Below are 144,179 nucleotides of genomic sequence, written 5' to 3'. Positions count from 1 at the left end.
AATTGAAATATGACCCAGTTCTTATTTAAGAAGGAAGACACAGGAGGATCACTAGCGCTTTCCCCTTTCATCCCAACTGTCCCCCGGAGCTTTAAGGTGTTTGATAGAGAAGTATACAAGAACAGCAACTTCATGACAGTCCCAAAGGCAAATCTAAGACATTTTTTTATGCCACTAGATTGTCCCTAAAGCTCTGCCTTGGATGCTCCTAAAAAGTTTTTAAAGGAAGTTTTACAATGATACCCCAGGCTCTGGCATGAAGATGCTTTTCAGATGTGGATGATTTTTGGGACAGGCAGACACATCTAGAACTTTTGAGAACATGCTATGATGACTCCCACAAAACCAACCAACATAGTGGCCCAAGCCAATCATAAAACACCCATTTAGATGAACATAAACATGTTGCAGCAACCCCAAATGTCAAGAAAATGAAACAGATCATCTATACATCTTTCAATACAAATTGATAGCCCTGCAATTTTATCCAAAATGCCTGACAACTCCATTCACTACAGCACAATCAAAACAACTGTTAAATGGATAACACCGCCATACATCAAAAACATTTCAGAAACAACCAACAGATTGTTACAATCACATGGTATCACAAACCAACCAAAGGCCCCCAAAACCTCTTAAGTAAACCAAAAGACTCAGTAGCCCCAGAAGAGGAAGAAATTAGTCATCTACAACATTCAGTGTAAGGTCTATAAAAGTCATTATTTAGGACAAACAGGCAAAAAGACTAGCAGAGTACATGAACACCAACTAGCAGTCAAAAGACATGCTTAAAATTCCTTAATTGCAGAATACATGGACAGACTTCACCCAGGGACTGCAGTCACTAGAGGCAAGGGAGGCGTGGCCTCACCAGTCATGAGGAAAAGAAAAAGAATTTTAAAGAATTTTTTTAAAATAATTAAAGCCAAGGTAGTTGCTGCCAGATTCACAGTGACTTGGAACAGCGCTTTGTGTTAAGCATAGGAGGAGGCCAGAGAACTAGGGGCCTCTTTTGCATAAGGAATTTTTCACCTTTTAAGAGTTAAGCAAGGGTTAACAAGCAAAAAATTCCTTATGCAAATGAGGCACGTATTCTCTCGCCTCCTGTAAAGGGCATTTTTAGAGGCTTTTTAGAGTTCTCTGGGAGCAACTAGCTCAGTCTAACTCAGAGCTCTGGCCTTTCATGACGGGAGGAGAGGGGAGGGCAGGGAGAAGCAGAGTTGAAATCATCTCTGAAACAGCTGGAAAAGGTGCTTGTGTGGGGAGGGGGGAGGAATTCAAAAAGTTTGATCGGAAGGAAGCAGGGGAAGGGGGGGTATGGCAGAGGAGCTGCTTTCAAGCCTTTGGAAAATATATCCAATCCAACTTCTGTGTTTGTGTTTGAGAGTGAGTGAATGAGAGAGGGATTGAAGTTCTCTCTCTGTTTGTATGTGTGTGTCTGTTTGAGAGAGGGGGAGGGAGGGAGAGAGGGAGGAAGGAGGGGGAGGGAGAAGAAAAAGAATGAGAAAACTTATTTTGCAAGGGGGAAAAATGCTGTCACTTTAAATCGGAACTGAGCATGCCTGGCTGTGGAATTCTGGGAGTTGAAGTCCACAAGTCTAAAAAGTGCCTCACCAGGCCTAAAGCTGACCGCACGTCACTGACTTCACCATAGTCTCAACTTGGAAACGGTGAGCAGCCTTGATCAAGCCAAGTCTAAAAAATGCCTGATAATTCCTAGAAGCCTGGAATCAAAGACAAATCAGCCATCAATAGACTCAAAGAAATACACAACACCTATATGCCATTCAAATGAGACAACTGAAAAGCTTAACTGAGAGCTTATGCACCAGAGACAAATTCTTTGTGTATCCAATCACACTTGGCCAATAAAGAATATTGATTAATCAATTAATCAGCAATGAACACCCAGATAAGCAGAGATTAACATCAAGATTAACGCTAGACAAACAATCAAGCAATGAACAATATCCCCAATCAAGGAACTACTACCTCAGACGAGCAATGCAACAGTAAACAACATTCTAGTCAAGGAACTACCCATAACACTTGCACCAATCCTGAAAAGGTGAGCCACTTGTATATAAATAGAGAGCAAACTCCACTCCCTTCCAGCACTGATGTTGGGTAGTGAAACATCTGCAAGAAAACAACCAAGCTCAGAGAGAAACAAGGACTCCACAATTCAATCCTGAACAGCAATTATTTTCTTCTATTGACACTATTTCCAAAAGGCAATGCATATCAACTCCTCTACCTTCCAAAAATACTTTCATCTTACATTTCCTGGAGTGGGGAGAGAGGAGGGCAGATAGCCACATTTACAAATCTATCGTGTTAGTACCTAAAAAGCCTCTAATGTCTATATATGTTGGCCTTGTATTGTTGGGAAGACCGATTAAGGTGATGTTTGGTTTTTTTTCGTATGTCAGTTTCCCAGTTGTTTATTTTTACCAATTAAAATAATCTTCATGAAATTCAGCCAATTTGGGCAGGAAGAGGCTACAGAACATATTGATGCTTTCAAGGGCTAGGTTGAGAATCCAGAGACACTACTATAATGTGGAAATGTGCAACCCTTTGCATTCAAAGGCCAAAAAAAAGGTGCTTAAGACAGACTGGGGCGTGAATAGTCTCTGTCAGCAACTTCTTAAACCAAGCATATGCAATCCTGAGAAAAACACTTTGCAGAATCAGAACATCTTACAGGCACATCTAAGTCCTTTCTCCTCAGCCATTTTCCAATTGTCTCTTTCAGCTCCAGTCCTCCCTGTCTTTATTCTAATGCAAGATGTAAATCAGAAAGGAGAAGTGAGCGATTGCGCTAGCCCCCACCTAAGCAATTGAAATGCCATAAATCAGGCCAAGCTAAATAAATAAAAAAGTGGATGAATGATGCTCAGCACTCCAGCTGGAGCTTTTGCCTGATTGCTATCAACTTCTATAATTCAAATCAGATGCCTGCCACTTTTCTTGGCTTTTACCCTAATGGGTACCTGAGCTTCCCAATCCCACAGAGAAGAAAATCTAAGGGAACTTTCATCACTGCAGCAAGCAGGACCTGTTACTTTTGCTTTTCAAGCGCTCTGATTTATACTGAGATTGTGTGTGCAACACCAGAAAATGAGCTTGTTTTCTGAGTCTCTCAGAGGGTACATTTCCCTGGGGGTTATGTCTCCTCCTGGAAATTCTTGTATTTAATATCTAACTTCAAGGCGAAGATTGAAAAACTTTACCCTGTGGTCTCCAAGCAAATCTCAGACCATAGCCTCAAGAGACAACATCTCATACCTACTCATTTATAGTGGTTTAAGAGCAAACATGAGCAAAACCGTGAAAATGCAGCCAAGGTGTTCTTTTAATTTTTTTGACACTTGTTGAATATTGGAAAATATGAAGGGTTTGGAAATTGTGCTCTTTCTTGCCATAGCTGAAACTTCCCTGAGATTCTTTGGGAGTTTATTTTCTTGTTAGAGTCTTTCCCCAGCAGGAAGTCAATGCTAATTCTGCTTTTAACCCCCAGTCAACATCCAACAGAGTTAGCTGCCACATATCTAGCTTCAAATTTGAACACATTTAGTATTAAACCAGCTGGGAAAAAATCCTTTGCTAGTTATAAAGGCATTGGGGGACAGACATCTGGGAAAGGAAGGGTCTAGAAAAAGGGATGTCAAACTCCCTGTCCGTGGGCCAGGTGCGTCATGTGCTGGCCACGCCCACCCCCGGGTTAGCCAAAGGGGAAAAATCATGATATGTCACATGATGACAATGAGTCTGACACTCCTAGTCTATGACAACTTGCTGCAGCCAACTAGCTAATGACAACTCACCATAGGACAATTTGTCATGGAACAATTCAACACTGTATTATTTCATTCAGTTACTTTTATTATTGGTGACCATGTTTTCTTTGAAGTTGTAAACATTGTATTTCTGGATTGACTTCATTTTATTATTATTGGCCACAGTGCCATCAAAATTAATTCAACTTTTGTATTTGCTGAATTGACCCATGGCAAGTTGACTGTGGTGAGATGGCCACGGAGAGCTGGCCCTGGTGCAGTTATCCCACTGCACACTAAAAATGGTGTATTAAAAGAGGAGCTGTCAACTAGGGCAGAATGAAGAGCTGGCATGCAGGCTAATTCTTCATAATTCCTCTCTATACAAATAGATTATCTGAGACTGCCCACAAATGCTCCAGGCAGTTGTTCCTCATGAGGAGTCTGCAAGACAGGGGTCTCCAGCAGGTTTAGTTGAGGAAAAGTTGTCTTTGCACAAGCCACAGCCAACATCTTTATGAATACTTGGTTTGCATATTTCCTTTCCTAATTGCTTTTGGAAATTTTTTGTTAACTGCTTTTCAGCTATTAGAAACCTTTGACTGCACATATTTTACAGCACTGAGTACATTTCCTTGTTTAAAATACAAGTTTAAGTACTTTATAAAAATCTTTTTGGGAAGAAATATCAAGGTGATTAAAATGTAAATTTTTGGAAAGTTACCAATGGACTAAGGAACCAGATGGATTTGAAATAAAAAAATTGAAATTAATTATAATAATCCTTCTAGTGGGAAAATGCTGTTGTAGTATGGCACTTTGAGGGTTAGAACTAAAGATTACAATTAAAGAGAAGAACACTTAAATTTGACATACCCAATACATAATGGAGCAAAATGCTTTAACCCTGGATATATTGAACAATATTTTTGAACAATGGACCCTAAGGCAGAAAGTCCCACAAGTGCCTTTTATGATATTTAGTGATAAAAATAACCCGTGCCTTAGGCCAATGCTGCATTTTGTATAACAATAGTACAGTAGTAGTACTACTACTATAGTATTCTGTATAATAGTAGGATCAGCTCAATAGCTTTCTTACTTTCTTTCTTTCTTTATTTTGCAACACTACATTTTTTACATATCTGTTGTGATTATTTTATCTATACAAATCAATATTGTATAGCTATAAATTTATATATTTGTGCATTTATATTATTTCATTTTTTTCATTCCAGATATAAAATCCTATATATTTTATATACGTACAACAGGTTTTACTACATTTAAGTCAGTTTGTTTAATATTTATTTGTTACAATCGATCTCATATTTCTATCTTTTAATCATTTCTCAGTTTTGTAGTTGTCTATTGATTTGTTGATCTTTCTTCCTTTCTTTTTTTGCTTTCCTGCTCCCCACACTTTCCTCTAGTCAATTATACAATAAATCCCATACGGAGTAATATTCAGATTCTTCTTTCTCTTTTAGTTCTTTTGTGAGTCTATCCATCTCTGCACATTCCAATATCTTTTATTACATTTTCTTCTGTTGGTGTATAATTATTTTTCCAATTTTGTGCGAATGTAATTCTTGTTGCTGTAATTATGTGTAGAATTAAGCATCTAATATTTTTTTTCATAATTTCCTTTTATAATTCCTAACAAAAATGATTCAGGTTTTAGTGCAATTTGGTGTGTAGTAATCTCCTCTAGCCAATCTTTTATTTTTTTTGCCAATATTTTTTTGCAGATGTGCATGTCCACCCCATATGGTAGTATGTTCTATGTTGTTAGTTGCATTTCCAACAGATAGGTGAGCACTCCGGGAGCATTTTCACAATTCTCACTGGTGGAAGATGCCATCTGTAGAACATCTTGTACATGTTCTCTCTATGTGCCATTGCCATCATTAGTTTGTAATTTATTTCCCAAATTTTTTCTCATTCCACCAATTCTATGCTATACCCAAAATTTATCGCCCATGTTATCATAGTTTCTTTCATGGTTTCTTCTTCCATTTTAAATTTTTATAGATAATGATATATTTTTTAAATCAATTTTTCTTCAGTTCCCTTTAGAATTTTATCCAGCTCTTGTGGCTCCTTATAAAATCCATCCCTTTCCCTGTCTTTTTTATACCTTGCCTGTATTTGTAAATAGGGCCACCAGCCTGTATCTATTCCCTCGTATTTCAATTCTTGCCTTGTTTTTAGTCTTTCTTGGTTGTCTAATATGTCTTTATATCTTATTTATCTTGTTTATGTCCAATACGTTTGGGTATATCAGAGCTTCCATGGTGGATAGTCAGATTGGGATTTTGTTTTGTTGTTTAGTATTTTATTTTGATTTGTAACCATATTTGTAGTAGAGCTTTTCTAATTAAATGTTTTTGGAAATAGCTATGGATTTTGTCTTTCTCATCCCAGATAAAGGCGTGCCAACCCAGTTCCGAATTATAACCTTCTATTGTTAGTAATCTTCTGTTTTTTAGATTGATCCAGTCCCTTATCCAGGTGAGAGCTGCTGCTTGGTAATAAAGCTCCCAATCGCTTCAAGGCGCTAGTCATCACTTATAAAGCCCTTCATGGTATTGGACCTGGGTACTTGAGAGACCACCTGCTGCCAATTACCTCCAATAGACCAATTAGATCCCACAGATTAGGCCTCCTCCGAATTCCATCCACTGGCCAATGCCGACTGGTGACCACCCAGAGGAAGGCCTTTTCTGTGGCTGCTCCGACCCTCTAGAACGAGCTCCCCATGGAGATTCGGACCCTCACCACCCTCCAGGCTTTCTGCAAAGCCCTTAAAACCTGGCTGTTCCGACAGGCCTGGGGCTGATGAGTTCCTGTCCCTGCTCGAATGGTGTGTCTGTTGAGTTGTTTTTAAAATTGTGGTATTGTTTGTCTATGTCTTTTTTCCCCCTATTTGTATCCCCTATCCCCCCCCCCCTGACTTGGGTTGTGAGCCGCCCTGAGTCCCTTCTGGGAAAAGGGCGGCATAGAAATATAATAAATTCAAATTCAAATTCAATCGGAAAGTCCAAATCTTCCTCTTTCTCTACTGCCCTGTAACAATTTTAATTTAATTCGTGGTTTTTCTCCTGACCAAATAAAATGTGCAATTAATTTATTTAAATCTATGAAAAAGTTTTTCCCTAGGCTAATCAGTACTACTTGAAATAGAAAAAAAAATTTGGTAGTATATTCATTTTAACGATGGCAATTATACCCATTAGTGATATTTCTAGTTTCCTCCAATTTTCCAAATCTTTCTTAATTTTCTGAATCATTTTATCATAATTATCTTCCTTAATGGTTGAGCATTTCCCTGTCAGCCAAATTCCGAAATATTTTACTTTTTTTACTATTTGCATTCCCATGTTTTCCTCTAATTCTTGCTCTTGTTTTTTGGTGAGATTCTTCGTAACGATCTTTGTTTTGTTCTTATTAATTTTAAGTCCTGCTACCTTACCAAATTCCTCTATTTTTTTGGATTAATTTAATTCCTGATTTTAATGGATCATCTAAATGAATACCATATCGTCCACAAATGCCTGTGTTTTATATTCCTCTTTTTAAATTTTTAATCCCTTTATTTCTTGATTGTTTCTAATTTCTGTTACTAAAACTTCCAGAGATAATATAAATAATAAAGGTGATAATGGGCATCCTTGTCTCTCTCCTTTCCATATTTTAATTTTTTCTGTAGTGTCACTATTTATTATTACTTTTGCTGTCTGAGCCGAATATAATGATTCTATCATTTTATAATTTTTTCTCCAAATCTCACCATTTTTAAGTGTGTGATAATGAAATGCCAATTCAAATTATCAAAGGCCTTTTGGGCATCTAAGAAGACCAGTGCCACTTGATTTCCTGGATTCTCTTCATAATATTCTAGGGTGTTTATAATTATCCTCATATTGTTTTTTAACTGGTGTTTTGGTAAGAAGCCATTTTGATCTGTGTGAATGATTTCATTTAATATTTTTTAATTCGTTCTGCCATTATTGATGTAAAGATTTTATAGTCTGCGTTTAGTAAAGAAATTGGTCTATAATTTTTTATTTGTTGATGGTGTGAATCTTCTTTGGGTATCATTGTTATATATGATTCCCTCCATGATTTTGGTAGCTTCACTTCTATAAATGCTTCATTAAATAAATCTAAAATCACTGTTCTGTCTGCTCTTGCGTGGCTTTATAAAATTCTACAGGGCCCGGTGTTTTATTATTTTTTTGTCTCTTCAATGCTTCCTTTAATTCCATCACTGTGATTTTTTTTTGTTTAGCATTTCTCTTCTCTCTTCCTCAATTTTATGTAGATTCTTTTTATTTAAGTATTGTTCGATAGCGTCTTGCAATATGTTTTCTTTGCTGTAGAGTTTCTTGAAAAACTTCTGTACTATATTTTTTTTCCTCTTTCTGGTATTGTATGTTTCCTCTTTAATCTTGTAAGTGATGTATTATTCTTTTTTCTTTTTCTTTTTTCAATTTGTGTGCTAACCATCTTCCCAGTTTATTCACATTTTCAAAATAGTCTTGTTTGGCAAATTTGATTTTTTGGGGGCCATCTCTTCTTGTGTCATTAAATTTAATATGTGTTTTATAAGTTCTTTTTCCCCCCTTTATTTTTGCTTTTTGTGGCTTTTTTTTGCAAGTCCATTTCCAGTTTTTTAAGTTCAATACAATACAATAGCAGAGTTGGAAGGGAACTTGGAGGTCTTCTAGTCTAACCCCCTGCCTAGGCAGGAAACCCTATACCAATTCAGACAAATGGCTATCCAACATTTTCTTAAAGACTTCCAGTGTTGGGGCATTCACAATTTCTGGAGGCAAGCTATTCCACTGATTAATTGTTCTAACTGTCAGGAAATTTCTCCTCAGTTCTAAGTTGCTTCTCTCCTTGATTAGTTTCCACCAATTGCTTCTTGTTCTACCCTCAGGTGCCTTGGAAAATAGTTTGACTCCCTCTTCTTTGTAGCAACCCTTGAGATATTGGAACACTGATATCATGTCTCCCTTAGTCCTTCTTTCTATTAAACTAGACATACCCAGTTCCTGCAACTGTTCTTATGTTTTAGTCTCCAGTTTCGTAATCATCTTTGTTGCTCTTTTCTGCACTATTTCTAGAGTCTCCATATCTTTTCTACATCGTGGTGACCAAAACTAAATGCAGTATTCCAAGTGTGGCCTTACCAAGGCATTATAAAGTGGTATTAACACTTCATGTGATCTTGATTCTATCCCTCTGTTTAAGCAGCCTAGAACTGTGTTGGCTTTTTTGGCAGCTGCTGAACACTGCATGAACACTAAATGAGGACTAGGACTCCAAGATCCCTTTCACAGTTACTACTGTTGAGCAAGGTACCATCTATACTGTACCTGTACATTTCATTTTTGTTGCCTAAATGTAGAACCTTACTCTTTTCACCATTGAATTTCATTTTATTAGATAGGACCAATGTTCAAGTTTGTCAAGATCCTTCTGTATCTTTAGCCTATCTTCTGGAATGTTGGCTATTCCTGCCACCTTGGTGTCATCTGCAAATTTGATGAGTTCCCCATTTATTCCCTCATCCAAATCATTGATGAAGATGTTGAAGAGTACTGGGCCCAAAACATAGCCTTGGGGTACTCCACCACATACTTCCCTTCATAAAGATGCAGTTCCATTGAGGACTACATGTTGAGTGTGGTTGGTCAGCCAGTTACGAATCCATCTGGTGGTGATGCTGTCTAACCCACATTCTTCTACTTTATCTAGTAGTAGGTTATGGTCTACCTTATCAAATGCCCTACTGAAATCCAAATAAACTATATTGACAGCATTCCTCTGGTCCACTAATTTTGTCACATTATCAAATAATGCAATAAGATTAGTCTGGCATGATCTCTTTTTGACAAACCCATGTTGACTTTTGGCTATTACTTTGTTTGCTTCTAGGTGTTTGCTAATTCGTTGCTTGATTATCTTTTCCAGAATCTTTCCTGGTATTGAGGTCAGGCTGATAGGTCTGTAGTTTTTTGGGTCTGTTTTTTTCCCTTTTTTGAAGATGGGAACCACATCAGCTCTTTTCCAGTCCTCTGGTAGTTCCCTGGTTCTCCAGGATCTCTGAAAGATATAGTTCACTGGTTCTGAGATCTCATCTGCCAGTTCCTTTAGAACCCTGGGGTATAATCCATCAGGTCCTGGTGATTTGAACTCGTCTAGGATAGACAGGTGCTCACTTACCATTTTCTTCCCTATTTCAATTTGTGTTCCTAATCTGATTTTTGTGGTGCTGTTTTTGATAGGTTGGACTGTTTTATCCCTTTGTGTAAACACAGATCCAAAACATGAGTTAAATAGTTCTGCTTTCTCCCTGTTGCTTGTCACCTTCTTGCCACTTTCTCCCAGCAATGGACCAATTGTTTCCTTAACCTTTTTCTTGTTTTTAACATGTTGGAAGAAGCTTTTTTTGTTATTTTTTACTTTTGTGGAAGCCTTTCTTCATTTTGAGCCTTAGCTTTCCTCACTTCATCTTTATATGCTCGGGTTATTTGCTGATATTCTGCCTTAGTTATGTCCCCCCCCCCTTTTCCACTTTTTATACTTATCTTTTTTGTCTTTCAATTTGTCAGAGAGTTCTTTATCCAGCCATGCTGGTTTCTTTTGGGAGCTGTTATTTTTCTTCTTCATTGGTATTGTGCTAGACTGGGCTTTTGTAATCTCATTTTTCAAAATTTCCCAAGCTTCTTGAGTTGTTTTCCCCTTGAGGATTCTCAACCATGGAATTTTTTCCAAGCTCTCTCTAACTTTATTGAAATTAGCTCTCTTAAAGTCCAAGACTCTAGTTTCACTTTGTTCTACTACTTGTGTTTGCATAATGTTGAATTCCAACATTGCATGGTCACTTGCCCCCAGGGTTCCTGTGGCTTCAACACCTTCAATAATTTCTTCTCTGTTAGTGAGAATTAAGTCCAATATAGCTGATCCCCTTGGTCCCTTCTCTACTTTTTGGGAAACAAAGTTGTCTGCTAGGTTTGTTAGGAACCTGTTGGATCTTCCACTTGGTGCAGAGTTTGTTTTCCAGTTGATGTCAATCCCCCATTACTATTATGGTGTGCTTCCTACATATCTTAGTTAGGTGACTAGCAAAAAGTTCATCTACTTCCTCTGCTTGGTTGGGTGGCCTGTAGTATAGACCTATGGCAATGTCATCCCCCCCCGCAACCTTTAATATTCACCCAAATGCATTCAAGATAGTTCTCATCATTGTTGTGCTCTATTACTGTAGAGAGGTAATTATTTCTTATATATAGTGCAACTCCACCTCCTCTTTTATTTGGTCTATTTCTTTCAAATAATTTTAATCCTTCTAGCTGTATGTTCCATTTGTCAGTTTCATCCCACCAAGTTTCTGTAATGGCAACAATATCGTATCTGCCCTCTTTTACTTTAATTTATAATCTGCCCTGTTTATTCCTCATACTCCGTGCATTGGTGTATAGACATTTGAGTCCATTTTGATTGACCCTGTGTTTACTGTCTACATAACCTGTGTTATGCCTGACTGCCCCTATTTTCTTGCCACTTGTATGATTCATGCACATGGTATGGCACTCACTATTAAATGCTTGGTTTTGTTTGAAAGCGGGAGTGATATTCTTACCCACACAAACATCTGTGTTACATGAACTGATCCTATGAATTTTAGATTGCTGGGGCAGAAATGTTCTGTATCAATTAATTCTCTGTCCCCGCTGTTCAGTTTAAATGTTTATCCAGAAAATCTGTGAATTTAATGCCAAGTAACTCAGTCTCTTTCTTGGATGGGTGCAAACCATCTCTTTTGTACAGTTTTTCATTGGACCAGCTGTAGACATCATGACTAATAAAACCAAAGCCTTCCCTTTTACACCACTCCTTTAGCCACACAGATAAGCCTGCAACCTATACTACTGAAAAGATAAGCCTGCAACCTATACTACTAAGTTCATACCCCAAGCCCTGGAAATCATTCTTCACAGAAAGTACATCTTTTTGGGACAGATCATTTGTGCCAAGATGTATAATAGCATAGTTCTTTCTCTAATGTTTCTTGTTTTTGTCTCTTTTCCTTGTTTTTCCTTGCCAAATATGCTATTGTCAACCTTCTAGTAAAGACTTTTATAGTGTCCCATGGGTTTTGTAATGATGTTTCTTCTTTCTTATTTACTTTGTAGAAAAGTTTCAATTCCCTTTATATCATTTTATATATTCTTTATTTTTCAATATTCTTTGATTCATTGTCCATCTCTTTTTCTTTTTTGGTCCTTTCCATGTTATTTTTTATTGAGTTGTGATCTGCCCAGGTATTTATCATTATTTAAATCTCTTCTGTATCTCTTCTCAATTCTTGGGTTGACCAAATCATATTTATCCTTGACCATGATTTGTGGGGATTTGAATAATATGTAAAAATAATTTTCCTATGTTCCTTTCTCTCCATACATCTTTCAGGCTCAGTTCCTGAACCATTTCAAAAAAGGTAAATGGTAGTATTATTTTTTTAATTTCTTTTGTTACTCTTACTTTCAAATGGACTTGGACATAATTAATTTTAGGTAATTCATACTCATTCAAACAAGCAATCTAATAACATAATCCAAAACAATCACACTGCTTTTTATGGAACCTGAGATACACTTTTAACAGTTGTTCTGGTTATTTCTACAATTTCTTATTTGGCCATTCTATTATTTCTCCATTTGTCAGGATAGTTTCAAATGGAATTCATACTTTTAAAATATTTGCATTGCTGAAAAATCTTTTTTTTTAAACTATGAACTGTACAAAGAATAGCTTTTCAGACATGTATCTAGAACATCCATCCAATAATAAATCAGTTTTCTTTAATGCCCTCCAGATATTTTAGATTATAATAATCAGCCATATGATTGTGCTGACTAGGGCCAATGGAAGTGAATGTCCAATGCACTTTAAAATGCTAGATGAGCTAGTTGGAAAGCTCATTCACTGCTCTGCAGGTTGTCCCTGGTGTCCTCATGCATAGACAACATGGACTGTGTGGAAGGCAAATTATGCGCACACGTGCAGCAGCCTTCAAAATGGATACAGAAGAATGCCTCTTTACATCTTCAAGGAGCAGTGCTGGATAAACTACCTTTTTCTGATGCTTTTCACAATGCTACTGAGAATTAGGACACTGTCCAAAAGCTTTATGTTTTCCAAGTCCTAGACTTAGAAAACCACTGAGGCCATCAAGTTTAACTTTCTGCCCAGTATAGTAATTGAAATGAAAGCATCCCTGACAGTGGCTATTCAGCCTCTGCTTGAACTCATCCTGTAAAAAAATGCTCGATATGTCCAGGGGTGGTATTCACTTACTTTCCCTACCAGTTCGAAATGTGAGCACATGCGCCACCTCCACGCATGTCTACAGCCCTTGGTGCATGCACTTTGCTCGTACGGGCATTTTAAACACATGCATGTGGCTTCAAAGCATGCCTAAATAGGATGGCATAGTGCCGGGGTGGTGCCACCTGCAGGTCGCTACTACTAGTTTGCCCAAACCGGTCTAAACCAGCTGAATACCATCTCTGGATATGTCCCTTGGTAATTGCCTCCCCTAACAGCTCCTATCATTAGAAAGGGTTTTCTAACATTTAGCTATGTTTCCCTGTAAGTTCATTATTCTATATACCCTGCACTCCGAAAGACAAAGAATAGGTTGGGTTTTTCGAAAGGGCTCTTTTCTCACTCTTCAGCTGCCTTTTTCTCAAAACATTCCCCCCAATTTCTCTTATTTTTCTTCATAAAACTTAGTTCCTAATGCACTCATCAACCTTGTCACCTCTCTTTGTATCTTTACTATAGGGCACTGACCAGAAGTAGACACAGTAATTGAAATGGGAGCTGACCAGTACAGGATGTTCATGGGAATAAAATATTCTGTGAATATAAAAATAAAGGCCTTTTTATTAACCTGACTTGACATTTAAAAATGTGCAGTATGGTATTGCCAATATGCAGAAGATTGCTAACTGTACATTGCTACTCCAAGCTGCAAGGGAGTTGCTATTGATATCCTTCTTGCTAAAGGTCTGGATGGGAGAGAACAAGTTGAAGTAGCTGCTTGTACCTTAAACTTCTCTACTGCCACCAGGGTTGTTTCTCGACAGGTAAGCACCTTCTTCCAAAGGTGCTTTTTCATTAGTCAACTGGACTTTCTTGTTTTTCTTTGAAGACATAATTACATTTCATCCAAGAAGCTTCTTCAGTCTGACTGGATAGTGGGGAATGGGAGGATTCCTTTGAGACAGCTGTTCATTTGCATTCTTTTAGAAATTCATTGAAGCCACTTGGGGGATTTGTCTATGTGCAAATGAGTCTGGAGCATCTTCTATGAAAGAGCAGGTCTGTAATTTGGAAGTCCTTTGTACTTCTGCTTCAGTGGCAATAGAAGCCATGGCCCGAGGGGCTTATGCCTATCTTCATCTAGTGTGCCAACTGCATTGCTACCATACTGTACTAATGAGTTCTACATTGGAGTGCTCTTTAAAGTCTACTCAGAAACTACGCTTGATTCAGAATGCAGCAACTCATTTGTTTATTGTCTATTACTATTGAGACACATAACATCAATTATGTGGACCCTTTCAGTTTATTTCCAGGTATAATTGAAAGGGCTGGTTTTGATCTAGACATCTATCTGTGGTTTGGCATCCTACTTTTAGCATTTCTCTGAATTTATTAAAATTGGTGTCATTGAAGTCCACTGTGTCCTTAATTGCACTCAATCTTAGCATCTCTTAATATCAGATTTTCCTGCTTTACATTGTTCTCACTACTTTTCTGGGTCAACTAAGTCTGCAATCAATATATGTTGCCCCTTTCTCCATGTTCTGAGGGAGAAACAATGCAGGGCAGGAATTTCTGGAAAAACCACACTTGGAAGACTTAGCTTCCCAAATAATGCCAGAATAATTAATGTGGTTGGAAGCCTTTGAACTATGGTACTGGAGAAGACTCCTGCAGGTTCCTTGGACTGCAAGGTGATCAAACTGGTCAGTCCTAGAGGAGATCAACTCTGACTGCTCTTTAGAAGGCCAGATCCTGAAGATGAAACTCAAATACCTTGGCCACCTAAAGAAAGGAAGGTCTCACTAGAGAAAAGCCTAATGTTGGGATCGATTGAGGGCAAAAGAAGAAAGGGACAACAGAGAATGATGTCGCTGGATGGAGTCACTGAAGCAGTAGGTTAAATGGACTCTGGGGGATGGTAAAGGACAGGATGGCCTGGAGGAACGTTGTTCATGGGGTCGCGATGGGTTGGACACAACTTTATGACTACTAAAAACAACAACCATTTTTCACATGCATGCCACCAGTTTGGAGGAAAATTAGCTGTAATGGGGTCTTCTTGTATTAAAAAGTTGGCTTTTATTGTGCTGAATGGGCAATTTCTCCCTGTGAATTCTTCCTTTGTTGTTTGCTTAGGTGTGGCACCAGAACTGCCAGAATTGTCTGTCTCTCCCAAAAGCCTATTGGAAAGAAAGAGGGGAAGGGGTATATGCCTCTGTTCCTCTGTAGAATTTCTGCTTTCCAAGAACATGTTTTAGTGGTAACAGTTTTGGGATAAACTGCAGGCAGCTATGGTAAACCACAACTTCTCTGAAATGCTTATAGCCTCCATCATATATGAAAATGCCAAGCCATAAAGAACTCTTTAAGCCTTAAAGAGTTCATTTTCAAGTCTTAAAGAACTCTTTAAAGGTGAAAGCTCTTGAGGCCTTAATTAATGAACTAGTGTCCTTGGTCCTTGTAACGCCTTGAGGTTCCAAGCCGCAGCCTTCTAGGCAACAGATTCCTTGGTATTTTTCAGCCTCAAGCCTCCACTCCATCTTGTTTTAATTATTTTGATTGTTTTTCATTAAAAAAAAACAAAGTTATAAGTTCAGTAGCCTCAGGCATCAGGTTCTTTTTAAGAATGTCTGAGCTCTAGTTTGATTCCAGAAGCCTTCTCAGAAGATAGATAACTGTATGATAAGTGACCGAGGCTCAGTGTTTTTCTGACAAATGGGTCATTTGCCCTAAGAATATAAAAATAAGAGACAGCAGAGAATATAAAGAGATGGCAGAAAGCGACATCAGCTGGTAGTCTCCTGATAAAATTGTTTTTTGGCCATTTTGGCCATCCCTTTGACATGTTTTGAAAGTTTCAAAAATGCCCACAGGCCCCAAATTTAGTAATTTTCAGAAAGGGTGCTACGGTTGACAGTTCCATTATCTTCATTACCTGGTGGGTTAAGGCATATTTAATCCATCATCTTGCCTATATTGATTTTGTAAAAAAAAAATTAGAGCAAAGGGGTATTATTAAAAGTCCTAAATCAAATATCTATCCTTTGGCTAACCACATTTCCATTTCATTTTCTTCAAATCTTATTCTAAGCCCACTTCTAGTTATCCGAATAATGATCCATGAAGTGAGATTAAAAGTTGTACATCCATGCGGTAGAGATGGCTCATGGGCAGATGATGATCAGAAATGGTCGTAGGACATCTGGGTTTAGTGGAAGACAATGGCAAATCATCCTTAGCTCATGTTTGTGCTGAGATATATGCTGTGGGAGGCTACAAATATCCCTCACCTCTTATCATTTACATCCTTCACTCCTAATATGCACACCTTTGCTCTGTTCTTTCTCCTGTTACATTTCCCAAGCAGTGGGACTGGCAACTTTCCTGTTTTCTCCTTTTCCTTTAAGTTTTACAAGGTTTTGCTTGAGTTCTTGTCTTCTTTCATAACCTGAAAACAGGGAAGAGGGTTCACCCTCTCTCTTCTTGGCCAAAATAACTATGATCAGAGGCCCTAGTAACTCATTAGAACTATAGTACTTTATGGATAGTGTACAACAGGAGTGTCAAACTCAATTTCATTGAGGACCACATCAGGATTAAGTTTGACCTCAGGGTGATAGGGTGGGTGTGGCCAGGATGGACACAGCCAGCATGACGTCACTTATGTTGGGGGTGCCCATGGAGGCCCAAGAGCTCTGCCAGCAAAAACGGCCTCCTGAAACCCTCTGCTTGCCAGCATAAATGGAGCTTGGGAGAGCTGTGCATGGCCATCCTGACCGTTTTTACTGGCAGAGGGTTGAAGAAAGCCATCAAAAGCGGAGCTCACGAGGGCTGCATACAGCCCTTCTGAGCTCTGTATTTTCTGGCAGAGACAACATGGGCTGGTCCTTCGTTGTTTCTAGGTCAGCCTTGAGGGCCAAATCTAAGCACTCTGTAGGCAACACCTGGCCCACGGGCCTTGAGTTTGATACCCTTGTTGTCAAACAGTTATTCTGTGACAATAATTCACAGAACGACTAACTCCTAAAGGGACTGATCTGCTGTTGTACTCCAGTAAGGTTCAACTTTTCATTGCAGTAAGGTAGAAAAAGAAACAATTTTAACTGCATACTGTATGTACAGTATTTTATTATTTGAAGGATACTCATCTCATTTGCAGATGAGGAGATGTCATCTTTTTTTTTAAAGGCTCTTGATCACTCTTTTTCATTAATTTATTTAACAGGCATACAGGCATTAGCTCAGGATTTCGTATCTTTTGAGACAGCATTGTGGCATATGAGGCAAATTTGTAGTTTAAAAACAAATCAACAAAACAGGATCAGTTTGTGAACAGAATGCATTTGTTCTAGATAGAAACAATTGGTGGAGGTTTATGCATGGATTTCTTTCTGTGAGACTCTCAATGCAGCAGTCAAATTGTCACTGTAAAAGACGATAATAAAACATACAAATTAAAATATTCACGATGTGAGGTACCTTGTAACTTTCCGCACAGTCATGTCATCAATCTGTCTTGCCCCCATAGATATAATGTTTCAAACATTTCAAATTATTTGCTATCAAAAATGTTTCACAGCACCCTCCTTTATTTTTGTACTCTAAATGGCTGAAAATTGTGTTATTGTCATAACATGCTTGTCATGGACCCATCACACTTGACATCTCTGTTACTTAGAAACTCCCTACTGGATAGATAGGTGCAACTAGATGATTATTTAAAAAACCCATCATTGTTATATATACAGAGGGAATTTTAGATCCAATCATGATTCCTGCCATCAAATCCCATATTAATAAATAACATTTCCATGGGATGAGTGAAAAAAAATGTGCTACATGTAGTCCCGAATGTGCTTTTTTCAGAAGGCAACTGGACTTTCTTGTTTTTCTTTGAAGATGTTTTGCTTCTCATCCAAGAAGCTTCTTCAGATCTGACTGGATGATGGGGAATGGGATAATTTATAGTCCTTGCACACAGCTGGTCATTTGCATTCTTTTAGAGAGTCATTGAGGCCACTTGCAAGTTTGTCTGTATCCTCAGGGTCACCTAAGTAGTGCAAATGTGTGTGGAGCCTTCTTAGCTACAGGATGTTTTCTACCCTGTGTCCCTTTACTGTATGTATGTTCATGTATGCAGAAAAAACATACAGGAAAAAAAAACTAATGAAAAAGGTATGCTAAATGGAAAGGAAAAGTAAGAGATTAAGTCAAGAGAAAGGAAGAGATAACCACAACTCCCAGAATTCCCCAGCTAATGTGGCATTGTTGAAAATTTTAAGAGTTGAAGCTCATGCATCTAGAAGGTAGCAAGATATTGCTCAAAGTACTTTCCTAGCCAATTGTGAGCATTAGCAGTTGTGATCACTTACAACTTGAGTTCACCATTCCTACTCAGGAAAACTTCAATAGCTGTTAAGGATCCAATCTGGCTCATAATGTATGAAAAAATGACTTGCATAAGCAATATTACTTCATAATAATTTACAATTAAAATTAAGAAACGTGGTCTCCAAATGCTCAGGACTGATGATATAAAGGACCAAGTTAGTACAAAGAAAACACTATTCTTTTTCACTTGCCATAGTGATGGATTCCTGATCCATCTGGGGACTCTGAATGGATGGACATGGCACTGTCTGTACTAAGCATCTTTTGGTTCTTAAGAATCACTTTTAACTCTAGTAAAAGACAAGGGCTAAGATAGGACAATACTTTTTCTTTAGACAGGGACAGGATTTTCATTTTCTTCTTTTCTGTGGAGTAGAAATTTTGAGGTTTACTTTGATTTCATAAAATATAGCAAATCTACTTTTGAGCTTATGCTTTATTTTTTTTTACAAGTAGGAGCTATAGGGGGCAGAAAAGCAATAGTTGGATCCTTCCTTCCTTCCTTATTTCCTTCCTTATTTCCCTCCTTCCTTCCTTCCTTCCTTCCTTCCTTCCTTCCTTCCTTCCTTCCTTCCTTCCCAATTCCCTATCTTCTACCAAGTTTATACAACCCATCCTGCCTAATTGACTGTGGCTGGTTTACAATAAAACATAAAAAGTAGTATAGAAACACATACTACAATACCATGCTATCACTATTTCAAAATCATCATTTATAAACCTCTTAATTTGGTGCATTGCGCAAGCCAACATGAGACAAATTACATTATTGTTTAGCAAGATTTGTAAGCCTAAAGAATGTATTTTGGAGGAATTTCACCATAATCACATAGTTAAATAGTTGCCTCCAGTGATGTGCGGTGAGTGTTACCGTTGGTGAGGCAAGAGCCCAGCAGCGGCCAGAAGAAAATTTTTTTTGCTTTTTAACCCTTTCTTAACTTTTAAAAGGCAAAAAATTCCTTATGCAAAGGAGGCCCCGAGTTCTCTGGCCTCCTCCTATAGTTAACACTGAGAGGAGACACCAAGCTACTGTGACTTGAAATCTGGTAACAACTATCCTGGCTTTAATTATTTTAAAAAATTCTTTAAAATTCTTTCCTTTCCCTCAGAAGACTGGTGAGGCTCCGCCTCCCCTGCCTCTAGTGACTGCACGTCCCTGGTTGCCTCATATTAAAAGATGACATTCCTACGTGTGGAAAAAAAACCTAGTATACATTACAAAAATAGTTCTGGATTTACCTTCTTCTAATGGACATTTTTGTTTTCTGAGTAATTTTTTTTAATCCAGTAGAGTACCTAATCCTAGATCCATAAATTGAATCAGGATAGCCCTTAGAAGCTCTACGCTTTTGTTATTCTGAATGTGTATGGGTGCCCTCTTGTTATGATCAAAGCCAATTGTCTTGGGTCTCATAGTTTGCCTTTGTCTGAAAAACATCCAGATGATTTGGTTTCTCAACCATCTATTCTAGTAATCTAGTTTATTCTTATTAAGTTATTCATCATATATTTTGGCAGAGCTCTCGGGCTCTTGCTGATGCCTGATTGCTTCACATTATATAATAGGTTTTGTTCATCTTCTTACATCCACATGCAATTTTCAAGCAATGAGAAATTCCATGGGCTACATGACTAGGTTTAATTTGCTTCCACTGACACACAGGAGACTTATGCTGCCTTATTTATACATAAGCAGAGCAGGGAGAAATAAATAATGATGCTTTCCCCCACCTTTATCTCTGTTTATAATCATTCCTCTCATAAAAAATAAGCTCTTGCTCTTTTCGTTGTCAATTAGTTGACTTTCTTTTTTAGGCTAAAAAAAAAAGAAAAGGAACTGCCCTCAGAAAACTCTGATGGATCATTCAATCAAAAAATGTAAGAAATATTCCCATTTCCATTTAAGTATATTCTACAGATAAAACATCTATCAAAAGCTATGGACTAGTAGCCATGCAATAGTTTACATCATCATCATCATCATCATCATCATCATCATCATGGAGCAGCAGAATAGTACTATATGTAAAATAGAATACATAGATCTGAACTGCGCACAAGTGGACAATGGATAATGTAGATGGACAGGATCAGAGAAGTTACTGGATAATGAGCAGCATATAAATTTAACATATAAACACATACCCATATAAAATAATATAATTGCTTGATGTCTATGTAGATTCTCAGCCATCCAGGTTACAGTTGTCCCAAAGGGATAAGACCTGCTTTGGGTTGAGAACTGCTTATTTAGAGGAGCCTGCTACTTACAGTTAGCCTACATAAAAGTGGCTAACAGCATTTTCTAAAATTCAATTTTTTAAAAAGAAAAATCCCATAGCAAGAACAACACAATGAATATGCTTCTTGCAGCCTAGCCTTTCTATACAAATAGCTAGAGAACGGAACTCCCACAAGCAATAACAACTGGATTCAATTGATATATAGGTGGATTTACCTCAATACACCCCATTAACAAAGTAACAACTCAGATATATTGTTCTGATTCTTGGATTAATTCTTCTTCTAATCCATGCACACAGTGCAAACTTTTGTGCCTGGCAAAGATCCTAAAAAAATATACCAAACAATATACGTTGAACAGACAAGAACCACAACTCTATATAACAACTCTAACTTTCCCATGGGAAGGTTTTAAAAGCAGCAATAAATCTTTTTATTAGAAGGTGGCAATCTTTTTCTTACTCCAAAATTGTCCTCAACGAGAATGTGTTCAACTGACTTCTCTCCCATCCACTCTCCCCTTGTCTACTGCCAGTCTGCATTGGGATTAGAGTTTAAAGTAGTATGGATGCAATGTTGCATTTTATTTGGAGCTGAAAAAAATATGAAATCTTTATGTTGGCCTCAAAACATCAAGCTGGATGTTGCAGACTTGAAATATATATGCTCTAGCTTGATATCCAATCCTGATTAATTTAATTTCATTCATGTATTCCAGGGATGTCAAACTCAAGGCTCGCGGGCCGGATCTGGCTTGCGAGGTGCTTAGATCTCGCCTTCAGGGCTACCCTGGAAACAGCGGCCCATGGTGACCCTGCCAGCAAAAACAGAGCTCAGAGGGGCTACCCTCCTGAACTCCAGTTTTGCTGGCAAAGGGTTGCAGAAGACTGTTGCAGCTGAAAACAGAGCTTGAGAGACCATTTTTGCCTTCAGAGTGTTCACGCCAAAACAGATGCCCCTGACAAGAGTGACATCAAGATGGCCATGCCCACCCTGGCCATGCCCATGCCCATTCCGGCCCCCCAAGGTCAAACACTATCCTGATGCATCCCCCAATGAAATCAAGTTTGACACCCCTGATGTATACCTAGAAGCAGAGGTGGTATTCAGCAGGTTCTGACCAGTTCTGGAGAACCAGTAGCGGAAATTTTGAGTAGCTCAGAGAACCAGTAAATACCACCTCTGACTGGCCCGGCCCCCATCTATTCTCTGCCTCCCGAGTCCAAGATGATAGGGAGGAAATGGGGATTTTGCACTAACCTTCTCTCGGAGTGGGGAGGGAATGGAGATTTTACAGTATCCTTCCCCTCCACGCCCACCAAGCCATTCCACGCCCACCACACAGAACTGGTAGTAAAAAAATTTGAATCCCACCATTGCCTAGAAGTATTAGCAATATCAGACACATAAGTTCATGTTTAATTCTGCTCTGCTTTTTAAAATACAGGATTGTTTCAAATTTTAGTGAAAAAGTAAAAATCTACAGTCCAGTTTGAGATTAAGTGCAGTTATATCAGTGCATGTAGTCAAAATCAACAGGCTTAGTTAAGCTATATAATAAAGCAAATAGTAATTGAAATGTTGTCTTCTAAAATTGGAAGGTCTGAACCTGAAGCACCTGAAGAACAAAATGAATTTTCAGGGAACTTCCAAACATGTTTTTATAATTATTGTTGTTGTTGTTGTTGCAGCAGAGTTTCAGGATGGACCCACCCAGTGAAAGGACACTTGAGGAAAGTGGGTTGATGAAAAATATTGCAACAAGGAGATGATACAGATACAGTTCTTAGGTTGTGTCAAGGAGCTGTAATATAATTCATTAAACTCTCCTGCCCATATAAAATATAAAGTTTCAAATATCTATAAATACTCTTAGCTTAACTAATAGTCATCAGTGGTGCTAGTTGGGAATTTTGGAAGTTATAGTCCAACGCATCTACAGCAGGTGTGGGTTACGACAGTCACTACTGCCGGTTCGCTCATAGCTGTGCCACGCATGTGTGCACTTGAGGTGTGCTGTGCGCCCATGCATAGTGCAATAAAAATCACTCTGCACATGCACAGAAGCAGAAAACAAGATGGCAGCGCCACCAGGAAAACCAGTTCAGGGGCGTGGCAGGCCTGGGTCGCTGCTGGTTCCAGCAATCCAGGCCGCCAAACCACTACCAGTTCGGCCAAACCAGTGTGAACCCACCTCTGATCTACAGGGAAGGATTCAATAAAAGTGGAACCACTCACGGCACTGCTTCTCTCATCAGCATATCCAAGCATATCATAGAATCATAGGGTAGGAAGAGACCTTGAAAGGCCAACTCCCTGCCAAAGGCAGGACTCCTCAAACCATCTAATACAAATGGTTGTCCAATCTTTTCTTGAGAACCTCCAGCAATGGAGCACCCACAACTCTAGGAAGCAATCTGTTCCACTGCTTAATAGTTCTCATTGTCAGGAAATGTCTCCATATTTCTAGGTATTGGATCTCCCTCAGACAAGCTTCCTCCTGTTGCTTCCTGACCTAGCCTCAGATGCTATGGCATGGCAATTAAATAGACCACCTCTTCTTTTGTGGCAAACTTCAAGCATCTCCCCTCAATCTTAAGCTGAACACAACTGATTTCTTTAGTCTTCAGGTCCCATATCATTTTTGAATTGCACTCTTTTTATGGTTGCAGTATATTTTTTGGATCGTGATAACCAGAACTGGATGCAGTGTTCCAAATATGGCTTCACCAGGGTGATATAGAATCATCCTATCATTTCTTTTGATATGACACTATCCATTCAATGATGCAGCCCAGGAGTGCATTGCCTTTTTTGGCAGCGGCAGCACATTGCTGATTCATACTTACAGTAAGTACTCAGCCAGCACACCTATTGTACATCCCTCTCATAGGCTGTACTGCCTATCCTGTACCTGTGCATTTGGTTTTTCCTGCCTACCTATAGGACTTTACTTTGTATTTAGCACCCCTTGTGTAGGTGATTGATGAAGCTATTGAAGAGCAGACAGAACCTTAAGAAACCCCACTACATATTTCCCTACACATAGACGTAGATATAGTTCATTAATTAAAGACCAGACGCTGAGTGTGAAAATATATGTGATGGTGTCACTGTGTATCGCACATTGTTCTATTTTACCAAGAAGGTGGCCTGGTCTTTATCAAATGTCTTACTGAAATCTAAGTATACTGTATACACAGCTTTTCCTTGATCCAGGGAATTAGTCATTTTATCAGAGAAATTTGTTTGGGATAACCTCATGTTGGCTTTTAGTAATAACTTGTTTATTTCTAGGTGGTCACAAACCCACTGCTTGATTACTTTTTCCAGTATTTCCCAGATGTGTAGCTGATTGGTCTGTAATTTCCTGGATCCACCCTCTCTGCCCTTCTTTTTTTTTTTTAAAGATCAGAATCACATGAACTCTTTTCTAGTCCAGTTCTTTGGCAGTTTCCCTTTGCTCCAAGACTTCTCAAAGATTTCATTCACTAATTCGCTGATTGTTTTCAGAACCATCTTTTAAAGGAAACAAACCATTTACTTGACATATTTATTTCTTAGTAGTTTTTGAAAAATGCTGTCTTTATTAAATATTATCCACCTATTTTGCTAGGAGAGAAGGCTGTTCCTTGGTTCTCCCGAATCCCAGAAAGTTCAGAATCATTCACAGGCAAAAGGCTAAAAAAAAAAAGTTGATGGTAGTGATACTGCATAAAAAGTAATCATACAGAGTAGTGCAATCCTGCGTGTACCAGCTCACGGAAATAAATCCCCTTGTGTTCAGCAGGGCTTGTTCCCAAACAAGGAGATGGAAAATCACAGTCAAAATCGATTGCTCTGCTGAAAAGGTTGGAAGGAGCAGCTGGCTGTTGACTGTGAAACGTTGAGCTGTGGTCCACCCCTAGGGACAATATTTCCCACTATCGCACAACTGTGCATTTTCCTGTTCATACTAGTTGAAAAATTACATGATTTACAGGAGCTACGCAGGTAACATCAAAGTTACATGACTGCTGCATTCTTCTTCTTTGCCCTGGAGTTTTACAATCAAACAAAAATGTAGTGAATTTCTTAACAAGAAGTAACATTCTAACTTCAGTGGCTGATAGCTTTTGACAATAATTCAGAAGGAATAGTTTCAGCCTTCCTTAAAAAAAAACTTAGAAGCATCACACTTCTCTGCTGTTTGTTTAAGAAGCTGCTTCCGTCATGAAACATTACTCCAACTTTACTATCTTACTAAATCCATGGCGTTTTTATTTAGACTTAAATGAAGAAAAGAGGACTGACAGGGTTAATAAATGATAGATATCCAAAGCATATTTAAGCATACATTTTCCTACTAGCCATTTTCAATGAAACTCTGGAACATCCATGAGACGATACAAAGAACTGAATGAATATAACGAATGATTATAGTGAAAAGTGCAAACCTAAAAAAGCAACTATTTTGAATAATTGCTCCTTTAAATGGCTATAAGCTGTTACACTTCTTTCATGTGGGTTCCTCTGAACTATTATGATGCTTACTTCTTCATATCTGAAGCATTTCTCTCATCTCTTGATATAGATTTTAATTCCACAAACTTGCACCTTTCCTGTTTCTAAAATTCAGTCAATCTTACTAATTAGGGCTGCTTAATACTTTCTTAACGCTATTGGCTCTGCAGCACAGAAATGTGTATTACGCAGGGAGTGTCTATGGAGGTTCTCATTCATTCACTCTTCTCATTGATGTGTATTACGCAGGGAATTTCACAGTACTTAAGTGAAATCTGTCAGCATTACATGCTTCAGATACTTCCAAGTCACCAGTTTACTCGAAGGCCAAGAAGCAGTGATGAGAATTTTCTGTTCTAAAGAGCAATGTTGAACAGACAGTTTTATTAAATCTCAGGAGAGCTTCATTTCAAACAGGCAACAGGAATGGCCTTCGAAATCCAAATGGGATGTAGCAATATTTGCCATTTCTAAATCAGTGCTTCCCAAATTTGGGTAAAATACCCCAAATTGGATAAAAGTGTTCCCCCCCCCCTTTGGATAACAACACAGGAATCCATTAGTCGCTTTGCAGGATAAACGATTGAGCTTTTGTCAAGCAGTCAGAGCAAAATGCCACTAGAAGAAAAGGCAGACTATTTGAAGCCCTTCTGGTTAACAACTCACAATGATAATCCTGTGGTATCTGGGAAGCCAAGATGCGATTATTGCTGTTTCCAACCATCTAAATGCATGAAATAGGATTTTTCTAACCTTCATAAAGAGCACAAAATAAAAAACAAAACAAAATAAAAATGGTTTGGGGGTAACAAAGGAAAAAGTTTTGGAATCACTTTAAAGGAGTCAGGCCCAATGGCTCAATGGTTAAAAACGCTGAACTTGTCAGCTGGAAAGCTGAGAGCCTGGATTCGATACCAGAACATCCTATGGCCAGGTGAGCTTCCGTTTCTTGCCCCAGCTCTTGCCTACCTAGCAGTTCAAAAGCATGCAAGTGCAAGTAGATAAACAGGTACCACTTTGGTGGAAGGCAACGGTGTTCCATGCGCCTTGGTATATAGTCCTGCTGGCCACATGAACACAGAAGTGTCTTCAGACAATGCTGGTTATTTGGCTAAGAAATGGAGATGAGCACCTTCCCCTAGAGTTGGATACAACTGCACAGGGGAAAAACCTTTACCTTTATCTGCTTTAAAGAAAAAGATGGTCCAAGAGACTTGGGATGTTTTTAGGATATAAAATCAGTTAAGTTCAATTTTATTTCTGCCCCCAAAGTATTTAATTTTAATTTACTTTCAGCTCTAGGTGCCATTAGAAATGGAGGATATGATAATAATAATAATCACTTGAACTTCAGTATTTCCTTAAAATTTCAAATTTATACAGTACATATATATTTCAATTCACTTAATGATAATAAGGTTGGGATTGTCTACTCCTGCTCTTCAGTTTCAGGTGTTTTTCAGCAACGAAATGTTCAGACTCCCTTTTCTTGATATCTTGGTAAAAATGACTCGTAATGTGGATAACGTCACCAACCTACATTTCTTAAATATTTTTCTTTTGTCTCTGCTTAGAAATACAATATCTTTTTTTTTAAGAACAACAATCTGATGAGGTAGGTTGGGTCAAGGGATCATTATTGGCTCAGCGCCACTACCAGTTCACCCGATCTGGGCCAAATCGGCAGCAAACCACCTCTGATGTGGGTATATGCATAATTTTGTATTTGAAGGAAAACACCAACTGGGACAGGTAAGGACCTTTTCTCCATAGACATCAGAAGAATATAAAATTGTGAACAATTCATGAATGAGCAATCCCACTAGGCACGAGAAATCCTTCAAGACAAGGAACCCAAGACAATCCAACACCAAGCCCGAGATTACCTGGCTTGCTCAAGAAGCAGAATGGTTATGTAGATAGTACATACATGTAGATAGTACATTTACAGTTTACACATAAGACCCTGGTTCCAAATGCAACAGCAAGAATTTAAAAATGGCAGATTTCCAAATGATCAATAAAATAAAATTCCTACAACTAATAATTCATCTCCTGCTCTCCAATCCTCGGCTACTGTAACATGAAGGAGCCAGGTGAAGCATGGGATAGTAGTGGTGGACAATATACAGTTCTTTTCTGTTAGCCAGGTCAGCATTTTCATCCAAGATTCAATCCTAGATAATAGATGTTTTGTCAGCAACCAGACTAACAGTGAAAAATGGGACCTTACAGTTGGAGGATCACTATCGGTGTCTGGTAGGAACATAACCAGCACCCTGCTGGATCAGATCCTGACCCATCTAGTCTAGTAGTCTACTCTCACAATGGCCATCCCACTTCACAAGGAAGCCCACTAAATTCCCAGTAGATGATTTACAAGGTAGTCCCACTGCGTCAAGGCTAATAGTTTCTTTGGCTTCTATAGATGCAATTTGAGAGGACAGTTATAGGCCCATTGTCCTTTCCGTGTAATGGCTGGATGTCACTGTTCCACCATATTTCCCCTGTCCATTATTTCTTCAATATACTGTCAACTCGGAAGTGGACCTGGCTGGGGCCATTTTGGAGGCTTCAGGCCACAATGCAGAGAGGATAGAGGGGAAACATACTTAGATGGGGGGGGGGGGTTGTAGTCAAAACAAAATAGTTTCTTGTGGGAACCAAGGAAATTCCAAAAGATAGATGGAGGAACGAGGGGTGAAGTAATGAGGCAATCAGCCAGCACCTTGACTGGACAATGTGACTGATTGTTTGGGGAAAGGGGGAAACTTTCACTTTTAATCAAGTGAAAACTGTGGGAACTTTCAGAATAGGCTTTCACCAACTTGTGCCAATATGATATCTTCAATAAAACTGTTATTTGAGGAACCTTGGACTTCTGCTTTCTATAGGGCTGATACTTGGAACGTTGACATATATTCTGCTAGTCTGACCAAGCATTTATCAAAAATGACAAACTAAAACAAATTAAAAAAAAAGGAAGTGTAGGAGAAAAATAGAAATAAAAAAGTCAAGAAAAGAAAATTAAGAAATGATCCCCACCCATCATATATAAACAATTTTACCAACTTATCACTTGCTTGTAAAATACATCACATGGTCTCTTCTGCCCATATCTCATTTCTTATCTTATAAACAAATCCTTAAAGCTTCTGTGTTCAATCCTAATCAGCAAAAGTCCATTGAGGGTTATCAGAGACAATAACAGATCTATTTTAACCTTGATAAATAAACCAACTTTATATTCATAACTTTTAACAATCTTGATCCTTAGTCTCTTCAAATAGTGTCCCAGAAATTAATTTATTTTCATTTTTTTCTTTGTCCCATCTCACAAAGTTCTTCAAAACTTAACTAGCCTGATTTGTAAATCTAATATAGGGATGTTATCCATGTGACTCTTTTGGTTTGTTATTTGTATATCCATTTTAATTATTAAGATATCAGCCGGTTTCATTTGTCTGCCCAGGACAGAATCTTTTCCCTCTTGTATTCTTCTTGTAGCCTGTTGTTTTAAAATCCACTTTCGGATCAGTCAGTCTTGTCCAGTAAAACCTGTTCCTCTTCCATAACATCTTTTAAACACAATTGATCTATAGTGACAGAGCCTCTTAAAATTAACTTCTGGCTCCATTGTTCAAAAATATTCAATATGTCCAATGTTAAAATATTTTGCTCCATTCTGCACTACTAAGTTAAATTTAAGTGTTCTTTTCTTTGAAATAAAATCTTTAGTTCCCTCTTGTTCTCTTTAGAGTTCAACCTTCAGTCCTACCCTATTATATTGTATATTTTTTAAAAGAAAGCATTTTTCCATGAGAATTCTTAGAATTCCAAAATTTCAAATCAATCTACAACCTTAATCTGCTTGTAACTTTCCAAAATCAAAGTTCTAATAACCCTTTTCATTTTTATTCTAAAAAAAACCAAAACAAAATTAAGTCTTAATCTTGTATTTAAAATTTTCTCTAATGGTTGAAGGTGCTGTAAAGTTTTACACGTGGTGCTGTAAAAGGTATGCATCCAAAGGTTCTTAACAGCTGAAAAGCAGTTAACAAGCAATTTCCCAAACTGATTAGAAAAAGGAAGGATGCAAACCCTGTGTCTTTTTGAAGGTGCTGCTCAGAGTTTGAGAAAAAAGATGGTTATTTTGTCATCTCTCAGAGCTCTAAGCCCACCAGTTACTGCTTTTTGATGGTTTCTTTATGAGGATGAATTGCAGAGTGCACTTGTGGGCTCTCTCAAGCCTCCTCCTTACTCATAGAGGAAATATGAAGAGCCAGTCTGTTTGCCAGCTCTTTATTCCACCAGTCATTCACTCTACTTTCAGTGAATCTGTCTTCAGTTTGACATTTGTTTTCTCTATAAGAAGAAAGAGGAGGAGGAGAAGGAGGTGGAGAAGAAGAAAATGATATTAGGGGCTTTTCAGAAATTCATTCATTTTGAATGGCAACCTAAGATGTTCTTCCAATCATATATTGAGATCCTCTGTCAGGAACTCATTATCGAAGTCCTTATTTTGGAAGGGAGGTGGTTTCCATGAGTTTTCCATGAAGATGACACAGCATACTTCCCCACTGTCTTTTTAGGCCAGCTGATGATCTTCATCCCACCTTCCATTCACAGAGTCCATGTTGAATTTATATAAGTATATGCTATCTGGCTGTTGGATTATGCTTATATAGCATAAGCCCAAATGGACTAATTTTATATCATGTAAGGGGGTAGTTTAAATGATTGTATCTTGAATTTTCCATACAAAATGCAAAGAAATTAGGGAAGAGAGGAAGAAGCTGTAAAGTTTTTATTATTTGGTTTCGACTTGCAGAATTGCCGTACAAGAATTGCCAATAATCTTGGTAGCCAGGAATTCTGGCAGTTGCAGTTTTCACACATCTAGATGGCCTAAATTGATGAAAAATGCTCCAAGAAGTGTAATTCTCTCTGTATAATTAAGTAATCTATTCTGCTGAAAATAAAATTAAATACCAAAGTTATTAGCAACAAATATTAACTTCATAAAAGAATGTTAATGCATACCAGCCTTGAGATATATAATCATATTTTACACTTTACGTAAGACAGAAATAATATTCTACTTTGATGCTATATTAAATGCAACTATACTAATATCAATTAAGAAAAAGAGGAAATTGCAAAATAAAATAAAAGAAAAAAGCCAAAAAATATATATAAATGACTTCACCTTCCCTTCAGACAAGGGAAACTTCAGTAACTTAACACTATTAAAAGTAAAAAGAAATCCCATCTCATCTCTTGCAATAAACATATTGCAAAAATTCATCATTCAGTTTTAATCAGCACAAATTCATTACTAGAAATAATAACATATGTTGCAGGTCTAATCTGGGTTGTTCATTGGGGCTAGAGGTTTAGTTAAACCTCTGGTCCCAATGACTAACCCAGACTGAATCCTGCAACATTATCCTGGTACATGTATATTTGCCTTTATTTGTGAGTAACATATGTATTTTAATTTTAAATAATTTTGTATTAAAATTTACCACATTCTTTGAGAAATAAATCAAAGGAAATCTTTCCCATGTGTAAACAAATCTTCAGTCCTGGTTTTAAAAAAATGTTAATACCTATAAGATCCCACAATAGTTGTATTTTAACCTTGGTTGAATAAATCGATTTTATATTCCTTCCCTTTACTTTTTACAGAACTTAATCTTTAATCTAGTCAAAAATGTCCCACAAGTTGGTTTCTTAATATTTTCTTTTTACTTTCTCTAAGACAGCTTCAGTTGTTTAACACATCCCTTTTGTAAATCCAAGGTAAGAAAACTTTCCAAGTCATTCTTGTGATTTATTATTTGTATGTCCTCTTTAGTTATGAATGCATCATCCAGTGTTAGCTGTAAATCCATTGTGGCATTTTTTTTCAATGTCACTTTGGTAGTCTAGCATTTTAAAATCCATTTTAAAATCCACGACACCTTTTTTTCTGTCACTCTTGTAGTCTGGCATGTTTCCAAAATCCATTTTTAAATCCACAGGTGCTTCAGTCTCTATTTTATCCAGTAAAATCTGTTCCTCTTCTATAGTCTCTTTTTAAATACATTCTTACGATATCAGAGATTCTTGAAAGTAATTTTTGAGTACATTGTTCCCAAACAGCCTTAAGTTCCACTGTAGCCAAATATTGCCCCATAGGTGTTTTCTCCTTTAATTGTAATCCTTGGTTGTCTTTGGTTCCCCCCTCTAGTCAACCTTCAAAGCACCTTTTTATCCTATGTTTATTTTTCAATCAATAAAACTTTTCCAAGGGAAAATTTCTTTTAATTTCAAAATATTCATATATGCTTTTATAAAATTTTAAACAACCCACAGTAATTATTCTTTCAATTTCACTTTTTAGCTTTCCAAAATCAACATTCTATTCTCCTTTTTTAATTTCCAAAGATAAAGCTCTCTCTTTTTTTATCATTAAAGCTTATGTGAAACTTTTTTCATCCAGGGTACAAGGAAACTGTCCAAGTGAGGTATCATTTGCTTTTCAGGAGGTTCTCAACATCCAAAGATTCAAAAACAAGAAATTCCTAAGTGAAGCGGATGAAGCAGTGTCCAAATAAAGGCCCTAAACTGCCAATTGGGATGAAATTCCTCTGTATCCAGAGCTGTCAAACCAGTTGGGAAATTTATGATTCCTTCATGAGTAGCGTCTGTATTGAGCAAACCTTTGGGTAATCTTGGTCGTTTCCTTGATCTGGAGAGGAGTCCATCCATTCACTGGCTTTTTTCCCCACCACAATCATCAGCTCTGGAAAAGAGCCATCTTCAGTTTGCCATTCCTTCTCTGGAAGACCCATTTCATAATTTTTTATGATCAGCATTATGAGTTTGCTGCTCTTTTTAACCAAGGATTCTCTTGTTGCCCTATAAGGAACAACCACACAGGAATAGCAACTGGCACATAGACTTATATACCGCTTCATAGTGCTTTACAGCCCTCTCTAAACAGATTACAGAGTTAACATATTGCCCCCAATAATCTGGCTCATCATTTTACCGACCTCATAAGGATGGAAGACTGCGTCAACTTGAACCGGGAAGATTCAAACTGCCGAACTGCTGGCAGTCAGCAATCAGCAGAATTAGCCTGCAATAATTCTAATTCTAATTCTAGTATGTAACTGCATCACATACTATTCATTCAGGGTTAAAACCTATAACACTTGGATGGCTCTCATTAATTACTTTACCATTTTTTCTTTACTAGTGGTTGCTGAAGGGAAAATTTATATTCAGTAGCCTCTGATAAAATATATTTTGTATCATTTATTAAATGGCACTTTAGATATACACAACTTATGTTTTCCTCCCCCATACGTGCTTCACCTTGATTTTTTTCATGCACACTTTTTCACACTAGCCTTAGTGAATAGTGAATATTTTAAGTTTTAAAAATACATTTCCATTCCTTATTCATTCTTTCCACTTACACCTGAGTTACTTACACTTCAGATTCATCTTTTTTTCTGCACTTATTTGATTTCAACTTAGCTTTGTTCACTAATTTATCTGAAAACACAGCTAGTCAATTTGACTTTGTCAGCTCTATTCATATTTTATAATTCATCTGCCAGATATCATTATAAACTTTTAAATTGGGCATTTATTTCTTTACTAGATTTGTGTGCTACCCATCTCATCTAAATTATTTGCAAGCTTCCTCTCTATAAAATTTATATCTGAGAAAACTAGCAATAGGGCTAAAACAGCCTCCCATTATTTATCAAGTTCCTATGCATTAAAAAGTATTCAGCAAATTTGAAGGTATTGAACTGTGAGCTTCCCCCCCCCCCCCAAAAGGCACAACTCTGCTTAATGTGATCATTGAAAATCTGGTGGGTTTTGCTTCAGCTCACACTGTACCCAGATTTCTTGCTTCATCAAATAACACCCGTTTATAAATATAGTTGACACCGATATTAATGTAAACTATGGATTGTGAAAGAGCAATCAAGCATTGCATGGTGTAAAAATATTGATTTGGAAAATATTGTTCTTGGGAAGGGGAGGGAAGCTACATAGAAGAGAAAATCTGTAGCTCAGGATTGGACTGTGGAGTTCTTGGTGCTCTTGGAGCTTGGTTGTTTGCTGGCAGAATTATGACAACACCTTCAGTGCTCTCGCTAGAAAGGAATGGATTTGTTTATATATGGTGGCTTGCCCTGTCAGTGTTGGTGGGCGTATTGTTTTTTTCCTTGGTAGTTCCTTGATTAGGCTGTTGTTTACTACTAGTCTGGTGTAAATTGTGGTATTAAACCATGCTTACCTGAGCGCTGAATGCTTGCAAGGAGATGTTCTGGCCTTTTTTCTTTCTAGCTTTTTTATTGTATCTTTTGAATCTATGTGTCTCATGATGGTTGATATACCTGCGTGCCAAGCTTCCAGGATTTCCCTAGCATTTTTTGATTTAGCTTAGTCTAGAATGCTCACATTTCTTAGTTAAAATTATGATTAAATCTGTCCATGTGTTATGAAGTTACATAACACATGGACAGCGCAAAAATGCACTGCAATAACTCAAGAAACAAACCGCCTACACAATGTCAACAAAATGAATACCTGCACAACTTTATATATTTTAAAAAAAAGTATGACAAGTCAACAAATGTTATAAAAAACAACATTGGAACTCCAAGAGTGGTGCTCACTGTTGGAGGCGGCTAACTGGATAAGAGGATCTCATTCCCACACTATTTCCTTGGTTCTAGTTTTTATATAGGTTTTAAAATTTTATATTTAATTATATTTTATTCTTTTTACTCTTTGTAAGCCACCCAGAGTTACCTTATCAAAGAGATGGATGGCATATCAATTTGATAACTAAAAGTTCTGTCCATCAAAAACATCTCAGAAACAACCAATAGACAATTATAACCACACAGCATCATGGTAGTACATAAACCATATATAGTATTGGCTCAATAGATAAACCAGCTAAAAATCTCTAGAATATCTTAAGTAAACCAAAAGACCAATAAGTAAAAAACCAGGAGTCATCTACAACATGCAGTATATGTGGGACAGGCAGGAACACCAACTAGCAGTGAGAAGACCCAATGGGAACACTTTAATTTTGGAACACATATGCAGACCTAACCATAATTTCAACTAGGAAACTATAAGAATCATAGACTAAGCAAAAAAAAAATAAAAATACTAGGAAATTCTTGAAAGCTTGGAACTGAGACAAATCAGCTATCAATAGGCAAATAGGGATAAACCACCTTTACCCATCATTTAAGGGTCTTTCATACACACAAAAAGAGAAACTAAAACAAACCCCCAAACAACCAGATTGCCTCCTCTCCAGTCATCAACACCAAGATAAATAGGGATCAACACCAGATAAACAAGCAGTAAACAATATTCTAATCGAGGAAAAACCAACTCAACCAAGCAGTAAACAACAGCAGCCTAATCAAGAAACCAGCGAGGAAGCAACACCGCCACCAACCTCAGGGCAAGATACTATATATAAGCCGAAAGCAAATCCCACTCCTTTCTGCCACTCAAGATGTCAGGTAACAAAATTTCAGCAAGCAAACAACCAAGCTCAAAATTACATAAATTTCCACAAATTACTTTAATAGCTGAAAACCGTCATGTACATTGGAACAATTCAGCAGAAACAAACTTCAGATCCCCAATGATGTTTCTACATGACAAACTCATTGTTTAATGATTTATACTTTATACAATTCTGCCCCTGTAAAGAGAGTAATTCCCCCAAGAGTTCAAAGTCTGAATTGGCAGTTTTGACAGGATATACAGGAGAAACAATGGTCAAATCAATCTAGACCAAGGGTGTCAAACTTGCGGTGTCACATTGCCTTCACGTGACATATCATGATGTTTTCCCCCTTGGCGGAGCTGGGGTGGATGTGGCCTGTGTGTGGCGCATCTGGCCCGTAGGCCGCCAGTTTAACACCCCTGATCCAGATTGTCTGTAGCTTCATTCTTAGAGTCTCTACTGTTTGAACTAACTAGATACATTGTTTCAAAGAACAAAAATTTAAATTTATCAGTTTATCCCACATATATTTAAACAATTGAACATGTAAGTGCCTCATGATTTTTTCATTCTAGGTACAGGGTTTCACAAATCTTTGACAGTAATGATTTTTTTCTATACAACTTGAGAAGGATATCCACTTCAATAGAAACTTGTGGCTATTAATAATCTGCTAGAACATTAGATTCAACAAGGAACATGTTTGGTTAATACATGTCCCAATATATTAGTATTAGTAAAAGATATTATTTTGCTGGAAAGAATGAAAAAGTACACATTTCCAAACTTGGCACTTCATGGATATGATCAAGTGCAAGAAAAAAATGTATTAATATAAATGGCTTATCTGGATCATCAGTACCCTAAAACATGCATACTGTTCATATATAAATGTCATGTTAAACATGTAAAATAAAATTAAAAGTTTACCTAGAAAGATACTAGCACAGCAAACTGACTTGGCCCTTTCCTCAACATCAAAAACTAGAAAATCAGATTTAATTAAATGTTACTATTTTATTTGTGAAAAAACTACAAGCAGAATTCATAAATAGACATTTCTATTTAAAGCAAGAAAATGATAAAGTGGCTTCTAATAACAGTCGTGCACATGCCGGTAACAGGAATATATTAACATCTTTTATTTGCTAGACAAAGAGCAGTGTCCAATATAAATTTCCCGAAAACATTTAAGACCTGTGAATTTTTCTGACCAGTTCACAAAATCACCATTGACACTTTTAGCATGAAGATTAAAAACAAACCTAACAGGACTGTCAGCTCTAAAGACTTTACAGAGCAGAAAACTTCCAAAGCGTTATACAAGCTGTCTTTCTGGGCAAATGAAAAATATAGCTCGTATAATACATTAACATAAAAATTCACAAGATAAAATTATGTTTTGACATACTTAAACAAGCATTCTCTATTTGTCTCCAAACAAACAAAGCTAAAGAAATAATGTAACCATCTTTACACAGTAAATTAAGGTTACAAGTCATACACAAGAACAGAACTGCTTGCGCATTAAAAACTGTTCAGCTCCATTGTCGTATTGTAAATGTTGGCTCTCAAATCATTTTTTTTCAGTTACATACAAGCAAAGGTTATATAGTCAGCAAGTAATAACTTCAATAATTTATGGTAACAGTTTTTAAAAAGTAGACTGGAAATGGTACTGGTAAGGCAGATGTATTTCTATGAATATAGCCACTGCCCAGTTTTAAAATAGAAACTGATTTTGAAGAAGCAAAATGCTTTCAATTAAAACTGCCCATCTTAAACATTTTTGCTTTTCATTGTTCTCTTTGCATGACATATTTAAAGTATTCAAACAGAGGAAGTCAAGCAACCTGTTGTGTGTATGGATGTGTATGGGTGTGCATATGTGTATGTAAAAATTTAACTTTGAAAATGTAACACTGTGCTTTTTCCTTACCTGCTTTCTGTGCCACTGGCTACAAAGCGTTTCTGGCCCTTCTTATACACTAATATTTTAAAGCATGCTCTCCAACTACTGAATAGTTAAATGAAATGAAGGAAGTTAAGATAATCCAATTTTCAAATCTCATGCTTTTTTTTTTTTTTAAAGGTGTTTTCTTGGTTACAACACAATGGTAAAAAATGTGGCCCAAGAAAATTTGAATGCTTAGCTGACAATTTCAGCCAAATGCAGTTTCAATCACTCCACTTGTGCCAAAGATGGATTTGCATACTTTATTCTAACAAGATAATATAGCACAGAGGCACACATAGGGGAAAAAAGGAAAAAGAAAACCCAAAGAGGATTTCACTGAATTGGTAAGCCAATGAGCAGCTCATTATGGTTAAAGCTTTTATTCCCTAACCTAAGGGACAGGTTTCATAAGGAAGAACCCATTAACCCCTGCTGCTTACCCACTGGAATGACAGCCTATGAGAAGCCACCTTGGAAATGAATGGAGCAGCAATGATTGGAGGGTGGTATCTGCTGTAACTGGTTTTCTTAAACACGCACACTGCTCTCCCCCCACTTCAACCAAGGCCGTATTCTAGCAAGCCACAGAGGGAAGCACACCATTTGTATATACTGGTGAACTTCCAGCAGACATGCTCAGAGATTGGGTCTTTGCTGGGAAGGAGCTAAATGCATACAAGCCTAATTAATTTAGATGTAAGTTTCTTTTTTAAAAAATCTGTGCAAATCACACATATCTGGGACTAAGTTGAAAACATCTCTAAAAATTATTTTTTTTCTCCAAAAATAAATTATGGCTGACCAATTTACCCTCCCTGAGATCCTTTAAAGGAATAGTCAAACTTGTAAAAGGAATGTTTACCAATGTTAAAATGTGGATTGATGTGGACTATTAAAAACTACGATAATATTGTATTATCAGAGCTTAAGAAACATCTGTTTTTCCTTTGGTTCTTTTTTATTTTTCAATAAATAATTTAAAAATAAGTTTTCAAAAAAAAAGGATATAAGAACAACTGAATGAGAAACTCATCAAAATAGATGCAGCTGCAAAGGCACTGCTCTGCTACTCTACCTCTTTGAGCAGAATTACTTTATTCAGTTAAGCATAGGTTAAAATTTTCAGACTGATATAAAATAAGTTTGTGTTTGTGGCTTTAAACTGATAAAACACAACCATTTCATGCCTCTCTAGAACAGAAATAATTTATATTATTCAAACAAGAAATGAGTACAGTAATTGTCTAGCACCAAGTTCTGCTGAGTGCCCCTTGAGAAAACCTACATGGAAATCATTGTGACAAAACTAAAAAATGGTTACTGAAAGTATAGCAAAGCACTCTGGGTCACCTAAAAAGCACACAATAAGAGTTTGAAGATTTTTTTTTTAAGTGTTCCATCTTCTTTCTAGTGTTTTAAGCAGAAAAACATACCGGCTAGATAAAACTGCAATAGAGTTTGGATCTGTAAGTAAACAATCTCAGAACAGTTTTCGAAACAAAAATGGAAGTTATTTGCCATTCTGATGCTCCCTTATTAGTACAAAAATGTCTTTACAACTTTTGCTCTCAGACCAAGTTATGGTAGAGAGACATGTCTAAGCACTGATAATCCTAAGGAAATGGAATTAAATGAATTAAATTACTAACAAAAAAGCAGAGTCACATATAGAAGATTTGAACTGAAAACAATTCATGTGACAATAGATCTCGGTTCATGTTATTATAAGGGGAGCACTTATTATTAAGGCCTTGGACTGCCTTCTATTATAAAAGCTGTCTGACATTTCCCCACTGATATTCAAAAATCTTTTCCCATCACCAATATAAATCTGGACAATAAGAGAATGAGATTTGTTATTCAAAATAGGCAGTGTTAATGTGCAGTCATCAGGGACATTAATACTAAGCATTTTGAAACTGGAGTTGTTCATTGTTTTTAAAATTGGTACACAGGTAGGAAAGGGCTAGAAATGTATTGTTTTCCGATACTTTAACTGGAAATGCAATGACTTGGAGCACCTTTTGGATTTCAAAAAGAACAGAAAATAAGAAAATAGATATCTATTTTTGTCCAGTACTCTTCAGCCAAAGCACAAGAGAAAAACCAGGTCCTGTTTCTGTTAGAACCTCTGGGAACACTTTGTTGATCTAAGACTGGTTCCGGTTGGGTTTCAGCACTTGCCAAACGGCACTTGCTGTCCCAGATCTTAAATTGCTTAGCTTCACAGTGTTTCAAGCACCAGCGTTTCCATGTATTGGTTTCAAATAACCCTATATATACTTTATTTATATATATATTTATATATTTATATATATATAATTTATATCAAAACTGATAGTACACAGTATAACTGGAAGAGGGAGATTTGAACTCAAAAAATATGCTGAACAAACAAGAGAGAATGAAGTTTGTGAATACAATAAATAAAAAGCCTCCTATAAGCCCGCCCTTACCCATACATCACATTCCCTCACCCAAAACAAAAATAAAATTGGTGGTAAGATTCATGGAAAAACTGTGCACAGCAGATTTATAAAAAAGTAGAGTCAGGAGCACATCCAACTATAAATGATTGTTAGGAAAATCATATAAAACAATGGAATACATAAACATCAGAAAGTAATTCTCAGGGTGCGAAATTCCTTGGTAGCCAGATGCCCACAGTGAGACCAAAGCGTCCAGGTGTCATCAATTAAGGGAAGGATATCCAAAAAGCATGTTGAAGCACAAGGAGAAAAGGAAGAGGAGGTGGCACTGGCAGCTTTCTCAGGTTGTCCTGGTGGACAGGTGGAATATTTGAATTTCATACCCTGATTTCATAAGTTTCCCACAATTCCATGTGCAATTCTTAGAAAGATTCATCGTTGACTGCCGATATGTCGCCCTTTGGCGTAGAAGAGCGGGATGAGCCCTTGTCTGTGCTCTCGGAGCCCGAACTACTCTGATTTTGCTGTTCAGATCCAGCACTGGAGGTCACTGTGGATGAAGATGTGGAGGAAGAACGAGTCTTTTCTTTAAAGTCTGTGATAATTACTGTGACATTCCCTACTGTGACTGCCAGCTGCTGAGCGGTACTTCTGTCCACATTTTTCAGTCTGGGTCTACAACAACAACAATAAAAGAGTAGTAATAGCAGCAGCAACAATGATAACAACAGAAGCAACTTGGAATATAAATAATAGATGAGCCTTCTGCTAAGATACTTTTATTCAGCTTACACATAAGAATTCTAAAAACTGCAGATGTTCTACATTAAAAAAGGAAAAGAAACAAACACTGTTTATCCCTCCCAGTCCCTGCAACATCTGATCTTTTGCTGTCTTTAAACGCTTAGTCTAAAAAGTCTATAATAGCAGCATTTTCAATTCCCAATGGGTAAATATACTTTGGGAATCAATTTTTGAGCTCTGGAGTCGTAGGAAATTATTCTCTGTTGCATTCAGCCAGAAGTATAGTAATATGCTAAAGATACAAAGGTATCAAGGAAACTTTTGAGAGTCCCTTTTGGAATACAAAAATTCTGTGCTTGAAATCCTTCAGCCTCTTAAGCCCCTGAAAGTGCAATTTTGTAGGACAAAAAAAGCATCTACATATGGCAATGTAAAGGGTCAGGTTCTAAATTGTTGCAAATGTATGAATGCCAGTAAAATTTGGCATCTTTCCCAACTGCTGGAATGCATAGGAGAAAAACCCCACATGACCTTCTAAAAATGGCTTATAAGTCTCTTTTCTGAATGCACTGCTGAATACAAGCTACGAAATACAAATATTGCCCAACAGAACTGCACAATTTTTTAAAAAGGCATTAGAATAGTGCAATCTTAGATTTGTGCTGTGATGTAAAGCAATTAAACCGATTAATAAAGCATTGGCTCACATTCACATATGGAAAAACATTCAGTTCACAACTTTACAAAGTGATATTGTTCATTATTTGGGAAATTAAACAAACTCTCCATTATCATGTCAGAAAGGGGAAAAAAACAAGGAAGATTTTGAGCAAACATGAATGGCTCCTTTTAACAAACAAAATAAGAGACAGTAAAGGCTTATTTCAGAAACAAAGCTTTAAAAATTAAAATGCTCAAAGCAACTATTATTTATTCAGATAGTTGCAAAAGTATTTTACAGAGTTGACAGAGTGAGATACAACTCATGATCCACTTGAGCTAGCAAAAGGTCAAGCTCAATATTCTTTTGCCAGGAAGCAAGGAATGTGGACATTAGTTCTCATTTTCCACATTAATGAAGTAACACCTGAAATAATTTGGTGGCAGTGATCAGATGAACTTTGATTTTTCTGTTAGTTTATAACATAACAAATGGGATGAATGGAAAACTTAGAAGAAAGGTTGTTTTTCTATACCGAGTCCACCGCATGTTAGTTGCATAGGCCAATCACAATTTTCTTATTTTTTTTTCAGAGAAAATGTTACTGTACTTAGAAATGTTCAAAGGTTACGAGTTAAACAAGTAAACAAATGTTTAGAAGAAACTGGCAACCAGTTGAACAATTAATTTATATAATTATATAATAAATTGTTGAGTGTATTTTGATATACACTTTATATGCTGCTGTCATCATATATGAATGGTAAAATTTCAAATTACGGTTCAAAAAACTTTGTGCAGGGTCTATTGAGTATTAGTCCAATACAGCCAAAATTAATGAAGCAACAAAGGTAAATCTAGGGAGCACACAGAACCATGAGGCATTTATTTCAGGGCAAGCTTAACCCAACCCATGGCAAAACATTCACCAATTATTTAATGAAATCTGAGAATTCTCTATGCTGCTGAAAGAGCAAAGATAATCAAAGAAATCAAAGTCCTACAGTGCCTCTCTTGACAGGTTTCATGTTGTTTCATTGGCTGTTTCATTGTTAAAAATCAGCCTTCAATCTATATTCTGTCATATAACCTGAATCTCACCAGAAAGAAAAATGCTTGAAAACAAAGTGTGATTCAGAGGCCACTGTGAACTAATGCAGTTCCATTCTTATAGCAAAATCAGAGACCCAAACACAAATTCATAATAGTCAATTGCAATATTAATGCACAAGGGGATATTATAATTTAGATATATTACTAAGACAATATAGGGAGGTATTCACCACTTAAGCAGAGGCTTATTAACATGATGTTTAATGAGTCTATGCCTTTCTGAAGCCACTGAATAAACCCCCTCCTGTTAAGTGGCTATTCCAACCTATTTGCAAAGATCAAGAGCACCTCCAAGGCACTGTGATAAACTGTCTAGGAGGATGAAGCAATAATCTAGTAGCATAATTCAGGGGAAAACAAGAATTATGAAACTGGGATAATACTCATAAGTATAAATAAAACTAACTCAACAGGAATGGGCCAAACAAAAGCAGACTAGAAGTGACATTACGTATGAAAGAAATGCACACATATACTGAGAGCCAGAAATTGGAGCATAAGGTTCCTGACAAAAGCATTTGGGTAAGAACCGTAGGAAGGGGAAACAAAAGATATTATTGTGATGGTGTGCTACAGACTATCAAGGAGGAACATGGGCAAACCTGGGCAAGTTACAGAATCTCAAAAGGAGACGTACAATAATAACGGGAAATTTCAACTACCAAATAATCTGTTAGAAAAACAACTGTGCCAACAAGAGGAAGATCTTGAAATTACTCTGTATCTTGCTGACTGTTTTCCTAGTCCTGTTTTTAATCCTAGATTCTCTACTCATATTTGTAATCAATAGGGAAGAGCTGGTTGAAGAGATAAAAGAAGTTTGAGAAGAAGTCATAGCAACACCTTAAGGTTTAAGATACTATAGAAAGAGAAATTGGGAGATAGCTGTTTGTGCACCGTAGATTTCAGACAGTGGATCTTAACCACTACACTGAACTAGCTTTGATTTGAGTTGATCAAACTAATGTAAATTAAATCAGCCCAGATCTGCTAAAAGTCAAGTGGTACATAATTTATTAAATTAAATTATGTACAAAACCCACGGAATCACTGGATTAAGAGCCATGGTGGTGCAGTGGCTGTGGCTTCCCAATCTGTTATCTTTGCTCTGCTATAGAATGGAGCTACGGAGCCACTGGCCGCAATTGCAGGGATCGCCAGGCAGTCATTAAATCTGAGCCGCAACTGACAGCGACTTGAAAATGGTGGGCATAATTGAAGCATGCAAAACCGCCGTGTCTGCTGCTGAGGCAGCAAAAAGACCTCCATAGCCTTCAAGGAATGCCAACAAACTCTATTTTTCCAAGCCAGTCCGTATAGAAAGGAGCTCCGAAGTCACTTGCCTCAATTGCTGGAATCATTGGTAGCCTTTGAAGCCACGCCACAACTGACAGCGGCTTTAAATAGTAGTGCAATTGAAGCGTTCTGCTGAGGCAGTAAAAATAAGACCTTAGCAGGCTCCAATGAGTACAAAAACACACTCCACAGCTCCAACAATTTACTCCAATTTCTCTACACCTATCTAGTGCTAATCCAGAGAAAAACCTAAATTACACTATCAAAACATTGATAACTCAAAGCCCTGAGCTCAAGTCTACGTCCTGCGAGCTGAGACTGAATTGAAAGACTGAGGACCGTTATCAGGGAGGTGTGTCTTCAGACTTTCAATTCAGTCAACGAGTTAACAGGCTAGAATAACCCATCCTGGACTCTCCCGTCAACACAATGGGGAATGCAGTATTTCAGGCTAATTCTGCCGACTGCCAGCAGTTCAATTCTCACTGGCTCAAGGTTGAGTCAGCTTTCCATTCTTCTGAGGTCAGTAAAATGAGGATCCAGATTGTTAAGGGGGCATATGCTGACTTTGTAAACCGCTTAAAGAGGGCTGTAAAGCACTGTGAAGAATTATATAAGTCTAAGTTCTATAAAGTGCTGATATTAATTGGATGCAACTGATGATTTGATTCAAAGGGTTAGTCTCCCAAATCCCATCTTGCTCTACTGAGCCTAAGTAAATATTATTAGATGGTTCTTCCCAAATTATTCACTTAGCTCTCAAACAAAACATTTCAAATTAACCAATTCCTTCATACTGTGGAATGAACAAAGTTTCATTTTTAATAATTCTAGCAGTAACACTAGAGCAGACTACAAATTGACAGGACAATCTAAAAATATCTCAAGCCTATCTATATATTTGTGTTGTCATGATCTTTAACTGGGCAAAATTGTACATCATAGGGCAACAATTTTTGAACCAAAGCAGTTCAAATGGGCTAACTTACAAAATGATCCAAAATGTGGGACCAATGACTCCTAGGGAATTAAATTTGGAAAACCTATGGCTGCTTCAATGCTACCGGCTCATACTGCACCCAGTGGCAGGTGAAAGCTCACTGATGTCCTAAGCACTGACAAATCTTGGTGCCCCCATCCTTTGTACATACTGTACAAATCTTGTTTTTTTTTCCTTTCTCAACTTTGTGGTGCCCTAAGCACGTACTTAGTCTGCTTAATGGTTAATACACCACTGACTGCACTTGTGGTCACCTGATCTTCATTTGCAACATTCTGGGATAGTTTTCCAGCCACTCTTGCACTTTCTCATTCCCTTCCCTAAACAGCAGAAGCCATTTAGCTGCCTGCTGGAATGGAATGGAATCTACTCCCTATCAGATTCCTACAAGGAAATACAAGGGAAACCTGGCAGGAAGTCAGAGATCTTTCCTGCTGCCATTGCTTTTTTGGCCATTCTATTCCTCTGTTTAGGTAAGGAAGTATCTCTGAAAGAATTCCCCAACAAGAGCCAGGTTGGCTAGTAACTTTTAAAGGTAACAAAATGGCAGCAAAGAAAACAATTCTGCTTGTATTGTTCTAAACCTTGCTTGCCTATTTCTCTTATTTCAACTACAATTTTTTTGCCAAAACATTTATGGATTTTGTATTCTCAAATCTTCTATCATCCATCTTTGTTTTCAGAGTCGTTACAACAGACAGTTTCAATCTAGTTGTGATGCTTCAGAAAATCCAAATAGCTGTATATTTGTTTTGATTTTGAGAAATTTAGACCTGATGGAAATGCTGGCTGAAGAAAGTCTGCTTTCATTTTATGGGAGAGATAGAATTTCAAGCCAGGGCTTGAATAGTTCAGTATCAGCCTCTAAACTGTCTAGGTAGTTTAGCAGCAATCCTTAAGGCAACAGGGAGAGCTAAAGGAGGGGTGCATTTACTGCAGGCTTAAGTAGATAGAATATCTAAAAATTGTGTCACAAAGGCAGAAAAATGACAGAGAAAGAATGCAAAGACTATTCCACCTCTCCTTAAATCGAATAAAGATTTGCAGTACTTGATGAGTTGCACAGAACTGAATTAAAAGATTATAAACAAAAGGAACATCCAGTCCTGCATAATGCTAAAATATTTTCATTCTATATAATGAAATTGTACAATTGTTAGCGCAGGGGTTTCCCTGAAAGGCAAACTGCAATGGCAGTTCCTCCTGAAGAAATTAGGTACTGGAAATTTAGTTTATCAACTGAAATAAGCCTTTAAATTACGTAAGATGTTACTATTTTGGTCGGCTACTATATACTTGTTTCATAATGAATTTAGATATTTAAATGACACTAATAGCTGTTTTATACAAAATCTTTGTAACACGTATTTTGTAACTTCTCTTCCAAATTAAATTATGATACAATTGCCTTTATTTTCTTTCTCTATTTTCCAAATAAGAACAAATAAGAAAATGATTGCACTATTCTTTTTTGTAGTAAGCAAATGTTATATGTATGTATGTATGTATGTATGTATGTATGTATATACTTTAAATATATACACACACACACACACACACACACACACACACATATATATATATATATATATATATATATATATATATATATATCAACTTACAATTGAAACAAAAATTTCTGTTCTGTTTTTCTTCACCTTTCTTGCCACAGTTGTTAAAGTGAATATTGCAATTGTTAATAACACGGTTGTTAAGTGAATTTGGCTTCCTTATTGACTTTGCTTGTCAGAAATTCACAAAAGGTGATCACATGACACAGTGCAACCATCATAAATAAGTGTCAGTTGCCAAGTATTTGAATTTTGATCATGTGACTATGGGGATGCTGCAATGGTTGTAAGTGTGAAAAACAGTCGCAAGTCACTTTTTTCAGTGCTGTTGTAACTTTGAACAATCACTACATGAACTGCTGTAAATTGTGGACTAGCTGTATTACAGTGAATAATGGATTTTCTTTCCTTATCAAGGATGTAATACTAGAATAAGAGTCTTTAGCCACCTCAGCCTACAGTGGATTAGCTCCTACTCTAAGTTACTAAAGAAGGAATGGAATTAAACAAATATATGAACTTTATTTACATACCATGTTTATACATAGGCATTCAACCCAAATTTAAAAAAATGGGACTACCTTTTCTCATTATGCTAAGAAACCAATAATATCCAATGGGATATGTATCAAAGAACTCATCAAAATTTATAGGATGGCTGATCTTGTAATAACAAAGTCATTATTAATCTGGCTAGCAATCTCTAAATCCCAGGAACTACAAATTAGGTATTAAGTTAGACTTTGATGTGGATCAACAATGTAGACTTGGACAGGTTATCCACATAATGCTCTAAAAGATAATCTGGTTTATTGCAATTGAAAGGTCAGGTCATCCCTGATGATTATGCAATAGTTACAAAATGCTCACTTACGATTTAGCACAAGTTAATATTTCATATTTTAATTTATTATATATTCTAAGTGTGAAATGAAATAGAATGAAACAGAAACACTTCAAATAAGATTTGAAGTATTATCACAAATATTATCACAAGCCTCAAAATGGTAAATTAAAGGATGGTCTGCAGGGGAAAAAAACTAAATAAAAGTTCCTGTACTTCCATAACCTTATAACTGAGCAATTCTTTATATTAAAAAGTTACCTTGAGGTGTGATTTGAGTCACTGGTCTTTGTTGTATTTCCAGATTGTATACTGTTTGCTTCACTAGGAGGATCTTTCACAATATCTGACTTTGGCCTGAAAAAGAAAAGTTAACAATACATTATAAATATACTGGTATTCTGGGAATATCATTCCTGAAACTGGGATAATTGGTAACCTAAAGGTAAACCTTTTTTGTGTGTGTGTATGTGTATCTACGTATATACATACATACACAGACAACTACATCTACATACATACATATGCATATATACATACATATATGTGTGTGTATACACATACATAAAAAGATACATCTTTATATAATTAATGCAGGTTTTATGCATTATTCATCTATGAAATCCATGAGAGTAGATCAATAAAGTCATGTGGAGAAGAAAATAAAATAAATTCATTCTAATGTTTTTAACAAGAATTGTATTTCTTTCTATTATGGGGAAATTTAACATGGCATGTAACTGTAAAATGAGGGCAGCATCCAGGAAAAAAACATGTAACTTGAATTACCGTATATACTCGAGTATAGGCCGACCCGAATATAAGCCGAGGCACCTAATTTTACCACAAAAAACTGGAAAAGTTATTGACTCGAGTATAAGCCTAGGGTGGGAAATGCAGCAGCTACCGGTAAATTTCAAAAATAAAAATAGATACCAATAATGTTTTTGAATATTTATTTCAAAGAAAAACAGTAAACTAGCGGTGTATTCAATGAAATACTTCACTCACCTCATGATGCTGATGTCCCGCTGTGATGATGATGTCCCGTGCAGCCGCGGGAGCGATGTCCCGCTTCCTATGACACACGGCACAGTGATTCCTATCATTGGATCACTGTACCAGAGGAGGTGGGACATCGCTATGTGGCTGCTTGCCATAACAAGGAGGAGGTGGGACATCGTTGCAGAGCAGCAGGAGGGGGAGGAAGGGGAATCGTAAGACAGCCCTGCATTACATTAGAACGTGAGGAGGGGGGATGGTGCGGTGCGCGCTGCGCAGCAAACTGACACAGAGGGAGGGGAAACTCACAGGGGCACTGGGCCATTCACGAGTGTCACCCAGCGGCATGGCCCCGCCCCTTTTTCTCCTCCATTTCGGGCAAATTTTTCACTGACTCGAGTATAAGCCGAGGCGGCTTTTTTCAGCCCAAAAAGTGGGCTGAAAAACTAGGCTTATACTCGAGTATATACAGTAAGTGGTAGAGTTGACAAAGGGAAGGAGAGAATTACTGTGGGATCACAATTTAGAAACCATTGCAAATTAGGATTAAGAATTCTTCAAAAAATATCAAGCTGTCTGGAATTTCAAGACTGGGAAAACAGATATGCAAATGCATAAGAGTTACAGCTACAAATTAGTTTGTCAGCACAACTTTTAATGGGTGATCCAGAAACATACTTAGTCTTCTTGTTGGTATTCTTCTTTATAACACTTTGACTAACTTCTTTTTCTTTGTCTGTTTTTTTCTCTTCTTGCTTTTCCACCTTTTCTTTCTTCTCCTTTTTAGGAGGTGGTGGTGTAGCATATTGCTGAGCAACTTGTTGTGCTACAAGCTGAGAATTTATCCTAGGTTTCCTATAAGATGGGAGGAAATAAAAAAGGAATATTCATTGTCGGTGGCTTTATTAAAACAAATGGGCAACTGGTGAAAAAAATATCAATAAAAGAAGTGTTTTATCAAAGTAAGCAATGCTTAATTTTAATTAGCAGAAATATAATGTCTAAAATTTTTAAACACTACATTCACCAAAATATTGAACATCCCTCATATTTAAAATAGAATTCTAGCCCATGCTTGTTTTGAAGAACACTCATACATTTCTCAAAAATATATGAATGTAATAATTTCATTTAAAATATGGAGATATGAAGATGTACTCTGTGGGCTAATGCATACTCTGTACACCATGATGTTTTCAAAGTTATTTCATTATTTCATTACATGGACACAGCTATTTTGTTGAACAACCAAGAATAGAGTTAGTAATGTCTCATTTAACTATAATCAATCAGAATAAATCCTTCTTCCTTAAATTTAAAAGCTGAAAGTCTGTCAATCAGAGCAAAGTTAAGACAAACAATACATTCAGAGTGTCATAATTAGAAGTCATGTCTCTACCACTCTCCAACTGGTACTGATACTGAACGCCACTTTCTGTAATTTTCTATAATTGTTATAACAATAATGACACTTAAAACTGAGAGCAACTAAAAAACTACAATTTGGAAAGGCTTTTTTAGAATTTCTGCAAACAAAAGACATAACATTGGCCAGTCATCATCACTATAAGAAGTAAGCTGCTATGTGGCAGCTAGTAACCTATTATCCAAGAGTAAGAAAACAAAATTCATAAAGTCTTTGATTCAGGTCATGGTTTCTTTCTTGTCTACATTCTGATCACCAGATTTTTAAGGATATAACAGAACTGGAAATGTTATGAAGTGTTCTACTAAAATGACTGGGCTCAAAAATCTTTATTTCATGAAAATACTGTTTGGAACTTTTTTGTTTGTGAAAATATTTGACAGCAGATATTACTGAGGTATATACAATCACACATGACTTCTTGGAGACTGGTAGTGAAGGAGAACTTGCCAAATCATGTAACAGCTTGTTCCCCTGGTTGGCAGTTTGTACAGACGGGACGGTCCTCCTGATATCAACCCAGAAGTTCCTTCCTTTAGTTTTAACCCAATCTATTACCCTCTGGAACAATAGGGAATAAGTTAATTTCTTCTCCTCTGTGACAGCTCTTCAGATATTTTAAGAGTATCAACTTTCTCTTCTGTGAGCTAAAAATACTAGATCTTTTCATCATTCCTCAAAGGGCTGGGTTTCAAACCTTTCACTATCTAATGTTTTCAGCTCCACTAGATATACCAGACCATGAAATCAACCCTACAGGATGTCTACAGCAACTTTTATTTGAGATTGGCTATAACAGAGTCTTGCAAGTTTAATTTTTCTATACTTTCAGCATTTTCTTTTTATAATTCAATGAATTAGATAAATATCTGTCTGAACTGCTTTCAAATATTACCTGGAAATTCTGGACTAAAAGTAGCCTCATTGCCTTGCCAACAGTCAGCTTATCTCTGCAACATTATCCTTCTTAGCGTCTACATTAGTACTGCTCTGAATTTGCTCCAATGTTATTGTCCTTTTTGAATGTGGTGACCACAATTGAACACACTACTTCAAACAGAATCTAACCAGAACAGGATAGAATGGAACAATTACTTCCTGTGATCTGGACCTTATACCTCTGTTGCCATTAACTTGTTGCATCCCAAAATAATATTTGCCCTTTAACAACTGCATTAGACTACTTACTTGTTTAATTTGTGGTTTACAAGGGCACCCATATACTTTTCATAAAGATTAAGGTTCCCCTGTCTAGTTGTATCTGACTTGGGGGAGAGGGGCATGGTGCTCATCTCCCGTTTCTTAGCCAAGGGAAAAAGCATTGTCTAAAGACATTTCCATGGTCATGTGGCCAGCATGACTATACACTAAGGCACACAGAACTCATGTTTACTGTCAAACCAGAATATATCTTGTAGAAGAGCTAGCTGATTGCTAACAGAAATCCCGATTCATATTCAAAACAATTCCTTACCCAGGCAGGTTTTTGTAAAATGAAGCAAAGATTTGTTAACCAACTACAGATAGTCTTCAACTTACAACCAATCACTTACTGAACATTTGAAGTTATGACAGGACAACATGGAGGAGAACTTACAACCTGGAAGCAAACTTCTAATGATCATTGCCTACGATATGATCACACTTTGAGCACTCAGCAACCAGGCCGCATTTATGGCCATTTGTAGCACCTCGTAGCCATATGAACATGTTTTATGATGGTTTTCTTAAAAATCTGCATTTGCTTCCAGTTTTTGGCAAAACTGCATCATAGCAAACTATCAGTTCGTTTAATGAGTGCCACAAAAAGGTCATAAAACTGGGTTAGACATATGACCAATCCACTTTATGACCATGAGGGAGAGACTCCATTACAGTGGGAACTCAAAGGCTATTTATAACTGTACAGACAGGTATTTGCAATTATTAACTGGGGGATAAAAATCAATCAATATTCAAAATATTTTCTTTACATTTTCTACCTGTCATATAAACTGTACCGCAACAGTCATTTCAAGGATAAAAGTTTTAAGAGTAAAAAGTTAGAAACAGCAGATGCCTGGAGGATCTGTTTCATGGAGAAGACGTCTTTCAAGCGAAAGTACTTTTCCTAAGGGATTGAAACCAATGTGGGGAACAGATACAATCTACTTCAGAAGCCTGATTAAATCACTGTAGTATAATCTTTGCTTCTACTTTCAAACTACTTCATAGCAGTGTCCACAGCAACCTCATTGTTGTGAGGTTAACTACAACAAATAATTAATTACAATAAAGAACTATGTATGTGAGAGCAGTAATTCAAAAACTCAGGATTAATTATGGGCTATATATTAACTTCCCAAGCACAGCCCAGGTGTTGTCCACTCCACATTGATGTTATGCTGATGGCACCTGACTAATCATAAATTTAAATAAATATAGTTATTGCTTTAAATTCCTAACTGAGCAGAGGAAGTGGCACTTTTCACTTTTTAAGGTACTTACTTTGTTTAAATTCTTACTTTGCCTTAATTGATAAGAGCATTGTTGAGAAAACACCTAGTCCACATTTGTTCTCTTCTGATGCTTCTTCAATCTATTGCCTATTCCACGTTTTATTTAATTTCCCTCAATTAAATGGGCTCTCTATCCCATTATTTTAGAACAATTAGGATCTTTGTCTTGAATGAAATCACATTGGTAGGACAAAGTAACAACTTTGTTTTCCTTCACAAAACCCTAACCCTAACTGCAAACTGTTTCATATGCTGAGCAAATAAACATTTTGTGCTTTTATGCTACTCGTAAATTATTACCAAAGACTTCATACTTCAAGTCAATAAAATACAGATGTCTTCAACAGAACTTCACAATTTGTGCAATTATAGGCTAAGAATTAGATATATATTTTGCAGTGTTGTATTTATATTCAAAACATCAGTCACAATTTTAACTGAATGAATGCAATTAAGAATGCTATCTGAATTAAAATAAAGAAAATGTACATTATAATATCATAAGCATAAACAGAAATTTGAAACAGAAAAAATGAAAACATCTTTATATTTCTGTGTTTTTAAAAATATAGAACACTTTTTAATACATAATTAAACCATGGGGACTTTGGTTGTTGCATAACTTCATTGCCCAATTAGGTAACATCAGTGCTAGAAGGAAGTTGGGGTTTGCTCAGACAAACAATCAAACAGCAAGCAACTTAATGAAAGAACAGGTACAGGTGCATCTAAAGTAGTGGCATCAAAATGGATTGTGCAACTAGGCAATAAGCCCATCCCTTTTAACACATCACATACATTGCACACATATGAAACTGGTGGTTTGCTTGGTCATGCATGCTATTCTATAGCTTGTGTTTTTCACTGTAGGTGCCCTGATAAAGTGACAAGTGCGTGAGATGGTCTTTAGAAGTCTATAGGTTACCCATTTTAAATTTCCAACAAAGAAAAAATGACTACAAACTCTTTTTAAATATTCTCTTGCATGCCCAATAAATGTGGGGGGGACGGGACTTTTAGTTGAGTAAGTTTCATCTTCATAAAAAAATCATACAATGTAGGCATCTGCAGAATGTTATATGAATACCTAGAGGGATATAAATGCATGTTATACATGATAGGGGGCACGTATCATGATGCTGCTATTATGCTATTTAATGTGAGATATTGTAATTTTTTAATTCACAGGTTTTGCAAATAACTAATATATATCTTAACAAATATAAGCCACTTAAGAGTCAAATCACCTGTAGGTGACACGAGCAGCTTATAAGTTTAGTAAATAAATAATACTTTGCTTTATTAAAAATACACTATAGTTGGAAAAATTCAAATCTCATTTTAAAACTAAAATAATTTAGGCACCTGGACCAAATTGTAAAACCAAGATATATTTTAATGAATACACTGCCATGTTGCAATTTATGCAATCTAAATTCCTCTTATAATAACTAAATGCTTGGCAATTAGACTGATCTAATATTTTAATATGTCAATCTGCCTTTGACTACAATCAATCAGAAAGGTTTACTGCAATTTTCAAATATGAATTATCCCAAGGTGTAACTCATATGAATAATAAATGAAATTATACTTTCATCCTAATAGCTCCAAATATCATATGCATTTTATGCTACTCGTAAATTATTACCAAAGACTTCATACTTCAAGTCAATAAAATACAGATGTCTTCAACAGAACTTCACAATTTGTGCAATTATAGGCTAAGAATTAGATATATATTTTGCAGTGTTGTATTTATATTCAAAACATCAGTCACAATTTTAACTGAATGAATGCAATTAAGAATGCTATCTGAATTAAAATAAAGAAAATGTACATTATAATATCATAAGCATAAACAGAAATTTGAAACAGAAAAAATGAAAACATCTTTTATGAAGTAAATTCAAGAGAACTACTAGTAAAAATGAAACCAAGCCCCTACCATTATGTCTTAAGCAGTAATTCTTCTCCTAGTGATTTATTACTTGATTTCTTGTGTTCAATAGAGAATTGAAGTCAAAATACATGTTAGTGATAAAACTGAAAGTCAGAAAGTTACCCACCACATCTTATGAGGAACAGAATTTGGAAGAAAGCCTAAAGTGTAGTTTTTCACATTTTTTTAAAAATAGCGAGCTGCTAAAGACTGGACTACTGTAATGCGCTCTACATGGGGCAGCCTTTGAAGAGCATTCGGAGACTGCAGCTTGTCCAGAATGCAGCCACGCGAGCGATTGTGGGTGCACCTCGGTACACCCATGTCACACCTATCCTCCGCGAGCTGCACTGGCTGCCTATTGGACTCCGGATGCGCTTCAAAGTGCTAGTCATTACTTTTAAAGCCCTACATGGTATCGGACCTGGGTACTTGAGAGACCGCCTTCTGCCAATTACCTCCTCAGGACCGATTAGATCCCACAGATTAGGCCTCCTCCGGATTCCATCAACTAGCCAGTGTTGTTTGTCGAACCCCCCGGGGGAGGGCCTTCTCTGTGGCTGCTCCGGCCCTCTGGAACGATCTCCCCGTGGAGATCCGGACCCTCGCCACCCTTCAGGCTTTCCGCAAAAAACCTGGCTGTTCCGGCAGGCCTGGGGCTGATGAGTTCCCAGCCCCACTCGAATTGTTGCGGCTGTTGATGAGTTTTTAATCTGTTTGTATTTGTCTGTCTTTTCGTTTTTTGTATTTCCCCTTTCCCCTATTTAGTTTGTTAGCCGCCCTGAGTCCCCTCGGGGAATAGGGCACCATACAAGTTCAATAAAAGCTAAAGCTAAAGCTAAAAATAACTTACAGATATTAGCATATGAATCCTTTAAGTCAATGCATCAAGCTGGAAATGATATTCATTTTAATATTTACTTTTCCCCGTAAAGCTAATAGGATTTTTAAATATCAGTTTATGTTAATTTTTATCTTAAAAAGTTGATATATTTCCACCCCAAAATAAAGAAAGTTTCCTTGGTGTCATTTTTCCAACTTATTTAAACTTTTACTACTACTATTACAGTCATGTTGGGAGCTTCTATTTAGCCCTTATAAAAGTTCTACATAATTCCGGTGTAAATCATCATATGCATGCTTGTAAGTTCCTTAACATTTTTGTTCCAAAATCATTTTTTCTGAAATTATTTCTGTACATGATATTAGAATACTTTCTGGAATTGCTCGGTTTCAAGCTTAAAAATTCAACTTAAAAGGTAAGAATTATAAGAGTTACAGGATTGTGTATTCATGATCTTACAGGTGCTGGAGTTTTGTTAAAAAAAATCTTTAGCCAAAGAATTCCCATTTATAAATTAGAATATGGTACCTACAGTTTCTTCAACATTGTGACCCTGTATTCTAAGAGGTTCTGAAGGACCTAGAGTGGCCAGGAAGAAAGTATGAAGCAGGAAGGAGGGGTGGGTGGGTTCAGGGATAGTAGCATCTTGTCTTATTTATCATTTCTCTAAATTAACTCCCATGGCTATGGGTTAAGTGGTGAATAGCTGTTTCCAAGCCGTCTGGCTTCTCTCCATGAATTCACAGCTGCTTTAATACAGCCAATCTTGCATGTGCACAGCAGGCTCTGACAGCAGCCTGCCAAGCTTCTTCCCTCTGCTCCCTCAGCATTCATCACAGTCATCACAACACAGGCAACCCTGCCCAAACTACCACCGACACAAACACTGCCAGTTCTCTGCAACAGTACAGGAAGTGACTGTTTGAGATCTAGGGCAGTATAAGCATAAGAAACAAGAAAGAAGAAAAAAAACCATAATATTGCCATCTAGAACAAGACGTAACAAGATGGTATCTGTTAAAGAAGGCACTTCTCTTACATAACTTTTTGTTCCTCAAATTCATTATTCTGAGGAACAGTACCTTGAATGTCTTTCTCATAGAAATGCTTACTGATGGAGGAGTTGTCAGAAGCTTCAAGTCAGTCTTGACAATTAGTATCTGCCTAGACTAGTGCTTGCAGTTTTCTTGGCAAGATTTTCAGTGTTTTGCCACTGCTTTTTTCCTGGAGTAACTGGCCCAAAGTCACCCAGCTCGATTTGAACCTAAGGCAGATGTTTTCCACTTTTTAAAGCTTGTGCCTTAAATCACTATACCAAACTCACTTAATAAATAAATAAATAATGCAAACATAAGAGAACCATATACAAGTAACTTTTGAAGGTCTATATTAAGAAGGCAGTAAGGGATTATGGTTCAATTGGTACATACTCTTAAATTGAACTGTCATAAAAATATTTTATTTCATTGTTGCCAAAGGTCAGGTGATGAGGGGAAAGAATGGCCCAGAATGCATATATATATATATATATGGGCCAGTCTTAGCCTTTATTAGCCTAACTATTTAAGCAAAAACCATAACTTGGACAAAATCTTCATGAATCCATATCCTAAACTGCCTTCCTTTTATAATTTATCCCTTTTAAAACATATAATATATCTGATCATGTCATCTAAACAACTAACTAGTCAGATTCATTCTTCATTTTTATAAGAAAGATTTAAGGTTCAAACTGATTGCTTTAAGCTTAATGTTATATTCAGTCAGTCTTGTCACATATACTTTAAAAGTGTGCTGGTTGCTACCCACCCCCAAACATTTCCATGTATACATTTGAACTTTTTCCACCAGGCTCATATTGCCATTTCTATTCTTACACACCTGGCACTAATGCCCATTTTCTCCAAGTGCTATCTCGAAGTATCCAGGAAATGGTTATTTTCCTGGTTAAGAGAATGTCCTATTTTAGATTGATGGTTCATCCACACCGGGCAAAATATGACATCTATTTTATCTTTTAGTAAAGTAGCTTGCTTAATGACCCTAATTTTAGTTTGCTTAACAATCCTAATTGACACTGGAATTTCTGTCATTAAGCAAAGTAATTGTCAGGCAATTACTCAACATGACCTCACTGTTTAGGGCAATTTTGGTAGTCCTGGGTGCCATTAGCTAGGATCAACCATCCTTAGTCAAGGACCCTATACTTCTTTAACGCCTCCAGCTATCTGCCCTAGTACATAAAGCCGTTTAAATGCCCTTCCAACATCAGCCATGGAGGGCAACCATAAAAATTCTACCTGTTCCTCTTTATGGTCAACTCTTTATGACTACTTAATCTCTCCCTTATATTCCTGTTATTAAGAATGATTTCTGAATGCTCAAAGTTATTTTATTTAAAATGTTTACACTCTGCTAAAAGTCCATCTATCTCTCTAAATATAGCAAAGTTTTGTTCTACTGTTTGTAAATTATGGCAAGGCCTAACAAATTGATATCCAAATAAATGCTTGTGCTTCAGACATTGGATTTTTTTTACTTTTTTCTATTACATGTTTTTTTAAGCATTCTGGGCATGAATGTCCAGGTTCAAATTATCCTTCTTTGGACACATTGTATGAAGACCTAGGTCTCTGATAAAGCCTCTAATGCTGGGAAAAGTGGAAGGAAAGAGAAGACAATGACCAGTAGCAATGTGGATGGATTCAGTTGAAAGTCTCACTGAAACTCCAGGTTAAGGGTAGATTGTAATAGATAAAATATTTATCTAAGTGATCACTAAGAGCTGAAAACAACTGGCTAGCATATAAATTAATCAATCATTTAAATATAGCTCTACTTCAAGTTTATGTTTTAACTACCTCATTATGCAGACAATAAAATCAAACAATAAAAATGAAGAAAGTATTAGACTGATAAAATTGTTTGGTTTAATGAAGTTCTCCTAACATTTTGTACATTTCTTCGTAAGTGCTTTACTCACAACAAACTGAATTTTTTTTCTTATGACGATGAGCCAGGAGACTTTCATGTTGAAAGATTTCTAGTGAAAACCCTCTATTAATATATCTAACTTGTCCCTACCTATCTGTGGTGGGTTTCAAATTTTTTTACAGTGACTGGCTGGGAGTGGCTTGGTGGTTGTGTGACTGGGTGGGCATGGCCAACTTATAAAATGTGGTGAAACTCACTTAACAACACTCTTTCTTAGCAACCAAAATTTTGGGCTCAATTGTGATCCTAAGTTTTCTTTCTTTCTTCTTTCTTTCTTTCTTTCTTTCTTTCTTTCTTCTTTCTTTCTTTCTTTCTTTCTTTCTTTTCTTTCTTTCTTTTCTTTTCTTTTCTTTTCTCTCCCTCTTTCTTCCTTCTTTCCTTCTTTCTCTTTCTTTCTTTCTCTCCCCCCCCTCTCTGACACACACACTCCCCTTCCAGTTGGTGAAAAATTGTGTTTTGCCAGCTGGGAGTCTGGCAAATAAGCCTCACTATCCATTTAAAACTAACTCTTATCACCCTACACACATTTAACTGGAGTGAGTGGGGTAGGGGGTGATTTTCATGGGGGCAGAAGGGGGAATTGGCACTGAAGGCTTCACTCCAAGATGCCCCCGTCTTCCTACCTATAGCCATAGGCATTGAAAGCCTGAAAATGCCCCCCCCCCCGCGTTTTCATGAGGGCAAGTGGCTCCACAAATTGCATCGGGGAATCGGGCCAGTGGGCAGCGATGACTGGAAAGGAGAGACATTTCGGGGCTCCTGCTCTGCTTCCAGGAGGGCTTAGGCGGTGGTGGCAGTCCTGGGGAGTGAAGTCATTGTGGTCATTGTCTCCCCTGAGCTGCCCGCTGAGCTTCTGAGGCACCTGTCGCTTGCAGCAGGAGGAGGAGGGGCGGCATAAAGCAGCACTACCTTAAACCAAAGCCCCGGAGTAACTGGGAAAGAAAGCCGCGCTTGGAACCTGCCAAAAACGGCCGCTCAAAAACCATAGCTTTCTTTCCCAGTTACTCAGAGGCTTTGGTTTAAGGTGGCGCTGCTTTATGCTGCCCCTCCTCCTCCTGCTGCACTATATATTTTTTCTTCCAGAACGGCAGGGGGGGGGGGAACCCTCACCTCCGAGCTCCAACACTGTAGCTCTGCCAGAAGAGGGGGGAGAGACGGTGGACTCCTGCTTGCCAGCAGGGATTACTGGGTCTTGACTGCCTCGTGCAAGTACTGTAGGTGTGTTGTTACACACACGCGCACACACACCATTTCCCTCATGTCTGCCATTGACAGCGATCAAAGAAAAGAAAGCACGGGGGCTTCTTCCAACAGCCGAGGAAGGAAGAGGAGCAGACAGAGGCTTCGGCTATTGGAAGAAGCCCCTGTGCTTCTCTTTGACAACCGCTTCACTTGCAGTGGGGTGGGGAGAAATCAGGGGAAGAGAAGGAAGCAGTGAGGGAAGGCTTTTTCAGAGGAGCCCATGCCAGAGCAGCGTTGAAGCCCGATCCAGCATAGGCTCATCTGAATGTCCTCCCCCCCGTTTCTTTCTTTTTGAGAAGCAGTTTGCAAAGTCCCGGTTTTGCAAGCCGCTTGTCAAAGAGAATAAAGCGGCGGGGAGGGCTTCTTCAGACGAGCCCAGGCCAGAGCAGCATTGAAGTCCGATCCAGCCTGGGCTTGTCTGAAGAAGTAACCCCCCGCTTACTTCTCTTTGAGAAGCACCCCGTTTTGCAAACCACTTGTCAAAGAGAAGGAAGCACAGGCTTCTTCCAACTGCCGAGTCCTCCGCTCCTGCTCGTTCCTTGGCTGTTGGAAGGAGCCCACATTTCTCTTTGACAGCCACCTCGTTTGCAATGGGGTGGAGAAAAATCTATGGGTTAGAGGAGGGAGAAGGACGAGCTTCTGCTACGGATGGCCTTTCCTCCCTCTAATGCATGGATTTCTCCTCCCACCCCATTGCAAACGAGGTGGCTATCAAAGAGAAGGAAGCGCAGGCTTCTTCCAATCGCCAAGTCCTCCGCTCCGGCAAGTGGGTGGGCAGGGATGCATGGTACGGACAGGCAGGGAGAGAGAGGGGGGGAAAGAGATGACTGGGTGGGTGGGGGGAGCGAGCAGGGGCAGGCCAGGGGAGAGACTGTTATCTGTACGGGGCCTCCAGCTCGGTCCACAAACATACGCTTGATTTCTGCTAACAGTAGGGGCGGACCGGTGCAGACCAGTAAAAACCCACCACTGCTACCTATTCAGAAAACATGGGATATCCTAAGCTCTTTATATGCTAAAACCTTTAAACATTTCTAACAAAAGACTTAACAGTATTGTATCTTCTTAAAGAGAATGTTGAAAGTATAAGAAGTCATTGTTCCTGGCTCCACCTGGAAATTTATTTTTTCAGGCCCAATCTACTATCTGGTTTTGCTACAATGTCCACTATTCTTCTGAAATATGTTAATTCTCCCAAACACTTTTCTTCTTTTTAGTGTCATTTTTTCAGAAACTCTGTAGAATGAACTTATGTTTCCTTGGCATAAATATCCATTATTTTACCTGCGTGTTGCTCTATTGTAGTTGGAAAGAAAATAGGAGAAGACGCTGATATTCCTCTTTTTCTTCCATCATCCATTTCTTGGTCTGCTTTCAAATTTTTAAAAGTCATGGTTTCTTTCCTCATCTTTAAAAAGCCAAAGTAAAGCAGACTGAAGCTGAATCTTTGTTTACTTCTTTTTTAAAAAGGGATGTAATAATTAAATTCTTGTGTACCCTGTTTCCCTGAAAATAAGACCTCCCCAGATAATAAGCACAATCAGGCTTTTGAGCGCATGCAGTAAAATAAGCCTCCCCAAAAATATTGCAACACAGCAGCAACAATGAGGTGACCACATTCACCACCTCCTGCACCTCAAAAATAATAAGGCCTCCCTGAAAATAAGGCCAAGTGTTTATTTCAGGGGTCAAAAGAAAATAAGACGCTGTCTTAATTTTGAGGATATACAGTAGTTATTTTTCAGTAAAATATTTAATAAACTGATAATTTGGTCAAATTAATAGTTTCTAGATAAAGAAAAAAGATATGTTTCCTACATAAACATAGCTGGATCAATCACAGCCATTCATCTTACATATGATTGAAAATAAAGAAGCAACCCCCAGTGCAGTTTTGAATTTCTCCCTTGCCATCTTCAACCACTGTACTGTAAACAAATTTAGAAATGTGCAATTTAAGCATCTGAGGTAATTTTATGGAACTAAGAATGAAACATTTAAGGAAAAATGTTGATCACAAAATGTTATTGGCTGGTCAAAAAGAAACTTCTGTCCTATAACATCAAGTGAAGCTCTTCCTGCTGATATAAAGCCAAAACTAAGTCACTGGGGAAAAGGGGGAAATGGATGCATGTCAGGCCAGCTGAAAGGTGTGCCACAATATAATGCATTCTGATTTGTGTATACTTGTAATCACATGCATGTAACAGATGATACAATGGAATAAATGGGAGTATAGCTCTTGAATATTATAAGAATAGTGTCTGGATGCTGCTCTGGAGCTTTTCAAGTAAAGTAAGCAGGAAAGAGGAAAATGAGAAAAAATCAAGAAAAAGAAAAGTTAGAAAATTCCACACACATTCACTAAGAGTAAGGATATGGGTTGAAATTATTTATTTATAATAATAATTATATAATAATAATAATAATAATAATAATAATTTATTCCATTGCCGCTTTATTTTAAAGTATATTACTAAGAAATAAATAAAATGGTGCAACATATACATGGAATAAATCTGATCAGTTCTTGTTCAAAAATGAATATAATGATATACAACATTCATCTCCCTTCAGCTTTAGAAACACATTGGATTAAATAAAACTTTGAAAGTCCTTTCAAAATTCAATTCATTAACTGCTAGTTTTATAGGGCTATAATGATAAAATTATGTTTTATTGTTTAAAGCCATTCAACTAAATTTGTATTTAGTTGAATGGCTTTACTCTCTATGTAAATCTATAGGTTGTGTGTATCAAACTGATTTAATCATTACATACTACATTCCACTACTGACCAGTAGCAATAGTGTTTTATTGATTAGTTATAAGCCCATGTCATAATACAAGAGGTTAACAAAACCACCCACAAGACAATAACTCAAAGCAAATATTCAGCTTACACAGTATATTCTTATCACATGAGTAAACACCCCCCCCCCCTAAAATCTTGGAAATTTTAGTAATAAAATCATTTTTTAAAATTTTAAATTACATTTATAGTACTTCATCCATTTCAGAGTACCAGTCTTGCTGAGAGTAGTAGTATCTTTTTGAGCTTCTATCTCAAGGTTTATTTGAGCAACATTTTTGTAACCTGATCAGGTACTGTTAAAAAAGACACAGAAAGCTTACAACTCCTCTAATGTAATTTGTAGTCACTCTGAGCATATTTACACTTATAAATTGTATAGCTTGTAAGCTGTATTTTTAGAAGATACCTAACAGCTTGTAGTGCTTGTCTATCTTCAACAGAGCACAAGCACAGAAAGTACTGAGACTGCATTGAATGTGCCTGATGATCTACTCTATGGTAGAGCTGGGATGGATGTAATACAACTCTCTTAGTTTTTCTTGATTTCTCAACAGCTTTTGATTCAATCTGATAATCTTCCTAAAGCCGTGACGGCAAGCCCATGGCACACGTGCCAGAGGTGGCATGCAGAGCCCTCTCTCCTGGCACACACCGTCTCCCCAGGTCAGATCTCTGTGGCATTTCTTTTGTGAGCTTCTGTTTCCCTGCAAACAATGAAACAGAAGCTCATGAAAGCAAAAAATCTTACCTCTTGCTGTGCTGCCAATGTTGGGATGCCCCGCCTCCCTCTGGCCAGCTGCTCTTCAGGTATTTGCTGAGCATGCATGCACGTCCACGCATGCACACGTGCAAGTGCACGTGTGTGTGCTCACATGTCCATGTTTGGCCATGTGTGCACACATGGTTTGGGCACTCAGTGTCTAAAAGGTTCGCCATCATTGTCCTAGAGAACTATAGGGAATAGGGCTTGGGAAATATGCTTCTTCTTTCTCTGCAGCTGCTTCTATTCAGTGTCCATGGAGGATAGGGAGTTGATTCCAAAGTCCCAAAATTTTGGTCTCCAGTCTTTTGGAGACTGCTCTTCTTTACTCTGTTTCTATCTACCATTTTCTACCTATTTTTAATTGGAAAGGCATCTTGAGTCATCCTGAAAATGGACAGCTCAATAATTTGATGAATTAATGAAAAATTAATAATTGTACAAATTACTTATATGTGACCCATAAAATAGGTTTTCCCCTTTTTGCGCCATTTGACCTCTGTATTTTTCCTCTTTTCTTTCTTTCACTGAAAGGAAGAATTGCAATTTCTTTTTGTTAAGCTTGTCAAAAAAATTTCATCTAGAACACATTTCAATATTCAATCTCAAACAACTCTATGCCTGCCCATCTTACATAGATAACAGGCAGGTTTCTTACATTACTGTTCAAAGGATTAAAGAAATTAAAAGATCTGATCAAACCGCTTGCTAGCAAAAGGGATGTTGGTCTTACACTCCTTCTCAGTGTGCTGACAGACAATCCAAAGAATGGGTTAATTCTGCCTTTCTGCCCAGAGACTGACTCCTTTTAAACTTTGTAGCCATGCCTCTCTTGACTGTGCCCCAGATTTTGATGAAGGCTTAGTGTTGACTTGATGCATTACTGATCCTGTTATCCACTCCTGGACTCTGGACCAGACGGTCACCAGGGTGGGGTTAGATTCTCTCTCAGCATACTAAGGAGCGTAGCAGGTAAGACCAACCCCCTTCTCCAGTGTACTGAGCAGAGAATCCAAAGAATGGGACATACCAAAGCCGGCTTATCCTAAGGGTGGGCTGCGGTCTGGTCCTGAGTCTCCAGGTCTAGTGTACCTTTTGGAGGACCCATCTGCCAAAGGCCACTTCAGCCGAAGCAAAGTGCCCATCTTGTAATGTCTGATGAATGGGGATGGTGAGGACCAAGTCGCTGACCTACAGACTTCCTCAAGGGAGGCCTGTGTTGCCCATGCCGTCATAGTGGCCACGGTCCTGGTAGAGTGGGCTGTCACTTGCCAGGGCAATGGAAGAGCATGAAGCTCTTATCCACTGATCCACTGTCGATTCTGTGATTTTGTTACCCAGTGTAGAAGGTTGGAATGATATGAATAGAGACACTATTTTCCTGAAAGGAGATGTTGTTTTGATGCAGATGCGGAAGGTCCTCCTGACATCCAAGGTATGCCACTTCTTTTCCAGGGCATGAGTTGGGCCCGAACAGAAGTCTGGCAAAATGATTTCCTGTGCCCTGTAGAACAAGGAATTAACCTTGGAGAGGAAGAAGGGATCCAACTGCAGAACCACCCTGTGTGAATGGAATACCCACAGTTCCCCCTTATGGAGAGAGCTGTATACTGATAGTGCCATCCCGCATAGTAGAATCAGAGGAACCAGCGCTGGGATGGTAGTATAGACATATGGAGGTATGCCTCCATTAGATTTATGGATGTTAAGAGGTTGCCCTCCTGGATGCTCTTCAAGATGGAGAGACTGCATCTTGAATCTCTTATAGATCAGATGATAGTTTAACCTTTTTAGGTCCAGAATCACTCTCCACCCCCCACCCCCGAGGACTTTGGGTGTATGAATAAGTTGGAGTAGAATCCCTGCCCCTGTTGGTCCCGCTGGGTAGTCTGAATGTCTAATAAATGTTGGGCTGCTGCCTCCATGAAACCCCTTTTTGTTTTGTTTCTTGATATGGGACAAATTATGAAGAATCTCAGGGGTGTGTAGAGAAATTCGAGCATGAGACCTAGTCTCACTGTGTTTAGGACAGAGGTGTCTGTCATGGTTTCCTCCCATTGATTTGCAAATAGTCTTAGGTGGCCACCAATGGGAGGGTTGAACCTGGGGTCACTTTGTAGCGACAGAAGGGTCTACCTCCAGAGCCACAAAATGGTCTCTCATTCTGGAATTGTTGTCTGTTTCTATCTCAAAATCTGTTTCTCTCCGCCTGGTGATCAGCTATGTGGGGGGTGGGACGTTCTCTGGTAGTAGCCCAATCCTGTGTCTGTTGTTCGAAAGAAAGGCCTGCAATAATAAGGTGAGGGGCATCATTCCGCTCGCCTGTAAAGGGAGGGCAGGATCTTTCTCCTGTCCTTGGTTTCCACCAAAATGGGTTCCGTGGCCTCTCCAAACAGCTTACCACCCTTGAAGGGTGCAGAGGCTAGCCTCTATTTGTATTTTATGTACACATGCCAGTGACAAAGCCACAACAGACAGCAGGGCGTTACTGACCATGCAATGGTCCTGGAAGCAAATTTGGCTGCATCCAAGGTGGCATCAGCTAAAAATTCCATTGCCGCTATCAATTTATTGATGTCCTGTTGGAGGCATTGGTCTTCAGGTGAAGCTCTTGTTTGCATCTGGCAAGGCCAGAATAAAGAGACTCTATTAAAGAAGCAAGCGGTATTTGTTGCTTTTACTACGCAGGCTGCCGCCTGATGAGCCCTGCCAAGGATGAGTTTGGCCCTTCTATCCTCTGTTTTCAGAGCGTCTGCTGTGTCCTGAGACAGGAGAGCAGAGGATGTTAAGGCTGCCACCAGTCCATCTACCGTTGGTAATTGTAGCTCCTCAGCGAATTCTGAAGCAACATTATAAAAATTCTTGTCATTCCCACTTGGACTGGCATAGGTTCCTGGGTGAACCCATTGCCTCCGGACCATGTCCCTGAACAGTTGGGTTGAAGGGATTTCTTCACTCTCTGTGGTTGGCTCTGTGAAAAAGAGCTCATTTAAGTCTGGTAATCCCAATGCAGGCTCTGATGTACTTGGCTCAGCTCTCATGTGGGCCGTGGTTTTGGCCTTAAACAGGAGGGATTTAAAGAGGGCTGGGTGAAAAAGCCCTGTGAAAGCTGGGGAGATCCTTCATTCTCTGACAGTATAGCTCTCTCTGGTCTTCCTCTCCTGAAAGCAAATCCTTACTCTGTAGGGATGAAGTGGGGGAGTGAGGTTCCCTAAGGTTCTTCAAGTCTGCATGAACCTGAGATGTCAGGTGTTGTCTCTGCTCCTGGGATAAGTCTGATGCCACAGAATCAACTTAGGTTTCCTTGCTGCAATACTGCAAGGAGTGTATTATGGAGATCAGGAGTTTCATTTGCTCAGAAATCTCTGGTCGCTGATTCTCCCCCGAGCGGAGCCCCACCACTGTGGGGCTAAATGTAGAGGCCACATAGATTGCCTCTTTTTTAAACTAGGCTCCCAATGGTTCTCTGCTGGCCATCTGTTTGACTGTGGCACAAAGGGATCCTCCTTGCTGCCTTTTATAAAAAGTAGCTGTGGAGATTATTCTCTGGTGCCTTCTGGTGACTGAGTCTTGGAGTTCAGAGTCTCCTATTTCCTGGTTTGATCAGGCAATGAATGGGGGGGATGGAATTTCCCCCAGGAAGATCTAGTTATCTCTTCTGCTTGCCTCTCTGCCCTGGAGATCTCTCTCTCCAGAGCTTTTTGACGTCTCTGGGCATCTCTTTCCTCCCACTCTTGATGCAGAGGGATCTTTCTGGTTAATATGGGGCTATATTGGCCCCCCTCTCTTCTCCACTAACACGAGCCACCTCATGGTTCTCTGAGGCAGAAGTATCTTCCATCCTTTATTTCTCTTGCTGTATTGGAGGCATCCCAGTCCCATGCTGGGGAGGTGCCAGGGCATCTGCCGCTGAAAAGCATGCCAAATGTCGGCACTCTTTGAATGAGCCGGAAGATGGTGATGGCGATAGGCGGAACATGTTGCTCTATTGACTATGCTGATTTGAGCTTAGTTGTTGCGGTGACTGTGCCGATCAAACAGTCAAACAGGGAAGCTAGCCAGAAGGTTGCAGCGGCTGTGCCGGTCAGGCCAGGGTAGCCAGCTGAGTCGTTGGGGTGGTTTGTTTTGCATATAAAGCAGTTCATCGCTGCAGAGGCAGTATCACTCGTTCGAAAACCAAGCCATTCACTGAAAAACAGTTGACGGAAGTTGTTCCAATCTCCCACCGAACAGCTGATTGCTTAAGTGGCTGTAACCTTCGCCTGATAATCGTACTGTTCTCTTGATTGCTGAATCTGCTGTAGCTCGCCCAAAAACCATGCTGTTCCAAAAAACCTCGTCGTTGCTGAAACACTGCTGAGAATCCAAAGAAATTGACTCCTCATTTTGGCTCTGAGAAGCTCTTCTTAAAAAAGTCTCTCTAGGGCTAAGACTGAGTCAAAATCTGGGGCATAGTTAAGAGAGGCATAGCTACAAAGTTTAAAAGGACTCAGCCTCTGGGAAGAAATGCAGAATTAACCCATTTTTTTTAATTCTCTGATCAGCACATTGGAGAAAAGCAGGGAACGTCTACCAAAGAATCTCACATGGCAGGCAATATGTGATTAGCTTGAAAAGCTTTTTTTTTTTTTTTGAGTGAAGGGGTGGTGGCAAATACATCAGATTTATTCAAAAATTCCATTGAGAGTTGTACTGAGATAAATGTGAACAGTGCCACAGACTTTTTGGACTTACTGGCAAGGCTGCAAAAATCCCAAAATCATCACTGTGCTTTCATAGCACAATAAAGGTAGCCCTCCTTATCCTGACTTCTGACATGTAAGGTACGTATAACTCAAATAATCGACCAGGCTCATAACTGGGAATAGGGAAACCGTGGTTTGCTTTGAAAGCATTACAACTGGGAAAAGTTACCGCAGCTATTCAATACACCGAGTCAACTCCCAAAATCATTCAAGCTAAGAAGTATTTTGGAAGTCAAACTCATATAATATCTGAAAGGCAATGAGTGTTCACAGAATACAATACTTTTATCAAAAGTTTTAAAAATGCAGAATTCTGTCAGTTCTGATCTTTATGCTACCATAGTGATACCTATTTAGCTTACCAACAGTAGTGATATCACACTATAAGAGAAGAAAAAGCTACATAAAGTCAAAGAGGTAGATAGAGTATTTTAGAAATGACTGAGAAATAGCCTAGACAGTATTCAATTGTGAGGGAAAATGTGGAAACAAAATAAGGTAGGGAAACAACAACAAAAAATGTCTTTCCTATCATACTACAATTCTCAGTCAATTCCTTTCTTTAGTAATAAGCTTGCTACCTGGAGAAAGAAGACTCTATTTCTTCTCCAAAGCAGGTTCAGAGAATCATAGGGTTGGATCTTTAGTCCAGCATGGCTGGGTCAGGAATTTTGGGAGCTGAAGTCCACAAGTCATAATAGGATCATAGTTCCCCAACCCTGTTCTAGTCCAACCACCTGATTAGCAGGAGTCCTTATACCGTCTCAAATGGTTCACCTATTATTTCCTGAAAACCTCAAATGAAGGTACCCACAACTCCAGGAGGCAACCTATTCCACTGCCTAAGGTTCAGAAAAGACAACACTTACCCACCTCCATGTCATTCAATGACATTTGTTGTACTTCTAGTTTCCATCAGCCACAAAATAATGAACAGAATTAGAAAGGAAAAGCCAAGAATTACTCCTCTGAGATCATTATAAAAACATTAGGAAAGAATTATCTATTTCCAGATGTCACAATGTGCCCATCTTCATTTTCCTAAATGGCATCTAGTCTAAATTTGATAAGCTTAGTCAAGCTCAAACAATCCTTGGTATTAGAAGTTGCCATCCCACAAGCAAGGGCTTTGTTAAAAATCAGTATGTGTATAGCTAGAGTGCTTCAAAAGAACTAAGCTCTGCTATCCCTTTAAATAGACTGTGTGCTAGCAATCTTAAAACATCAAAAAGCTGTAATAAATCTGCTATATGAGATCCTAAAGTATCATCCCAAACATAAAGATTTTGATACTTATTATTTTTTGCCTAGATATATAAGGTTTGAACCCCCCCCCCCCCAAATAGGCCACATAAGCTTTAGGATGGCAAAAACTCTGATAAAAATATGGGACTTTTCCTTCTAGAATTTTTAAAGAATCCCGAACCAGCCTTTGATTCAGCCTCACTCTCTTCAATTGATTAAGGCTATTGCCTTCTGCCAAGAGCTCAAGCATTAAAGTGATATATTGCTCAAAGGCAAAAACTTGCTTCATCTCTGACAGACTCTGATATAAAAACGAATTTGTTAAATAATAATGAAGTATTACCCTACCAACAGTATTTAGAGGAAATCTGCTAAATCACTCCATAGACCCGTGATGGCGAACCTGAAGCACGCAGAGCCATTTGTCAGGGCACACAAGGCGATGCCCTGTCAGCTGACCAGCGTGCATGCTGACTTCGGCCTTCTTTTGAGACCGTTTTTCGCCCTCTGGAAACTTCCCTGAAGCTTGCAAAGTGCAAAAAACTGGCCCTATGGGCAAACCAGAAGTTCAGGAACACATTTCTGGTTTGCTCGTAGGACCGTTTTTTTGCCCTCCTGAGCCTTCAGGGAAGCATTCTGAAGGCCCCTGAAGGCTCTGGAGGTCGAAAATTGGCCCTGTAAGTCACTTCCGGTTTACTCATAGGGGCAGTTTTGCCCTCTGGAAAGCCTCTGGAGCCTGGGGAAGGTGAAAAAACTGCAGCAAAAGCGGGGGAGGGGTGTTTGTTGTTCATCACATGCATGCGCGCACATATTATAGGTGTGGCACAACAGCGCACAACCCCCCCCCCCTCGCTTTTGGCACGGCAGCCAAAAAAGGTTTGCCATCACTGCCATAGACTATCCCAAATTTTATTTTGATGGAACAAGAACTGACAACAAACTAGTCTTTCCTACCAACCTACACACTGGAACCACAGAATTGACCAAAGTTGCTGAAATCATGAGGAAGGGTCCTCAAGTATACAACTATATGACCCAGAAGAGAGGGAACCACAAGCACTGCATTATAAAAATGGAAGCAGTCCAGTGTATGTCAAAGAGAGTATATGTCAGACAATCCTTAAGAGAGCTAGAATCCTCCTGATGCATCTCCTATATACAGGGTTCTGCTCAGAGGTATACCACTTAACAGAGAACTGACACAAGGCCCACCATAACAAAGGTACCTAAAATTGTTAGAATATAGTTGGTTGTCAGAATGCAGAGATAGGAATTTCACACTTAATGCTGCCAGGTTTGCTTCCAGAGCCATCGCATCATCAGTGGCAGCCCGTTGCCTGCTCTGGCTTAGGCACTGTTAGGCGAACAAAATATTACTCTTTCTAACTATATTTGATGTCATCTTGTTGTAAGAAGACTGTATTCAAACTGATTTGGCAATACAGAGATATTCAGCTTGCTTATGTGCAGTAGCTGGGGTAGATTGAGGCAGACTCAAAGATGGCTTAGTTATATTGATAATCACCAGCATGAATGACAACTAATGGACTACCATTTAAAATACTATCCCCCATGTCAATACAGATTCAATCAATATCCTGTATCTTAACAGTCAATGTATACTTCCCATCAATCAGAAGAAAATATGAGATCAGGAGTTTAGGAAAAGCTACTGTAATGGAAGGTAGAAATAATGATTTTTTCCTCCTGTGCAACAGCATCCCATTTTATCATAAAACAGATAGCAACTTAGCAAACCACATCTTCTGTTCATGACACATATAAGCCTGATTTTAAAGCAGTCTGTTTTCTAGTTAGAAAAGAGTAATATTTTGTTCGCCTAACAGTGCCGAAGCCAGAGCAGTCAACGGGCTGCCACTGATGATGCGATGGCTCTGGAAGCAAACCTGGCAGCATTAAGTGTGGCATCAGCAGAGAATTCAGCTGTCACCACAAGCTTGTTGATATCCTAGTGAGTCTGGATAGCCCCAGCGGAATCCTCTCTTGCATCTGCTGAAGCCAGAGCAAGGAGGTCCTGGTAAAGGAGGCGGCGATTATAGATGCTTTTATAACCCAGGCCGCCGCCTGATGAGTCTTCCGAAGTGTCTGTTCTGCCCCCTTGTCTTCCGCCTTCAGGGCATCCTCTAGTTTATTAGCCATGACGAAGAAGGATACCAAGGCCGCCACCGGATCATCTACCTGGAGTGCCTTAGCGAGATATATAAGGGCCATGTTGTAGAATTCTTCAATGTGGTTGCAGGAGGGTCCAATAATTGGATTATCATGTCCTTATCTGCCCAGAGATTGTGTCTCAAATTGTAGCCATGTCTCATTGACTCTCTCCTTGGCTTCAGTTTCGATTCAGTCTGGCCCAAGAGAGATCATTTTTTTCTTGGCTCAGGACTATTTCCACTATTTCCTCCAACAAACAGATTAGGAAGGCTATCTTTACTTCTACAAGAGGTGGACATTCATTGCTGGCCATCTGCTAGCCCATGAGTGCCATGGTGCCACTCTGACAAGCCTCAAATAGCACCAACAGCCACATGGAGAAAGATAGTCGCTCATGCTGGAGGAGGGAATTTCCCTCAAAAATCCAAGTTGAGGCAGGATCGCCCAGACATCAGGGACAACCTCAGTAATAATTTAATCAGTCTCCTTTGGGCCATCCTCAGCAGCATCAGGCTGCAAGAAGAGGCTTGAGCTGCTCGTTCATTGGCAGCTACCTCTTTGAACTCCCGGGCAGCTGGCTACCTCAGAGAAGCCTCCCTCAGACTAGAATTTCTCACCACACCCCCGAACCACTTCAGGACCTTCCCTGCCAACAAAACAAGACAAAACATGGTCTCATGAGAACCGCAATCCAATATCTGTTGGAAACACAGGCCACCGAAGTCGTTCTGGAGGCTTGGCAGAGGCAGGGATTCTACTCTAACCTATTTGTGGTTCAAAGAGTTCTGGGAGTTGGACAGCAATTCTAGATCTAAAAAATCTAAATACACACTTGATTTACAAGAGGTTCAAAATGTCTTCATGCGATCAATCCTGGAAGGCATCAGGCTTATCTACATTATGATTCTTCCAGAACACAGGAGGTTCCTCCGGTTCTCGTATGCAGGGATTCACTACCAATAGAGGAACCTGCCTTTCGGTTTTGCATCGGTCCCCAGAGCCTTTACCAAGGCTCTGGCAACTCTAGCCGCTTATCTCTGTTCCATTCTGGTAACACTCCAGTGCTATCTGGATGATATACTAAACCAGGCAGGCTCAGCCTCAAAGACACAACACAACCTGTTATTGGCAAGCCAAACCTTACAGGACCATGGCTTCTCGGTCAACTACAAGAAGAGCCACCTGGTCCTTACGACTCAATTTCTACATTTAGGTGCGGTGATAGGAGAGGTTGATTCAGCAAATTAGCAAAGAACCCACAGTCCCATAGCTATATTCTCAAGACTACTGGGGAAGATAATATGCATAAGGCATAGTGCCCTGGGCATGGCTACATGCCAAGACATTACAGTAGTTCTTCCTCCCTTACCAGAATGGCAACAGCGCTTGGTTTGCAGATCTAGCAAGCTTCTCCATAGCCAAGCCCTGGAGGATTCCCCAGGAGAAAATCTCCCTGTGCCAGGAGGTCCTGGTACATCAGGAGCCACAGTGGCTCCAGTTGACCATCTAGCACTTAAGAGGGGTCTGCCGAGGGAAGCTAACTTCGCCACCAGGGTGATTAGGACAATCAAAGCGTCCAGACGACTGTCCACTACAAGGATTTACAATGCTACATGGACAACCTTTGTTAAGTGGTGCCAAATAGCTCACCTAGATCCAAGGGGGGCCTTTGTCCTGCAAATTCTGGAATTTCTCCAGGATGGTCTGGATAGGGGTCTCTCTTGCAACACTATCCGCAGACTGGTGGCAGCGCTGTCTACTGTGTTAGCTGGTGAGAGAAGCGAAAGTCTGGCCCAACACCCTGTTATTAAGAGGTCATCAGAGGTGTGGCCAACTTTAGACCCCCGATGGTTCATATTTCCCATCTGAGACAATCACAGTTCTACAGGCTCTCACAAAGGAGCCTTTCGAACCTTTGAGAACAGTTAGCCTTTCGTTCTTGATTCTAAATGTAGTATTTTTGGTAGCTATAAGATCAGCTAGATGCATTTCAGAGCTGGGAGCTCTTTCGGTCAGGGCAGACCTTTGTATATTTCACTTAAATATGTTGGTTCTTTGCCTGGACCCTTCCTTTATTTCAAACGTCAATTCTCTTTTCCATAGAGCTCAAGAGAACATTCTTTCTGAACTTTTGCCCAGAACCTTCCCATGACAGGGAATGGATGTGTCAGATTAGATATTCGGAGGGTACTCTGTATCTATATCAAGCAGACTACCTCTCTCAAGAGAACTCTTTGTATCTTTCTCTTTGTATCCTTCCAATATTCAACCCTAGGATCTAGAGTTACCCCTTCAACCATAGGTCATTGGCTGAGGGCATCTATAGCACGAACCTACGAGGCTCAGGGCTTACCAATGCCAAGTGAGCAATATGGATTATCATATGACTGCAAGAGACCTGAAATGGCCAAAACTTCAAGCATCAGTCATAAATATCATCACAAATTTGAATGATCACTGAAGGAGTACTTGTTAATCAAGGACCACCTGTATTCAATTTTAAATCAATTATTATTTCAAAACTGTAATAGGTGAAGGTGCCCCTGCACATGCATGCTAGTAGTTTCCGGTTCTAGGGGTGGTGCTCATCTCCATTTCTAAGGCAAAGATGTTGAAAGACATCACTATGGTCATGTGGCCAGCATGACTAAATGCCAAAAGCACACAGAGCGCTATTGCCTTCCCATCAAAGTGGTCCCTATTTTTCTACTTGCATTTTTATATGCTTTCAAACTGCTAGGTTGGCAGAAGCTGGGACAAGTAGCTGGAGCTCACTCTGTTAGTAAGCCCTAGGGATTCGAACCGCTGAACTGCCAACCTTCTGATCAACAAGCTCAGCGTCTTAGCAACTGAGCCATTGCATCCCTCCCAAAACTGTTAATACTATATCCTTATCTTATAACAGTGCATTGGATTTTTATTTCCTAAGTGAAGAATTCAGTTCTTGTCTGTTAAATTTCTTATTTGGTAGTACTAACTCATTACTTCATTTACCAGTATAACTTGTTATTTCTGTCATTTTCATCTTTTTTACTTTCTAAGGTACTAGGCATTTGATTGTATTTTTAAACCATCAGTATGTACTAAACATTCCCTCCATCTCTCCGTCCAAATCATTAATGAAAACACTGAAGAATGGTTAATCTAATACCAATCATTTTGGCACCCCTCTTTATAGCCCTCATTAATTAGATGAAAAACTACTGATTACCACTTTTTGGATACAGTTTTCAAATTAGCTAGTTACCTGTCAATCCTTCAAGATTAGATTAGGAAACAGACTCCTCAAGAAGAGCTAAGGTATATAATATAAACTAAGGTTTATATTAACACAATCTCAGAAATCTATATTTTTCATTCCTCTTATGCACCAGTAAGTTAAGACGGATCCAGCCTGAGCCTCTACATAATATTACCTATTTTCTCAGGACCCAAGGAATAGTTCTGTCCTTTTTGTTTTTCGGAATAGGTTCTGAGTAAGACAATGTAAAAGGGCATTGGTACTTACCTGATACGTCTGTTCTCATAGTGGGGGAGGAGTATCCAGGATGCATTGATCTTGTCCTCTCGTTGATTGGACTGAGACAGATAAGTTCTTTAGGCGACACCCTGGCCACCAGGTACTACCCAGTTATCGGTGAAGAACTCTATCTGATTTGCTGTGTCATCCACTCCAGACTTTGTCTTTGATTTAAAACCTTTATTTATTTCCTTAACAGAACAGGTATACAACCAAACAAAACAACGGTTCCAACAACATTACAACTCAGGGAGGGGCCTGGATGCTCCTCCCTCACTATGAGAACAGATAAGTACCAATGCCCTTTCTCCATAGTGAGGGAAGGAGTATCCAGGATGGAACGTACCAAAGCTTACACATCCCTAGGGAGGGTTACGCCTGTAGAGTATATGTACAGACTTATGCCTGGCAATGCGTTTCAGCCTGTAACACCCTATGCCCGAAGGAGGCTTCTGCAGAAGCAAAGGAGTCCAACTTGTAGTTCCTCACATAGTGAGGGGGAAGCCCACGTCGCTGCCCTTCAGATCTCAGCCAGTGAGGCCTGGGTGGCCCAGGCTGTTGAAGTGGCCGCACTTTGTGTGGAATGAGCTATGATAGACCTCGGTGTCTGCAGACCCCGTGCCTGGTAGGCGGTTACAATACAGGTGCCTATGGTGGTGGATGTCACCTTGTCTCCCAGGGACCCCGGCTGGAAGGAGACAAACAGGGATTCTGTTCTCCTGTTCAGCTGTGTTCTTCTGAGGTAGATCCTCACTTCTCACTTGCTTTCTAAAGGATGGGAAAAATCCATATTGCCCAAGAGCACCATTGTCCTGGTGGAACACACAGAGATCTTCCCTGGTAGACAGTGCCTGTAGTTCAGATATCGTCCTGGCAGAGGTGATGGCCACCAAAAAGGCCACCTTAAGTGTCAAGAACTTAAGAGAAACCATTCATAATGGTTCGAACGAGGGGCCTGTCAGAGCGTTCAATACCTTGTGTAAGTCCCAGGAAGGGTACCTGTGAACCGTAGGTGGCTTAAGATTGGAGGCCCCCTTGAGGAACCGCCTGGCCATGGAGTGGTGAGTCAGTGTCTGAGACCTACCGCACATGAGTACCGATAGATAGCCGAGACCTGTCTCCTAATCGTGTTGGGAGCCAACCCTCTGTCCAGGCCTGCCTGAAGGAAGTCCAGAACTTGAGCAACAGTGACCCGAACTGGATCGTGGTCCCTGGAGGCGCACCATGAAAAGGCGTGCCATGTAGCGCTGTAGATGCGCTCTGTGGAGGGTCTGCGAGCTGCCTGGATAGTCTGTATAACCCTGGGGGAGAAGTGGTCTTCCCTCAGGATGCTTCGCTCAAGCGCCAGGCGGTCAACTGGAGCCACTGAGGGTCCGGGTGATCCAACGACCCCTGGCTGAGAGAGATCCTCTCCTGGGGAATTCCTCAGGGCCTGTCCACCGAGAGAGATTGGAGGTTGGCAAACCAAGGCCTCTGGGGCCAGTATGGGGCAATCAACACCACCTCTACCCCTTCCCGTAAAATTTTTTGTATGACCCTGGGGATCAGGGGCAAAAGTAGATAGGCATAGAGGAGCCTCCGCGGCCAGGGACAGCAGAGAGCGTCCAGCCCTTCTGCCCCCCATGTCTGGTACCTGGAGTAAAACTTCAGGAGCTGAGCGTTGAGAGGGGTGGCAAATAGGTCGACCACCAGGCAGCCAAAGCGGTTCACCACTTCCTCGAAGATTTCTGGCTGCAGCTTCTACTCCCGAGTTGTCCACAGTCCAACTGAGCCAGTAGGCTCTGATGTTGTCCACCCTTGCTATATGCTCCGGGGTAATCGAGAACAGATTCCTCTCGGCCCAATGTCCCAATCTTTCAGCCTCCAGCATGAGTGACTTCAATTTGGTCCCCACCTGTCTGTTTATGTGCGCCTTGGTAGTGATGTCTGTGAGGACCAGAATGTGACTGCCCTTGACCGAGTGGCAAAAATGCAGTAGGGCCCGGAGGACTGCACTGGCTGCCCTGCCAACCAGTTTATGTTGTGAGTTAACACTGCCTGGCCCCATTGTCCTTGCACCATCTGAGCCCGCAGATGGGCGCCCCATCTGAATAAGCTGTCACCCGGTTGGTGCTCTGAAGACTTCCCTTTTGATATCGCCGGGGACGACCACCACGCCAGTGACCGGACTACTTTTGCTTGTAGGATGACTTTGGTCTGAGAGCAGTTCGTGCTCCTTTGCTGGAAAGGCAAAAGGAACCATTGAAGGTCTCTAGTGTGGAACCGAGCCCAAGGGACAATGCCAATGTTGGACACCATGATACCTAGCAACTTGGACAGAATGGCTAAGGACACCCTATGCTCCCTGGCTACCTGAGAGGCTAGTTGCCTAAGAGAGAGCTGTCTTTCTGATGACAGAGAAACCGTGCCTGCCTCTGTATCTATCTAGGCTCCTAGGTGGATCAGACTAGTGGAAGGGTGAAGGTGGCTTTTGGCCAGGTTTACCGAAAAACTGTGGTCTCTCAGGACTGACATAGTAATGTCTAGATTCCATAGGGCATCCTTAAAGGAGGTTGACTGCAACAGCAGGTCATATAAATAACCTTGAATTCGAACAGGCTTCTGCCTCAGATGTGCTGTCAATGCTGCCATTACCTTCATGAAAACTTGAGGGGCAGACAACAACCCGAAAGGCAAGGCCCAATACTGGAAGTGGTGCCCTATGTAGCAGAACCTGAGATGTTGACAATGTTCTGGGGCTATAGGTATATGCAGGTAGGCCTCCGTGAGGTCTATGGAGGAGAGGAAATCTCCCTGCGTAACCCCTTCCAAGATGGAATGCAGTGAATGCATTTTAAACCTCTTGATAGCGTATGAATCAGTTCAGACGTTTCAAGTCAAGAATCGCTCTCTAGCCGCCCGAGGCCTTGGGGATCACAAACAGAATGGAATAATATCCCTGGCCTATTTTCTCTAGAGGCACTTGTTGGATAGCCCGGATGCCCAAAAGATGTTGGATGGCCTCCTGCATTAGCAACCTGCGGGTTGGGTTGTTTGAGACAGGGCAGCTCTGTAAGAAGCTGGGGGGGCTGGAGAGGAACTCGAGTGAGAGGCCATACTGAATGGTGTTCCAGACCCACGCATCGGAGAAAGATAGGTCCCAGTGGTCGACAAAAATACGCCAAGTGTCCCCCAATAGGAGGTGAGCTAGGTCTAATTCTTGCAGGAGTGCTCGCCACTGCCGCCTCCGCCCCATCAAAAGGGCCGCTTCTGCTGCCTGCCCCTCTACTGTCTATTTGGGTATTTCTGCCTGGAAGGGAACCCTCCCTGGTATTGCCTGAAGCCTGAGTACCAAAATCTGACCCCCTGAAGGAATCCTGACCCCAGAAGGAGGACCTGAAGTCTTGCCCCTGGCGGTTGGAACATCTGGGGTATGGAGCCGCCCTGAAGCTGCCCTTCCTCGGAGAGGTGGGAAGCACCTTCCGCTTGTCCTTGTTCTCTATCAGGAAAGGATCAAGAGCTGTTCCAAAGAGGGATCCCCCACGAAGGGAGCCGAAGCCAGGCGCCATTTGGGATGTACGTCTGCCTGCCACTGCCACTGCCTCAGCCAAAGCAACCTGCGAGATGCAATGGAAGAGGTGATTGCCCTAGAGGCAAACCTGGCTGCAGGTTGGAAAATTGGATGTCAGCCACCAGCTTATGATGTCTTGGTGTGACCTGACATCCAAAATAGGGATTCGCTGCTGGAGATCCTGTAGCCACAGTAGAGACCGGTTAAAGGAGGCGGTGGTGGCTGCTTTCACTGCCTAGGCTGCCGCTTGGTGGCTCCTCTGTAAGGTGAGTCGCCTTTTTGTCTTCTGGTTTCAGAGCATCCTCTGGTTCCCTGGGCATGTTGGTAGGTGTATGCAGGGCTGTAACTGCTGCATCGATGGCGGGTTGTGACAGCATCTGTGCCATGTCCTTGTCCACGTTGAAGAAGGTCTTGTCCGTAGAGGTGGGCATGTGGCCTGCCGTGGGGGATGTCCATTGTCTCTTGACCAGGTCAAGAAAGGACTTGAGTGTGGGCATTGTGTCGGTCTCGATGGCTTGTTCTTCAAAGATGTTCTCAGCTGAGAAACCCTGGAAATGCATCGGTGTTTCTGCTGGTTTGTTACCATGTTTGGCAGCTGCCTTGGCCTTGAACAGCAAGGATTTATACAAGGAGGGCTGGAACAATCTGGGAAAAGTAGGTTTAGGAGGGGGCATGCCTTCATCATCAGAGAGTCTGTCCTCTCCGATTTCGCCCTCTTTGGATTCCGAGTCACTGTCTTCCTGGGACAGGGCCTGGGGACTTGGAGGGTCCTCCCCCTGGGGCTCCAGCCCCTCAGGGACCATTGCCAAGGGTGCCACCTGAGGCTGCATCTGAGGCTGTTGAAAGGCCGCTGCCATGCATTGCTGAAAAGCCTGCATCATCATATTCTGGAAATTTGGGAAACCTGTTGTGGCTGTCTGTCCAGCCCCCATGCCCGCAGGTGTGGGAGGGAAGACCTGAGGTGATGGCCCCGCTGCTGGGGCACGTGGGGGTGATCACCATCCCTGCGTAGACCCCCAGATGCCGGAGATATCGAAGGGGATCCTCACCTGTAGGGGGGGGCTCCCCTTCTGCAGTCCTGCTGGGTGAAGGGAGCCCAGATAATCTCCCCTCAGGTTCCTAGCCTTGTGGCAGATGCGCTCCATGGCTTGGTGCCTCTGCCTCTCATACTTAGAGCCAGGTCTGGAGGTTTGGAGCTACAGCTTGCCTCTTTGGCCACCTTGGAGGAAATGTGCTTCCTTTTGGCCTTTGCCTTGCCTCCCCCGCCCTTAGCAGTACCTTCAGTTGTGGTCTCTGGCCTGATTAAGGGGTCTTCAGAGCCTCCGGTGGGGCTGCTGGCTGCAGGGGCGAGGACTTGGCTCCTGCCGGTGTCCTCTGTTACAGGTGGCTGTCATCTTGGACCACGTGATTCCAAGATGGCACTGGGCTCCAAATTTTTCTCCCGGCGCCTGTAGAAGGGGCTTGTGCTCTGTGATCTGGCGTGCAGCTTCCACTGCTGCTGGAGGTATCTCTCTCCTCCGCCTGCTCTCAGTGGCTTGCTGTCTTCTCCAGTGATAGCAGGCAGGCATGGGTGCTCCGCAGCATTTAAAAACACCGTGGTTTGTCGCTCAACTCCTGAGGGCGTGACAGAGAGCCTGTAAAGCCTCCTCTGGTCGCCTTCCCTGCGGCGTATTTTGCAAAGCATCAGGCTAGCTGGCCCGGTAAGGGTCCTCACTTAGTGTCCTAGGTCTCACTGCAATGACCTAGGCTATGCGCTGCCCTGGAGAGCTGGAGCGCGGGCTTCCTTCCCCAGAGGGGATTTAGCTAAGTCCCCAGTACTCACGCGGTGAGGGGATGGAGGCTAGAGTCCTGTATTAATGTTTTTCTCAGGAGTATGGGATGATCACAGCCATCTGCTGAGGGACTGAGACGATAACTGGGTCCTACCTGGTGGCCAGGGCATGGCCTAAAGAACTTATCTGTCTCAGTTCAATCAATGAGAGGACAAGATCAACCCATCCTGGATACTCCTCCGCTCACTATGGAGAATGGATTCTCTGTACCTTATCAAGACTAAAAATGATATAGCCACATTGGAAAGATAAAGGTATGGATCCATTATTCAATGGATTGAAAACCCTATAACACCTGCCACCTATGAACAGATTGCCTATAGATATAGGTTTTATATGGAGAAGTATAATGAAATATGCATTTATTTACATAAATACAGTAGATAAAAAGAATTATAGTTTTAGAAACTAATATGTACTTGAATATTTACATTAGGTATTTAACTGTGTATGTGTACACACACACACATGCATATACATATGCATATGTATAACTGTATGCATATGAATACAATTTAATTGTTTAAACAGTACATACATCTTTTTTATTTTAAGTCCTTTTTAATTCATAATTTTTATGTAGTTGCATTGTAACAATCTTTGTGTTTGTGTCTAAAATAAAAATAAAATAAAAATGTTTCGGTGGATGTAAGTCATGCTTACATACAAATCAATTCTATTGATTTTAGTTTTAGTAACGAACAATGGCCTGTTCCAAGACTGTGGGAGAACGACTGCTGGTGGCAGATGGCTTTGTTGTATATGGCTAAAAGAACTTACATAGAAGAAAGCTTTCCTAACTAAGAGAATTTTATTGAAGAGTATCATGGGTGGACTAGCTGGTGAAATATTCTTAAAGAGGGCCTGAAGACCGGAATCTCTAATATCTGTAGATTTCCTGTCTCTCTTTAACATTTATTTGAAATATTATCACTAATTCTCACATTAGGATAGCAAAAACTTTATAGACCCTTGGCTTATTTATTCAGCATAAAATACAAAAAGGTTTTCATTCAAGGTGAGTTACAATTCTTTTTTCTTCTTCTTGGAACAGGAAGCATCTTTGCAACTTGAAAATAACACATACCAGTATAACAAAGGGGTCTAAGACTCTATAGATAAAGGATAACTTTTCAAACAATGTCGCTCCCTTGTTAGAACTGCCTTGTTATAAATATATCCAGATAGATCGCATATGATAAAAACATTACTGTATATCACAAAAGCTTTTTTAAACACCTACTTTACAGGATATAGCATAATGTTTTTAAACATATCTTGAGTGTATCTGTACACCACATATTAATGGGATGTTAATATTTAATACAGAAGAAAGAGAATGATAGATACTCCTGCACGGGATCTTGGACAAAGTTGAATTTCAGTTGCACTGTACTCTGGAGTCATGCTGGGTAAAAAATAGTATTGTACTCCATACTGACTGTTAGCAGGGAATGAAGTTCTGCTACTACTGTGACCAAGGAGGGCAATATATTCAACTCTTTTTCTTCTCTTACATTAGTAATTTTGAAATCCTTGGTTGACAAATCTATGAGAGTTGGCAAGACTAATATCCATAGGCCCATCTATTTAAAATCTATATATGTCAGACTAACTTGGATTATAAGAGTAAAAGGTAAGGATCATGAATGTGTTTCCTGAGTCACAAAGCTGAGTAGAGCTGCAGGAGAAGGGGTGTCTTAAAGATATCAGACTCAGTCCTATTGGTTAGTGTATGAGTATTACCGATGCATGTATGTTGTCTGCACCAACCTTGGAGAATATATGTGTTTCTGTGATCTGGTGAGATGGCAGATATAATCTGGAAGAAGTAGTCCCACAAATAACTTAGCTCTGTACCATGTAAGCTTTAAAAGTTGAATACTCTGGCTGAGTAGTATATTAACTCCATGAAAACACTGTTATGCTGTTGTTGTTTCCTAATAATAATAATAATAATAACAACAACAACAATAGTAATAATAGGTAAAAATGGCATCATACTGTAGTGCTGGGAGAAGAGATTCAAAACAATGTGAGAGAGCTATAACACTCTCCTAAGACAAAAATGATGTTTAGGACACCTAAAGTGGAAAAGTTGATTATACAAGTGTAAAAATTAGGCAAAAATGTAGACAGTTTTTTGTTTCATAGTTTTAGATCTCATAATTATCAAATGAAAGTAAATAGTAGCATATCCAAGAAAGTATGGAAGAAAACAATTATTCACATTACACAAACTTCAAGTGTTTTTTAATTATTATTACAAATTTTGACATATTTCATAAACAAAGAGTTGTCCAGATCTTCAAATTAACATGGCACAAGATGTAGTGAGGTTTGCTACATAAGAGCCGAGGTGGTACAATGGTTAGAGTGCCGTACTGCAGGCTACTTCAGCTGACTGTAAGCTGCAGTTCAGCAGTTCAAATCTCACCAGCTCAAGACTGACTCATCCTTGAGTGGGTGGGTAAAATGAGGACCCAGATTGTTGGGGCAATATGCTGACTCTGTAAACCGCTTAGAAGAATAGAGGAAGGCTGTAAAGGCACTATGAAGTGCTATTGCTATAAGCACCTTGAAAAGGAGTGAGGACAAATCATTAACGATAAGACTAGTAATAGCTACTACTATAATCACAATATATATTACCTTAAATAACTTAAGCGGTTATCTTTTTATATCAATTGGTGGTAAATATTAATATCATCATATCTCATTGGCATCTAATTGGGAATGTGGACATTGTGATTCAGCATGCTTATTAGAATTAAGTCTTTTTCATTTCATTCTGCTTTACAAGGATGAAGTAGCAATTTATTTTAGGGTTGTTAATGTACAACAAAGCAGTATTGTCAAAATAATATGTGCTACAAATTATTTACATATTTTTCTTTTTTTCTCCAATGGGGTTAAAATGGCTCAGTAATAATACAAGAACAAGAAAGCTAATATACCAGATTAGCATTTCCAGAGGAAAGTGTTTCCCTTTTCTGCTAGTGATGTGCTCTAAGTATTCCATCAAGGCGAATGAATGTGTTGATGGACTCCCAAACACAGGGTTTCTGCATGTCAAGTATTGCCTATTCTATTGAAACCTCTGAAACCTCTGGAAGAGAAAGTACTCACATAGAGATCAGTTTCTGAAAAATGTTACATTGCACTCTAGTCAAGTTAAGCAACCAAAATAACCACAGAGAAAGAGCATTGGTCTTACCTGAACGTGTCTTTTCAGAGTAGGGGAGAGAATGGTCACACGTGGGTTTTCTCTTAGCCTGATTGGTCCAAAGACTGAGAGCAAAGCTTTAAATACTGGTGCCTTCCAATCCTGGCCCAGATTCTCGAAGCCGAACGGTACAACTGAAACAACAAAAACAACCACAACCAACCCCGGGAAACACCCGGGCCCTCCCCTTGGCCTCCAACGGAACACAACTCAGGGCGGGTCATGACCACTCCCTCCCCTACTCTGAAAAGACACGTTCAGGTAAGACCAATGTTCTTTTTCCAGAGGAGGGGTAGGGAGTGGTCACACGTGGGAAATACCCAAGCTAAAGTCCCAGGGAGGGAGAACAAGAACCACTAGGGCCCAAGGGGAGCCTCAGCTGCTACCCCCTGCAAGACTCTCCGACCAAAGGACGTGTCCGCAGACGCGAAGGCATCCAGATGATAATGCCGGATGAAAGACGTCGGAGAAGTCCAAGTAGCCGCATGACAGATGTCCTCAAACTGGGCCCTCGTGGCCCACACTGCCGTGGTCGCGGCACTCCTAGTAGAATGGGCCATGATCCCCGTCGGGGCCGGCCGACCCGAAGCCCCATAAGCCTCCACAATGGCCTGATGCAGCCAACAGCCAATGGTAGTTGAAGACCCCCTCGAACCCAGCGTCCCCGGCTGGAAGGAAACAAACAAGGCCTCCGACCTACAGACCCCCCTCGGAACACAGGCCTCCGAAGGCCCCACCGGGACCAGGGCCTAAGGCCTGTGGGGGAACTAGGCCCCAAAAGCCTCTTGCTAGGCCTCACCCACGAGGCAGGCCGAAGTCAAGGCCCCGCGCATGTGGCGACCCTTAAAATGGCCACCGGAACTCCGTGCGCGGGCAAAAAAGCCGGCAATTGAATCAAGCAGCTCAGCCAGGCTTCCAGGAGCCGGAGCCGTGCTGAACTGAGTCGGGGAGAGCCACGCAGGCACGTTCTCCTCACCCCCGCTCGGCCCCACAGCAGCAAGATCAAATTGGCAGTGTGACAGCCGCCGGAGCGATCAGCTGCTCCGCGGGCGACTTGAGCGCTCCACGAGGCGCCGAAGCCGCTGCCGCCGCTTCCTACAAGGAAAGCTGCTCCTCAAGCAGCTGAAGTCTGGAGCTGGCACCCCCGCACTCCCGGGGATAGGGCGAGACTCCGGGCCCACGGGGGGGAGGCCAAACACCCACAGGGCCCTCCCCAACCACCCAAGGCAGAGATCTGTCCCTTGGGGCCTGCACAATTTAGAATTTATAAAACCGTTTTAAATGCCCAATTAAACCAAATGGAAACCAGATTGCAACACAATAAATCCTACCTAATTATTTCTCAACAGTGCTTGGACCAAAAGACAGAGAGAATCTGGGCCAGGATTGGAAGGCACCAGTATTTAAAGCTTTGCTCTCAGTCTTTGGACCAATCAGGCTAAGAGAAAACCCACGTGTGACCACTCCCTCCCCCTCCTCTGGAAAATATACATGCCTTTGGTAGCTATGTGCAGAAAGCACACACATTCAGTTAAGAACAAAATCTTTCCCCTTGGGAATTTTTTTTTTTTTTTAGAAATACTAGAACACAACTTAATTTATACAGCAATATGTTTACATCTAACAATAAAACTTATATAATTAAGTCCCTGCCATTTTGGGAAGAATTGACAAAAAGGTAGTTGCTCTCTTGGCATTTCTAAAAAGCAACACATTCTGTATATGTTCCAATTGCTAATTAATCTGCAAACCTTACATATACTTCAGTTATACCTTACTTAAGGGAACTGATAGGATTATTATTATTTTTTTTAAAAAAAGACAATTTCACTCTAACTGTACAATATGTGTTCTTGTATCCAATTAAACTTTGGAAAGTATGAGATGCCCATTGCCAAAGAATCAATCTAAATGTTCATTCCAAATATTGGAATGAGATCAAACAAGGAAGAAGGATAACTCAGAAAGAAGACAATCAAAAAACACATTTGAACTGGATATAATCATACAAGTAGCAGCAACAACAGTAAGAAATCACAAAATAAAGGATTGAAAGTGGCATTTGTAATGCTGAAGTAGCCACTTAGATCTTTATATCATACAAGACTGAAAGCTACTTTGGACATTTCTATCCAACAAGAGTCAAATCCCTATTCTAAAGACAAAGCCATGAAAATTAAATTCTCACTACATTCAAACATATTTCCAAATAAGGCCCGAGGACAATACTTCCATCAGTATTGGGCTCCCTATTTACACAACATTCAAGAGACATTAATCAGTTTACATAATGCTACATGTTAAATTAAGCACTGTGACATATATATATGCCGTTCAAAATAGATTATTTTAATAAAATCATCAAGCGTGATAGCCTCAGAACACAATTATGTTAAAAATTGCTTTGGGCACACCAATTCTTGTATTTACCTATTCAGAAAAGTGACTTTTAAGATATGGAACATGATCACGTCTAGCCTGAAGCTTTCTTGCTGCGTCATTTATTCATTTAAAATTATACATGACATCTACCTTTATCATTCTGAATGACTTACAAATATTGATACAAGTAACAAGCTATTAAAGCCCAATTAAGAGATTTCAAACACTTTTTAAAAAATTCTAAATAGTTTGAGTAAGAATAACTGTTTAACTTTCCTTAAACTATGATTTGAGACATACAGCTTCAACTTCAATGGCAAACTGTTCTAGGTCTAGCCCTTAACAGAAAAATCAGAATTGGTTTTCTTGCCCACAAAATGCTAAGATTACAAATAAAATAGACAAAGTTCTTGTATACTATACAACCTTTTGGCCATCAGAGATCAGTTCCATGGAAAGGTTTTTCCATGGACCGGAGGGGTCTCACATGCTGCCTGCATCCCGCGGATGCACTTGGGGACCCTGTAGTAAAGCATTGATAGCAGAATCAATTAATAGCAGAAAAGTTCGAGTCTACCTTCAATACTACGTGACTTAATACAATGGTTTTCTCTCTCTTTCTCTCAACTCAAAACTATCTCATAAGTTTATGTGAGGGGAAAAAATAGGAGAAGAGAGAATGACTTTCCTGGGATTGCAGATCTCTCAAAGCAGTGCATGCAGCTCAGAAATAAAATGTCAGATTGTACCGAGTCGCACAGCAATGATAAACATGAACCAAATATGGAAAAGCAAGGACATCAGCCTGGCAACCTTAATGTAGGTTAGTCCAGTCTTAGTGTTCCCCATAGCTACCTATGATTGTAAACATTGGATCTTTAAAAAGCAAGGCAGGAAAAAAATCAATTCATTTGAGCTGTAGTGCTACAGAAGGCTCCTGCGTATTCCTTGGATGTGACTAACAAGCAAGTACTGGAGCACATAACACCAGACATGTCACTTAAACGGCAAAATCATGAAACTGAGTCTCACTTACTTTGACCATAACTTATAGGGGAATTTACTGGAGAAAGCAATTATGCTTGGAAGAGTTAGTGATAAAAGGAAACCAGGCCATCAAAGAACACAGTGGCTGGACACCATCAAAGCTGACACCAGCCAGAGCACAAAACAAACTAGCACCAACAAGTTGGGAATCTATTACTCAGAGAGAAGCACAGCTCAGTCCTGATAATGTATGCATCCTAAATTTTTAAGTCTTAGCTTTGGAATATACAATAACTTTTTTTTTTTTACAAACCATCTTGTTGTCCTACATCCTGGCTTTCTCTGTTCATCGATCCCAGTTTAACCCTTGATTCACTGAGAACTTGGGAGGTGGCAAAAGTGATGCCTGGATCACTACTAGAGGAAAACTTGAAGCAAGCATGCACTAGCACATATATAAACATATATTTCAGACTACCTCGTGCCAGTAAAAAAAGTGAAGTGCTCTTACATTTTCTCCCTTATTGCACCAGAAAGCTATTGATCAGCTTGTTTAGAGTTACAACCTGCTTATGTGGGGCAGAGTTATTGATAGATTTTGTCCCTGGCAGCTCCAACCATTTTCAACAGAACTTTGATGAAAAAGTCACTGAGATTCATCAGTGTCCGACTCTTCATGGGTAGGATCTCTTGATGGAAATTGGGGCTATGTTTTGTTATGTCAGATGCAGTTCCTTCTGACCAGCAGACTCATGAAGCAATAGGGTGCTTGCTACTCTGTCTTTCAGCACTTGTGAACAATATCTATGTTCCTCTCATGGGTGGAAAACTGTGTGTGGTATAGTCAGCGGGACTGAGGAAATAATCAATGTGTTATTGTGAGTGGGGGTGCTACTCTGAAAGAGGTTGTATTATGTCTGCTCCTTAAAAGACATTTCTGGACCCTGCTGTGTTAGACAAATATTACCCTGTCAACAACCTTCCCTTTTTAAGAAATACAAATCTTCCTTGACTTTCAATCACAGTTGGGACCCAAATTCTGGCCGTGAGTAGAACAGTCACTGGCAAGACATCATGTGATGGCAATCTTGGAACTCCCAGTTGTGGTTGGTAAGTGATCTTACAGATTGTTAAGCAGATAAAATCCCAGGTAAATAGTATGGGGTGCCTTAGTGGGGTAGGGAAAACCCTGGGAGGCCTGGCACAAGCCGCACAATATCACCTTTCTCCTCAGGAGCTGAAAATCCTCCCTGCAGATTTTTAACCACTGAACAAAGTGATACTCACATGCTGCCTGCAAAGGCATCCCATATCCTTTGCCTTACTACTGCCTCTCCTCTCAGGAGCTGAAAATCCTTCCTGACAAAAATCCAAGAGGGAATCCCTCTGGCCTCTGAAGGCTAGCTGAAAGAGCTCCCTGCCAAAGGATTCCAGTTCTGTGCAATTAGGCATGAAGGATTTCAGTTCCATGCAAACAGGAACACAGCTAAGGAGGAGTCCCCTCAGCAAGTGGAAACACCCTGGAACCTTGAAGGACACTCGGCAATTGGTCAAACGTATGAACAAGCACCCCAATCACAATCACATGACTGTTAGGGATGTGTGTGTAACATTCTGTAATGGTCAGATAAGCAAACTTTCATTCAGACCATTGTTAAATGAGTGATTGTAAGGCAAGGATACCTGTACTGAAAATGGAAGACAATTAAAAAGTATCCTAGAGAAGATGGTTATCTGGATACTTTTTAATCAGAGTTCAGGTTTGTGCATAAAACACAAGATGCGGCATCATGATAATAGACACTGTTTGTTAAGAGGAGGGAAGAAATATGCCCTTTTATTCTTTTCAGAACCTATGGTTGCTTTTATTACCAAACATGGAATTCTTCTATGCTACTTATAGAAATTGGGGATTGGGGCACTGTGCTTCAGAGGTTTCACTCCTGTTTCAGTTGGTGGAAATAATTACAGGACAGGAAAGATAGTACAATGGTCTCCAATATGTTTCTCCATAGTTCAATTCTCTTCCCTCTATATTAAAACATCTGTATATTCAGGGTACAGCATCGTGAAAATGCTGCATTATGACCCCAGGACACAAGAAATACAGTCAAAACCTTGTACCAGGTGTGAAGACTTTTGGGGTCTGGTTGCAAAGAAACAGGCTGAAACTGAACCCAAGCAAGATCAAATCTGTACATTGGTTCTTGAAGGAGTAGCTAGCATTTTTCCTGAGGCAGCAAATATCTTCCTGGACTCATGGTTATTGCTGGATAGACAGGTGAGGGCCTTATTGGTAAAGAACAGTGGTGGGTTCCTACCACTTCGGCCTAGTTTGGCTGAACCGGTAGTGGTATGGCGGCCTGGGTCGCTGGAACTGGCAGAGACCCAGGCCTGCCATGCCCCCAAACTGGTTCCCTCGTCACCACTGTCATCTTGCTTTTTAGTTCTGCACATGCACAGAACAATTTTAATTGCATTACACATGTGCATTCAGCACACATTCATAGTGCACATGTACGTAAAGTGTGTGAGTAAACCAGCAGTAAAGCCAGACAGAACCCACCCCTGGTTTAAAATGTTGAACTTCAGACAACTCTCGGTGCTTTATATAAGAAAAATATTGCACTAATGAACTGTTTTGTAATATTCAAAGAATGTTTTCTGAACAACTTTCTTGGAGAGAGACTTTGTTGATTCATATCAGAATTTTTGATTTTATTCTAAGAAACTTGCTTTGAAATATCACAATTATATATGAATGTATTTGCTAAATAGGTTTGAGATGATATAGCAAGCACACAATCATATAATCAAGTTTCTATATTACAATCTTACAGCCACATCAATTTTTTTCTCAGTTATTCTGGTAAACATTCAATTGATATTTTTGTTTATTATTCAGAAAAATTCAGACCAATTGTTTACTAAAATATACCTTCTTTTTAAAATGAAATGGTTTTTATTTGTTCTATATTGCAAAACTGTTGTCTAGTATAGGTGAGTAGAACCTGCATACCTAACCTATGACTTTTTACCATAGGTCAAAAGTTTCTTGTTATGGAAGAAATATACACTTTACCAAATGACTTGTATTTTTCAAGAGATCCAATGATATATAGAGCCACTATATAAGCTCATGAAGTAGATTGTTGAGGTTCCTCATTTGTAAGCTGGAAAAAAAAAGATCTACAACAACTAAGCCTAAATAAAAACAAATCGTTTTCCAATCAAATGACCCAGATTAAGACTACTGCTTTCAGGTCACTTGGCTGGTTTCTTCTTTCTATGAAGCAAAAGAGACCTACAACTAAGCCTAAATAAAAACAAATAGTTTGCCAATCAAATGACCCAGTTTAAGACAACTGCTTTCAGGTCACTTGGCTGGTTTCTTCTTCCTATAAAGAAATCACTTGAAATTCTATTTAGATTCTCCAAAGATACAGTAATGTATAGATAAACAACATTTATGTACCAAAAAATGGGGGGAAAGTGAATTGAGAAAAAGAGGGGAAGATTGAAAAAGGTATAGTTGGATGAAATTAATTACATCCTCAGAGAGGGGGGGGGAGAGAGAGAGGGGGAGAGGGAGGGGGGAGGGAGAAAGAGAGAGAAAAAGAGAAAGAGAGAAGTTTCAAGAATAAAAGACAACAACTGGGTATGATGTGGTGGAAGCAAGAATGAAAATATATTGAGAAGTATAAACTAAATTTAATTTTATTCTCTTTTCTGTTATTTTCTGCCTTTAATTTGCTTTTTCTCGTTAGTTATCACTCTTCTCCATCTTATATAATACTGCTTATTCCAAAAAGGAATGGCGTAATAGATATGTACCTATGCATAAATTCAGAATAAATATAAACATAGAAGAGAATAACTCCAGGGAACATTTTGAATACTTTTAGTGTTATCTAAACAGGTCATTTTCAAAACAACACTTTATACTATTAAGAGGTGTAGGTTTTAATTCAGCTAGCCTATTAATTTTAGGGTACAGTGGTGCAGTACTTTTAGATGTTATAAAAAATTGAAAAAAATGTTTTCTTCCTCTTCCAAATATTCCCATAACAAACCCTGATAAATAGTTGGGAAAAATATTTCTTATATAAAAGCACTTTATGATTAAGACATAGAGATAGCATCCAGGAGATGAGAGATACATGTCTGTTTTATTTAGGGTGTGGAAACATGCTCTCATGTGAAAGAAACATGAAGAAAATATGCTTATGTTTAGTTGTTTTTAAAAATATTAAAAATTAAATCTACAAAGAATGCAACATAATAGACTTAATTTGTAGAAGAGCAGGCAGAGCTGGGGGAGGAATTAAGCACACCATCAGTTTAGAATTGTTATGTTACCGCAAATGGACCATGTTCAACCTCTTGAATTCTGTTGGTCCTTACCTGGAGCTAATTTAGTACTGAACTTTACTTGACTAGATTCTTGTGTATAGGCTTAAGCAATAAATCTTTTGAACTGCAACTTGACTTGTATAATTGTGCCCGACAAATTCTTGACTAAAGTTTACTTCTTTAAAAATGCAAAGGCTTTATATTTTAATTCACATGCTTCTCCATTATGCTAATCTTAATTCCACTGAACTTTTATTTTGATGATTGCTACACTAAATATAGATACTTAGTTATCTATAACTAAATCCAAAAGTGATAAGTCCATTTAAATAAAGAACATGAAAGTTTCTTTGGGGTCAAGGACATACAGGTTTTTGTATAACAAACTGAAGACCCCAAATCAAAAAACTGAATGGTGCCAATATGGAAAAACTCCTATTTATATACTACTAAATTATTTTTTCCATCTTTCCCAAACTTTTATTTTTTACCTATAAACAAATACTACTTAATTTATCCTCCACCTGTAAAATAAACTTGCCTTAAAATAAATTGTTCTCCTCTATAATAAATTTTAGATAATTATGCAGCAATTCTGTGACACATACTGAGTTGATATTTCAATTTTGAACAATGCCATCCGCTGCTGCTTTCTGAGTTATCAGTGGAGATTAGCTGAATGGCTTCATGTGGATAGTTTCTTAACTCCTGAAGTTAAAGCATCTGTTGGGAAGCACTCTGCCTTCAAGATTCAGAGAACAAGAAGGAAGTATATGACTAACAAATAGCCATTCAGTGTCTCCTTTTGTTTCTAACCTGATCTCAATTAATGAATTTGTTCTCTAAGGTTCTGGAAAAGCATTGTTTCTTACACTACATAATGATGAAACTATCTAAATGAGCAGGATTATTAATTTTATCTTGTACTTTGAAACCAGCTTAGGGGACTTGTCAAAATACTATTCAACAGTCAATTAAAATATACACTTTACACACATATCTCTAGGTATACTATAATCAGTGCTAATAATGATCTTAATTCCCTCACCATATTATACTGCTTATGCTCAAGGTTACCATTTTCAAAGCATAATACAAGTATAAAAATACTACTTTAAATCAATTTATTCAAAACAGCTATTCTGTTTTGTGTGTGTGCATATATAAACAAATACATAAGCACAAAGAAAAAATATTTCCTAGTTGTAGCAGCATAATAGAAAAATATTATTTATAAACAATAACTAAATCCAGTCAACATAAATTTAAGTATTGTTAATTCAATGTTAATTTTCAAGGAGAAATGTCTAGCGGTACAATATAGTTCACCAGATGGAAGAGGAATCAGAAAGTATGATATGAAGTCATAGGGGAAATGTTTCCAAATTTGTTTCCCCCCTCCTCCCTATTTTTCCCAGTTGACTGGTCACTTATTGTTAGTCAGCTCTCCCCATCCCCCAAGCACTCTTATCTCTCTAGACTAGTTGAAATTAGTTAAGAACACCGAAAGATATAAACTGTTGAAAGAGATAAACAAAAGACCAGTTTTCATAATAGAAATGTTACTATTATCCATTCACGTGCCAAACAATATTAACAGCAGAAGTACTATTTATCTAAAAGTCAAAACTAAAAGCTGTTCCTTGCACATACCACATTCTTTGCTCCTATCATTCAAACATATGAACCTAGATCATTCAGTATTACAAAGTATTTTTTTAAAAAAGCTTTAACAATTGTTGCTGAAAGTTTCAAAATCCAATGTAGTTTCTAACTTATAAACATGGCTAACTTCAGAAATTTCAAGTATTTTTACAATATTATATTTTCAAGCTCCAAAAAAACAAGGTGAAAGTCTAAAATGATGAGCACCATGTCTCCAATGTTTTTCAACTCGTGTTTTCATTACCTCCTTCAATTTCTAACTTGCTCTGATTTTCTTTATATACTTGATTGTAATAAAGCAACTTCTACTGCAATATTACTTAAAATAGTTATGAAACAAGGCTGCTTTCCTTTTTCCTCTTGTTAACAGGTAATCCTCCACTTACGACCATCCATTCAATGATTATTTGAAGTTATGGCAGCTCTGAACAGAGGAATTTGCAATAGGTCCCTGAAGTTATAGCTATTGTAGTGCCCCCAAGATCATGTGGTAAAAACTTGGGACAGCTCTTCCCACCTACCTATCTCTCCCCATATATATGCCCCATTGGCAGCCCTGTGCTTGTTGATCCTGGAAGCCTGCATGTTCTGCATTCATGGGCTCTGCCGCCCTTGCAGCTCTTGCTGCTCCCAGCTGTCCTTTACCATTTTCTTCCTGTCACTGCTGACAAGGCATGCCTAGCCTGCCTTTGTGAACCAACTGCTGGCTTTCCAGGCCTTCTTCCCAAGATTGAGCCTGGCCCTTTTCTAAATTGCAAGTGGCCATATTTAAATTGCATATACCTTTTCTGAGGCTTTGGAAACCAGGTGCACAAAAGAAGGCCCCAGCTGCCCCAGTGTGCAAGAAGGGCCTGGCTAGAAGAATCTTTGTTTGGCATTGGCACAGGTAAGAGTCTTTCTTTCATGCACCTTCCCTTAAAAAAGGAGGTGCATAAAAGAAAGACTCATGTTGCTAGCATGAAAGAAGGACCTGGCTAGAAGGTGCATGAAAAAAGAACCTCTTCATATGAGGCTTTCTTAAGGTTGAGCATGGTAGTTACTTTGCAAGACCTGGAGAAGATGACCCTTGCGAAAGGTCAGGGAAAGCAGGCCTGGTCAAGTTAAAGGAGTAAGAAGATAGTGAAGGTCAGTTGGGGCAGTGAAGCCCAGGGCGGTAGAGACCTTGGTGTTCAGGGTGGCAAGGGCAACTGCAGTTAGGACCAGGCTAGGGCTTCTCAGGGTATTTGCACTATGCTATTGGGGCTTCTCAGGGTATTTGCACTATGCTATTGGGGCATCTCAGGGTATTGCAGGTTTGCACCGTGCTGTGGGAGCTTCCCAGGATGCAGCAGCTTTGTATTATACTGCTGGAGCTTCCCAGGATATTGCTTTACACTGGACTGTTGGGGCAGTTGGTGCCACGTGGCTGGGGTGGGCTAGGGTAGCTGAGGCTTCCAGGAGTGTGTGTGGCTTTGCTACGGCACAAGGCAGAGTGCAGGATGGCCAAACAGACAGAAATGGGGAGCTGATAGATGGGTAAGGGGGAGTTGAAGAGGAGGCAGCCCCTTACTTATGAAGACTTGGGACTAGGGGAGAACAAATCTCAAAATGGCTTATATTGAGGTGGATCCTCAACTAACAACTGACAGAATTTGCTTAATAACAACAACAGGGAGTCTGGGATTGCCACCACCAAGCGATACAGTCATGTGACATGCTTTATGACTGCACCATTTAGTGATAGAAATTCCATTGGCAATTCCATTGGCAAGAGCCAAGGTGGCGCAGTGGTTAAATGCAGCACTGCAGGCTACTGCTAGATCAGCAGGTCAGCGGTTCAAATCTCACCGGCTCAGGGTTGACTCAGCCTTCCATCCTTCCGAGGTGGGTAAAATGAGGACCCAGATTGTTGGGGGCAATATGCTGACTCTCTGTAAACCGCTTAGAGAGGCCTGAAAGGCCTATGAAGCGGTATATAAGTCTACTGCTATTGCTATTGCTATTATTCTCATAAAGAATCACTATCATTTTAATATAATCACTGTTGTACTGTATATTTTAAAAATAATTTGAAAATGTAAAATTTATCTTTGATTTTAGATTAATATGTTTACATATTTGAATAACATGTTTATATATTTGAATGGAAGTATTAAACATGCTTCTGATATTTAAAACGTGTAAGATGATCAGAAACTTGTATAGAGATGTAACGTATGATTATATTTCCTTCTCATATCAATACAACAAATCCTTATTTTAATCCTTATTTTATACTTATTAGAACACTGCAGAATTTCCTAAATTTAAAAAAAACAAGCAATGCTTTCACTTTTAGTCATAAATGCCAACACATCAGCATATCAAAAATATATTAGAGAAAGCTAAAGTTAGAGTATCAATATACAACATCTCTCATAACTCAGTTCAAAATCGATAAACAAACATACAAAACTATATAAAACTATAGTAAACCAATACTTAACTGATCTGGTCTACAATATGTGGCCTGCATTAATTCTCCCTTATTGTTAAAGGAGTATGAAAAACACAACAAAATATTACACTGGGTAAGAAGTAGATTGCTCTAATTCATACATCCTGTAGTTGTTGCCATTACCTAACACAAAAAGTAACTCTAACTTCAATTCAGATTTACACATCATTTGTCCACTCCTTATTCACAGCATATCCCTGTACTCCTCTTCTTCTAAATGCTACACATGGATTACACAACGCTATACAAGACATCTTCTCTAAATAGCTCAATTAATGCACAATATCACTACCCAATCTTCAGGGATTTTTAAAATTCCGGCATAATCAACAGGTGGGGGGGAAGCACAGGTGCAAGAATGCAATTCTATGCATACTATTTGAGGTGCCTGTAAGAAAGGCAGGTCACTAATCAAATACATAAAGTCACATTAACTTCTCTGTATAATTTTGGAGGAAAGGATAGAAAAGTCTATCTGCATCAATCCAATTTCACAGTTCTAAATCTTCTCTCTCAGTAATATCACTCAATTTGTTAAAGATTTATATTAATACAAAGTGGCTGAATTAGATTTTAAATTACCTTAACAGGCAACTTTTCTGTATGAAAACAAGCAAACCAACTGTTGCATTAGATGTAAATATTCTGAGTAATAGTCAACTAGTGTGGCATTTTTGTACTTTTAAGTATCTATTTAAAAATAATTAAAAATTCCCCTAGAAAAAACTGGCGTCATATACAGTAACTCATAATTCCAAGCCACAACCAAAAACTCATATCTAAAGTTCAGATACATACTGTTATTTAAAATGTTTGCCATATTCAGTTTCACTCTATGATAGTTAAAATTATATAAAACGTCATGAGTATCATTGCAAATAATTGTTACCTCAAAATTGTTTTATTTCAAAAAAACTTATTAAATGTATTATACCAATAAAGAAGAAGTCTTGGAATTTAGTTATACAGATATGGTGATCAGCTTCTGTATCTCACAAGGAAACATTTTGTCAGCTGTAATATGGGAGGGCTTGAAGTTTGTTTTACTTCATAAATGTAATTGCTCATGAGAATGAAATCTCCATAATAAAGTCTGCCAGTCCTATAGAAAGGGCTTACAATTATTGACCTCAAACACTATATATCTAATATACAGAGAAATCGCAATTAACTACCAAAATAAAATAAATTAAATACAAGACTGTACTTATAATATTCAAAAAAGGGGGGGGAACTATGGAGAAAGTTTAGACAGCAGTCCTGTATGCGAAGCATACTGAAATAGGTCATGGAATGAGGGGGTAAGTACTTCATATGAATTATCAAACCTGTACAAATGACTCATTTAACTAACCCAAAGGGTGTTAGATATTGCCCCTAACAGACACAATCTTATTATGGACTATATTTATCTGAGTTATATTTACCCAGGTTACCTGAGGAACTGACTCTCCACAATTATATCTGCATGTGCTGCTAGGTTTGGCAGAGAGGGCATACTTTGTATCCCATCTGCTAGGGAGTTACATTTGGTGGTCCCAGGAGGTGGGTCCTCTCTGTTGTAAGGTCAGCCTCTGAAATCTTCTCTCCCCCCCGCCCCCGCTCCCAAAGTGAGGTTAGTTTCACCCTGTTAATGTTCCCTAAATCCCTCAAGACCAGCTTTTGTCATTATGCTGGAGGTCCCAGGGGACTGGGGATATTTTTAGATGGTTCTTTTCTTCATTAATAATATTTCCTATATATGATCATTTGCATTTTCAAGAATGATTTTTAAGAATCATATTTTAATAATGATTGCTTTTATATAGTTTTATTTTATTGTTGTATGTCATCCAGAATCCTCTGTTGTGAAATGGGCAGTTATATACGGTAGATTTATTTTTAAAAAAATACATATTCATTCCCTGCTCAATTGTTTTGTGTATCAAAAAAACCCCTCTTGCTGGGCAATTAGTTGATCTTTCTTATTCCTGAGACAAACCCAAACAGACAGAACTTATGAAAACTCCTGTCCATTTCCTCAGTGGGCTCTTACACAACCCTGCAAGGAATGTGTGAAAGAGACAGAAAAAGGTGATGGTAGATAAGAATCTACCATGAGGCAGAACCAAGTAATATCATATCACAACTGAAACAATACTCCAAAGCAGGGTGGAAGTAAAGAATAAGAAAATAATTGGAGGTAATAGCATTCCAGCCTCCTTTGTAGCAGCTAAAGCTAAAGGATAGATCCACACAACCTGTGACATGTGGTACCAGGATTCAAAGGTGATTTTCTTGATTGGAAGAGAGGTCTCAATTATGCACAGTGTAAACACAAACACATACTATATCTATCCAAAAGCTGGTTGTCTATCCCCAATAAATGCAAACTAAAATGCTAATCTTAAAAATATTTTACTAAAGGAACAAATGAATATCAACAAGTTTGAAAACAAGAGCTACAGGTGGATTCAGACAAGTATTGCTTTTTTTACAATACTTACTTTCACAAGGTTAAATCAGTTCTGTTTACAAAAGTACAAGACTTGCAAAGATAAAGGCACTATCTACAGAGATTATTCAGAAGATGCCAAAAGACTTCATGTCACATAAAGTTTTCACTCTTGTAGAAGGATTTTGTATGATTAAATAAATATCCAAATATTGTGAACACATTCTGAGCTGTTCCAAGTCACAACTCCCCAAATAATCTGCTGCCTAAAAGTTTAAACTTCACACAAATAACTATTTCACTAGAAATAATTAACATAAAAAGTGTGCAGCAACACATGCCAATACTTTCATCATAAAAAACCCTGTGAGGATACAGAATAGGTAACCTCTAAACTTAATTATCTGAAAGAAATATCAGTAACAACTTTAGCCTTTTGAAAGAATTTCCAGCAATCTAGATAACAATCAGAATAAGAGAAAGGAAACCCCAAGTTCTCATAAACCTATCATTTCTACAGCACTGCTGTAAATATCATATACTTTTATATCTAGTATTTATACTTTATACTATTCTGAAATACTAAGCTGTAGTATTTCACATAGAACATCCAGTATACTTAAAATACACAACACAAATCTGAATGTTTATATTCTTCTTACTGTACCCATACAATTCCACATCCAAATATATTGATAAATTGAAGATGTTAATGCCCCTTTCTCTTATCACCTCTTATTTTATTCAGCAGTGTTCCTGAAACCAAAATGACACATAAAAAAACCAAGCTTCTAATTATACCTAAATGTCCCAAGAAATACTCAGTAACTTTTGACTTAAAAATAGGCCATATTATTAACAATATCAAATATTATACCTTTACAAATATTCAATTTTATTAAAAGGTCACAACACAAAATACCAAATTTAAACACCTTTCTCTTCCAGTTATTTCATGCTGCTACCATTATGGTAAACCAATAAGTCAACTTTATTACAATTAAGAATGGAGATATTTCAATATGACTATGTACCTTGTAGAGGTGCCTTTCCTGACATCACATATGCTGCATTTGAAGGCTTCAGCGCTGTTTCTAAAGGTGCAGACACTACAATCCCAAAAACCTTCATCAGCTACAGGTTTAGCTTGCCTTTTGGGTCTTGAGAAGTGCATATATGAAGAAGGGTAAAGAAGGAGAGAAGAAATAAAATGTGTTAGAAACAAGATAATAAAACAAGGCTATTTCATGTTACATTCTGCTGGCCTGCTTTTCTTTTCCTCTGGCTAAAAAAGTAATCACATTTTTTGGAAAGAGGTAAAAAGGGAGGGGGAGCAGGAAGAGGTTCAAAACATTTATAAACCTGAACTACACTCTGCTTCACTCTCACCAAATACATATTCTGCTTTCCCCCATTACTATATCCCTGAGTGAGAGAGGAAAGGATAACATTTCCTCTCAATCTTCAATCCCAAGACAATCGATTTTCACTCAACACGGAGTACCAGTGAATCTAGAAGGGAAGGGAAAAGGATGGTGAAAGGCATCTGAGAGGGCTTGAAACCCTCCCTCTTTTTTGGTGGGGAGGGGGAGCTTAATTGTACTTTAAAGGATTGTAGGCGTGTCCCTCCATGCGCCCCCTCTGTCTGTCTGTCTGTCTCTCTCTTTTACCTTGTTAAATCTCCCTTTGTCTGGAAGAAGTCAGTGTGAGGAGATGTATGTGTGTGAAAAGAGAGTGAGGAGCCGCCATAGCTGCTCTAACACCAGATTAGCCCTGGCACCGACACACATACACACACACATATACACACACACAGAGGGACACAAACATTTGCTCTCAGCTTTGCTTTTTACACACTCCCTCCATCTTAAGAGCCACCCTGGGCACCGAATGCAGCCTCCCCCCACCCCCTTACGTCTTACCACACAAGGAGCTTCCAGCTTCCCCTCCTCTCCACCCAACACCATTGGAAAAAAAAGGAGTTTTACCGTACCTGGCTGGGAAGGAGGCAAGCAAGCAAACAAATAAGGCTCTCTTCCTTACCCACTTCCTCCATCTTAAAAAACCCCTCCTCTACCACCACCACTACTACTACTACCACCACCACCACTACTACCACTCTGTGGCCTAGTCCCCACACGCAGCGCCTCCCCAGAGCATAAGGCGGAGGTGGGTGCTCTAGCTGGCACCCGCGCATACTCCTTTCTATTCCCTTTCCACACTCCCTCCATCTTAGGAGAAGCCCTCTCTCTCTTTCTCTTTTTTTAAAGCCCGCTTCTCCAAAGCGCCTCGACTTCTTTCCCCCTTCCTCACCTGGTCGGGCTCTTCTTGTCGCCCATGGTCATGGATCGGTGGAGACGGGGCCCCCTCTCCTCGCCTCCTCGCGCACCCGGAGCGGAAGGCAACGGGGCTGAGTCCTCCGACCAGCAGGCTCCGGCGGCTCCTCAGCAGCCGCCGCCGCCGCCGCTCCTGCCGCTGCCAGGCTCCCGCTCCAGACTAGGCAGCGCAGGGAGCGCAGCCCCGCTCTTCTTCCCCTCCCTCTCTCTCTCTCTCTCTCTCCAAGCTAGGCAAGCACGGCTACAGCGGGCGGAGCTCGCGGCCCTCCCCGGCCAATCCGGGCAGCTCGGCCTTCGGCTACCGCTGGCGCGAGGGAAGGGGAACGTGCAGCACCCCCTCCCTTCCACCTCACACACGCGCACCCCCTTCAAAGCCCGTCAGTCGCGGCGGCGGCGGGCCAACGGCTCCCTCGGCGACGAATGGAGGTCGCCCCGATTTCGTGCGAGAACCGAGAGGAGCGTGTCGTCGTCGTCGTCGTCGTTTGGGCGGCGCCTGGCCACCCACAAGGCCAGCATGTGACCCCGCCTCGGTTCAGCCGCCTGCCGCTGGGAGCCGAGAGGGTGGCCGGTGTGCGGGTCGGATCCGTCCTCCTGGTGAAAGTGGGGCGGGGAGGGAGAGTGGGGGGGGGGAGGTGGAGTAGTGAGAGGGGAAGGGAGAGGCGTTCGCTTCGCCTTCCCCTCTGTTGGTGTGCCTGCGCCTCGAGAGTGGGGAGAGGGGGAAGCAAGTGTGAGGAGTCGGTCGCAAGAGGACGCGGAGGAGCCCGCCGCGTCTCAGAAGTTGCTGGCCCCTTCGCGCGAAGGTGCTTTCAAACTGTCGCCCGCCTGTCAACGCCCGCGTCGTCTAACCCCGGATTTATCCCGTTAAAGCGTGTCAACCTGGCTCGCGCCGTGGCGGCTGCCCTCTCTGACGCCCGAGAGGCCAAGCAAAGACTGGGGGGGGGGGGCGGTCCGGCCGACGGGTTAACGTTAGAGAAGGAGGAAGCAAGCCCCCTCCCCCTCTCTTTAGCTCCGCTGGAACATGAATTGAAGGGAAGACGTGCCCACCACACCTTGATCCTCCGGACTGTGTGATTACTCTGCTTCCTCTGGAAACTACCTCCCCAAAAAGTAGGGGTGGGGGAGTGCGTGCCAACGCTCACATACACTTGGTTTAGCCACAAGTACCACAGCCTCTACAGCAGTGGTTCCCAACGTGGGGACCCACGCCCCACGGGCGGGCAATTTGATTTTTAATGGGGGCAATTTGAACCTTGTTTAAACCAAGTTAATGGCCTTTTAGGCTTCCTCCCCGTGAGTACAGTTCACTTTTTGAGTAAAGTAAGAATTATGTGTGGGGGGGGGGGCATTTTAAAGATGCTTAAGTGGGGCATGGCCAAAAAAAAGTTGGGAACCACTGCTGTAGAGGTTTTTTTTCAGTTGCCTTTTCTGGGAATTGAGAAATGTGTGTCAACATTTGCTCTTCCTGTGTCATTCATTACCTGCCCCCCCCCTCCCCGCAGCATTCAAGGTTACTCTGCAACCAGTCCTGGATACACTGGGTGAATTGCATCATTCACGTCGATGAATTTCAAATTGACAATCGTGGAAAGCTTTTAACCAATTCAGGTGGTTAAAATGCAGCAAATTTTTAAATTTATGCCGTCTCAGGATTAAATTGCCAGTGATATATTAATAGGTCATAACAGGAGACCCATGTCAGCCTAGCTGAAAAAAGTCCAGTGGAGGAAAAAAAACTTATCACCTTTTCTGACTTACACATATTACTAAAATGCAAACCCTTCTGATTTATGGCAGATACATTTATCCCAAGTTTGCTTGTGAACGAAGTCTGAAAACTTTGTCATCAAGACCATGAAGACACTGAATCCACAAATCACAGAGGAGAAAGAATATGCCACCAAACTAGCATCTCAAAGAGCTGCTCAGTTTCCCTCAGAAATTGTATCTCTTGCATATATTTGTTTATTGCCAACTAAGCTAGCTATTTATTTATTTATTTATTTATTTATTTATTGTTTATTTCCTATCAGTCTGATATCTAAAGGATGAGAGGCTTCATCCATGAGTATTTTTTCCTCTCAATGTAAGGTTTTGTAACATGTAATTTTGGAGTGTAACTTCCAGAAAATCCCCAAAATTTACCTGAAAATGAAATATCTCACTATCACATAACAGGACAATTATTAAAGCCAATTTAAAAATTGTCTTATTTTTTGTCATCCTAAAATGTATAATTATCAGGTAATTTAAATTTCTATTTATTCTTGCTTTTACTTTATGAAATAAAGTGGAGTATAAAACAGTATTTTTCACTGCTAGAGATTTTTTATGTATAACATTCTAATTTTAGCAGAAATCAGTCATTGTTTTGTCTAGATTTCCTTCTTCAAAAAACATAGCATGATTTACCAGCGGAGGAAAAATGTAGTTTCCAGAAGTATCCTGTGATGCTCCTCCGAGTTCAACAGTGTCTTTGGACTGTTTTCATTCTCAAATATCAATCTGAGATTTATTAATCTTCTCTAGAAGAAGAAAAGTATTCTGGAGATAAAATATGTAGTATACTCTCTGAATATTCACTGTCACAAACTCAAAGACCAAGTATGACACAAAATCTATGATTAAAAAAAAACAAGGAAGAAAAAAATAATTAAAACTTGCCATATGGACATTTACAGAATCTAGTTACACCAGCAAGCTTACCAAAAATTGACAGATTCTAATGTGTTTCAGAGGTTTAAGAGATTTGCCAATATCATAACCACAGTTAAACATTCCTGTGCCAGTATAATTATGCTACCTCATGGTGCCAAATAGAGGTGACTTTTATGCATCCACTTGTGTATATTATAAAAATAGACAACCAGAACAGCCTTTTAATTTTAATGCTTAATCCAGATTTCAGCCTGCTTTTTCTATGGTTAAAAGCACAACTAAACAAACTTCAAGTGGAATTTAGTTACAGTTCTATGCAACTGATATGTAATTCTCCACATGTTTGTGTAAACCAAATGTTTATTACTTACCAAAAAGAATATTGTTTTCATAAACTTATATGCCTAATGAAGCATGCAAAAATGAAATAAAATTATACATATACCAAGGTCTACATGTATCTCAGTTTTATACATAATTAAAATAGGGCTTAATCTCAAATAGGTGTTTATAGGTTGGAACCTAAGGATTTTGTGAAGATTCTTGATTAGCATGATGTCTCAATGATTTTTTTTTTGAAAAAGAATCTTTTCATGACCCACTGGAACCTCTGGTAATTAATATGATCCATCAAAAGGAAGACCCAAGAGCCTTAAGACTTGAGTCCCAATGTAGACGTTTTAGGCTGGAAGTGTTTGGTGTAGGTGCAGCACCCTCTTCCCACTTGAATGTGTTTAGCCTATATTTAATACTTTATAATTTTAATTGTTCTCATTTATAATTAGTTTCTATATTGCTATTTTTATTACTTGTAAGCCATTCAGGGTTACTGGACAGTGAGCTGGGTAGCATATAAATTTAATAACATCAACAACAATAACAGCAACAATTGAATCATTGCTTGAACGCCGTTGACAAATTCAGCATCGGTCAATTGCAAAAGGCGACTTTACTGAGAATTGCTGTGACAATATCTGTAATGCCATCAAAAATCCACATCTGCTTACCCCGTCCTTGGTAAGCCTCAATAGATAGACAAAAATGCCAAATTCAGTCTGAGCATCTGGCTGACTGTGATAATAATAATAGTACCTGTTGGTTTCTGTGAAAATACAATTCAAGTATTAATTAAGTAAATATGGACAACAGCTGACAACTTCTAATTTTATTTTGAGAGCAAATTCTGGATGCTGTTTGTCCTGATTCAGTTCTTCTGTGTGATTACCTTCTCCATAACAAGCAGACAGGCAGCAAAGAAGAGGCGGACAGGTAGCTAAAAAGTGAAAATAAAGAGCACCAGTGCCTGCTGCCTTGGTTACATATGCATCTGTCCAAAGGAAAAAGAAACACTTTACAATCATATTGAGCCTATGTATAGAAGAGACATGTAAGTGGATTAAAGTCTTGCAAGTTGCATAACCAACTAGACTCTATACTACCTGCAAACCATGATGAATATAACAGAAAAAGGAAATTTGAGAAGGAGAAGAGATTGAAAAGCAGGTGAATGGAAGACAAGAACAGAACTAAAGCAGAAACTGCTTTATTTTTTTATTAACTAAAACTGGTTTTGCTATCAGGTCTAGGGACCTCAGGGGACTGGTGAATTAGTGAGGCCGTTCCGTTTGTTTTTATACTTTTTAAAATATTTGTAACAACAATAATACTAATTACTTGAGATTTTTATTGTCTGCCTAATTGTTTTGAGCTTTGTTATATGATTTACTTGTTTTGTGATATAGATGGCTATATGAATTTGACAAATTAAAACTCAAAACTTTTTTTTAAATGAAGAGAGAGAGAAAAAAGAGAAGTAGCATAGATAAGCTGAACTTTGATAAATATATCACATTGGTACTTTCCATGAAAGATAAAACTAAAGGCTATATATAAGAACCAATAACTAGTTATCTGGAAGAGGAAAAAAACAGGAACTCATGGAAATTTCGGCAATTGTCAGAAATAAATAGGGAAGATCCACATGTTCTAAAATCAGATAAATTCAAGAATGGCAGAGTTGTATGAAAGATTCAGTGTGCATTCAGAAGAGGAATGCTTTCATGTGCTTTTGGCAAATGGCAAGTTCCCCAGTTGTCCAGCTGGTGAATCTTTCAGAGTTGTTTGGGTAGTCAGTCACTATAAGAAACTGACCTTGAACTCTTGTTTTGCTCTTCTTTGCAGATGGCATATTATAAAACTAAATAAAAAGATTTCACAAAGAAACTAGAACTCTATGGATAAGATTATTTGTTTTACCCATGATGCAAACCTTCTGAAGAAGAAATACTATACTAATGAGAAATTGTGTCCAGGAAGAGATTTAGACAAGGCCATTCAAATAACAAATAATGCTAATTCATACCCTCCTTTATGTTAAACTTCATTCTATACAAATGCAGAATAACTGTGAGATGAACTAGAATGTCTGGGCAGACTACAAGAACAATAATTTATTATTTGAAAAGTTGTGGCGTTTTTCATTACAACATTGAGCTTTCATAGCAAAAGATTAATTACGTAGTTCTTCAGTCTTCTTTGTTTCTTAGCAAATATTATAACATTAGACACTGAAAGCCTGCCAGCCCTTCTTACAAGAGTGTAATTTCACATGATTTATAACATATGTGACACAAGGTAATTATTCTGTTCATAAAATACGCTCTTAATATGTAATTTTAGACCCAGTTTTGAGTGTTGTGTTTTTATCTAAGAACTTGATTGTGCAACTTTAAGTCCGTCAAGAGATTTCAGTTTTGATTCCAGAGATCAGAGAACAATTCTTAGATTAATATAAAGTAGGAATGACTGTGATCTCATGTGGCTATTATCAAAGGTCACACTTCTGCATCAATGACTTTCATAGGATGGTATAAAGTGCTGCCATTCCTGTTGATTTATGCTGACATTTTAAATCCATCTCTCAATTCTGCAAAGTTCACACAAGTGCTTTTCCTTACCTGCTGAGGGGTAATCTTGTCTGCAAAAGGAGAGAAAGATGATTAGGCTCACCATAGTTATTTGTGTTTGGTTTAGCGCATCTGTATTCTCATTCAATTATATTTTATTCAATAAACCTTTATACAATACATTGTGTGGGCTAATGTAATATGTATAGTAACTCACTTTTTACATAGCACTATAGTGGAGTGACAGTGAGACTATGATAAGTTGCAAAATTCCAGATGTTCATTAGACTTTTTAAGTTGGTTTTTCTTTTCCTGCTGCCTAATGTTTGTCTGAATTTTTGCAATCCGTCTATGAGAGCTTTAAGTGAAGGGTCTATGGACTAGTACTTGTAAGTATTCTATACCTGTAAAGCCATTGTTCTCTTTCAGTGAGAGATGGGCGCTGGGATTCAGAGCATTTCATTGTCTTCAATCAACATCGAGTATAGATTCTTAAATCAGCAAAGGATTTTTGAAACAGATATTCTCTATTGGATATGGGATTCAAACCCTCTGCCCAAACCCCCGGAGAATTCGGCAAAGTAAAATTAGCAAATATGTGTGGATAGAAACATCTGAGTTTGTTTATCTTTTTTCAGTGGTGCTTTGCTTAGCAGGGTAACTTTATCATTATTTCCCTTCTCTGTCCCTCTCCTTCTTTGTTTTGCTTGCTGGATTGTCAGTTAATGATTGCTTACTTTGGTATGCAGATCTAAGTCTAATGCCTGATAATCTATTTTTCAAATTCTTATTTCTTACCTTTATTTTTTTAAAAAAATAAAATGGTGAGTTGTGTCAGCAGCCCTTGCTTGGGCTTGGTAACCCCTACTTAAAAAATAAAACTGGAACAATTTATTATGCCTAGTCCTGTGGATTTCCTATTCTGCCTCATCCAGATTCCTAGGAAGGTCACTTCTGTATTTAAGAAGATATGGTAGCAGCTTAGCCCAGAAGGGAAAAATTTACCTGGAGAGAACAGCAACACCTATGCCTTGGGAATTTTAAGTTTTTTATTTACGGTATTTCCTTTCTTTTAGAATGTGACTCTGGGTGGCATGCCAGTTAAGCCACCCAGAGTCACATTCATGTGTTTGGGCAGCTATATAAATTTGATAAACAAATTCAAAGGGATTGATAGGAAATAAGGCATGTTTAAGTGTGCATTGATGCTAACTGATGACCTTACAAGATTGGGGTGGTTTTTTTGTACGAGTATAATCTGCCATAGTCACATATAAACCGCGGGTTGGACTAGATGACCTACAAGGTCCTTTCCAACGCTGTTAATTTGTTTAAAAAAAGTGTCCAAGGGCATATATTACCAATCCCTGCCGTACAAGATGACCCTCCAAATCTTTTGATGACAAAAGGAACAGGAATTGGTAAAAATGTCTCCCCACAGTTGAATCCTGAATGGACGTGGTTTCCATTTTCATTCATTTATTAAGTGTAGCTAATGTATTTTCTTTTGCATTTGCTAAGTAGATGTGTCATGTCTAATTTATGCAAGTACAAATACAAATTCAGCTGGCAAGGGACTTTTCCTTGCTATCAAAGTATACCACCCTTAAAGCAACCTCTAATCGGATTGTTTCTGTTATGTCTGGATTCTCACCAGCATAGAGCTGATGAGATCCCAGGTTTATTAACCAGTACTGCCAGAACCAAGTTTCTTAAACTGCTATGATATCTTATAAATCTATGCCAGCATTTTTCTATAAAATTAATGCTAACTATAAATGTTAACTCATTACTTCACTAACCAATATGGCCACAGTAGGATATTTAATGTACTTAGTCCAGTCTTGAAGTTTCCCTCTAATTGATTTGGGTTCTTAGAAATGCCATTTATCTGTTGAAATGTGATTTGATGAGTGAATATTCTCAAAAATAAGTGAAATTTGAGGACATAACAAAGAACAAACTTTTCTTTATCACTGAAGAGCCACCATAGAGTAGTTCAATGATCAGCCTAGCAGACCTGATTCAAGGAAATCTAAGTTCAGTTCCACCCACAAACTATAGAGCTCCTTGGACTGGTCACTGAAAAGGCACTTGAGTAAAAAATGCAGCACAAACTAGCCTACCAAATGTTTGCAGATCCGTGGCAAATGTATCTACAAATATCAGAATTATGCAAGCTATGATCTTCCCTGTGACATTCTATGGAAGGAAAAGTTGACTTTGAAGAAGTAATAGAGGCTTTTGGTGTAGAAGAAGAATCCTGAGTATACCAGAGGGAGCCAAGAAAACAAACAAAATGGATCATCAATAAACCAATTCAGAGTTCTCACTCACAGCACAAATGACCAGGCTCAAATTATCCTACTGTGGCCACATTATGCAAAGCCCAGCACTCTACTGAAAACTCTGAGGCTAGGAAAGAATATGACCACAAGTAAGCAGCTGTAGTAGCAATGGGTGTAATACTGAACCTGAAAGGCCTGGTCAGGAACAGATTGTCATGGGGGGGGGGGGACTATGTGTCTATATGTTTTCTGCAAGTAGGTACCAACTTGATGGCATATAATCAATCTATCAATTATCCTCTGAAAATGTTAGTGTATGGGTCAGTGAGTTGTTCAAATGCAGGTAATGGCACTGAAGAAACCATGATTGTTAATCATGGATATGTATTAACACACTTGTCTCTCAATGTTGTCTGTCATATAGAGCTTTTGTAAGGATAAATTGAGAGAGGGAATATTTTGTGTTAACTGAGCTTCTCGAAGGAAAGATAATGAACTTGATTGATTTAAAAACCACCATAGGAAACACTCTGAGGATGCCTCTAGAGTCCCCCTTCCTTATTTCAAATACTTCTTTATCTGAAATATGGAGGACTAAACAGCTTTCAGGCTGTGCAATACATTACTTCTGGAACAAGATTACGTCCCTCCCCTTTTCTTTAATTTAAACAGATGGTAAGTAGCATCTGGCTGACCTTCTCTGAGCTTAGCAGATAGATCTAACTAGGGACTAACTAATACTTGAATTGCAATCAATCAAAAAAGCTCACACATTAGCCTATGGCTACCATACCCAGGCTGCAAAATCCAGGCAGCCACTAGTTAGCAGCTAATAGTAAGGGTTTTCCTGGATTTTTGCAATCTAAATGTAGCCCTTCTGGAGGCTAGACTGGGAAGAGTTGGGGGGAAAAAACCACCCTAAAAGAAGGCAATAGCAAACCCTCATCATTCTGTTGCCAAGAAAATGGCACAGCTTTGTCCATATAGTCTCTAGGAATCAAAAGTACTTTTACTCTCTTCCTTAAAAAGAGCATCCAAGATGTTCAGCCATTTTGTTGTGAACATTCTTTATGCCTTGTCTGAATAGAAAAAGATAGACATCTGATTTATTAAATGCTATTAACTGTGGTCCCTTTGGAACTGACTTAGTAGGACATCTGAATCTAGCCATTTTGGTTTGTAAATGATAATTAAGATCTGATGGATTATTTAACAATTTTGGTTTAAAACAAAACATGGTTGTGTATAAGATATCAGCCCACCCAACAGAAATTGATTGAAATTAATAATAAAATCCAGGCATGCATGTTTATCAATACATTCAAAGGGATTTACATCTGAGATAACATTAAGATTGGATCTATTAATAGAAATAGAATTTAAGGTTGAATCATATGCATATCTATCTGAGAATAAATGTAAATAATATACAATAGGAATTACTTTTGTGTAAACAACATCACTTGGACCACATATTGTGCACCCTCTTATAAAGCAATAGGACCTAGTTTCTCCAAAAAAGTGAAATAAAGCACCCATCCACCTTGCTTTGTCCTGCTTTGATCTCTTCTGCTGCCTCTTCCAGTGTATCCTCTGGTACTTCAAACAGGTGGAAGAGGCAACACATTTCATCAAGGTGAGTCAAAGTGACCTCTCTCAGATCTAGGACATGATTACTGTACTATAGGTTGAACAAACCCAAGAGCTGTAATAATTCAATAAATTATGAGTAACATCATGAAAACACAGTCTGTTGGTGATAACCCTTATGTTCAGAGATATCTGGTGTAAATTCTATGGCTCTTCAGGTTGCACCTCTTATTTCTGGAAATCACTGTCCCTCAAGAGAAGAGAGTTTTTCAGAATTAAACTAAAGTTTTCTAAAGAAAAGGGTATGTTTTTGTTTATTCATTCATCATTCATTCAATGTTTAAAGCACATCCCAAACAATGGTACGATATGACCGATACACCCTGGGTGTACTGGTGTCTGCTGGGAGCACCAGGTACTGTTCCAGTACGGTGCTCCGGAGGGCCCACCCCTCACCCCTCCTCCTTGCCAGTATTTGAGCCAATCGGGGCTTCTACACACATGCACGGAGCCTACAGTGCCTGTGTCACGCTCTGCTGAGCAGCTGGAGCATCGCAGGCAATAAGTACGCATGGGACCCCTGCACACGTGCTGCGCACATGCATGTGGTGGATGGCTGACCCCGTTGCACTGTACCGATTGCAACGGTATCCGGAACCCACCACTGATCCCAATGCTAATCGCTTCTGGGCTGGTTACTATAAAACCTCCTGCCTCATACACTAAAAACTCGTAAATAATCTAAGGGCCAAAAGCCCACCGTCACCTATTGTAAAAATAGTTGTAAAGTTGAGGTCATCTTTTCTCTGGGAGGAGAGTGTTTCATTAAGTAGCATTACCACTGTGAAGGCCTGTTGCTTGCCCTTCAACTCACAAACCTCACGAGGAGAAAACCCACAACAGGTCCTCTCCAAATGGCCAGGGTGGCTGGGAAGATCTGAGTTTGTCAAGATTTCATCTGATATATACTGGTGCTGTACTATAAAGGGCTTTAAAAGTGATAGTGAGCATTTTGAATTGGTTCCAGTAGCCTAATGGCAACCAATGCAGCAACTTTAAAAAAAATGTTACCCTCTCAAACATGATTAATGCATCAAGAGTAAATGTTAGCCCCCAGAGTTAGGCCAGTTAGGAAAACTGACAGAGCAAAAATTTCAGGAATGCTACTTTACTGATATATGCCAAACGGCAATAAGGCAGAATATTTCTGAACTTATTTATCATGCCTTCCTCTTTCTCAGGGCTAGGTTTTCCTTTATTTTCTCTTTATAGTTCCTATTGTGTATGTTGATTATTAATGTTATCTTCTTATTCTTCAACAAGTTTTACATTAGGGTGATGGTCATAATCTGAGTTACTGTTGCTAGAGCTCTTGGTCCACAGAGATTCATCAGAGGTATACTAGCTGAAGTTGAGCAAAGGATTCCCTGGCCACACTTCCACTTGCTGTTTAAGAAGGAGCTGTAATCCAGGAGAACTCCCAAATTTTAAGTGAATTTGATGGGAATTTTACACCATCCAGAATAACTACTGAAGCAGATGTTACAAGATTGCCATGATATCTGTTGAAGACAAGTAGTTCTATCTCAGCAGGATTTAATCTGAATTTGTTTTGTCACATCCAGGTTATTACAGTCTCCAAAGACTAGTTCAGACTTTAATGGCATCAATGGCTCATCTTGATATCCCCAACTGCACTCATTTCAGAGGAATACCATGGTTGCTGGTACAGAAGACTGCTGAGAGATCTAACAGGATATATTCCTATACCCGCCCCCAGGAAGAGCCAATACAATCACTATACATCTCCAGGAATAACCAACACTCCAGAAGATAGGCTTAAAACACAGAAGGAACTTGACAGACCTGAACACTGGGCCCTATCTAACAAAATGAAATGCAATAATGAGAAAAGTAAAGTTCTATACTTAGGCAAGAAAAACCAAATGCACAAGTACAGTATAGGTGGTACCTAGCTCAATAGCAGTAACTGTGAGAGGGATCTTGGAGTCCTAGTGGACAATCATGTACATGTGAGCCAGCAGTGTGCTGCAGCTGCCAAAAAAGCCAACACAGTCCTAGGCTGCACTAATAGAAGGATAAAATCATGATCACATCAGTGGTGGGTTCCTACCAGTTCGGACCGGTTCAGCCAAATTGGTAGTGGTTTGGGGGCCTGGGTCTCGAACCGGCAGTGACCCAAGTCTGCAACACCCCCGAACCGGTTCCCCAGGTGGCGCCGGTGGCGCTGCCATCTTGTTTTTCAGTTCTGCACATGCGCAGAACAGTTTTAATTGCACTGCACATGTGCGTGCAGTGCGCATCAATGGTTCACGCGTGCGAAGCACACACACAAGCAAACCAGCAGTAGTGCCTGCCAGAACCCACCCCTGGATCACGTGAAGTGTTAATATCACTTTAATAATGCCTTGGTAAGACCACATTTGGAATATTGCATCCAGTTTTGGTCACCACAATATAAAAAAGCTCTTGAGATTCTAGACAGAGTGCAGAAAAAAAGCAACAGAGATCCTTAGGGGACTAGTGGCTAAAACATATAAACAGCAGTTGAAGGAATTGGGTATGTATGTCCAGTTTAATGAAAAGAAGGATTAGAGGTGACCTGAGAGCAGCCTTCCAACTTCTAAGGGGCTGCCACAAAAACGATGGGGTCAAGCTATTCTCCAAAGTACCTGAAGGCAGGACAAGAAGCAACAGATAGAAGCTCATCAAGGAGAGAACCAACTTAGAAATAAGGAGAAATTAACCACCATGTTTGCACAAATAGTAAGAAATATAGGGATCCTTGGTGATCTCTGAGCTTGCTTGTTTTCTTGCAAATGTTTCATTATCCTAAAACTAGGTAACATCATCAGTGCTAGTCATCATAGGACTAGGATTCATGATGTTACCTAGTTTGAGTAATAAAACATTTGCAAGAAAACAAGCAAGCTCAGAGAGTACAAGGACCCTTCATTTCAACCTTGAGCTACAAATATTCTCCTTTATTAGTAAGAAATATAAGCTATTATTTGTGGAATTGCAGAACAGTTCATGACTTCCTTATTGCTTGTGTGTTCCTCTTTTATACAGCCCAGTAGCCCAGTAATATGTAGTCAGACATATATTTACATATCACTCAACCATCTATTTAGGGCAGTGATGGGCAACCTTTTTGGCGTGGTGTGTCAAAAATCGGCAAAAAATCGAGCATAACTCGCGTTGTGTGTCACTTTGACAAAAACATAATTTTGCGTAATTTATAGTTTAAACTACAAAACTACCTCCCCCTCACTTATCTCAGTTATTGTGGGCAATTACAAGTCCATGGCACCCCAATAGTTGCTGCTAATGGCGCTCACAGTTCCCGTTGGCACTCCGCTGTTCCCTGCTGTGGTGCGGTCGTAACCGACAGTCGCAGGAGTAGACTCTCTGTGCCGGCCTGACTGGAGAGAGGCGCGCACTGTTCCCACGATCCTCTCCTGCGGTCCTCCCTCGCCGCGCTGATGACGTGTGTGCGCACGGCACGCACTCCTTACCAGCAGCCCCTGCGCTCAGAAAGGGGCGGCGGCGATACAGTAAGTGAGTGTGGGCGGGGGAGATCATACGTCCCATCCCCCCCCCCGTTCCTCCAGCACAGATTCTTTCATCCTCGGCGGCCGTGCAGGAGCCGAGGATGAATCGCATGAAATCCTGTGCGTGTCACCCCAAATGGCTATGTGTGTCAGCACTGACACACGTGTCATAGGTTCGCCATCACTGATTAGGGGGACATTTTATTGAATGTAAAACATTTTCTAACTGCCTAGAATAATTTTTTTCTTGGCGGCCTTTTTTTTTTTAAAAAAAATCCCAGGCTTTGTTCCTATCTTCAAAAATGGAAACTATTATAAATAATAACAGCTGAGTTATAAAAGATTTTAAAACCTGTCAATATCTCAGTATTTATGACACTCATATAAATTTTTAACGTTACTTGAAATAATTTTTCCATAAACTACATTGTCTTTTTAATGTGTTATTGCTCTGGTTTGGTAGATTTAAATCATTAGAAGTGCATTTGTGAGTGTGTCGACATTCATCCATATTCATTAATTTAGTTTTACCAACCTATTATATCTTTTAAATACAAAACTTTACCAATGCTTCACCAATGTCACTTACAGTCTTGTTTAACCTAAAACAATTATGGATACACATTGCAGTCTGTTTTTAAGTGAAATAAAATGTTGCTATTAAAGTGTATGACACTCAGTATTAATATTTGTCAGACTTCTCCAATCAGAAATAATGGTACTACAGCTAGTAGCCTCCCAGGCAGGGGTGGGTTGCTGCCAGCATTACTGCTGGTTCGGCACACAAAATTTATTGCACAGAACCGAAAATCAAATGGCGTCGCCGGAGGAGAACAGGTTCGGGGGTGTGGCAGGCCTGGGTTATTGCCAATTCAGCGATCCAGGCCGCCAAGTTACTACCGGTTCAGCCAAATCCCATCTCTGGTCCCAGGGAGCATATTGCAGAAAACACCAGGATGAGGAAAGCGCACTTAAGCGTCTTCTCCATTGTTAAACCAGTTCAACTCACTTGACCCACTCCAAATATCCATTTGGCAGTTTTATGCAGTTGTTAAATATCATGGGAACAATAACCCATTCACACATAGAAGGTTCGATTATGTTACAAGCTCATGGAGAAAGGATCTTTCAAGAGTTATTAGCCAGAAGAATGTTGTGTCCAGGCATAGGATGCCTTATTGTCAAACTATCTGGGTTGCCAAACTTTGGACAACAACTTGATAGCAGCAAGAATTATTTTGTATGTCTTTGCTTTTCTCTACAGATTTTAACAACTTAGATCCTGTAGCCTTAAGACAGGGTAAAAACCATCCCTGCCATTTCAGTTTTTGCATGCGCAGAGACTACCATTCTTCAGTACAGATTATTGGCTAGATGGGTGTTGGCTTAATTCAGGGAGCTAATTGCTGTCTTTTAATACTATAAATAAGTAGATAATAATTAGACGTGATTCAACCAGTATTTCCATTGTAAGGATTCATAGCATTAAATTATGGAACGCACAAGCCAGAGCTGGATCCACTATTTAGACTGAGTGAGAGTGCAGATGGTAAAGGCACTCTAATGCAAATTTGTGATCTCTTTCCTATTGAGTTTGCAATATTGCAGCCTGGATGTCGCCAGTGCTTGAATGAGCACCTTGAGACTGCTCTAGGGAGCATAGGTCAAAGTTTAGTGATGTATGTAGTTGTCTCACTAATGGGCCTTATTGATTATAATCCATAGAAACAACAAAGAACTCTGACTCCTCCCCCAGCCATTGTGATGCTAGCAACCAAGGAAAACTACAGTGGCCTTTGAGCCCTGAACAATTTGTAGGACAGTCGGGCTCTCAGTGTGAATCGACACCAAGACAGCTTATAGATTGCTGCAACAGGATAAATGGAAAATAATAAATGGATCTGAGAAGGACCTCTGAGGCAATGATAACTAGAAGCAAAAAAATGCAAAAGGAAAATAAACACTGATTAAAATGTGATTTCAAGGGCAAAGGAACCCAGTGGAAGGGGAATCCAGAGCAAAAGTCCACTTAGCCAGCCGAGCCACTAGGCACACAGAAACATGTGTTCACATGTTTCTGTGTGCCTAGTGGCTCGGCTGGCTAAGTGGACTTTTAGTTGTGATGAGTTGCTTGTGATGAAAAGGAAACAAGCAGAGGGGCTTTTCTGTTCTAACAGTTCTAAACATTGGCTTTGTTGCAGTATAAAATATTACACACATCAAGTGAAAGTTTTGGAAATAGGATTGGCTGTTCAGCTTCAGCATTTTTGTGTGGACCATAACTCATCCAGGCAATTGGGCGAAACAAAAAATGCTAATATTTTGGAGTAGAGATGTTGGTAGTCAAAGACCTTTTTAATCCTGCAGGTAAAGGTAAAGATTTCCCTTGCACATATGTGCTAGTCGTTCCCGACTCTAGGGGTCAGTGCTCCACCTCTGTTTCATAGAGGATAGTAGTATTTTTAAAAGTGAAGAGTTGGGATGAGCTTTATATTAAACTGATATATTTGTAAATATATAAACATACATATAAATGTATGCATAGACACTTAAAGTAAAGGATCCCCTCGTACATAGGTGCTAGTTGTTACTGACTCTAGGTGTGGTGTTCATCTCTGCTTCAAAGCCGAACAGCCAATGCTGTCCGAAGACATCTCTGTGGTAATGTGCCGGCATAACTAAATGCTGAAGGCACATGGAACGCTTACCTTCCCACCAAAGGTATTTCCTATTTTTCTACTTGCATTTTTACATGCTTTTGAACCGCTTGGTTGGCAGAAGCTGGGACAAGTAATGGGAGCTCACTCCGTTACATGGCGCTAGGGATTGGAACTGCCAAACTGCCAACCTTTCTGATTGATAATTCAGTGTCTTAGCCATTGAGCCACCGTGTCCCTTTAATCCTGTAGGTCCTGCTAAACCATAAATTGTTCTAAACATAGTTGGCTGAATAAGCAATAGTTGGCGGGAATCACACAACAGGTTTGTCAAGCAAGCCCTATCAAAATTTAATACAAGTGAATTATCAGTCTTCTTACCTTGTCCTACAATCTGTATCCACCACGGTCCTTGTGTATATGTAAGCTGATTTGTTGCTCATATATTGTTACCCTTGTAAAACAAAGACCTTAATAAACCTAATTTAATATTGAAATAATTGCACACAGGAAAAAGAATTGCTTGTTTGCTTCCCCCCCCCCCTTCACTGTGTACGTTGTTTTAATGATAAATAAATTGCTCTGTTCTTGTAGGTCTGGCATTTTTTGGATCCTTTAGCCTTTCTGTATGACATATAACTGTAAAATGGGGAAGATAGTATTTTGGATGAACATAAAAAGTAAGTCAATGGACCCATCCGTCAAATTTAATTTAAATAGCTGGGGTATGTTCAGAGTTAATGTCACTACCTCAGACAGTTGAAAAAAACACCTAGAGGGGACAAAATAGAGATGCTCTAGGCATTCAGTGGCTATCTATGATTCCATCCCTTCATAGTTTCTCAGGGAGATGTAAAGGGGTAGAAATGAGTAGGACTTCCCAGAAGTAAACAAGGTGGCACTGATCACAATTGTGCCATCATATGTTTCTGTTCTTCTGCTCCAGTGGAAAAAAACGATAGTCAAGGAGAAGGAAAAGACTTAGATTCTTCATTTCCTTTTACAAGGCTGTAAAAACTGCTAGCATAGCTACTGGATGACTGAGTAGTTCCAGATCATGTATTACCAGTGCATGGAATTAAAATAAATAACAAGGGGATGCCAGAAACAACCTTGCAGTCTGAAAGGTAAAAAAAAATGCCCTTTTATAAAGTAAGATTGTTTTAGAACTGACACATGTTATGGAGAAAAGCCCTAACATGAAGAACTGTGGAGGTACTCTGTTTGCATGTGCTAAAACGTGGCACGACAAACCGCGGCATCGTCAAAATAGCGGTGATAAAACTGCATCGCTAAAGCCATGACGTCATCAGCACGCGTCATCACCGCCGCAACAACAGCACGGCGACGGAAGGGCGCTTTAAAACAGCGCGGTGGCAGAAAGCTGATTTAAATTAAGGTAAGGGTTAGGATTAGGTTTAGGGGTTTGCTTTAGGGTTAGGTTAGGTTAGGTTAGGGTTAGGTTTAGGTTTAGGGTTAGGTTTAGGGTTAGATTTAGGGTTAGGTTTAGGGTTAAGTTTAGGGTTAGGTTTAGGGTTAGGTTTAGGGTGCTGAGTGCTTCGGAAGGCGCGGATTTGCCCTCCGCGATTATGTCATCATGGTAGGGTCGCGTTTTTACTTAGCGCCTCGAATGGCGCGATTTGCCCTCCGCACTTATGTTGGCGCGGATAAGGGCTTTGCAGTTTTGTGGTGGAACCGTGCTAAATAAGCCCGCCCCTGAAATAAGCCCTCCCTGAAATATTGCTACAACAGCAGCAGCCATGAGTGACCATGCTCGCAGCCTCCTGTACCTCAAAAATAATAAAACCTCCCAAAAATAAGGCCAAATGCTTATTCGGGGGTCAAAAGAAAATAAGTCCCTGTCTTACTTTCGGGAAAACATGGTAGTATGGTAGAAAACCAATCAGTATCACCAAATGTTTAAAATTAGAACTCCCACCATCACTCCTGTTTTTAATAATCAATAGTCAATTATACAAACAAATAAACAAATACTTGATTTTAGCTTGTGGCTATTAGCAAGATTTTCGAAGAATATAACTGTCTGGTTTTTCAGTTTTGTCTTTTCTCAACTTTTCTGACAGCCAGATTTGTTCATCTGCATTTTATCCCTTCTTTGATAACTGCAGCTGCAGTGATCTCCAAGTATATCAAACAATATGTGGTCGAATATAATAAAGATCAGAAGTAGGTTGTATTGGAAAGACATATGATTCTAAAGTTCTTTGAAAAGCAAAAAAAAAAAAATCACATTCCAAAGCATTGGGATTAACAGTAAATGTAAGACAAAAGTTTCAACTTTTGGAAATCAGTGGGTGTAGCTGAAATTTTGAAATCCTACTATACCATAGGCTTTTAATAGAAGAATATATCTGTAGCTCAGGGTTCAACTGTGGAGTTAGTATGCTTGTACTGATTTTGTTACCTAGTTGGATAACAAAAGGTCTGCAATGGAAACAGCTAAATTAAGAAAACACCAAGGACCTCACCATACAGACTTTTGCATAACTTTTACAAAAGGGCTGCCCTACTAGGCATAACCAATCTCATTTCTTACAAGAAGACCTACTGATACATTTTTTTACCCACCTCCTCTGCTTTGCATTCAATTTCTGAGCTGCCATCACCCACCATTTTATGTTCAAGGAATGATCATTAGCCATTCTTCAAAGCAGAGATTATGCTTAACAGGGTAGAGATTTGCTTCATAGGAAGTTGCTTTCCATTTCTTATTTATAAATTATATTTAAATTTAAATTTATTTGAATGATCAGAACATATATTGTTTGTGGGAGTTGGACGGGACTTAACTCTGAAACACATTAATATATGTAACATATTTGCTTTAATTTTTAAGGATTACGGGGACTTTTTTTTGGAGGGTTATTTAGTCTTTTGAGGGTTTTTTTAACTTTTGTATTATTTGGAAGATAAAACGTTTGGATTCCATCTTCAGTTTTACATTCTTTGTTTCGACATACCAGACTTCTTTGCAGTAAAGTTAGCTTGTCACAGACAAACCACAGCTGTTCCTGACGCTGTGTGCCTCAATTAAATCCAATTAAAAAGCTCCTATTCAATATTTATAAATAAAAATTTAAAATTAGCAGATGGAGTTCATATACATGCAACCTTCTGCATCGCCATCTCAACCCAAGTCTAATGGAATATCTCATTTTACATTCTTCTGTAAGTAATCTCTGAAAATTCTATTTGGGTGAAAGCTGTATCGTACTTTTATAAATCTGTATTCCAATAGAACTCTATATTCCTATAGAACTACTTGGTGTAGTGATCAAGGCATCTGGCTAGAAATGTGGGAGATTGTGAATTCCAGTCCTGCCTTAAGTCTAAAGTCTGCTGGGTGACCTTGGGCCAGTCACTTTCTTTCAGGCCTGAGAAGGAAGTAAAGGCAAACCACTTCTGGAAATCTTGCCAAGAAAACTTCAGGGAGTTTTGTCCAAGCAGTCTCTAGGAGTCAAAAAAAGCAAAAGCAAAAGCAAAAGCAAATAAGATAGATAGATATAGATAGATAGATAGATAGATAGATAGATAGATGGATGGATGGATGGATGGATGGATGGATGGATGGATGGATGGATGGATAGAGACTGACTCTGCTCTTTGGTTAAATATCCTGATCTATATTTGTGTATTGCAGTAAAAGCCATGGTTTATAAAATAACCCAACACAGAGAGGATTTGCACAAACTCTTTACTTACAATCACAGTGACAATATTCACGTTAAAACAAAACCAAATAAACAATTTATGCCTTAATGTGTCACACGACACACAGTGTTTAGAACACAAAATTGTGTAGGACTTGTTTCAAATTTTAATTTATGAAATTATCATCTTTCCTTTTCGATGTGATTTTTGCTATTCCTGATAGGATTATTACTCACTTATTTCTGTAGCTGATTCAAGAAACTATAGCATTGAAAACTAGAGCAGAGGGGGGAGGGAGAGAGACACACAGTCAGAGAAGAGAGGCAGAGAGACAGAGAGAGAGAGAGAAATTGTAGCACAATATATTTTGCTCTAGAACAACAAAATTACTACAGCTTTTATCTTGGAGATGGATGAGTCCAGTTATCTTCCATTTTCAAAGAATGACCTAGTAATCAAGAGAGCAATGAGGTTATATACTATAAAGCAAAGCTACATACTTAAAATTTGCAGAACATGCTGTGCTTGGAAAACAAAGAACAGCGTGTTAGAATAAGCAAAACAAAACTTTCTGGCACAGTTAAGTCACAGGACTACTTTAGACATTCCTGTGAGGAAAAGTACCGTAGGTTCTCATAACTATGCACGTAAAAGAGATACTTGATCAAACAGAAATTGTGCATCATGTAACCTCAACAAACCTTTCTCAGAAAAGTGTTTTAAAATATAAATGGGCCTATAATTCCACAGTAACCTGCCCAAATTGATGATTTTTAGAATTGGCATTGGGATTGTAATTCCCATAATTTTCTAATATTTGGATTTTGTGTAGCAAATTGGGCTGAGACATGAAGTGTGAGGGGGTCCAGTTTTCTCCTTTAGGATTCTGACTTACTTATCAGGAGAAAGCATCAACTGCTCATCTACATTTTCAGTGGGGCAATCAAACTGGTGTATGGAGGGAGGGTTCAATCTATTTCTTGGGGATAGTGGTGAGCAACCTGGGCAATACCTTGAATGGCCAGTTTTTCATATTTCCCACCTCATTTCTCAATGCTGCAGAAAAGAACCTGCCTGAATCCCAATAAGGGGGAGAGTAAGGGGGACGGCGGTGGCTCAGTGCTAAGACACTGAGCTTGTTGATCAGAAAGGTTGGCAGTTCGGTGGTTTGCATCCCTAGCACCATGTAACAGAGTGAGCTCCCATTACTTGTCCCAGCTTCTGCCTACCTTAGCAGTTCGAAAGTAGGTAAAAATTGCAAGTAGAAAAAATAGGAACCACCTTTGGTAGGGAAGGTAACAGTGTTATGTGCGCCTTCAACATTTAGTCATGCTGCCACATGACCACAGAGACATCTTTGGACAGCATTGGCTGTTCGCTTTGAAGCAGAGATAACACCACCCCCTAGAGTCAGTAACAACTAGCACCTATGTACGAGGGGATCCTTTACTTTAAGTGTCTATACATACATTATATGTATGTTTATATATTTACAAATATATCAGTTTAATCTAAAGCTGATCCCAACTCTTCAGTTTTAAAAATACTCCTATCCTCTTATGATAAGAAAATCACTAATGAATCAGAATGCTCAGATTCATAGTTTGGTCTAGTGTTAGGACATTGAGCTAAAATCTGGAGTCTATGAGTTCTAGTATTGCCTTAGGCAAGAAAACCGGCTGGGTGACTTTGGGACTTTGCCTTTTTTTCCTAGTTATTGTCTATTAGTCCCAAAAGAAAAGTTTCTGGTTTCAGTAGTACTTTAATCTTCAAAATCTATGAATTAAAGTATGTATTTGTATCCAAACTGTTTTGAGGTTTTTTTATGTCCACCAAGCATAATAAAATGTCCCTTCATGTTCACATTTCTAGTAAAGGTACAAAATACTTTTATACAATTTACACAATTTCTCTGGTGACAAATAACAGCAACGCAGCATGTTATAAAACTTACCATCGAAGTTAGAACATAAAGTGAATTTAAGTTCTTTCAGTCATATATTTTCTAATTGTGCCATTTGCATATTGTAACTAAAATTTTAACCCATTTTATCATACATTCTTCAGTTGTTCTTATTTCAACATAGTTTTTATATTTTAGCAATAACATATTTATCTTTAGTACATAATTCTGTTTCAAATTCAGTCTTACATTGTTCAGTACCAAAAAAATTTGTTATCCATTTTAAATCTTTCTGATAATTGTACATAAGAAAACTTTTGCTTGGGATATCTTTCTATGTCAAATCTGTCTCTTGATTTTATTTTACAATCTTCCTGGAAAAATGTAATACACCATGGTAAGTTAGCCATTGATCATTTCATATTATAAAATGCTTACTGTGTTGAAATACACAAATAGGTTTTAAGTCAAAACCTATGTTTATATGTATTCCATACACTAAGAACAGCCCATTGGACATGTGTGATTTTTAAACTTACACATAGCTTTAGCCAGCCATAACTATCCATGCCACCCAAATCTCAGTTCATGCCCTTTTACTTCCATAGCTATCTATTTCTCAACAATACCCATTCTTTCATCAAATTAAACAGCAGATAGCTAAATATAATTTCAAATCTGGTAGACCCAATCCTCCACTTTCCTTTTCATCTTATGGTACCTTATATGTAACTCATATTTTTTCCTCTGCCATATAAATTTAGATGTATCCTTCTGCCATTGTTTAAATGATACATCAGTTGTCAAAACAGGCATGTCTGAAACAAAAATAACATTCCAGGTAAAACATTCATCTTAATCACAGAAATTCTACCCAATGGTGACAATTGTAATTTGTCCCATCTTGACATATCTTTTAAAAAAATATTTCATTCCATATTTTAAAATAGTTATTTGAAGTAACCTATAATTGTATTTGTCATAGTATATACCAAAGTATTTATTTTATTTTCAATCTTAAATTTTACTTGTTCATAAATGCTATATAAGGTAAGACCCCTGTTTTACAGAATTATTAGAATCTCAGATATAGCATGATATATGTGATGATTCTTGAATTCCTATAGAGGAAAGAGCAGTTAGTAAAAACTAGCAATATGCTAAGACTGCCCAATGTATGTTGAGGATTGGCTTTATTGCTTCAGAATGACAAATTTCTCTAGGTTACTGAGTATAATCTGTTCAGAGGGGTGGTGACAGTTCAAAACCAAGATTCCCATAATGTAAAAGGAAAAATATATACAGTATATCTTTAGAAAGTACCAACTTCTGTGTAATCTTCTGCACCACCCTTCCGATTATTATGGCCATTTAAAGAGAAACCATTACATTACTCAGAGGTCTATCTTGCAATAGCTCAGAGCCAAACCATCTATCTAGTCTGAAGCAGTGGTGGGTTCCAGGTGGTAAGGCCCGGTATGCCGTACCATTAGTAGTGTGAGCAGCAGCCACCATATAGGTACAGTGGCTCATTTGGCCCACCTGCCTGCATTTCTTACCTGTATTTGAAGCACCTGCGCAACCTCCACTGAGCAGCTGGGTGTCGCAGGGTGGTAGCACGTGCATGTGGGCGCAGCACATGTGCCCGACGAGGCTGGCCATCCCCGTGCGCAGTGTACTGATTGCGACGGGAGCCAGAACCCACCCACCACTGGTCTGGAGGTCTTTGGAACCTGTACTGTTGCCCTCTACTGAACTTTGTGTCATTCAAAAATCTTAAAAACAAATATTTTTGAACCTAATTTTAATTGTTTTCATTTTATTTTTAATACTTTTTCTTTAATTTTAGTTGCAAGTTGTTATTATAACAATTAGTAGAATTCACCATGGCTGTTGTATTGTTAAGATTTGAAAAACATCGTTTTTGTACTGTGTGTGATGATCAACCACACTCAATGTGTAGTCTGTAATAAAACCACATCTAAATGAAGGGAAGCATGCAGTGGGGTACCTCAAGGGTCTGTCTTAGGCCCGGTACTCTTCAACATCATCATAAATGATTATACGAGGGCATAAAAGGGGATTTCATTAAATTTCCAGGCAACACTATGCTAGTGTGTGTCTGTGTCTGTGGTGTAATAACTAACCCTGTAAAAGATTCAAAAGAGCTTGACAGACTTGAACATTGGACCCCATCAAATAAAATGCAATTCAGTAGTAGGAAAAGTAAGGTCGTACCCATTGACAAGAAAAATCAAATACACAGGTATAAAATAGTAATACTTGGTTCAATCGCAATCACAGCCAATGCACCTGAGTGTAAGAAGAAGAAATGGATAGAAGTTTAACAAAAAGAGCTCCAACCTAGAATTAATGAAAAAATTTCTTGACAGTGAGAACATTAATCAATGGAACGCTTGCCTCCAGAAATTGTGGGTGCTCCACTATTGGAGTCTTTAAAGAAGAGATTGGACAAGCATTTGCCCGGAATGGTATAGGGTCTCTTTTCAAGCAGCAGGTTGGACTAGAAAACCTCCAAGGTCCCTTCCAAATCTGATATTCTATGATTCTATCCCAAGGGGAATGCATGTTAAATGTTTCACAGATTGATTGACATTTATTTATTACATTTATATAGGTGTCCATCTCATGTAGTGCTTATAGGTAACTCCATCCATTATATGATATACAATCATATAACAATAAGTATTGAAAATGCTGTAATAAAGAGAGATTTCACCATATTGGTGGTTGTGTAAAAAATCCTCTAAGTACTATACAAAATACAGTACATCATATACTAAAACTAAAATGACAACCTTTAGCAGTGGTTGTTCTCCAACTTCCTGTTTAGTTCCTGACCATTTCATTACCAAACTAAATAACATATTCAGTGGGACTTTGGGTAAAGAGTCTTGTTCCGTTCCATAAAACTACAACTATTCTTATTAGGTATTATTCCGAAAACACAAGTGGGGGAAAAAAACCACTATTTACTGTAATACAGCATATCCACAACAGAACACTAACCAAATTTAAGCAAGAATGGCTCCAGTATATACTATAGATTACACAGTAGGACATTTAAAACATTCGGAATATGGTTTTCAAGAAGAAATTTATGAGACCTATAAAAATAATAGATGAAATAATTAAATGGTTACTAGCAATATTTTTAATGTTGAATGTAAAGTATAAACACCTTGGCTAAGGTCAGTGGCAGGGGAAATAAATGAAGAGAAGGGTCCCCTAGGCCCCTAACATATGGGGTGCCTCAGGGCTCGGTCTTATCCCCCCTACTATTCAACATCTACATGAAACCGCTGGGAGAGATCATCCGTAGGCACGGGATCAGATACCATCAATATGCGGACGATACCCAGTTGTATCTGTCCGCCCCGTGCCAACTCAATGAAGCGGCAGACGTGATGAACCGAGGCCTTGAGGCCGTTAGGGACTGGATGAGGGTTAACAAGCTTGTGCTCAACCCAGAAAAGACCGAGTGGCTGTTGTGTTTTCCCTCCCAAAGATTCGACCAATATTCCATCACTCAGGCTGGGGGGTCAATTTTATACCCTCAGAGAGGGTTCGCAACTTGGGAGTCCTCCTAGATCCACAGCTATCGTTTGACCAGCACCTGACGGCTGTGACTAGGGGGGCATTCGCCCAGGTTCGCCTGGTGCGCCAGTTGCGACCCTACCTGAATCGGGAGGCACTCACAACAGTCACTCGGGCCCTTGTGACCTCTAGGCTGGAATACTGCAATGTGCTCTACATGGGGCTGCCCTTGAGGAGCATCCGGCGACTTCAGTTGGTACAGAACGCGGCCGCGCGAGTGATTGTGGGTGCACCGCGGTTCACCCACATAACACCTATCCTCCGCGAGCTGCGCTGGCTACCTGTCGATCTCCGGATGCGCTTCAAGGTGCTATTAGTCACTCATAAAGCCCTGCATGGTAGTGGATCTGGATACTTGAGAGACCGCCTCCTGCCAATCACCTCCCTGCGACCAATTAGATCACACAGATTGGGCCTCCTCCGTATTCCATCAGCCAGCCAGTGCCGGCTGGCAACTACAAGGAGGAGGGCCTTCTCAGTAGTTGCCCCGACCCTTTGGAACGAACTCCCTGCGGAGATTCGTACCCTCACCACCGTCCAGGCCTTCCGCACAGCCCTCAAGAACTGGCTAGCCCGTTAGGCCTGGGGACAAGGATAGCCGCCCCTCCCGAATGATGAATGTATGTTGCTTATTACTTTTATTATATGTGTCTATGTTACTGTTTGTACTTCCCCTCCCTGATTTTATGTGAGCCGCCCTGAGTCCCCTCAGGGAAAAGGGCGGCCTACAAATGTTAATAAAATCAAATCAAAATCAAATCAATAATGCGTTACTAGAAAATGTTTTCATGTTGTTTTAATTTGTTTTATTTATGCTTAGTTACTTTTTCTGTTATTTAACTGTTAGTATCCAATGTATCCAATTATCTCTGTTTTCCTTTGTATCTCATTTTCCTAACAATAAAAAAAAAAATTTTTTTAAAAAAAAACACACAGCCATCATCCGACAGCATTTTGTGCAAAATGAAGGGATTGTTATACGGAAACTGCTTTAGGCCTTAATTGGAGCTGATTGTTTAGGGCTGACTCAGAAGTATAAAGATCACGTTATTGGTCTTTTCTGTAAAATTAATGAGTTGTTAAGGCAGTCATTTAACTCACATAGGTCACAAAACATTGTCATAACATCTGCTCCGATTGAAAGACAGGTCTATAATTGTGAGTGCTCTTGGTTAGTGTTCCAAGTAGCTAGACAACTCCCTAAGAGAATGGGAATGTCATCCCATTCACTTGTTTTATTTCCTTCTCCCTTCCCATCCCCAATAACAGTCTGTTGTGGATCCTGAAAATAGACATCATTGGCTTGTTTTGGGGACTTCACTCTTTCTCCTTTTTCTGTGGTTGTGTACTATTCTAAAAAGTTGATACACTGTGTCAGGCATCACTCCACTCCATAATTAGGAAAGAAGACTAAGAGATTCCATGGATTGGAAATCAAAAGTACTTTTACTAATTATAAATGGTAAGCGAGCAGTTGCGAAGCAAAGTCTACTTAATTAGGCGCGAAAGCAATTGATATATAGAATAGCCCATTCCCCCCCCCCCTTAGGATCATAGCTCCAGTCCAATCATAAGTCCTTCAAGTGTCAGGTGTGAGATAACTTCAAAAAGACAGGCCGAACGATGAATGTCTAGGCCGTTGATGCAGGCGGGAAACACATAGGCATGCGCAATCCCAACGACTGGTACATCCTAGAACCTTCCTCCAGCACATCAATTAACCCCTCCCAAATACCAACCCCCCCCTTCCCATTTCATGGCAGCTGAAGCAACAGCAAGGCAGAAGCTGACATCCCGGCCGTCCCCCGGAAAAAGGCTGTTAGGCCTGGAAGAAACAGAAACAAAATAGACAAACGACAACACACACAAGAAGAGGGAGGGGAAGAAGAAAAAAAATCAAGGTTTGTCGGGATAAGCAGCATAAAATTTCTGTAGCAGACGGGGAGCACGAACGTGTGATTTATCCACCCATTCCGTGTGGGAGGGGGGGAAGTGCTTCCAAGCCACCAGGTATTGGATGCGATTACGGTGCCTGCGGGAATCAAGAATGTCACGAACTTCAAAATGATGTTCCCCATCAATCAGCAACGGAGCAGGCGAGGTTCAACGGGGGGGCGTAAGTGGGAAACCCGAACAGGCTTGATGAGGTTGATGTGGAACACCGGGTGGATACGGTTGAGGTGTTTGGGCAATTGTAAACGAACAGAAACAGGATTGATGACTTTCACAATAGGGAAAGGGCCAACATATCTGGGTCCCAATTTCTTCGACTTCTGCGTAGTGTGCAAGAATTTAGTGGACAAATACACCAAATCCCCAGGACGGTATTCATAGGGCTGAGAGCGTTTTTAATCGCTTGCTTCTTATGGCTTTATGAGCAGCGTCCAAAGTGGAAAGAGTCAGAGGCCAGATGCGACTGAGACGCTCACTCCAGTCCGCAACCGAAGGGACTTGTGGTTGGTCAGTAGGCAATTCGGAATAGGAACAAAATCTTGGCCGTAAACGACCCGAAAAGGGGTGAACCCCGTGCTGGAGTGAACCGAGTTGTTGTAGGCCACCTCAGCATGTGGTAACAAGTCAACCCATCGTCCTTGTTGATAATTGATGAAACAACGCAAATATTGCTCAAGGACGGAATTAGTACATTCACAGCCGCCGTTAGTCTGAGGATGGTAGGCGGAGCTAAGGCCCTGGGCGGAGCCAATGCGTTTGAGAAACTCCTTCCAAAATTAGATGTGAATTGGACCCCACGATCGGAGATAATACGGTCTGGGCACCCCATGCAAACGGTAGATGTGCGAATGAACAGTTTAGCCAATGCTTGGCGGAAGGAAGTTTGTGACAAGGCACGAAATGAACTTGCTTGGAAAACAAATCAGTGACCACCCAGATGACGGTATGCCCTGGCTCTCAGGGAGCTCAACAATAAAGTCCATAGAAAATCTCCTTCCAAGGGGCAACCGGGCGAGCGACAGACTGGAGTAGTCCCTGCGGTCTTCCCGGCGGTTTTTTGGCGGTGGCGCAAACTGGGCAACTGGCGACATAAAGTTCAATGTCCTTTTTAAAGAGGGCCACCAGAATTGTCTCTTCACGAGGTGCAAAGTTTTAAACGAACCCAAATGACCCGCCAATCTGGAGTCATGAGCGCGACGAAGGACGACCAGTCGTAAGGTTTAAGGTTTAAGGTTTAAGGTTTATTGGGATTTATATGCCGCCCTTTTCCCTGAGGGGACTCAGGGCGGCTTACAACCACAGGGGAGGGGGTGCAAGGTCAGAAACAAACATTATGTGCACAAAGAAAAATAATAAAACACAACTTCATTCAGCAATCAAACACTCGGCGGGTAATTGGAACCTATCCCCAGCCTGCTGGGAGAGCCAGATCTTGAGGGCTGCGCGGAAGGTCTGGATAGTGGTGAGGGTACGGATCTCCATGGGGAGCTCGTTCCACAGGGTCGGGACAGCAACAGAAAAGGCTCTCCTCCGTGTGGTCGCCAGTCGATGTGGGGATGTATAATTTAGCACCAATCCATGGTAAATCGTCCCGCATGGTGCACTCGTCCCGATGGTTCAGAAACCAGTCGTCGTGAGGAAGAGCTTTTTTTAGGTCAGAAAGTAGATCTTGAGGCACTTCCCTCTGAGCTCGGGTCTGTTGACGTGTGAGTACCGGAGCTGCCAGTAGGGGTTGAACGATACTCAGTTTAGAGCAATTATATTGAGGTAACCAGACAAAGCATCCGCCATGAAGTTCTTTCCCCCCGGGATATACTTTAGAGTGAAATTGAAACGGTTGAAATATTGGGCCCATCGCATCTGTTTGGGGGAGAGACGACGAGGCGTCCGCAACGCTTCCAAGTTCTTGTGGTCAGTCCAAACCTCAAATGGGTGTTTAGCGCCTTCTAGGAAATGGCGCCAAGTAGCGAGAGCCCAACGGACCGCAAAAGCCTCCTTCTCCCAAACCGCCCAACGCCGCTCCGTGTCAGTGAGTTTACGGGAGGTGTATGCGCAAGGCTGCAAGTTACCTTGGTCGTTGGCTTGCAGCAGAATGGCCCCTACGGCGACATCACTGGCATCAGCCTGGACGACGAAAGGCCGGTCGAGATCAGGATGTTTAAGAACGGGTTCAGCGGCAAAAAGGCGTTTAAGTTTCTCGAATGCCGCCTGGCATTCCATGTTCCAGTCTAAAGGCTTATTAGGTTTAGGCTTGGGGTCGCCTTTCGTCTTGAGCAAATTAGTAATAGGGAGCGCAATCTGAGCAAAAGAGGGAATGAATTGACGGTAAAAATTAGCGAACCCTAAAAATTTTGCAATTGCTTACGAGTTTTGGGCGCGTCCCATTCAGTGACCGCCTTCACTTTTTCAGGGTCCATTTCAACGCCATCAGGGGAGATGCGGTAGCCCAGATAGTCAATTTTAGTTTGGTGAAACTCACACTTAGACAATTTGGCATAAGGTCAGCGGCACGGAGTTTCTTCAGAACAGTGCGCACCAGATTGACGTGGTGGTCGTAAGTGCGGGTATAAACGAGGATATCGTCCAGGTATACGATAACGCCCTTGTAGAGATGATCGTGCAAAATGTCATTAATAAGTTGCATGAAAACAGCAGGAGCCCTTGTAGGCCAAAAGGCATAACCCGGAACTGGAAACAACCAAGAGGGCAGTTGAAAGCAGTTTTCCATTCGTCCCCTTCCTTAATGCGTACTCTATAGTAAGCTTCTCGCAGGTCCAATTTAGTGAAAATGCGGCCCTTCCCTAGTTGTGCCAACAAGTCTTTCATTAATGGGAGTGGGTAGAGGTTCTGAGTTGAGACCGCGTTAAGGGTTCGAAAATCACAGCATAAACGAAGAGAACCATCTTTTTTCTCACGAAACAGTACAGGGGCAGCCACTTTGGGGCGGGCTGGTTCAATGAAACCACGTTTCAAATTTTTGTCAATGAAAGAACGCATCTCCTCCATTTCCCTGGGCGACATGGAGTAAATCCGGGGTTTAGGGAGCTTAACCCCGGGTAAAATGTCAATGGAGCAATCAGTAGGCCTGTGGGGGGGCAGAATGTCCGAAGATTGTTCGCTGAAAACGTCCTTAAGATCCAGATATTCTTTCGGAATTTTCTCCTCTCCTGCAATTCTCTCCTGCCCTCTAGCGGCCACTTCAGGGGCGTCAGTGATAGGTTGGTCCAGAGAGCCCTCCCCCACTGGAGGCACCTTCGATCGAACGCGTAAGCGGCCTGTCCGCCAATTTATGTGAGGGTTCCACTTCCGGAGCCATGGGATGCCCAAAATGAGTGGCCTGTCCATGCCAGGTGCGACCACAAAAGAGATTAATTCAGTATGGGTACCCATCCTCATTTCCAAAGGCTCAGTAAAAAAATGGGCGCCCCCCCCCGCAATGGAGCCGTCTATTTGGCAAAATACAATTGGGGTTTTTAAAGTGCGTAATTTGAGGCCTAACTTCTGCACCATGGCGGGATTGATCATGGATCGGGAACAGCCTGAATCAAGTAAAGCCAGGAGGGTGGCAGGTTTCCCTTCAGGAGGAACTTTTAACTCAATAGGGATTAGCAGGGGCCCCTTGTGTGAACTCACCCAGTGAGGCGATGTGTCGTCATCGGAATCTTCCGAAGAAGAGGAGTTAGCGTCCGCGTCGCCCTCTAATGGTTGGACCAAAGGAGGGGGGTGGGAGTCCCTAGCGAAAGCTGTTTCCTTCTTCTTCTTTTCAGGGCCTCTGCCAGACTTTTCCTCACGTTTGGGAGGGAGTTGAGCAGAGAGAGGTAATTTAGCGCGACATTCGGGAGCGGTGTGCCCTAATTTTCCACAACGAAAGCATGTTACACGCTTGGAGAGGCCTGAAGAGGGCCCCCTCGCTTCACCTCGTCGTTTGAAGAGCGATTGAGTGGCTGGAGGGGGGAAGGGCTTGGCAGCCCTCTCTTTCCGCTTCCTTCTTTCTTCTTGAGCATAACGGAGACGGATTAGGTCGAGTTCAGCGTCCGCTGCATGCTCAAACCAAGTGATTAAACATCTCGGCAGGTTACGATTGACACATTGCTGATAAATGTCTTCATTCAATCCTTCAGCAAATCTGTCCAGAAGGGCGTCCTCCCCCCAGCCTCTCATGTATTGGGAAAGACACTGGAATTCCTGGATGTATTGGGCGACAGGTCTATCGTCTTGTTCAAAGTTTAAAAACTTCAATTTGTTCCGCTTCTCAGTTAAGGGGTCATCAAAACGTTGGCGGAAAGCCTCCATAAAGCGGTTGAAATTCCCCAAGAGGGGGGAGGCAGACATATGCAACGCAGTTGACCATGTAGCCGCCTCACCATCTAATGACAAAAGAACCATCCTGACTCTCATGATGTCAGTTTCAAAGTCCCGGCCATAAATCTCCATGTAGTTAAACACTTGCATAAGAAAAGAAGGCAGGCTAGCAGAATCACCATGGAAACGGACGGGCAAGGGAGGGATTTTAGCCATCCGATGTCGTCGGGGGGGAGGCCCTTCTTGATCAGCAAAACCTCTAGCTGCAGGGGGTGAAGCAGGCCGAGGGGGAGGGGGAGATGTCGGGCGTGGGTAACGTTGCCAATTTCTCCAGTCTCTTTCCTCCTCCCCCCGTCTTCCCTCCAAATATGTTTGACCCCAATAATCAGGTAATTGACTGCGCTGGGGTTTTCTCATGGGTCCCTGGAGCTGGTAGCTTCTGCATTCTCCTTCATCACCTTCCCTTCTGTCCCCAAAGTACCTGTGGCTCCAATAGTCAGGGAACTCACTCGTCTGGGGTTTTCTCACGGCACCCGGCTCCAGTGAAGCTTGTCGGGGTGGTCTTTGGGTGAGCCCAGCATTCCAGCTTGTCTCTGTCTCTCTTTGTCCCACCGAAGTTGACCATCGGGGTGGGGGCGGAGGGTCAGGCTGGCTGGAAATTTGCAGTTGAAATAAATCTTCGTGCAAGGATAAGTCAGGCGGGCTGGGCTCGTGTAGAGAAAGGTCGGGAGGCCCTAGTTCACGGGAGTCCGCACCTCCCACGGCCCCCTCCTCCTCTCTGATCGGAGAAGACATTATCTCCCTTCTCAGTAGAACGAAAAATCTCCTGGAAAGGGGTTTTATTTTCAGACTTTGCTTCTTGTCAGGCATCACTCCACTCCATAATTAGGAAAGAAGACTAAGAGATTCCATGGATTGGAAATCAAAAGTACTTTTACTAATTATAAATGGTAAGCGAGCAGTTGCGAAGCAAAGTCTACTTAATTAGGCGCGAAAGCAATTGATATATAGAATAGCCCGTTCCCCCCCCCTTAGGATCATAGCTCCAGTCCAATCATAAGTCCTTCAAGTGTCAGGTGTGAGATAACTTCAAAAAGACAGGCCGAACGATGGAATGTCTAGGCCGTTGATGCAGGCGGGAAACACATAGGCATGCGCAATCCCAACGACTGGTACATCCTAGAACCTTCCTCCAGCACATCAATTAACCCCTCCCAAATACCAACCCCCCCCTTCCCGTTTCATGGCAGCTGAAGCAACAGCAAGGCAGAAGCTGACACACTGCCTTCTAAGTTACATCATTTATGTATTGGAGGAATTGATTATAATAAAGTGTATCCATAATAACGAGCAAAACTTCTCTTGTTCTCTGCCATGCTATATACCACCAAGAAACTAAGGGGCTCCCCCCCCCCAAATGGGCAGTCACCTAGCAATTCAAGAATGTAAGAGTCCATACAAAGGAATGATACCCATGCATAGTAGGATAGACAAATGTAGGCACTGTTTCCATAGATTTTAGTATGTGGACAAATCTACTAGTTGGTTTCTAAGTACTGACCATCAGTAAGAGATGTTAGAAGAGATTTAGGAAATAGAAAGATATGTGATATGGCAAGAAGGGTGTAGGAGTATTAAGGGAGAAAGACATACCATAGCTAAAAGGTAAAGTTCTCCTCACATGTATATGCTAGTCATTCTCAACTCTAGGGAACGGTGCTCATCTCTGTTTCTAAGCCAAGGAGCCAACGCTGTCCGAAGATGTCTCTGTGGTCACGTGGCTGGCATGACTAAACACCGAAGGGGCACAGAATGCTGTTACTTTCCCACCAAAGGTGGTTCCTATTTTTCTACTTGCATTTTTACATGCTTTCGAACTGTTAGGTTGGCAGAAGCTGGGACAAGTAACGGGAGCTCACTCTGTTACGCGGCACTAGGGATTCAAACCACCGAACTGCCAATCTTTCTGATCTATAAGTTCAGTGTCTTAGGCACTGAGCCACTGTGTCCCTCATACCAGAGGTGGGTTCCTACCATTTTGTACAGTTTGGGCTGAGTAGGTAGTAACTAGGCTTGCCACGCCCTTGAACCTGTTCTCTCGGCCGAGCCATTTTGCTTTTTGCTTCTGCACATGTGCAGAAGCATTTTTTAGTACTGTGCATGCGCTCATAGTGCGCATTGAGCACGTGCGAAGCGTGTCCCTGAGCGAACCGGCAGTAGCAGCAGATGAAACCCACCCCTGCCTCATACCATAACTACCTCAGATTAAAAACATAAACAAGGGAAGAATTTTCCAGGTTGTAAATACACACATTATATTTAAAGCAATGTACTTGTTTCTGAGTCAAGAAATACAAACTGCAGTGACATCACAAGGAATTGTAAAGGTATTTTATAAGCATTAGAAAACATTAACAACACATTTTTGTGTTGTTAATATATTAGAAAACTTTACGAAAAATGGGAGCACCAAAACCTGCTGAATTAAAAGCTCATATTCCTATGATACCAAAAGCTAATAGCTTTACCGCTAAAGATTTTATTCTTTTCTATTTGCTTTTAAGATTCAGATATGCTAAGGTACAAACGCTCTTCCAGGTGTTTTTCAGTTACAGATCCAAAAAGTAATGAGGAGGAAGGGGATTATATTGCTCTCTGGTTTCTCTTGTCACGGCCCAAAAGGGAAGGAAACCTCCCTGCTCTGATGCAGTGCTCAGTCTAATTGCTAATAGCAATTCGCCTTAATTAGATAATTAGATTAACTACCCAATTAACAGAAATTGTTGTTTGACAAAGACAGGTGGAAGCTCAGAGGTAATGAGAAAGATGGCCCGTTTCTCTTCTAGTCTTTAACAGCCCAAAAGTCTCAGTGCCTTTTCTAACTATTTGCCTAGCCTAAGGGATAGAATTACTATTATAAAGAGATCAATATTTTTTTTAAAAAAATAAAGTTAAATAAAACATATTTGTCTCAAAAGAGAAATTCCTCAATAATATGAATTCCTGGGGAGGGGATCATGATAGAGGTACCAGCTATTGCCAATTATTTCTGCCTGCCCAAGAAGAGAATAGACAGATCCAGTTTATTAAGCAATACCATGTGGCAGAATCCAGGAAGCACCTCTGTGGGCTAGCATCCCCAACATCCTGAGAGAACTTTCAGCCTGATGACCTTTAAAAATCCCTGAAGACCTGGATCCTCTGTGGAGGATTGGGAATATATGTTAATATGTATGAGGGACGCCGTGGCTCAATGGCTAATATGCTGAGCTTGTCGATCAGAAAGGTTGGTAGTTTGACTGTTCGAATCCCTAGAGCCGTGAGCTCCCGTTACTTGTCCCAGCTTCTGCCAACCTAGTAGTATGAAAGCATGTAAAAATGCAAGTAAAAAAATAGGGACCACCTTCGGTGGGAAGGTAACAACATTCCATGCACCTTTAGCATTTAGTCATGTCAGCCACGTGACCATGGAGACGTCTTTGGACAGCACTGACTCTTCAGCTTTGAAATGGAAATGAGCACCGCCCCCTAGAGTCGGGAACGACTAGCACATATGTGCGACGGGAACCTTTTCCTTTATGAGGTTAAGTTTTGACCCAACGGCTTTAAGAGTTTTGATATGGATTCTTTGTATTATTTTTCTTTTGGAATTTTAATTATTTGTTTGTTTTCATTGTTTTTACTGTTGTCAACTGCCCAGATTCGTGAGGTGGTGGCCATTAAAATGACATCCACCCATCCACACAGAAGGCTACAGATTATGCTAAAATTCTTCTAATGGGATTCCTGGCAGCTTCGGGTGGTGAAGCTTTTCTTCCTAGAAAGCCACAAGGAAAGGAAAGCTGCCGGTGCCAACAGTTCTGCATGCAATGACACTGTTGTAAAAGCATAGAAGCAGTTCCAGCAAATGAAACAAAAGAAAAACAAGACAAAAAATTGTTAAGCCAATTAGTCCACTGTATAATTGCTGTAGCAATTCCACAATGATTCAGAAAATCTCCAGCTCGAATCATTGGCCAAAGAATATTTTCATGGTTTGCTGAAGATGAGAAAAAGCACTGGTAGTCAAATCCAAAGTAACTATAGTTGGAATGATTCTTTGCACATGGCGCATATGCTGTAAGAACTTAACTTTTCACTGTTTAGTGTCTATGAAATGTTTGGGATTTGAACTTCCAAGGAATTTGGAGGGTAGCTGAGGGAGCATGCTGGCAGTATGATTTTGGAAGGCAATGATCACAATGTGGAAAATTCAAATCTGTGTAACCTTTGTGTTTCCACATGCTTATCCATGGTTAATTAAACCAAGATTCAGGGAATTAATCCAGTTTGGGAGTTATCGTAACTGTGAAGTATAAACTAACCACATAAGCTTGGTTTGGACAACACACTAACTGAAAATGGAGTTGGCTGGTTTGTAGTTCATTGTATTGCACACAGTTGTTGCCAAATCCAACTGGCTCAGGAGGAGTCATATAATAGCCATAATTATAGAAATGCTCTCCTTGCCATGGCTGCCATCCGAGTATCCAGTGACAACTAAAGCAGCCTCAGCTGTGGGCATGATGTTTCAGAGAAGTGCAATTTATTCAGCGCAAGCTGAACTGAGTAATTGTTTTTTATTTTAAAAGAATTAGTTTTCTGTATCTCTGTTTTAGCCAAGTCATTGGTTCACCAGTTACTGGATACACACAGAATCTTTAAAACTTATGAGACTTTTCTCCTGGGTTCTTTGATAGAGTTTTTATTTTTAATCATTCTTTGAATAAGTATGTTTTCTCTCTCCCTCCCTCTCCTGTTAACACAAATCAAGTCCAATCAAATCTTTATTTGAATGGGTTGGGGGGGGGGGATTAATTTAGAAAGCATAAAGGACACTATTGACCCTATAAAAGTAAAAAGCTTGAAAATGCAAACACATATAAGTCAAAATCTAAAATCTTTCATAAAACCATCTAAAAGAATCTAAAAGAAGAGGTAGGAGCATTAGATGGTATTGTTTTATTTATGTTGCAAAGTCAGTCAGATATTCAGAGTGGATCTGGCATTTTTGTCTGCATATTGAGTTCTTCTCAAGGACCTGAGATAGGCAAATGTGAATGTTTAATATTACAGATATTGTCACAGGATGTAAGCTCTTCCAAGTAAATTTTGCAATTGAGTGATGGTGAATTGTTCAGTGATGATATAATTTTTCTTCCATTCAGTTGTGTCATATTCTCAAAGACTGGATGGACAAGTTCCAGCAGTTTTCTTGGCAAGGTTTTCCAGAACTATTTGTGCCTTTCCTAGGATTAAGAGAGGGTGACTGGTCCGAGGTCACCGAACTGGCTTTGTGGCTAAGGAAGACTAGAATGCCCAGTCTCTCAGTCTATAGCCTGATGCTTTAACCACTATATCAAACTGGTTCTCTATTATTGTGTTTCCCCCAAAATAAGACAGGGTCTTATTTTCTTTTGACCCCCAAAATAAGTACTTGGCCTTATTTTCAGGGAGGTCTTATTATTTTTGAGGTGCAGGAGGCAGAGAGCGTGGTCACCACTTATTATCCGGGGAGGAAATTATTATTTTTAAAATTATTTGGGGGGAAACAGGATAGATGGGACAGCTGGCTGTGACCAGGGGGGCATTTACCCAGGTTCGCCTGGTCCATCAGTTATGGCCCTACCTGAACCGGGAGGCTCTCGCAACAGTCACTCGAGCCCTTGTGATCTCTAGGCTGGAATACTGCAATGGGCTCTACATGGGGTTGCCCTTGAAGTGCATCCGGCGACTGCAGTTAGTCCAGAATGCAGCCGCGCGAGTGATAGTGGGCGCACTGCGGTTCGCCCACATTACACCTATCCTCCGCGAGCTGCACTGGCTACCTGTCGACCTCCGGGTGCGCTTCAGGGTACTGATGACCACCTTTAAAGCACTCCATGGTAGTGGATCTGGGTACTTGAGAGACCGCCTTCTGCCGATTACCTCCCTTCGACCGATTAGATCGCACAGACTGGGCCTCCTCCGAATCCCATCTGCCAGTCAATGTCGACTGGCGACTACACGGAGGAGAGCCTTTTCTGTTGCAGCTCCGACCCTGTGGAACGATCTCCCCGTTGAGATTCGTACCCTCACCACCATCCAGACCTTCCGCACAGCCCTTAAGATCTGGCTCTCCCAGCAGGCCTGGGGATAGGTTCCCAATTTACCCGCCCGAGTGTTGACTGTGGAATGCAAGTTGTGTTTTATTATTTTATTTTGTTCACTTATTGTTTGTTTTCTGGTATTGCACCCCCTTCCCTGTGATTGTAAGCCGCCCTGAGTCCCCTCAGGGAGAAGGGCGGCCTATAAATCTTAATAAAATGTCTCAAATGTCTCAAAGCTTAAAAGGTTAACATTTTATTTGAGCCGAGGTGGCACCGTGGTTAGAGTGCAGTACTGCAAGCTACTTCAGCTAACTGCTAGCTCAGTTTGGCAGTTCAAATCTCACCGGCTCAAGGTTGACTCAGTGTTCCATCCTTCCGAGATGGGTAAAATGAGGACCCAGATTGTTGGGGAAAATAAGCTGACTCGGTAAACTGCTTAGAGAGGGCTGTAAAAACACTTTGAAGCAATAGATAAGTCTAAGTGTGATTGCTATTAAGAATAATTTCCAGTTAAAAGTACTTTAATATGGTGAACTAGGTGCTCATTAAATCTACTTTTAAAAGTTGAACCTCAGACACAGTTCATTTCCAAACAAATTTTGGGGAGCTGCTGAAAAAGTCTGCCAATACTGCATATTGTAGTATGGTTGGTATCTGAAAGCAGCAGGTTCGTGTGTAAAGTTGTCCTGTGGGCCCTGAGTTTTTATGTAGTAATTGTGTGATGAAGCCAGTACAAATATCTCTGTGGTACCGATTTTAACACATATCAAGCAGAAGTAGACAGCCATCTGTCTGGGATGCTTTAATTTGAATGCCTGAGTTGAACGGAGGGCTGGCTTCATAGCCTAAATGGGCCTTTCCATCTCTGATTAAAAGAGACAAAAACAGTATCAAAGGAATGCCGAGTTAGTTTAGCAAGGTGCAGCTTTCCCATAATCATCACTAACATTTTTTCATTGAGGTTTGCAAAATAATTACTTCATTGTCTATGTGAACCACATGTTAAGTAAATGAGGGATGTCAGCTTCTGCTTTGCTGTTGCTTCAGCTGCCATGAAACGGGGAGGGGGGGGCGTGTATGTGGGAGGGATTTAATTGATGTGCTGGAGGAATGTTCTAGGATGTACCAGTCGTTGGGATTACGCATGCGTACGTGTTTCCCGCCTGCATCAACGGCCTACACATTCCATCTTCGGCCTGTCTTTTTGAAGTTATCTCACACCTGACATTTGAAGGACTTATGATTGGACTGGAGCTTTGATCCTAAGGGGGGGGAACGGGTTTTCCTATATATCAATTGCTTTCGCGCCATATTATTCAGATCTTGCTTCTTGTCACGCCCCACTCCACTCCATAATTAGGAAAGAAGACTAAGAGACTCCATGGGTTGGAAATCCAAAGTACTTTTACTAATTATAAATGGTAAGCGAGCAGTAGTGAAGCAAGATCTGAATAATATGGCGCGAAAGCAATTGATATATAGGAAAACCCGTTCCCCCCCCTTAGGATCAAAGCTCCAGTCCAATCATAAGTCCTTCAAATGTCAGGTGTGAGATAACTTCAAAAAGACAGGCCGAAGATGGAATGTGTAGGCCGTTGATGCAGGCGGGAAACACGTACGCATGCGTAATCCCAACGACTGGTACATCCTAGAACATTCCTCCAGCACATCAATTAAATCCCTCCCACATACACGCCCCCCCCTCCCCGTTTCATGGCAGCTGAAGCAACAGCAAAGCAGAAGCTGACAGGTGGCTAAAGTGAGTGCAGCACCAGTTTCCCTTCCTAATCTAACATTTACATAATAGTTCACATCTAATTCTTCATAGCTATTCTGGGACAGATAACGGAGAGAATTCCATCTTTTTTTCCTAATTCTTAGGGCAGACATCTATCTATCTATCTATCTATCTATCTATCTATCTATCTATCTATCTATCTATCTATCTATCTATCTATCACCCATCTATCTATCTATCTATCTATCTATCTATCTATCTATCTATCTATCTATCTATCATCTATCTATCTCTATCATCTCTATATCTCTATATCTGTCTGTCTGTCTGTCTGTCTGTCTACCTATCTATCTATTGAGAGCCGAGGTGGGGCAGTGGTTAAATGCAGCACTGCAGGCTACTTCAGCTGACTGCAGTTCTGCAGTTCGGCTGTTCAAATCCCACCGGCTCAGGGTTGACTCAGCCTTCCATCCTTCCGAGGTGGGTAAAATGAGGACCTGGATTGTTGTTGGGGGCAATATGCTGACTCTGTAAACTGCTTAGAGAGGGCTGAAAGCCCTATGAAGCGGTATATAAGTCTAACTGCTATTGCTATTGCTATTGCTATTGCTATTGCTATTGCTATTGCTATCTATGTATGTATGTATCTATCTATCTATCTATCTATCTATCTTTCTTTGTTTCTGTCTTTCTTTCTTTCTTTCTTTCTTTCTTTCTTTCTTTATTTCCTGATATGGTTTTACATACGTCATTTAACATTGCAAATATCTGAAGTATATTGTCAACTTTTCCATCCCTTTATAGAAGCCTGCTCTCCAAAAAATAGAGTAGAAACTTACCTTAGCCTCCTTCATTTTATGGCCATTTTATCTTTATTTAATTGCCTGGACAACTCCCTGCAGTTTTCTTGGCAAGAGTTCAGAAGTGGTTTGTTTTTGGCTGCTTCATGCTAGGGCTGAAAGTATCTGGTCCAAGGTCACCCTGCTGGCTTTGTGTTTAAGCTAAGACTAGAATTCAAAGTCTCCCAGTTTCTAGCCTGATTCTAACCAGACCTATAGTAAGGAATGTGAATTTTTCTATTAATACCTTAGTGAATAAGTTGTCACACTCTATTGAAAACCAATGCCATTTCCCCCACAATGTTTTTCTCATTCTTTCTTCACTCTTCCCCCTATGTGCAAATAAATTATTTTCTATATTTAGCTGTTTAGATGCATATAGTCCTGTACTTTACAACTGATTAGTCAATCTTTCGAGATGATTCCCCTAAAAGGTACATTTCAATGTTCTGATGGTCACATGACTGCATTTGGGGTGCTCAGCAACCACCCCCATTTATGGCCATTTGTGGTGTCCTGCGATCACACTAGGGGTGGGCTCCGGCAATCATTGCTGCCGGTTTGCTCATGGGCGTATTGTGCATGCACGCACACTTTCCACATTCACACATGCTTTACACATGCACACATGCTTGATGGGAGCACCACCCACATAGACAGTCCAATAAAAAAACCAAGATGGCGTTGCCTATGGCGCCACCCAATTTTGATCAAAAAAGGGCATGGATAGCCTTTAGGAGGCTTATAGAGTGCTCCTGGGGTTGGGGACCTCAAAATGAGCAAAAAAAAGCCCGTTTTTCACTCATTTCTGCCATCCCCAGCCCCCAGGAGCATTCTGCAAGGCTCTTAAAGGCTATGCATGGCCATTTTGGTGAAGGGAGCGTGGTTTCAGGAGGCAGAAAAATGCTATAATCAATGTATAAGACATACCCAGATTTTCAGCCTCTTTTTTGAGGGAAAAAGGTACGTATTATACTCTGAAAAATATGGTAAGTTTTAGCATTTGGGTTGCAACTCCAAAGTATTTTCATTTCTTTTTTGCTTAGAACTGGGCCAAAGGAAAAGGGTTAGTTTACTCCATGGTTGGAATGTGGACTAGTGATTGCACATCACGAGTCCTTCCTTAGGCATGAAAGTCAGCTTGGTGATTTTGGGCCTGTTCTTCTCTCTCAGGTCAACCCACCTCACAAGGCTGTTGCTGTGGAGCAAATAGGAGCATTATGCCCAGCATCTGGAGCTCTACAAAATATAAATAAAATAAAGATAAGGTTAAGAACAGAGGTGGTATTCAGCCGGTTCTGAACGGTTCTCGAGAACCAGTAGTGGAAATTTTGAGTAATTCAGAGAACTGACAAATACCATCTTTGGCTGGCCCTGCCCCCATCTATTTGCTGCCTCCTGAGTCCCAGATGATCGGCTGAGTCTTCTTTTGTTACCCTGCACAGGACAACAGAGCTAGAAAGCAGGTTAGTGGGGAGGGAGTAGGGATTTTGCAGAAACCTTCCCCAGGAGTGGGGAGGTAATGGAGATTTTGCAATATCCTTCGCCTGCCACACCCACCAAGCCACATCACACCCATGGGACCGGTAGTAAAAATTGTTGAATCCCACCACTGCTTAAGAGCCTAACTTAAACCAAAGAAAGTGGCATCTGGAAGTTCAACCTATGCTTATGACAAGAGAACCCTTGGGATTTGGGCTCTGTCAAATGCCCTTCTAATCCAGAAGGAAAAAAGTGCTGGATTGAATGCTGGACATATAAACAGAAAGGCATGTTACAGATTTAAAAGTCACTCAACCCATCAGCAGATTAGTGGAAGATCTTGGTAACTGGTCACTTATAAGTAGTGTGTGCTCTTGGGGCACATCATTCTTTCACACGCATGCAATAGGTGTTAATAGCCACCACCCTGCAGCCAGCTAAAAACCCACAGGTTTCAGTGGCTCTAATCATGCCAAGTTCTGCCTTGGACTGCAGCCAGTTTGTGGCAAATGATGATACAAACACCAGCACGCTAATTCTGCCTGTTGACAGAAACTGGGCACAGCTGACAAGTGCTGCGAAATGCAGAGTGTGGGAAGGAGAGCGGTTCCAGCTGGTGCAGGACCAAGCGGGAGATCTTCAGAGGGTGGCTTTCCTCAGCTTCTGGAGCTCCAGTTTCATCCGAGGCCTTCCCCAACTGCAGATCTGAATTGATTCCAGCTGGAAAGAAAGAAAGAAAGAGTTTCTATAAAACTGATCTAAACACACATTGCCCCCATTTGGAAGAGGGTGGGCCACCTTGGAGTCACGCTATCTGACTCTCCTATCCCTGGGAGTGCCATGGGATAGGATGAGGCATTCCTCTCCCCTCCCCCTCCCCGTTCCACCTTCCACAGGCTTCCTCAGCAGAAAAGGAGAGAGATAAGCCTTTTGTCATATGGAGCGTAGCTCCTTCTCCGTTCTAAAAGAATCTTTCCGGGAATGGCTTTTTATCATTTTCATTAAAACGGCTCTCTTGGTAGAACAAATCAGGTGATTTGTTGTCATATAAAAGCTTAGGAAAGATTGACTGGGAGCGGTGGGCCTGTTAAAAGATGGTAAATTCCATGCCTACAGATCGTCTTATTACCAACTCTGTCATGTGGTAAAAAAAAAAAAGCACAAAGTGTGGGGAGGATATTGTGCAGTTCATTGACTAAGGTTTAATTTAGACTTTGTGGGGCAAAAATCTCCATCGAAGATTCCTGGTATCCAAAAATCTATCCTGTATTCAGGCATACCTACACAAGATTCGCACATATCCCCTATAATTGCCTGGGCACAAGGACTGGGGGGGTTGCTAGTCATGACTGTGTCTCCTTTGCACACCTCTCACTCTCATTATAGACTGAGGTGGGGACAATCTGGAAGCTTTCAGATTCGTGTTAATGTCAGGGTTCCAAATAGCATCCTCAATCCAATAAGAATCTGAGGCTAGGGATTCCTCAAAGTTCCAATTTAGTAGAAGAGCCATGTTGGCACATCTGGGAAAACCCGAATCTGAAAGCTTCCAGGTTTTCCCCATCCAGTTTAAAGTTCAAGACCCTGCCCCAGCACCCACAGAGATGAGCACCTCCCTCTAGAGTTGAGAACGACTATCATATATGTGCGAGGAGAACCTTTATCTTTAAGTCTGGAGGAGCTCTAACGGTGCAGTGGTTAGATTGAAGTATTGCAGGCTAACTCTGCTCACAGTCTGAAATTTGATCCCGATGGGCTCGAGGTTGACTCAGCCTTCCATCCTTCCAAGATCAATAAAATCAGGACCCAGATTATTGGGAGCCATATGCTGACTCTGTAAGCCACTTAGAGAGGGCTGTTAAGCATTATGGAGAAGTGTAAAACTCTGAGATTAAACAATCTACACCAAAGTTGCTTGACCCACACAGGTATGGGCAGCATCCAATCCTCTTTCTAGTGTCTGATTTACGGTGCTCCTCCATACAAATACAATAACAGTGAAAGGAACCAAAAAAGAGGGTCAGGCAAGCAATGAAGAATACCTCTAAACCCGAAGTGAGAGAGCAAACAGAACCCTTTGAAGGAATCTCTGCACATTTTATATGCTTCTTAGCTCATTCAAACTAGGCTTCTGCAGCACAGAGCCAGGGATGGAAATAGAGTGAAGCAGGGAAGAGAAGAGAAGAGAAGAGAAGAGAAGAGAAGAGAAGAGAAAAAAAGAGAAGAGAAAAAAAGAGAAGAGAAGAGAGGACAGAGGGCGGCTGAGGGAATTCACCAATTCCAAATAACCATTCACAAGGAGAAAATAGTTTTTACTATTTTCTTGTTGCACTGTCAAGTCCAGACACAAACATCCAAGCACAGGGCCCCAAAAGGAACTATAGCAGAAAAGCAATGTGGAAGGAATCAAGTGCCCCTGCAGCTGTTGCTGTTATCATCTCTCCCGCTGCCATTTCAATGCCAGATGTTGACAATGCCAGATGTAGCAACAGCAGCAGCAACATGCAATGGAAACGGAGCCTTCAAAGCCTTGGGGAGATTGGCTTCTTTTTCTCATTTGGCTGCTCCTTCCTTCCTTGTGAAGGAACCAACTGTGCTGCAGAAATGTGGATGATTCTCATAGCTGCCATCTAGTGATCATCCAGAATTTTGCAATTCTGGTAAAGTAAGCTTAAAAAGGAGAGACTTTCAGGGGCCTAAAAGTCTGGTGGCTCTTCCAAAGGAAGGAAGGGAGTTGAACAGGAACAAGGACACTTTGGGTGATTGAGAAGCAAGAGGGCAACCTAGGGAGGGCAACCTGCTTGCTACAGCCTGTGGGTGGTGCCCAAGTTGCCAGCATTCGGGGTGCCTCATCTGATCTTGGATCCTGGAGAAGTCCTCATACATCCCTACCTAGGGCAGACTTCCTCATCGGATGTCCAGCCAGCACTGTCCCCTTATTATGATGCAAATCATAGTTAATTGGAAATAACAAGACCAAGATAGAAGGTGAGACAGGAACAAACTGAAGATGCTACCTTCAGATGAACCAAACATTCAGAAACCAACCCACAAGACTCGGAGAACAAACCTTAATCCTCAAACTGAACAGTATTTGTTTCTTCCTTTTCAAAGGCAATTATTAATAATTGCATCTTAATAGATCAGATACTGATTCTGAAGCAAATGCATTTGACCCAATAGGCAGCATGAATCAATCTGATTACCACCGAAATCTTCCACAACCCCACCCCCCCACCCCCTAGTACATGGCGGAGAATTATGCTGCCTCCCTTACTGGCCTTCAAACCTAATTTTTTGCGTGCTCAGGTTCTTTCTCTTCATCAGTCACATTTGCTTAATAACCTTGTTGCGTCTCTCCAGAGCAGAAAATTGACAGGGTCACATAAGGTATTGGTGAGGCGCTCAGCTGGCAAGAAAACGCACTAGATGGACTGTCGCTCACAGCCCCCGCCCTCCCTCCTTGGGCAAGCAAATTCTCACTAATTTGCTCGCCCAAGGAGCTACAGGAGTCAGCTGCCCCTTCTAAAGTGCTTCACCCTGTGTCATGTAATGGACTTGGCAGCCACGAATGTATAATACCCTGGGTGTGGGTTGACTGACAGTGTGTAGCTGTGCTGTAATGGCACACCAAAGATAATCATGGTTGACACCTAAGAAAAGATTACACATGCAGCCTATCCATTCATTAGCTCATTTTGCTAGGAGGCGCTCTCATTAAATGAAATCACAGCTGCTCTCTGTAAACTATATTTTAGATATCCTGGCTAGAAAAATGAGGAGCCAAATCCTATCACCTCTACTCCCAATGGGGGCTTTGTAAGCCTGATTCTCCTATTTGTCTGCGTGAGGTTGCTGGACACAAATTTGGTGGTGGTTCTCCCCCCCCCCCAAAAAAAAACCCTCCTTGCTCAGATTTCCTTCCCTTTATTATTTCATCTCTCCTCCTTCTTAGGCCGCTATTATCGCAACACAGTATTGTTAT

General features: G+C 40.1%; 1 protein-coding gene and 1 long non-coding RNA gene across 2 annotated transcripts; one reads left to right on the top strand and one right to left on the bottom strand.

Annotated features, from left to right (window-relative positions):
• Window positions 1-35,824: 35,824 nt before the first annotated feature.
• On the bottom strand, window positions 35,825-99,443 carry RYBP (RING1 and YY1 binding protein). Its single transcript, XM_032209420.1, has 5 exons — window positions 98,866-99,443; window positions 97,587-97,712; window positions 48,123-48,299; window positions 46,704-46,799; window positions 35,825-39,888 (listed from the first exon to the last, which is right to left on the bottom strand). The coding sequence occupies exons 1-5, from the start codon at window positions 98,895-98,897 to the stop codon at window positions 39,636-39,638; spliced, it is 684 nt and encodes a 227-aa protein (XP_032065311.1). The 5' UTR covers window positions 98,898-99,443; the 3' UTR covers window positions 35,825-39,635.
• A 125-nt stretch (window positions 99,444-99,568) lies between these two features.
• LOC116503184 lies at window positions 99,569-101,743 on the top strand. Its single transcript, XR_004254668.1, has 2 exons — window positions 99,569-99,688; window positions 100,683-101,743. It is a non-coding gene; the product is annotated as an uncharacterized LOC116503184 (long non-coding RNA).
• The last annotated feature ends 42,436 nt before the right edge of the window (window positions 101,744-144,179 follow it).

The sequence above is a fragment of the Thamnophis elegans genome, chromosome 2 (assembly GCF_009769535.1).
Source record: "Thamnophis elegans isolate rThaEle1 chromosome 2, rThaEle1.pri, whole genome shotgun sequence".
NCBI lineage: Eukaryota > Metazoa > Chordata > Lepidosauria > Squamata > Colubridae > Thamnophis > Thamnophis elegans.
Note: the sequence above shows the minus strand (reverse complement) of the source record. Positions and strands in the feature narration are given on the sequence as shown.

Bases quoted from the DNA above. Each gene is read 5' to 3' on its own strand.
- RYBP (XM_032209420.1), bottom strand. From the start codon at position 98,897: ATGACCATGGGCGACAAGAAGAGCCCGACCAG. The intron at 97,713-98,865 runs GTGAGGAAGGGG...GCACTTCTCAAG, and splicing joins GACAAGAAGAGCCCGACCAG to ACCCAAAAGGCAAGCTAAAC. The intron at 39,889-46,703 runs GTAACTTTTTAA...TTGTTGTTGTAG, and splicing joins GACTCAAATCACACCTCAAG to ACCCAGACTGAAAAATGTGG.